Raw genomic sequence first — 144,179 nt, forward strand, 5'->3', positions numbered from 1 at the left:
GGCATACGTGACCACCATGGCCGGTGTGTCGCAGTGGAGATCTCGACATGAAGCATACCTGGATACGCCTCCTTATCTGGCCATGGCATTAGCATCTACCCAGACGTCTATGTTCTGAGGGCCGCTTGATGCTTCCCGCATTGCTCTGTTTGTAAGCAGGGTTGGTGCTTCTGTAGGAGTAAGATGGCCGATTACCCTGGGTCCCAAGCTTGTTAGGGGACTAAGATCAGATATTGCGAAGGTCACAACTTTATGGTATCCATACAGTGTTTATATATATTTTTTTTCTATTTTTTCAGATTCAAGCATTATTATTTAATATGTATATAGCGCTGACATCTTCTGCAGCGCTTTATAGAGTATATAGCCATGTCAGTGACTGGCCCTCGGAGGAGCTCACAATCTAACCCCTACCATACTCTAATGCCCTATTATAATTTTATTATTATTATGTATTTATATAGCACTGACATCTACTGCAGCACTTTACAGAGTACATAGTCATGTCCCTGATTGTCCTTTGAGGAGTTCACAATCTATTCCTATCATAGTCTAATGTCCTACCATATTATTATTATGTATTTATAAAGCACTGACATCTTCTGCAGCCCTTTACAGAGTATATAGTCATGTCGCTTGTAGTGTAATCCTACTATAGTAAAAGTCTTATGTCCTACCATATTTTTATTATGTATTTATATAGCACTGACATGTTCTGCAGCACTCTACAGAGTATATAGTCTATATAGTCATGTCACTGACTGTCCTCAGAGGAGCTCCCAATCTAATCTCTACCATAGTGATATGTCCATCATAGCCTAAGGGCAATTTCATGGTGGAAGCCAATTATATTTTTGTATGGTTTTTGGGCTGTGGAAGGAAACCGGAGTGCCCGGAGGAAACCCAACTAGACATGGGGAGAACACACATACATTTCTTCGGTTGATTGAACCTTTTGAGAGATATGACCAGTGTATCACAAGCTTGTGTTCAACTTTCCCTCAATTGTGAATAAAATTATCGAAAAATCTGAAAAAAATGAAATGCATAGATAATAACAACCTATCACAAACTGTTCCATTCTCAGGAAAAGTTATCAGGTTTTTTTTTACCACAGCCAATCAGGAAATATTGGAAAAAAAAAAAAAACAGAACAGGAAATTCAATCAAATTTTTTGAATAAAGAAACCAGTAATTAAAATGTTCAAAATAGGTGATCATTTATATCGGAAAAACAAACAAAGGAAAACAGGAAAATCCAATGTTTTTGTTGAAACGTGTGAGGAGGACACTTTTACTCTCAGTATACTAGTACGCTGTAAGGGACCTATCGGTCAGGTAGTGTAGTTAGTAGGTAGCACTCTCACCTTGCCGGGGACTGGACCAGGACACTATCTGCATGGAGATTGTATGTTCCCCCTGTGTTTGCCTGGGTTTCCCGTGGACAATATAGTTTCCTCCGACATCCCAAAAAAACATACAGATACGTTAATTGGATGCCCCCCAAATTGGCCTAAAGGTTCAATACATGTTGAACTTCTTCCAGGACACAGTCCCCCTGGTGACAGTTCAGGGCCCAATGTTGTACAGACCAGTGACTGATTTTGTTGTGATGTGCTGCGTGGTAGCATAGTGCATAGCACCCTCGTCTTGCAATGCTAAGTCGCCGGTTGGAATCGCAGCCAGGGCACTATCTGCACAGAGTTTGTATGTTCTCCCAGTGTCTGTTGAGTTTCTTCTAGGCACTCTAGTTTCCTCCCACATCCCAAAAACATACACCTAAGTTATTTGGCTTCCCTCCTAAGTTGGTCCTAGATTATGACTATGATTATGAGCCCCTCTGAGCACAGTCAGTGACATGACCATGTACTCTGTAAAGTGCTGCAAAAGATGTCAGTGCTCTATTAATACATGCTAATAATGCGGTAGGGACATTACACTATGATTATGGTTAGGATGAGATTGTGAGCCCCTGTGAAAACAGTTAGTGACATGACTATCTACTCTATAGAACCCTGCAAAAAAGATGTTAGCGCTATATAAAAACATCATAATAATATGGTAGGACAGGAGACTATGACTACAGAAGGGTGGAAGGGATTACATTGTGAGCTCCTCTGAAGACAATAAGTGACATGACTATGTACTCTGTGAAGTGCTGCACAAGATGTTAGTGCTATATAAATACATATAATAATATTGTAGGACATTAGACTATGCCTATGGTAGAATTAGATTGTGAGGTCCACTGAGGCTGAGGACAGCCAGTGACATGACTATAAATAGGAGACACCGAGAGCCCAATATAGTGTAGTATGTATTGGAAACCGTGGATAAATGTAAGTGTGAGATGAATATACTCACAAACATGGGTTACCTCTTAGGCAACCACTGTAGATGCAGGTGAGGAGATTAGACCTGTCCTCACTCAGGATTAAGATGTCGCTCTCTGTAGATCAGGAAAGTAGGGGTAGGTCACCCCTCCACCAGGGGTGGACACAGTATTATCGTAAGAGAAACAGAGGCGCCAGCAGGATAAAAGGTAATAAAAATTTTAAAATTTGCTGGGAGGCAGTGGTGGACTTACCTCCGGAAGGCAGACTCAAAATACTGTCTGAATTAAACAAATAAATTTATTATTGGTACCCCAAAAGATGCAACGCGTTTCGCAGGCACAGCCCGCTTCATCAGGCAATAAGATAGGGGACAAACAGTAGCTCTGCAAAAAATCAGATCGCCGGGGTCCTCAACCTCCCAGGCTTCACACACCTGGTCCGCCGGTGCTCAGACACTCAATGGTTCACCACTCCACCCGTATGTTCACAGTAACAAAGAATCGAGGTCGGCACTCCACTGGCGATAATAAACTTGCGTTTATTGGAAAAGTTGCAAACACGACATGTTTCGGGGTCACCCCCTTCCTCAAGTGTACATACAACCCTGACACACAGTCTTCTAATATACTCCAACCACTTAAGTTAGAGTGACCAGACGTCCCGGATTGCCCGGGACACGTCCCGGATTCGGGGTCCGCTGTCCCAGGCTTAATGAGGTCCCGGGAAACGTCCCGCTTTGAGCAGCGGGACGTCCCGGCCTCGGGACTCTGGCCACTCTCTCCTCAATGAACTGGCAGCGGCGTCTATAGACGCCGTGCCAGTTCATTGCCTGCAGCCCCGCTCCAGCCTCCTCTTCCGGTGTCTGTTTCCGACACCAGCAGGCGAGCAGGGCTACGGCAAGATGGCTGCCGGAGCCCTGTACTGGAGACCTATTTGTGTCACTAGTACAGGGCTTCGGGCGCCATCTTGCCGTAGCCCTGTCAGCGCGGGAGACCAGAGCAGGAGGAACAAGACGGTCCCGGGACGGAGCAGCGCGCCAGAGGCCGGACACTTCTGCCAGGTGAGTAAATGCTTTCTTTTCCAGGTGAAATGTTTGCCCGCATTGTTTCTTTTCTGGTGAAATGTTTGCCCGCATTGTTTCTTTTCCAGGTGAAATGTTTGCCCGCATTGTTTCTTTTACAGGTGAAATGTTTGCCCGCATTGTTTCTTTTCCAGGTGAAATGTTTGCCCGCATTGTTTCTTTTCTGGTGAAATGTTTGCCCGCATTGTTTCTTTTCCAGGTGAAATGTTTGCCCGCATTGTTTCTTTTCCAGGTGAAATGTTTGCCCGCATTGTTTCTTTTCCGGTGAAATGTTTGCCCGCATTGTTTCTTTTCTGGTGAAATGTTTGCCCGCATTGTTTCTTTTCTGGTGAAATGTTTGCCCGCATTGTTTCTTTTCTGGTGAAATGTTTGCCCGCATTGTTTCTTTTCTGGTGAAATGTTTGCCCGCATTGTTTCTTTTCTAGTGAAATGTTATTGTTTGCCCGCATTGTTTCTTTTCTGGCAAAATGTTTGCCTGCAGTGCGTTTCTTTTCTGGCGAAATGTTTGCCCGCAGTGCGTTTCTTTTCTGGCGAAATGTTTGCCCGCATTGCGTTTCTTTTCTGGTGAAATGTTTGGCCGCAGTGCGTTTCTTTTCTGGTGAAATGTTTGCCCGCAGTGCGTTTCTTTTCTGGCGAAATGTTTACCCGCATTGCGTTTCTTTTCTGGCAAAATGTTTGCCCGCAGTGCGTTTCTTTTCTGGCGAAATGTTTGCCCGCATTGCGTTTCTTTTCTGGTGAAATGTTTGGCCGCAGTGCGTTTCTTTTCTGGTGAAATGTTTGGCCGCAGTGCGTTTCTTTTCTGGTGAAATGTTTGGCCGCAGTGCGTTTCTTTTCTGGTGAAATGTTTGCCCGCATTGCGTTTATTTTGTACCGACATGTTGCCCGCATTGCGTTTATTTTTAACTGACATGTTTGCCCGCATTGCGTTTATTGTCTGGTGAAATGTTTGCCCGCATTGCGTTTATTTTGTACTGACATGTTTGCCCGCATTGCATTTATTTTATACTGACATGTTGCCTATTGCTATTATTTACTGGTGTCCGGGGTAACTGTTACTGCATTTATTATTTAATGGTCATAGATGGCTATGTTTGCTGCTTTGTGGTTACGGTATACTATTAGCATCACACAGTTTCTGCACACCCATGATACAAAGTCTCATTTGTCCACATCATGGCGTAAACACTGCTTTCTTATGCCTCGCTGTTACATCATTACGTTAGCTCCGCCCATACAATGTCATGGCCACGCCCATTTTTTTCGGCGCGGCGCGCCGCAACCCCCCTCCCCCAGTCTTCGCCACTGCACGCTCCTCACTCCTTCCCACTTTTCGCCGCGGCGCGCTGAGCGCGCCGCCCCCCCACGCCCCCCTCCCCGTCCCAGGTTGGACCCACAAAAATATGGTCACTCTACTTAAGTGCACCACACCCTTCAAACCAGGACACACCCCTCTGGTCACCTGACCAAGGTGATGTCGTACAGATTAACCCCTTAGGATCAATCCATACATCAATACTTGCTGGGCACTACACATATAATGTCTACCCAGAAAAACACTAAGGTAAACATGAGTGAAAGCATACATAAGCCTAAGCAATGGCACAGCAATTCCAACCATATCAGCAATATCAATTGAATGCATTGTTATAACATTATACAGAGACTCACAGACCCAGGGATACAACATGTTCCCTTTCTCCACCGCCCACCACACGATGACACTCATCATGACCTAGGGGAGAAACACATCATATGGCAATCATCAGCAGAGAATACATTATATTCAAACTCTGACACATCACAGGAAGCATTTTAAACTAAACATGTCGTTTAAACCCTTGGGGCTCACTGAATCAAGCCTCCTCATCCATCTTGCCTCCTTCTGTAGCAACAATCTATCCCTATCTCCTCCTCTAGTGAGTGGGGGTACATGGTCAAGCACCATCCATTTGAGCTGCGACACACCGTGACCACGGGTATGGAAATGCCTCCCCACCGGTGTATGGCTGCTCGGTTTGGACGGGTCAAACCCTCGGATAGAGCCCCTGTGTTCCTGTATTCTGGTCTTCACATCTCTTGTGGTCTTCCCCACATACAGCAATCCACAGGGGCACTTCAATGCATACACTACAAACTCACTGCAGCAAGTATACATAGATTGAATTTTAATTTGTTTCCCAGAATGTGGGTGCGTAACATGCTCACCTTTAATAATTGCGCTGCAGCAGTTGCAGTTCATGCATGGAAACATACCCCGTTTCCTAGTGAGTTTGCTCATCTCCACGCATCTTTCAGATAGATCAACCTTGCTGACCATGTTTCTTATTGTCTTCCCTCTCTTATATGAAAACAACGGGGGTTCTTTAAACAATTCTCCATATGTGGGATCCTGTTGCAATACTGGCCAATATTTACTGACAATTTGCCTAACAGCCCCTGATTGATTGCAGTAGGTTTGAACAAACGGGATCTTTTTAGAGATTTGATCAATTTTAGGTTTCCCCTTCAACAATGACTCTCTATCGGTCCCGCCCACCTCTTTTCTCACTTTCTCAAGTGTCAAGTGCAGCGCAATTATTAAAGGTGAGCATGTTACGCACCCACATTCTGGGAAACAAATTAAAATTCAATCTATGTATACTTGCTGCAGTGAGTTTGTAGTGTATGCATTGAAGTGCCCCTGTGGATTGCTGTATGTGGGGAAGACCACAAGAGATGTGAAGACCAGAATACAGGAACACAGGGGCTCTATCCGAGGGTTTGACCCGTCCAAACCGAGCAGCCATACACCGGTGGGGAGGCATTTCCATACCCGTGGTCACGGTGTGTCGCAGCTCAAATGGATGGTGCTTGACCATGTACCCCCACTCACTAGAGGAGGAGATAGGGATAGATTGTTGCTACAGAAGGAGGCAAGATGGATGAGGAGGCTTGATTCAGTGAGCCCCAAGGGTTTAAACGACATGTTTAGTTTAAAATGCTTCCTGTGATGTGTCAGAGTTTGAATATAATGTATTCTCTGCTGATGATTGCCATATGATGTGTTTCTCCCCTAGGTCATGATGAGTGTCATCGTGTGGTGGGCGGTGGAGAAAGGGAACATGTCGTATCCCTGGGTCTGTGAGTCTCTGTATAATGTTATAACAATGCATTCAATTGATATTGCTGATATGGTTGGAATTGCTGTGCCATTGCTTAGGCTTATGTATGCTTTCACTCATGTTTACCTTAGTGTTTTTCTGGGTAGACATTATATGTGTTGTGCCCAGCAAGTATTGATGTATGGATTGATCCTAAGGGGTTAATCTGTACGACATCACCTTGGTCAGGTGACCAGAGGGGTGTGTCCTGGTTTGAAGGGTGTGGTGCACTTAAGTGGTTGGAGTATATTAGAAGACTGTGTGTCAGGGTTGTATGTACACTTGAGGAAGGGGGTGACCCCGAAACATGTCGTGTTTGCAACTTTTCCAATAAACGCAAGTTTATTATCGCCAGTGGAGTGCTGACCTCGATTCTTTGTTACTGTGGACAAACAGTAGCTTGTCAGTAGCACGAATGGCACAGCGAAATATGTTGCATCTTTTGGGGTACCAATAATAAATGTATTTGTTTAATTCAGACAGTATTTTGAGTCTGCCTTCCGGAGGTAAGTCCACCACTGCCTCCCAGCAAATTTTAAAATTTGTATTACCTTTTATCCTGCTGGCGCCTCTGTTTCTCTTACGATAGTGACATGACTATGTACTCTAAAAAAATTTACTGGAAGATGGTCAGGAGGCACGAAGGAGTAGGTGAGGTGAGTAGGACAAGCGAAGAAGCAGATGATGATCAACAACGTATTGAGGGGGATTGGGGCTGCCTGACAGATAGGGGTTGATTCACTATAACAAATAGCATGTCGTATCAGGGTTAACATGCCTTATCAGAGTTAACATGCCTTATCAGAGTAGCATAGCGAGCGCTACAAACATATGCCTGCTAATTGGCAATGATGAGAGCTCCACTTGTCCTGCCCTGAGCCCCTGCGGGTCCAATCACTTTTAGGCCTCTTGCACACTACATGCTATTCCGATTTTTTTTATTTGATCCGATTTTGGATTCCAATTAAAAAACGTAGTACATGCTGCTAAGATTTTTAATTGCAATCCAAGATCGGACGTATAAAAAATCGGAATCGCATGTAGTGTGCAAGAGGCCTAAAGGTCATTATCCCCACACTTTGATTGGCTATGCTACTCTGATAAGGCACACTAACTTCATACTTCCCAACTTTTTGAGATGAGAAAGAGGGACACTTAAGCCACACCCTGCCACACCCCTGATCACGCCCTCACCACGCCTCTAGTCACTCATACCATAAAGATTTCATAAGAAAAATATGTTGCTTTATAATTCAAACCACACTGGTCCTTTCTATCCTGGTTCATTTTCCTTCATAGTAACATTTTACATAATTAGTAATATATCAATGTAAAGGATGGGAATAAAGTATAGAGTCAATCAAACACATTTTTTTTAGCAGAGATATATATATATATTAACATAGAAAGAGGGACAAAGTCCTGAAAGAGGGACACATGAGGAGGAAAGAGGGACTGTCCCTTTGAAAGAAGAGGGACAGTTGGGAGCTATGCTAACTTTGATAAGGCACCTTAACTCTGATAAGGCATGTTAACTTTAATAAGGCACGCTAATTGTTATAGTGAATCAACCCGCCTGCTAAATTCAGGAGAGACAAGCCTCAGCTGAGAACTATCAGTACTGTACACCTAGCTCGTCTCCGGCTCCAATAAAACGTTCTATGAATTTGCTGTACGGCCAGCAGGTGGCGCAAGAACACCGCTCCCAGAACATATGCATGAATGTGCTGCAGTTCAGGCGTTACGGTCAGCAGATGGCGCTGTGTATTTGTCTGATGACCGGTGATGATTTCCTCTTCGGCTGCAGTGTGACGTTTCGAGGTGCAAGCTGGGAACATGGCGGCGGCCAAGGTGCAGCACGTTGTGGCTGATTCTGGTGCTTTCCTGAGGAATGCGGCCCTGCAGGTGAGGGGGCAAGGCTGGAGGGGTTGGGATGGGTGAGATAACAGCAGAGGGATGGGATGAGTGTTTTGGGGGGTGTTGAAGTGGCATTGGGGTGACAGTGGAGGGTAGGGATGAAAGTGCTAGAGATAGCAAAAATGCAGGAAGGGTATGGGGTGATGGAACTGTTGAGTGAAATGGTTAAAAGGTCAAGATAGGGAAGGTAAGGTTTAAGAAATTTAAAGGGGTACATGATGAGGCTGGGGAAGTGGGACAAAAGGAGTATGGGATGGGGGAGAGCAGTGGGAATAAGAGGACAGGAAAGTTATGGGGTTGAAGGAAAATGGTATAAGGGGTATGATGTGGTGGTACAGAGTTTGACAGGTGCTAGTCTACTTTAGGGGACCCTGCTGGAAACCTCATAGGGATATTCCACTAACCTGATTGGGTGACAGCACCCTGTCGAATTGCTAGGTTACAGATAGGTTGTAGTAAACTATGTCCACACTATTTGGCCAATCGCAACACTTTGTGGTGTAGAGGGTGCTGTGACAGTTCCCTATGAGGTTTCTTGCTGGGAGTACATTTGAAATCGGCGCCGGTAGACTTGGGCGCAGGATACAGCAGTATATGGCTGATCCTGCTTCTGCACAAGTCCGGGCCGATTTAATTACTATTCCCCCTCCAGGCCGCCATGGATAGTGGGGGAATGAAATCGTCTTCCAGCGATTGCTGGAGGCCGAATTATTATGTTTTTAAGCAACCTCGGCTCCGTCTTCTGATGGCACCGACGTTACTCACTGAGCGCTGCAATAGGAGTGATTCCTATTGTAGTCTATGGAGGCGCCGGCTGCGCCCAAATTTAGCACCGCTGAAAAGCACTGCTCCGCTTGCTGGGTCCCCTAAAGTAGTTTGGTTGCTGCCTGCTGTCTCTGGGCAGTTACTTGACAGTCAGCCTATGAGTAGAGCCAGGCAGTCAATAGGGAGAGCCACATAGCCTGCTTCTCACTGTGATTGGATGTGATAGGGATGCCCGTGGGTCTTTCAGTGTATCAAAGCAGAACCAGTTTTGTGGGCATCCCTGCATCCCTTTAGATGTGCATATTTGTATTGTAGCACATAGAAGAGCTCCCCCTGGTGGCTGCAGCTACGGTGACCATACGTCCCGCTTAACCTGGGACAGGTCCCGCCTTCAGGGGGCGCTGTCCCAGGCTGCATGAGATCCCGGGAAACGTCCCGCTTTTAGCAGCAGGACATCCCAGCCTTGAGACTCTGGCCACCGTATCTGTATAAACTGGCTGCGGCGTGCCACTTCATTGCCCGCAGCCCCGCTCCAGCCTGCATGGTCTCCGGCAGGCAGAGCAGGGCTACGAGAAGATGGCTGCCGAAGCCCTGTACTGGAGACAATTTGTGTCTCCAGTACAGGGCTTCGGGCGCAATCTTGCCGTAGCCCTGCTCTGCCTGTCAGCGCGGGAGACTGCAGGAAAAGGAAGATGGTCCCGGGAGCAGCGTGCCAGAGGCCAGCCAGGAGCGAGAGGAGGCTTTAGTCAGGTGAGTAAATGCTTTTTTTTCCAGGTGAAATGCTGCCCAAATTACGTTTATTTTGTGCTGACATGTTTCTCACATTGCGTTTATTTTGTGCTGACATGTTTCTCACATTGCATTTATTTTGTGCTGAAATGTTGCTCACATTGCGTTTTTGTGCTGACCTGTTTCTCACATTGCGTTTATTTTTTGCTGGCATGTTGCTCACATTGCATTTAGTTTGTGCTGAAATGTTGCCCACATTGCGTTTACTTTGTGCTGACGTTGCACACAGTGCGTTTATTTTGTGCTGAAATGTTGCCCACATTGCGTTTATTCTGTGCTGACATGTTGCTCACATTGCGTTTATTTTGTGCTGGCATGTTGCTCACATTGCGTTTACTTTGTGCTGACGTTGCTCACATTGCGTTTACTTTGTGCTGGCATGTTGCCCACATTGCGTTTACTTTGTGCTGGCATGTTGCCCACATTGCGTTTACTTTGTGCTGGCATGTTGCCCACATTGCGTTTACTTTGTGCTGACATGTTTCCCACATTGCGTTTACTTTGTGCTGACATGTTTCCCACATTGCGTTTACTTTGTGCTGACATGTTGCCCACAATGCGTTTACTTTGTGCTGAAATGTTGCCCACATTGGGCTCTATTCTCAATGAGTTACCGCATGAGTTAAAGTGAACCTAAAGCCTGATAAAAAAAAATGAGATGAACTCATCTGGGGCTTCCCTCAGCCCCCTGCAGCCGATCGGTGCCCTCGCAGCTCCGCTCCGATGCCTCTGGACCCGCCGGCGACGACTTCCGGTTTCGCCGTCACCGGCCGACAGGCATGGGAACGCGAGTGATTGTTCGCGGTTCCAGCCTGTATATCGCCCCCTATGCTGCTATTGCGACCTCCTGGCCGCAATAGCAGCATAGGGGGCGATATACAGGCTGGGAACGCGAACAATCACTCGCGTTCCCATGCCTGTCGGCCGGTGACGGCGAAACCGGAAGTCATCGCCGGCGGGTCCAGAGGCATCGGAGCGGAGCTGCGAGGGCACTGATCGGCTGCAGGGGGCTGAGGGAAGCCCCAGGTGAGTTAATCTCATTTTTTTTATCAGGCTTTAGAGTCACTTTAAATTAGGTAGTGATAAACACCGACCAAAATATCTCCATTTTGAAATTCACAATTTTTTTTTTTTACCTCATGCGGTAAAAGTGAGGTAAAAGTGTGGTAATTACCTCAAAATTTATCTCCAATTTGAGATTCTCAATTGAAAAGTTGGTGTTAATTAAGGATGTTTTTATCACCTACAAATGGTAGGTGATAATTATCACTTCTCTGCTTTTGGCTTTCAGGATGGAGCCTTTTGAGCTTTGTTTGCTCAAGTTTGTCAATTTTACATAGAAGGCAGAAAAGACGAGTGTGTCTAATCTCAAGGCGCACTTTCAGACCTCGTACAGTCTTTTATATGATTTAATAGATGCCGAGGAGGAAATTCATCTCTGCTCTAAAAGATAAGCAACAGCATAATTACCTTTAAAGAAAAACATTTCTTTTTTTACAGCTGATACAAATTCAGCAAAAAATCTCCAGTGTATGTACTTCCTGCTTTCATGGAAGCAGACATAGGGTTAACATTCTGTGTTTACACATTAGCTGCTCTGCTGAGGCAGCCAGCTGGCACAGCTGAGAGCTCAAATTACAGTTGTGATTAGTCACAGATGAGGGGGAATTAGACAGGCTAAACTCTCTATATACATATAGGCTGCATTTATGTTTTCCTTCTGTCCTGTGCAAGAGTTGAGGTCCCACTTTAAATGTGACTGGCTTTCCTGGGTCGTCTCTGTGTAATGGGTGGCAATTATATGTGCTGCCCTACAGTGGTCAAAAAAAGCTTTATTTCCGTACACATTACTGACAGTTTTATCACCTGTTTTACCGCACTTTTATCAAACATTTATCACACTTGGTACATTTTTAGTGAATACTCACTATTTTCACTATTTTTAGTGAATTCTCACTGGAGGTAATTTTTCACCCAAAAAAGAGTTACCACACATGGTTTTGTGAATAGAGCCCATTGCGTTTACTTTGTGCTGACATGTTGCTCACGTTGCGTTTTTGTGCTGACCTGTTGCCAGGGCTGGCTTGCTCATGAGGCGGGGTGAAACATTTGCCTCAGGCGGCATTTCTAGGGGGGCGGCACCCGCCTGTCTATGGGTGCGGGGGGCCGCCCGCCGAGCTGGAGGGGTAGCGGGCAGAAAGGGGGTATTGGGCCTCCCTCGCCTGGGTCCCCCGATCTGCGCTCCCCTCTAGCTTTAAAAAGTGAAGTACCAGCTCTATGAGTAAGAGGCAACGGGCGGGGATCACTCACCTTTTTCGCGTTCCAGCGTGCGCTCCACTCATGTCACTTCCTGCAACGCCGCCCACTGTATTGTAAGTGTTTGTTCGGTAAATTACTGAACTTCTGCCTTATGGGGGAAAACGTTTGTGAATTTGGAAAAAAAAAAGTGTAAAATACCGCAGGAGGTATTTTACCATCCAAAATCACTTTACCGAACTGCTTATTGTAAATAGAGCCCATTACTGTTGTGATTGGAAAACTGTTCCCTATGGACTTGCTAGATCACTCAACTGTATTAGCACCCAGAGTTTTTGAGGGTTGGATTTGGAGTGGAGGGGTAGACTATCGGTAGGGAGGCTTTGCAGGTTGTTATGTTGGTGGAGATGAGCCTGGGCAAGAACATTTTTCAGATTGCAGCTGTATGGGATATAACAGAAGAGGGTGATGGTAGGACTGGAAACACAGCTGAAGATGACCTGTCATGCCTTTGCAGGAGATTGGTGCTCAAATCTACACAATACGTGAGGTGGTGACAGAGATACGGGACAAGAACACCAGAAGACGACTGGCTGTGCTGCCGTACCAGCTGTGCTTCACTGAACCTCGACCTGAGGCTGTCCAGCTAGGTGAGGATACACCACGTGTCCCAGCATTCACTGCCGTGACATCACTGTCCCATCCCTCACTGCCATGCCTCCACGTGTCCCATCGGTCACTGCCATGCCACCACGTGTCCCAGCGTTCACTGCCATGCCACCACGTGTCCCAGCGTTCACTGCCATGCCTCCACGTGTCCCAGCGTTCACTGCCATGCCTCCACGTGTCCCAGCGTTCACTGCCATGCCTCCACGTGTCCCAGCGTTCACTGCCATGCCTCCACGTGTCCCAGCGTTCACTGCCATGCCTCCACGTGTCCCAGCGTTCACTGCCATGCCTCCACGTGTCCCAGCATTCACTGCCGTGACATCACTGTCCCATCCCTCACTGCCATGCCTCCATGTGTCCCAGCGTTCACTGCCATGCCTCCACGTGTCCCATCGTTCACTGCCATGCCTCCACGTGTCCCAGCGTTTACTGCCATGCCTCCACGTGTCCCAGCGTTTACTGCCATGCCTCCACGTGTCCCAGCGTTTACTGCCATGCCTCCACGTGTCCCAGCGTTTACTGCCATGCCTCCACGTGTCCCAGCGTTCACTGCCATGCCTCCACGTGTCCCAGCGTTCACTGCCATGCCTCCACGTGTCCCAGCGTTCACTGCCATGCCTCCACGTGTCCCAGCGTTCACTGCCGTGCCTCCACGTGTCCCAGCGTTCACTGCCGTGCCTCCACGTGTCCCAGCGTTCACTGCCGTGCCTCCACGTGTCCCAGCGTTCACTGCCGTGCCTCCACGTGTCCCAGCGTTCACTGCCGTGCCTCCACGTGTCCCAGCGTTCACTGCCGTGCCTCCACGTGTCCCAGCGTTCACTGCCGTGCCTCCACGTGTCCCAGCGTTCACTGCCGTGCCTCCACGTGTCCCAGCGTTCACTGCCGTGCCTCCACGTGTCCCAGCGTTCACTGCCGTGCCTCCACGTGTCCCAGCGTTCACTGCCGTGCCTCCACGTGTCCCAGCGTTCACTGCCGTGCCTCCACGTGTCCCAGCGTTCACTGCCGTGCCTCCACGTGTCCCAGCGTTCACTGCCGTGCCTCCACGTGTCCCAGCGTTCACTGCCGTGCCTCCACGTGTCCCAGCGTTCACTGCCGTGCCTCCACGTGCCCCAGCGTTCACTGCCGTGCCTCCACGTGCCCCAGCGTTCACTGCCGTGCCTCCACGTGTCTCAGCGTTCACTGCCGTGCCTCCACGTGTCCCAGCGTTCACTGCCGTGCCTCCACGTGTCTCAGCGTTCACTGCCGTGCCTCCACGTGTCCCAGCGTTCACTGCCATGTTACCACTAACCATCCTTATCCATTCATAAATGGCTGGATATGATATCACTGCAAATTCTGTTTATCCTTTATTAGCTGCCAGCAAATAATTTCTTAGTTTGGGATTGGCACATATGTCACAAGTCCTGATACCCAAACCGCTGCTGGGAGTCCAGTGACACTTGGTAACATTGTTCTGTCTGCTTCTGTTTACAGTGACAGAATTCTCCAAGAAGACTGGAGATTATGGCAGCCTGTCGGCCACTGATATCAAGGTGCTGGCGCTCACCTACCAGCTGGAGGCGGAGCATGTTGGGAAGGATCATATCCGAACGGAGCCAATAAACAAGGTGAGTGGGGCACAGATCCTACCTGAATCTATGAACCTAAGTCCCTGTACATTACAGGACAACTCTAACAAGAGGTATATGGAGGCCACCATATGTTTTTCCTTTTTCACAATACCAGTTGCCTGGCTATCCTGCTGATCCTCTTCCTCGAATGCTTTTAGCCACAGACCCTGAACAAGCATGCAGCAGATCAGGTGTTTCTGACATTATTGTCAGATCTGACTCGATTAGCCACATGCTTATATCTGGTGTTATTCAGACACTACTGCAGCCAAATAGATCAGCAGGGCTGCCAGGTAACTGGTATTGGTTAAAAGGAAATATATATGGCAGCCTCCATATTCTTCTCACTTCAGTTGTCCATTAATAAGAACACCCGGTAATCTGAGTGCCTGGTGATGCGAATAGTTAGAATATCGGTAATATTCTATAATCCATATTCTACTAGGGGCTTTGCAATATCAGTTTCCTCTGGGTTTTCGTTGCTGTTTCCCATCAATCTTCTATCCCTAAATAAAGCCCTTCTACTTCCTAGCCTTAGAAGTTTAGACTAGTCTACTGATGTTTCTCGACCTGGTCTAAAACATTTGGTAATTAGGTCGGTAAAGCAGGGGAAAGGGAAACGATCCAAAGATGCAATTCACAAAGACAAACGAGGAGTAGCTATGCCCACTTTTTCTGACAGAGATTAGACCAGCTGATTTCTGTCGGTAAAGTAATTCTGTGAGGTATTTTAGACGTGAGGATGGAACCTGTTTGAATTAACCACCTCGGCGTTCTGATTCCCAAGGATTTCTGTGCAAAAAGCGGTACATTTAATTTTCAGCACCTTTTTTCCTGTAACTTACCAAAATGAGCCAAGCAAGAGTTTAGTATACATTCTGAGTATAATAAAAGTGTCAAACACTAATTCTTGTCAAAAATAAAATAAAATTTATTAATACCTAACTGAAATACCTTGCATTTTTCCTCAATGCAGAAATATAAAGAAAATGCAGAAATAAATAAATCAATGCAGAAATAAATAAATGAAGGCAGAAACAAAATTATACAGGGTACAAGTATACCTTAGAACACTTCTTTAGTGTGGTAGATCTTGAAGCATGGTAATGCGCAAAGTGGCACGTCACAATCTGGGCAGTAAGTGCGGGTCTCCTTCCGCATCTTTTTGCCATCCTTGTCCTTCTTATTGCAGCAAACAACGCACCTTCTTGTAGGGTTTGCTTTCTGTGGGGTCGGTGGCAAGTACTCCACAAAGTGTCTCCCTGAAAGCCGTGCCGGATTCACGACATATGATGCCCTGCGCCCCGGTCTAGATGTTGACTCTGGTGGGGGGTACTTCATGCAGATTGCTTCCGTCAGCTGCCAGACAAAGTCATGGTGGGGTACAGGCCTTACACAGCTTTTCTTGTAGAGCACATAGCCATTCCACAAACACTGCTCAAGTAAGTGGCGGAAATTTTTTTTATAATATTTCCGCTGCTGCTTGCGGACAGCCGGATAGAAAGTCATGGCTCCATCAGCCCTGTCCACACCCCCCATAGTGTTGTTGTAATCCAGTATGGCTTTGGGTTTATCCACCTCCTGTTTACTCCTGTTGGTGGTGCGGACAGTCTCGGCATTATGAATAGTGCTGAGGACACATACATCACGTTTGTCCTTCCACCTTAGAGCCATCATTTTGCCTTTCTGCCAGGCAACGACCTCCCCCTTTTTCAGCTTCCTGGCAGAAAAGGCCGGCGGCAGATTCCGACGGTTAGCCCTCAAGGTACCATAGGCATCGGTATTATGCTGGACCAGGTAATCAAAAAGTTCAGGGGAGCTGTAGAAATTGTCTGTCGTCAGGCAGTACCCCTGATCCAGCAATGGCTCAATTAGGGTTAGGACAGAGGAGGTGGCACACCCAAACTGGCTGAACTGAGGGGCAAATTTGGTGCCTTTGCCCGTGTAAATTACAGAGTTCCAGATGTACCCGGAGTTGGCCTCACAGAGCATATACGACTTCACCCCAAAGCGTGCCCTTTTTGAGGCAATAAATTGCACCCAGCTCAGTCTCCCCTTATATGAGGCTTTCGTCAACCGTGATGTCGTGATCTGGAACATACACAGCCTTGAAGTTCGCAACAATCATCTGGTATATGTCCCAAATTTTTTTCAGCTTGGGTGCGGGATGGGTGGCCTCATCAAACTCCTCGTTGTTTCCGAAGTGCAAATACTTCATGATGAGGGTATACCGTGGCTCGGACATAACAGATCCAAAGAAGGGCGTACTGAGGATCTTATTAGTGGTCCAGTACCACTTCTGCAGCGGCTTACCAACAACTCCCTGGAGGATGACGAGCCCCAGGAACACCCAGATGTCGTTGCTGGTCACAGGTTCCCACTTCCTGCTCCGCGAGAACCTGGGTAGAGAAGATTCCTGCTGATGTTGCGCTGCATAGCGATTCGTCTCCTCAACGATCTTGCGGATGACGTCATCAGTCAGGAAGAGCTCCAGAAAGGACAGCGGACTCTCGTCGCACGCGATCTTCTGCCCGGGTGCCCCTGTGAAGGGGAACCTGGGTGGCGGAGCTTGAGTGGGGCTCCCCAGCTCACACCAGGTGCGTGCGACCGTCACTGGCTCCTCGGCTTCCTCATCACTGGTCTCCGTCTCCGAAGACAGGTTACCGGGAACCTCGCTGTCTGTCGATTCCTCTAGGAGCTCGTCTTCGCTGTCGCTTGCCTCGAGGACATCCAGCAACTCCTCGTCACGCACACGCCTCCGGGAGGACGAGGCCATGACCCAAAGCAGGGTACGGGGTCACGGGCAGCGACAAAAAAAAAAACAAAAAAAAAACCAGCAAAAGCAAACGCACAGGGATCACAGCGTCTTGAAAAAGACGGAAAGCAATACGCAATCTGACAGTAATATGAACGAAGCTAAGGCTGGAAAAAAGCAGTAATCGCACAGAAATCGCACAGAAATCACAGATGATAGCTGTAAACAGACTAACACTGGACGCTGAGGACTCTGAAAGAGGGAGAGCCAGTAACTGTTCAGGGCTTTTATTGAGAGCTGACAGGTGTTTGTGTTTGTGCAAACAACTTTTTGAATTACTGTAGCATGATTGGATTACATAGTTTGTTTCCCTATGTAATCCAATGATGCTGTCGCCGCGACGGACACTAGGGGGCGCAGGAGCCGGCGTCAGAGGAAGTGGCTGGGCTACGCCATCTTCCCTGACTGCCGGATCTCCGTAGGCTTGCGGAGAGAAGAGGGGAGCGGGGACCGGAGGATCGGGGGAGCCTGGGACCGGCGATCAGAGCCCAGCAGGAGGGAGAGGGAGCGCCGCAGCAGCACAGAGAAGGCGGCGGAAATCATGCGCTGCACAGCGGTGAGTGGGGACAGCGCTGGACGAGCTGAGCTCGTCCTAAACACTAACAGCAACTTTTTCTTGGACGAGCTCAGCTCGTCCAGAACGCTAGGGTGGTTAATTATGAAGGAGTTTAATTGTATGCAGAGGAGAGCTAAATAGAGGAGAAGGATGTCAGTCGTAGGTACTCATTTGTGAATTGCATCTTTTGATAATTTCCCCTGCTTTACCCATTTAATTACCAAATGGTTTAGACCAGGGGTGCCCAATAGGTCGATCACGATCTACCGGTAGATCGCGACCGCCTATTTGGTACCGCGTCATGTAAAATTTTGCAGCCGACAGCTGTCAGAATCTGCTGCCAGCCGCTGGCCAATCGAAAGAGGCGGAGAGGAGAGGGACAGTACAGTGGGAGAGGAGGATGCCGTTGTGACGTCATAGCTGGGGGTGACGCTGGGCACAATGCGTCAATGCACGCTGCCCTCCGCCCCCTTCGCTTGCCGGACTCCAAAGTCTTCATTAGAGTGCCCATCTGCACTCGCAGCGCGGCTGAAGGAGGGGAGACCAGGAAGAGCCCCAGACACCGCCGCTGGAACTGGAGGGAGGTGAGTGGCACCTACGCCTAACTACACTATACCTGGCTAACTATACTGAAGGCACCCACACCTAACTACACTATACCTGGCTAACTATACTGAAGCCACCTGCACCTAACTACACTATACCTGGCTAACTATCCTGAAGGCACCTACACCTAACTACACTATACCTGGCTAACTATCCTGAAGCCACCTACACCTAACTACACTATACCTGGCTAACTATACTGAAGCCACCTACACCTAACTACACTATACCTGGCTAACTATCCTGAAGGCACCTACACCTAACTACACTATACCTGGCTAACTATACTGAAGCCACCTACACCTAACTACACTATACCTGGCTAACTATACTGAAGCCACCCACACCTAACTACACTATACCTGGCTAACTATACTGAAGCCACCTACACCTAACTACACTATACCTGGCTAACTATCCTGAAGGCACCTACACCTAACTACACTATACCTGGCTAACTATCCTGAAGCCACCTACACCTAACTACACTATACCTGGTTATACTGAAGCCACCTACACCTAACTACACTATACCTGGCTAACTATACTGAAGCCACCCACACCTAACTACACTATACCTGGCTAACTATCCTGAAGGCACCTACACCTAACTACACTATACCTGGCTAACTATCCTGAAGCCACCCACACCTAACTACACTATACCTGGCTAACTATCCTGAAGGCACCTACACCTAACTACACTATACCTGACTAACTATACTGAAGCCACCCACACCTATCTACACTATACCTGGCTAACTATACTGAAGCCACCCACACCTAACTACACTATACCTGGCTAACTATACTGAAGCCACCTACACCTAACTACACTATACCTGGCTAACTATACTGAAGCCACCTACACCTAACTACACTATACCTGGCTAACTATCCTGAAGGCACCTACACCTAACTACACTATACCTGGCTAACTATACTGAAGCCACCTACACCTAACTACACTATACCTGGCTAACTATACTGAAGCCACCCACACCTAACTACACTATACCTGGCTAACTATACTGAAGCCACCCACACCTAACTACACTATACCTGGCTAACTATACTGAAGGCACCCACACCCAACTACACTATACCTGGCTAACTATCCTGAAGGCACCTACACCTAACTACACTATACCTGGCTAACTATACTGAAGCCACCTACACCTAACTACACTATACCTGGCTAACTATCCTGAAGGCACCTACACCTAACTACACTATACCTGGCTAACTATCCTGAAGGCACCTACACCTAACTACACTATACCTGGCTAACTATACTGAAGCCACCCACACCTAACTACACTATACCTGGCTAACTATACTGAAGCCACCCACACCTAACTACACTATACCTGGCTAACTATACTGAAGGTCCCTACACCTAACTACACTATACCTGGCTAACTATACTGAAGCCACCTACACCTAACTACACTATACCTGGCTAACTATACTGAAGCCACCTACACCTAACTACACTATACCTGGCTAACTATCCTGAAGCCACCCACACCTAACTACACTATACCTGGCTAACTATACTGAAGCCACCTACACCTAACTACACTATACCTGGCTAACTATACTGAAGCCACCTACACCTAACTACACTATACCTGGCTAACTATCCTGAAGGCACCTACACCTAACTACACTATACCTGGCTAACTATCCTGAAGCCACCCACACCTAACTACACTATACCTGGCTAACTATACTGAAGCCACCCACACCTAACTACACTATACCTGGCTAACTATACTGAAGCCACCCACACCTAACTACACTATACCTGGCTAACTATACTGAAGGCACCCACACCCAACTACACTATACCTGGCTAACTATCCTGAAGGCACCTACACCTAACTACACTATACCTGGCTAACTATACTGAAGCCACCTACACCTAACTACACTATACCTGGCTAACTATCCTGAAGGCACCTACACCTAACTACACTATACCTGGCTAACTATCCTGAAGCCACCCACACCTAACTACACTATACCTGGCTAACTATACTGAAGCCACCCACACCTAACTACACTATACCTGGCTAACTATACTGAAGCCACCTACACCTAACTACACTATACCTGGCTAACTATACTGAAGCCACCTACACCTAACTACACTATACCTGGCTAACTATCCTGAAGGCACCTACACCTAACTACACTATACCTGGCTAACTATACTGAAGCCACCTACACCTAACTACACTATACCTGGCTAACTATACTGAAGCCACCCACACCTAACTACACTATACCTGGCTAACTATACTGAAGCCACCCACACCTAACTACACTATACCTGGCTAACTATACTGAAGGCACCCACACCCAACTACACTATACCTGGCTAACTATCCTGAAGGCACCTACACCTAACTACACTATACCTGGCTAACTATACTGAAGCCACCTACACCTAACTACACTATACCTGGCTAACTATCCTGAAGGCACCTACACCTAACTACACTATACCTGGCTAACTATCCTGAAGGCACCTACACCTAACTACACTATACCTGGCTAACTATACTGAAGCCACCCACACCTAACTACACTATACCTGGCTAACTATACTGAAGGTCCCTACACCTAACTACACTATACCTGGCTAACTATACTGAAGCCACCTACACCTAACTACACTATACCTGGCTAACTATACTGAAGCCACCTACACCTAACTACACTATACCTGGCTAACTATCCTGAAGCCACCCACACCTAACTACACTATACCTGGCTAACTATACTGAAGCCACCTACACCTAACTACACTATACCTGGCTAACTATACTGAAGCCACCTACACCTAACTACACTATACCTGGCTAACTATCCTGAAGGCACCTACACCTAACTACACTATACCTGGCTAACTATCCTGAAGCCACCCACACCTAACTACACTATACCTGGCTAACTATACTGAAGCCACCCACACCTAACTACACTATACCTGGCTAACTATACTGAAGCCACCCACACCTAACTACACTATACCTGGCTAACTATACTGAAGGCACCCACACCCAACTACACTATACCTGGCTAACTATCCTGAAGGCACCTACACCTAACTACACTATACCTGGCTAACTATACTGAAGCCACCTACACCTAACTACACTATACCTGGCTAACTATCCTGAAGGCACCTACACCTAACTACACTATATCTGGCTAACTATCCTGAAGGCACCTACACCTTACTACACTATACCTGGCTAACTATACTGAAGCCACCCACACCTAACTACACTATACCTGGCTAACTATACTGAAGCCACCCACACCTAACTACACTATACCTGGCTAACTATACTGAAGCCACCTACACCTAACTACACTATACCTGGCTAACTATCCTGAAGGCACCTACACCTAACTACACTATACCTGGCTAACTATCCTGAAGCCACCTACACCTAACTACACTATACCTGGCTAACTATACTGAAGCCACCTACACCTAACTACACTATACCTGGCTAACTATACTGAAGGCACCCACACCTAACTACACTATACCTGGCTAACTATACTGAAGCCACCTACACCTAACTACACTATACCTGGCTAACTATACTGAAGGTCCCTACACCTAACTACACTATACCTGGCTAACTATCCTGAAGGCCCCTACACCTAACTACACTATACCTGGCTAACTATACTGAAGCCACCCACACCTAACTACACTATACCTGGCTAACTATCCTGAAGCCACCCACACCTAACTACACTATACCTGGCTAACTATCCTGAAGCCACCCACACCTAACTACACTATACCTGGCTAACAATACTGAAGGCCCCTACACCTAGCTATCTGTACTGAAAGCACCTATACCTAACTATACTATACCTGGCTACCTATACTGAAGGCCCCTATACCTATCTACCTATACTGAAGACACGTATACCTGCTACCTAAATGTTGGTAGATCTCCTGGACTCGGCAAATTTTAAAGTAGCTCGCGAGCCGAAAAATTGTGGGCACCCCTGGTTTAGACCAAGTCTAATAAACCGGTCTAAAACATTCGGTAATTATTAGTTAATGGATGCAACTGATTTACATCAAACCATCAGTAGACTCAAAACCATCTGTAGACTAGTTTAACCCTCTTGGCGGTCTAATTAATTTCGCCAGGAGGGAGCGCAGCAGTTTTTTTTTTCTTCTTTTTTTTTTTTAAATCATGTAGCGAGCCCAGGGCTCACTACATGATAGCCGCTGCTCAGTGGCATCCCCCCGCCCGCTTCGATCGCCGTCGGCGATCTCCGATCAGGAAATCCCGTTCATTGGGAGTCCCGATCCACCCCTCAGCGCTGCCTGGCACTGATTGGCCAGGCAGCGGACAGGGTCTGAGGGGGGGGCCGCGACGGATAGCGGCGATCGAGCGCGGGGCGGCGGCGATCGTTGTGCTGACGCAGCTAGCAAAGTAAGAAAATCGGCCCATCAGGGCCTGAGAAAACCTCCTGCGCGGCTTACCCCGAACTACATTCGGAGTTACCGCCAGGAAGGTTAAACTGCTTAGTGAATTGAGGCCAGTGACTTCCTTGTGCCAACATCAATGTCTTCCTGACCTCTCGCCCTCCAATGCAACCTACTCACCCTCGTAACACTAAAGCCCCATCTACACGATACGATTCTTTGTGCGATTCGATTACGATTCTATTTATTCTAATTCTATTTTATTTCTGAAATCTTGTATTTTTAGTTTGGGTCCACTTTAACCCTCCCTCCCCACTACCGTATCCTCTTACAATAACCCTACTAAACTACTCCTAACCTTAAAGCACACCTATGGAGGCTGACATATTTATTTCCTTTTCAAGATTGCAATTTTCCTGGCTATCCTGCTTATTTTGTGCCTCCAATATTTTTAACCTTAGACCCTGAACAAGCATGCAGATAAGATTTTCTGACTGAACTTTGACTGGATTAGCAGCATGATTGTTTCAGTTGTATGGTTCAGGCACTTCTGATGCCATAGAGATCAGCAGGACTGCCAGGTAACTGGTATTGTTTTAAAGGAAAAAAATATATGGCAGCGTCCATATCGAGGCAGGCAGAGAGGGCGCTGGACATTTGGACGCTGTCATAGGCTGTAATGGGAATTACTGCTAAAACGGCACTCAGTGAGTAATTTGGGAGCCGGCAAAATGCTGTGCCCAAATTAAGGAAACAAAACGGTGCAGTTTGGCTGCCAGCAGTCGCTTGCAGCTGAATTTAATCTTTACCCTGAGTCCATGGCAGCCTGGAAGGGGAATAGTAATTAACGGTGCCGGGACTTTTGCAAGAGCAGGGTGAGACATTTTTCGGCTTCACTCTGCGTCCAAATTTCCAGACCCCTTTTTTGCATGTAAGCCCTCCTTTATTCCTCTCAGTTCAGGTGTACTTTAAATGGAACCAGAACTTAGAGGGACATGGAGGCTGCCATACTTATTTTTTTTAAACCATACCAGTTGCCTGGCCGCCCTGTTGATTTGTTTGGCTGCAGTAGTGTCTGATTCGCACAACTGAAACAAGCATGTGGTTAATCAAGTCAGACTTCAGTCAGAAAATCTGATCTGCATGCTTGTTCAGGCTCTATAAGAGTATTAGAGCAGAGTTTCCCATTGCGTCGATCACAATCTACTGGTAGATCACAAAGGACTGCTGGGTAGATCGCAATTGGATGCTCAAAGTAGTTAAGTGGCCGCAAGTGTTGTTCCAGCCAGTCACCGCAAGAGAGCAAATGTCGGGCAGCCAATGGAAGCGGCAAAAGTGTCTGTGGTCCCTCCCCTCCAGCAATTACCATGGGCTCAGTAGAAGGAGGAGCTGCAGTCATGTTGCAGGAGCGCCAACCCCAAAAAATGCAAATCCCTCCTCCTCGGTTTCTACCTCCTGGACCAGGGTTCTTGGCTGTGCCCCTGGTCTCCTGCATTGCACCATCACTATGTCTGGGGGCAGTTGCTACCATCTACCAGCACATCTATCCAGGACTAGCAAGCAAGCCATGCTGCGAGGTAACCTACTCAGCTTCAGCCCACTGCTTGTTCTGCACTGGCTGGATTGGACACCTTTAGCAAGGAGTTGTCAGTGGGCAAATTGTGACAGCATGCAGTGTAGGTGGCTGTCACACTTTGACAGGAGACTGTGTGCACTACAGCAATTATGTTTGTAGACGGGGGGAGTCTGCCTAGTGCTTTTCTTTCCTTTTTTTTTTTGCGGGGGGGGGGGGGGGGGTCATGGTAGGTCTCTGAAGAATTGGAGATTTTTAAGTAGCTTGCGAGTCTCAAAAGTGTGGACATTGTTTATAAGGAAATAATGTCATCCTCCCTATCCTTCTCACGTTTGGTTCACGTTAAAGTATGCCACATTGGGCTCTATTCACAAACTTCTTATAAATCACTTATTTATCACCTAGTTGATAAAAATAACCTTTTAGCACATTTCTAAGCAAAATAATCACACAAAGTAAGTTGTTCCTGATTAACTTCATTGCAATATTACTTTTCTTACATTAATTACCGTATTTTCCGGAATATAAGACACACTTTTTTTCCCCAAAAAAATGGGGAGAAAAAGTCCCTGCGTCTTCTATTCCAAAGACTGAATCCCTGACTTTCGATCGTCCACCGATACGAACCGCCGACCCGCTGCGATTTCTGGGATTCCCTCTCTTGTCCCCCGCTGGTCTCCTTTGCTCCCTGTTTAAAATTAAATAGCGGCAGCGTAGCTTACTTTCTTAGCGATTTCAGCGCCGGGTGGTCTCCTCTGCTCCCTGTAAAAGATAGAATAGCGGCAGAACGGTTTACCTCAGCCAGCAATTCCAGCGCTGATGATCTGCAGGCATCTCCCGTGTCACATGGCTTCCTCTAGTGAAGGCTTTTGTTGATGAAGCAATCAACAGAGGACTTCACTAGATGAAGCCGTGTGACACGGGAGATGTCTGTAGATCATCAGCGCTGGAATCGCTGGCTGAGGTGAACCGTTCTGCCGCTATTTTACAGGGAGCAGAGGAGACCACCCAGTGCTGAAATCGCTAGGAAAGTAAGCTACTCTGCCGCTATTTACTTTTAAAACGGGAGCAGAAGAGAGATGGGGGGTGGAGGGGGGGGGCGGAAGGGGACCAGGAGGAGACGCAAGGTGAAGCCGTAGGGGCACGGGGACCAGGAGGAGACACGGGGACCAGGAGGAGACACAGGGACCAGGACAAAACAGAGGGGGCAAAGGAGGACACAGGGAGACACACTGGGGACAGAAGGGGGCACACAGGGAGCGCAAAGGACAGAAGGAAACACAGGAGGACACTGGGGGAGAACATCTACAAAGACCCTCCTGGAATATGGACACACCAGGTTTAGTATATTTTTCTTCTCTTGGTTTTGCCCTCTAAACCTAGGTACGTCTTATACTGTATTCTACAAAATACAGTATTATATTTTAGCTTTTTGGGACCTTAAAAAAGTAACCTACAGTAGCAAGAAAAAGGATGTGACCCCTTTGGAATTAGATGGATTTCTGCACAAATTGATCATAAAATATCATCTGATCTTCATCTAAGTCACAACAATAGACAATCACTGTCTGCTTAAACTAATACCACACAAATTATTTAATGTTTCCATGTTTTTATTGAACACACTGTGTAAACATTCACAGTGCAGGTGGAAGAAGTATGTGAACCCTTGGATTTAATAACTGGTTGAACCTCCTTTGGCAGCAATAACTTCAACCAAACGTTTCGTGTAGTTGCAGATCAGATGTGCACAACGGTCAGGAGTAATTTTTGACCTTTCCTCTTTACAGAACTTTCAGTTCAGCAATATTCTTGGGATTTCTGGTGTAAATTGCTTTCTTGAGGGCATGTCACAGCATCTTAATTGTGCTGAGGTCAGGACTCTGACTGGGCCACTCCAGAAAGTGTATTTTCTTCTATTAAAGCCATTTTGTTGTTGGCTTCAATAACCTGTTTTGTGACAGGAAAACACTTCAATGTTTGAACTCCATATTTAGCTGTTTGGTAAGATTCCCCATACCTGCTTCTGTAGTTGTTGATCTGCTTTACCCAGATGCATGTTTGTTTCTTAGGTCTCAGTCACCTCCACAGCTCGACACCCAGAAGCCCCCGTCAATGTTGCTGGCTTCCACTTCCCCTCCAAGGTACTGTGCACAACCAGAGATTGTTTCCTGTTTGTGGTCTCCTCTTGTCATGTATAAACCATCTCATGTTCCTTTTCTTTAGCCAGGAGGTAACAAGGAGGGCTCATCAGAGACCATAGTACCAGAGAAGACAGATGAGAGCGGAGAGTTCAATTCTTTCCACTTCTGGAGAAACCCCCTGCCCAGCATAGAGGAGGACTTGCTGGAGTTGATGGTAGGTGTAACAAATGGTCCAATAAATATCACTGTGTACATCTGTCAACACTCTGTAGTCAGGAGGAGCTCCACACCAGAAAGAAGATGAGTGTGCCTCGACCTTCACCTCTGCGTCCACTGAGGTGCTCAAAGCATTCAAGTAGTAAAGTAGTCGGCACCACTCCAAGCATCAGGAAAAGCTCTTTTATTGCATCACCATTGTGGCTTAACAATGACAAACGTTGTTTCGGGCATAGCCCTTTTTCAAATTGCAACAGCCATATACAAACACACATGTGCAGTGCCTTAAATACCCCACCTCCACTAAAATCACCAATCGGTGACTAACTGGGCGGAGACCAGTGGTGGACCTGATGGGGAACTGCAAAGGCTAATATGCAAATCACAATTAACCATTTACCTGCTGACAAAAAGAGTCAATGTAGAGAGTAACTTACATGTGCAGTGCCTTAAATACCCCACCTCCACTAAAATCACCAATCGGTGACTAACTGGGCGGAGACCAGTGGTGGACCTGATGGGGAACTGCAAAGGCTAATATGCAAATCACAATTAACCATTTACCTGCTGACAAAAAGAGTAAATGTAGAGAGTAAGTTACATGTGCAGTGCCTTAAATACCCCACCTCCACTAAAATCACCAATCGGTGACTAACTGGGCGGAGACCAGTGGTGGACCTGATGGGGAACTGCAAAGGCTAATATGCAAATCACAATTAACCATTTACCTGCTGACAAAAAGAGTAAATGTAGAGAGTAAGTTACTCTCTACATTGACTCTTTTTGTCAGCAGGTAAATGGTTAATTGTGATTTGCATATTAGCCTTTGCAGTTCCCCATCAGGTCCACCACTGGTCTCCGCCCAGTTAGTCACCGATTGGTGATTTTAGTGGAGGTGGGGTATTTAAGGCACTGCACATGTAAGTTACTCTCTACATTGACTCTTTTTGTCAGCAGGTAAATGGTTAATTGTGATTTGCATATTAGCCTTTGCAGTTCCCCATCAGGTCCACCACTGGTCTCCGCCCAGTTAGTCACCGATTGGTGATTTTAGTGGAGGTGGGGTATTTAAGGCACTGCACATGTGTGTTTGTATATGGCTGTTGCAATTTGAAAAAGGGCTATGCCCGAAACAACGTTTGTCATTGTTAAGCCACAATGGTGATGCAATAAAAGAGCTTTTCCTGATGCTTGGAGTGGTGCCGACCTCTTTACTACTTGAATACATCTGTCAACACGTCATTGCTTAACCTATTCTGCACCGATGCAGTTGGAATCTACATCCTGCCGGTGGCTGTGCGGTTCTTACATGACTTACAGCTATTAGCCTCAGCCATGCACTCTCGCTGTTCACCCTGCTGTATATTGACTGCACCCGCTCGCTCTGCTATCTCCGTGATAGCAGAGCTCCCGCATTTGGGTCAGGAGCCAATTAAATTGGCTCCTGACCCCGTGATTACTGTGAGCCAATCACAGGGATGAATAGGGAAGGGGAGGCTCTGGTTCTTAAGGGGCTACAGCCGTCCAGTCCTGAAAAGAATTAAAGGACAACTGAAGTGAGAAGAATATGGTGACTGCCATATTTATTTCCTGTTGAGCAACACCAGTTGCCCGGCTGTACTGCCGATCTATTTGGCTGCCGTAGTGTCTGAATCACACCTGAAACAAGCATGCAGCTAATCTTGTCAGATCTGCTGCATGCTTGTTCAGGGTCTATGGCTAAAGGTATTAGAGGCACAGGATCAGCAGGACAGCCAGGCAACTGTAGTGAGAGCTATATGGAGGCTGCCATATTTACTTCCTTTTACGCAATACCAGTTGCCTGGCTAACCTGCTGATCCTCTGCCTGTAAGACTTTTAGCCATAGCCCCTGAACAAGCATGCAGCAGATCAGGTGTTTCTGACATTATTGTCAGATCTGACAAGATTAGCTGCATGATTGTTTCTGGTGTAATGCCTAATACACACAGTACAATTTTCCGTGCGATAGATGGATCCGATTGATAAAATCCATTATGTCCGATATTGCTCCTGATCGTTTCTGGGCTTGATTTCTCATAGCAGTGAATGGAAAAGGATAAGAAAAACGAATGAAGATAAGAGAATTGAGTGCAGAATCGTGCGGAAAAAAACGATCAGGTCGCAAAATCAAACGCAAAATCTTACCATGTACCCAGCATAATTCAGACACTTCTGCAGCCAAACAGACCAGTAGGGCTGTCAGGCACCTGGTATTGTTTAACAGGAGATAAATATGGCAGCCTCCATATTCCTCTGGCTTTAGTTGTCCTTTAACCTCCCTGGCGGTAAGCCCGAGCTGAGCTCGGGCTATGCCGCGCAGGGGGAGATCTCAGCCCCTGGTGGGGCGATTTTTTTTTATACTGTAAATTGCTGTGCCCGCAGCCAGCACTTTGCTAGCCGCGCGCACAGCTTGATCACCGCCGTTTTGCGGCGATCGGCCGCACGCAGCGGCGAAAGAGGGCCCCCCCGCCAGAGCCCTGCGCTGCCCGGACCAATGAGTTCCGGGCAGCGCTATGGGCTGGACCAGAGGTGTCTGACGTCAGGACGTCCATGACGTCATCCCGATCGTCGCCATAGCGACAGGAGAAGCCAAACAGGGGAATGCGTTATATACGCGTTCCCCTGTTTGCTATAGATGCCGGCGACGATCGCATTAGAGGGACACATGCGCCCTCTAGTGGTGTTTCATGTAGCTACCACTCTGGTAGCTTTACATGAAACAAAAACATTTTTTTTTTAAAAAAAAGGATTTTTGCCAATTTGGCAAAAAAAAATTAACCGCCAGGGAGGTTAAAGGATACCCGAACTGACATGTGACATGATGAGATAGACATGTGTATGTGCAGTGCCTAGCACACAAATAACTATGCTGTGTTCCTTTTTTTTCACAGGAAGTGACTACAGTGTGACCCTCACTGATCAGAAATTCCCCTTTATTACCTCTTTCTTGCTCTCAGAAGCCTGCTAGGAAAATGTTTTATAGCTGGAATGTCTTATCAATGAGCGTCACACTGTAATCACTTCCTGTCTGAGTCAGGACTAAGTCAGCCACTTGCATACCTGATATTTAACTCTTTCAGGCAGATAGAAAAAAAAAAAAGGAACACAGCATAGTTATTTGTGTGCTAGGCACTGTACATACACATGTCTATCTCATCATGTCACATGTCAGTTCGGGTATCCTTTAATCTTTATTAGTCCGCAGAACTCAAACCCACTGAAACCCTTGCCACAGCTGTCTTCTCCAAGATCACCGGCCACAAACCTAGACTTTTCCTTTATGCTGGAGAGGCAGAAGGACCTCTTAGCTGCAGTGACTAAAAACATCTCTACTGAAGCTCCTCCAGATAGTGTTCCTATGCCTCTGCTCTAAAGAACTCGCATTGTCCAGATACATATTCCTAACCAGGTAGTGGGGTCTAGTGATGGTCAAGTAGATGCAAATAACTTCGAGTTTATGCAAATTTTTATGCAGCTTGAAAATGAACCAATCGAATTTTACCTCAGCAGGATTTGATTGGTTCATGTTCAAGCTGCATACATTTGCATTGAATTTGCATCAACTTGAAGTTATTTGCATCTACTTGACCATATTTGACCCACTCCAGCAGACAAACCGTCTAGCCGTTTCTGTGATAGAAAATGGAGACCTTGTAAAAAAAAAAAAAAAAAAAAAAAGCAGATTTCTAGGGAATACCCGTTTTCCAACCATTAAACTACACCTAAATAATAGGTTTACACGATACCAGTTGCTTGGCAGTCCTGATCTCTTTGGCAGCAGTAGTGTCTGAATCACTCACCTGAAACAAGCATGTGACAAATTCAGTCTCGCTTCAGTCAGAGCACCTGATCTGCATGCTTGCTTAACCTCCTGAGCGATAATCCCGAGCTGAGCACGGGGTATATCGCGCAGGAGGATTTCTCAGGCCCTGGTGGGCCGATTTGCATAATTTTTTTTTTTTTGTTACACGCAGCTAGCACTTTGCTAGCTGCGTGTAACTTCCGATCGCCGCCGATCCGCCGCCGCTCGCCGTGCCGTGCAGTTCCCCCCCCCGACCCCTTGCGCAGCCTGGCCAATCAGTGCCAGGCAGCGCTGAGGGGTGGATCTGGACTCCCTCCGACGTCCATGACGTCGGTGGCGTCATCCCGCCCCGTCGCCATGGCGACCGGGGAAGCCCAGCAGGAAATCCCGTTCTGAACGGGATTTCCTGCTTACTCTGATCGCCGAAGGCGATCGGAGTGGGTGGGGGAATGCCGCTGCGCTGCGGCTATCATGTAGCGAGCCCTGGGCTCGCTACATGATTTAAAAAATTAAAAAATTAAAAAAATAGTGCTGCGCCACCTCCTGGGCGATATAATTGTATCGCCCAGAGGGTTAAAGAGACCATAAGACAAGTTGAAAAGTTTTTTTTATATACCAGGCCCATCAGGCTGATCAGTCCCTCGCTGTTGTCTTCCACTGCCTGAATCCTTCGCTAGGCAGTCCGTTTAATTTTGCAAGTCGAGGCGTGCCGCACTTGCTCCCGTCGACGCAGGAGCTTTGCATTGTGTGTTCCCAGCATAAGAAAAACAGAGGCTCAGCAGGACAGCCAGGCAATCTGCTTTAGTTCAGGTGTGCTTTAATTGTCTCTAGAACCACTCGGGTTGATTATCATTTATCTCGCCTTATCTGTTTTCTACCTTATCTGTTCAAAACCGTACAAGCATCCAAAAAGCAAAAAAGCTTGCTGGGAAAAAAAGTTAAAGGACAACTGAAGTGAGAGATATATGGAGGCTGCCATATTCATTTCCTTTTAAAGCAGTATTGTCGCCATAAAAGTCAAATTTCAACAGTAACTGGTCTGAGTGTATTAACCACTTCAGGACCACAGTCTTTTCGCCCCTTAACCATTTACCGACATCCTAACGTATTAAAACGTCATGCTTACCGCTATTAACAGCAACATGACGTTTTAATACGTCGCGCATTCCCGCCGCTGCTACCGCCGTGTGTCCGCCGCTACCGCCGCCATTACCGTCGGGATCCCGTGCTGGGCGATTGGGGAAGAGGACTGAACAGTCCTCTACCCAATCGCAGTGCCTGGAGTGAATGGACGTGACCGCGAACAGCGGCTACGTCCATTCACATAAACAGGAAATGTAACAGTTTAATAAAGTGTGTAAAAAAAAAAAAAAAAAAGTGAACACGTCCTATGAGTGTTCACCAGCGCCATCTTGTGGCCAAAAAGTATATTACACTTACAAAATACATACATTTTTAAGTATATACACATCATTAATAAAATTACACTTCCAACCCTCCCCCCCAAAAAAAACACTTGTAAAAAAAAAAAAATCAGCTTAAAAAAATAAAATAAATAGTTGCCTTAGGGACTCAGCTTTTTTTATTCTATATTTTATGGGGGAAAATTAATTTTAATTTATTACATAGGGGCTTGTAATTATGGCCAGAACAAACAGAAAAATAACCATTTATATTTCAAAATAATATACTGTCGCCATACATTGTGGTAGGGACATAATCTAAACGGTTTAATTATCGGGACCACTGGGCAAATAAAACGTGTTTGTTTTATCCACAGGAGAATGTTTAATTTTAAAACTATAAAGGCTGAACACTGAGAAATAATGATTTTTTTTCTTTTTTTTTCTGTTTTTCTCATTAAAATGCATTTAGAATAAAAAAATTCTTAGCAAAATGTACTATCCACAGAAAGCCTAATTGGTGGCGAAAAAAACGAGGTATAGATCATTTTCTTGTGATAAGTAGTAATAAAGTTATTAGGGAATAAAAGGGAGGAGCGCTGACAACTGAAAATTGCTCTGGTCCGTTAGGATAAAAACCCTTGGGGGTGAACTGGTTAAAGAGACACTGAAGCGAAAAAAAAATTATGATATTATGATTTGTATGTGTAGTACAGATGAGATATAAAACATTAAGATCAGATACATCAGTCCAATTGTTTCCAGTACAGGAAGAGTTAAGAAACTCCAGTTGTTATCTCTATGCAAAAAAGCCATTAAGCTCTACGACTTTCAAAGTCGTGGAGAGGGCTGTCTTCTGACTTTTATTATCTCAAGTGTTAGTGAACAATTTTCTTTTTCTCTGCCAGAGGAGAGGTCATTAGTTCACAGACTGCTCTGAAAGAATCATTTTGAATACTGAATGTTGTGTAATCTGCACATATTATAGAATGATGCAATGTTATAAAAAAACACTATATACCTGAAAATAAAAATATGAGAATATTTTCTTTGCTGCTAATCTTCTAATAATTATTCATAGTACACAACCAGTTCATTATATCGTATATTTTTTTCCGCTTCAGTGTCTCTTTAAGGACCAGAGCCTTTTTCTCCATTCAGACCACTGCAGCTTTCACGGTTTATTGCTCGGTCATACAACCTACCACCTAAATGAATTTTACCTCCTTTTCTTGTCACTAATACAGCTTTCTTTTGATGCTATTTGATTGCTGCTGCGAGTTTTACTTTTTATTATATTCATCAAAAAAGACATGAATTTTGTCAAAAAAATGACTTTTTTAACTTTCTGTGCTGACATTTTTCAAATAAAGTAAAATTTCCTATACATTTGAGCGCGAAAGTTATTCTGCTACATGTCTTTGATAAAAAAAAAAACATTCAGTGTATATTTATTGGATTGGGTAAAAGTTATAGCGTTTACAAACTATGGTGCCAAAAGTGAATTTTCCCATTTTCAAGCATCTCTGACTTTTCTGCGCACCTGTCATGTTTCATGAGGGGCTAAAATTCCAGGATAGTACAAATACCCCCCAAATGACCCCATTTTGGAAAGAAGACATCCCAAAGTATTCAGTGAGAGGCATGGTGAGTTCATAGAAGATTTTATTTTTTGTCACAAGTTAGCGGAAAATGACAGTTTGTGACAAAAAAAAAAAAAAAAAAAAGTTTCCATTTCTTCTAACTTGCGACAAAAAAAAATGAAATCTGCCACAGACTCACTATGCTCCTCTCTGAATACCTTGAAGTGTCTACTTTCCAGAATGGGGTCATTTGTGGGGTGTGTTTACTGTCCTGGCATTTGGGGGGTGCCTAATTGTAAGCACCCCTGTAAAGCCTAAAGATGCTCATTGGACTTTGGGCCCCTTAGCGCAGTTAGGCCGCAAAAAAGTGCCACACATGTGGTATTGCCGTACTCAGGAAAAGTAGTATAATGTGTTTTGGGGTGTATTTTTACACATACACATGCTGGGTGGGAGAAATATCTCCGTAAATGACAATTTTTTTATTTTTTTTACACACAATTGTCTATTTATAGAGATATTTCTCCCACTCAGCATGGGTATGTGGAAAAATACACCCCAAAACACATTATACTACTTCTCCTGAGTACGGCGATACCACATGTGTGGCACTTTTTTGCACCCTAACTGCGCTAAGGGGCCCAAAGTCCAATGAGTACCTTTAGGATTTCACAGGTCATTTTGAGAAATTTCGTTTCAAGACTACTCCTCACGGTTTAGGGCCCCTAAAATGCCAGGACAGTATAGGAACCCCACAAATTACCCCATTTTAGAAAGAAGACACCCCAAGGTATTCCGTTAGATGTATGGTGAGTTCATAGAAGATTTTTTTTTTTTGTCACAAGTTAGCGGAAATTGATTTTAATTGTTTTTTTTCACAAAGTGTCATTTTCCGCTAACTTGTGACAAAAAATAAAATCTTCTATGAACTCGCCATTCTCCTAACGGAATACCTTGGGGTGTCTTCTTTCTAAAATGGAGTCATTTGTGGGGTTCCTATACTGCCCTGGTATTTTAGGGGCCCTAAACCGTGAGGAGTAGTCTTGAAACCAAATGTGGCAAAATGACCTGTGAAATCCTAAAGGTACTCATTGGACTTTGGGCCCCTTAGCGCACTTAGGGTGCAAAAAAGTGCCACACATGTGGTACCGCCGTACTCAGGAGAAGTAGTATAATGTGTTTTGGGGTGTATTTTTACACATACCCATGCTGGGTGGGAGAAATATCTCTGTAAATGACAATTATTTGATTTTTTTTACACACAATTGTCCATTTACAGAGAGATTTCTCCCACCCAGCATGGGTATGTATAAAAATACACCCCAAAACACATTATACTACTTCTTCTGAGTACGGCGATACCACATGTGTGACACTTTTTTGCAACCTAGGTGCGCTAAGGGGCCTAACGTCCTATTCACAGGTCATTTTGAGGCATTTGGATTCTAGACTACTCCTCACGGTTTAGGGCCCCTAAAATGCCAGGGCAGTATAGGAACCCCACAAGTGACCCCATTTTAGAAAGAAGACACCCCAAGGTATTCTGTTAGGAGTATGGTGAGTTCATAGAAGATTTTTTTTTTTGTCACAAGTTAGCGGAAAATGACACTTTGTGAAAAAAAAAAACAATACATATCAATTTCCGCTAACTTGTGACAAAAAATAAAATCTTCTATGAACTCATCATACACCTAAAAGAATACCTTGGGGTGTCTTCTTTCTAAAATGGGGTCACTTGTGGGGTTCCTATACTGCCCTGGCATTTTAGGGGCCCTAAACCGTGAGGAGTAGTCTTGAACCCAAATGTCTCAAAATGACCTGTGAAATCCTAAAGGTACTCATTGGACTTTGGGCCCCTTAGCACAGTTAGGCTGCAAAAAAGTGTCACACATGTGGTATCGCCGTACTCAGAAGAAGTAGTATAATGTGTTTTGTGGTGTATTTTTACATATAACCATGCTGGGTGGGAGAAATATCTCTGTAAATGACACATTTTTTTATTTGTTTTACACACAATTGTCCATTTACAGAGAGATTTCTCCCACCCAGCATGGGTATGTGTAAAAATACACCACAAAACACATTATACTACTTCTCCTGAGTATGGCGATACCACATGTGTGACACTTTTTTGCAGCCTAGGTGCGCTAAGGGGCCCAACGTCCTATTCACAGGTCATTTTGAGGCATTTGTTTTCTAGACTACTCCTCACGGTTTAGGGCCCCTAAAATGCCAGGGCAGTATAGGAACCCCACAAGTGACCCCATTTTAGAAAGAAGACACCCCAAGGTATTCCGTTAGGGGTATGGTGAGTTCATAGAAGATTTTATTTTTTCTCACAAGTTAGTGAAAAATGACACTTTGTGAAAAAAACAATAACAATCCAATTTCCGCTAACTTTTGACAAAAAATAAAATATTCTATGAACCCATCATACACCTAACAGAATACCTTGGGGTGTCTTCTTTCTAAAATGGGGTCACTTGTGGGGTTCCTATACTGCCCTGGCATTTTACGGGCCCAAAACTGTGAGTAGTCTGGAAACCAAATTTCTCAAAATGACTGTTCAGGGGTATAAGCATCTGCAAATTTTGATGACAGGTGGTCTATGAGGGGGCAAATTTTGTGGAATCGGTCATAAGCAGGGTGGCCTCTTAGATGACAGGATGTATTGGGCCTGATCTGATGGATAGGAGTGCTAGGGGGGTGACAGGAGGTGATTGATGGGTGTCTCAGGGGGCGGTTAGAGGGGAAAATAGATGCAATCAATGCACTGGGGAGGTGATCGGAAGGGGGTCTGAGGGGGATCTGAGGGTTTGGCCGAGTGATCAGGAGCCCACACGGGGCAAATTAGGGCCTGATCTGATGGGTAGGTGTGCTAGGGGGTGACAGGAGGTGATTGATGGGTGTCTCAAGGTGTGATTAGAGGGGGGAAATAGATGCAAGCAATGCACTGGCGAGGTGATCAGGGCTGGGGTCTGAGGGCGTTCTGAGGTGTGGGCGGGTGATTGGGTGCCCGCAAGGGGCAGATTAGGGTCTAATCTGATGGGTAACAGTGACAGGTGGTGATAGGGGGTGATTGATGGGTAATTAGTGGGTGTTTAGAGGAGAGAATAGATGTAAACAATGGATTTGGGAGGTGATCTGATGTCGGATCTGCGGGCGATCTATTGGTGTGGGTGGGTGATCAGATTGCCCGCAAGGGGCAGGTTAGGGGCTGATTGATGGGTGGCAGTGACAGGGGGTGATTGATGGGTGGCAGTGACAGGGGGTGATTGATGGGTGATTGACAGGTGATCAGTGGGTTATTACCCGGAATAACAGATGTAAATATTGCACGGGCGAATTGATAAGGGGGGGGTCTGAGGGCAATCTGAGCGTGTGGGCAGGTGATTGGGTGCCCGCAAGGGGCAGATTAGGGTCTAATCTGATGGGTAACAGTGACAGGTGGTGATAGGGGGTGATTGATGGGTAATTAGTGGGTGTTTAGAGGAGAGAATAGATGTAAACAATGGATTTGGGAGGTGATCTGATGTCGGATCTGCGGGCGATCTATTGGTGTGGGGGGGTGATCAGATTGCCCGCAAGGGGCAGGTTAGGGGCTGATTGATGGGTGGCAGTGACAGGGGGTGATTGATGGGTGGCAGTGACAGGGGGTGATTGATGGGTGATTGACAGGTGATCAGTGGGTTATTACCCGGAATAACAGATGTAAATATTGCACGGGCGAATTGATAAGGGGGGGGTCTGAGGGCAATCTGAGCGTGTGGGCAGGTGATTGGGTGCCCGCAAGGGGCAGATTAGGGTCTAATCTGATGGGTAACAGTGACAGGTGGTGATAGGGGGTGATTGATGGGTAATTAGTAGGTGTTTAGAGGAGAGAATAGATGTAAACAATGGATTTGGGAGGTGATCTGATGTCGGATCTGCGGGCGATCTATTGGTGTGGGGGGGTGATCAGATTGCCCGCAAGGGGCAGATCAGGGGCTGATTGATGGGTGGCAGTGACAGGGGGTGATTGACGGGTGATTGACAGGTGATTGACAGGTGATTGACAGGTGATCAGGGGGGATAGATGCATACAGTACACGGGGGGGGGGGGGGGTCTGGGGGGGGGTCTGGGGAGAATCTGAGGGGTGGGGGGGTGATCAGGAGGGAGTAGGGGGCAGATTAGGGACTTAAAAAAAAAATAGCGTTGACAGATAGTGACAGGGAGTGATTGATGGGTGATTAGGAGGGTGACTGGGTGCAAACAGTGGTCTGGGGGGTGGGCAGGGGGGGGTCTGAGGGGTGCTGTGGGCGATCAGGGGGCAGGGGGGGGGGGAAATCAGTGTGTTTGGTGCAGACTAGGGTGGCTGCAGCCTGCCCTGGTGGTCCCTCGGACACTGGGACCACCAGGGCAGGAGGCAGCCAGTATAATAGGCTTTGTATACATTACAAAGCCTATTATACACTGTTGCAGCGGCGATCCGGATGCCAGTAACCCGCCGGCGCTTCCGAACGGCCGGCGGGTTACGGCGAACGGGGGGCGGAGCCAGTCCCCGGCGGCTGATCGCGTCACGAATGACGCGATCGCCGCATAGCCACTCCCGCAGCCGCCCCCGCCGATGGGCGTATTGCGGTCGTTTGGGCCCGGACTTTGCCGCCGCCCATCGGCTGGGGGCGGTCGTTAAGTGGTTAAGTGATAAAGATGCTAATCCTGCATTCAAAACTTGCAAAACTTTTTCTGCTGTTATGGTTTGTAGTTATCACATACTTTAGGAACACTGGCCCTAGTGCCAAAAAGTTGGATGCTGGGAGTTCTTTTTATCTATAATACCGTATTTTTTGGAATATAAGGCGCACTTTTTCTCCCCCAAAAATAGGAAGAAAAAGTGCCTGCGTCTTATATTCCAAAGGCAGGGAATCCCCGACTTCAGAACCGCCTGCCGATGCCAACCACCGATCCGCCGCATTGTCGGGGACTCCCTGCCTTGTCCCCCTGTGTGGTCTGCCGGTCCGCTCCCCCGGTAACAATAACTGCATAGCAACTCACCTTTCTATGGATTCCAGCGCTGTGTGGTCTGCTGTGTGGTCCTCTCCTTCCAGCATGTCAGCTACACCTGTAAATGAAAAGTTAGCGCAGAGACGCTCACCTACTCAGCGGCAGCCATGGCGGTGGCAGCACAATCTGCAGACATCTCTCCCGGGAGGCTTCCCCTAGTGACGGCTCCTGCTAATGACTCATTGAGTCATGGGGAATTACTCTGAATCATTAACAGGAGCCGTCACTAGGGGGAGCCGTGCAGCTTCCCCTAGAGACGGCTCCTGTGAATGATTCAATGAGTCATTCCCCATGACTCATTAGCAGGAGCCGTCACTAGGGGAAGCCTCCCGGGACCGAGATGTCTGCAGATCGTGCTGCAGCCGCTGAGTAGGTGAGTGTCTCTCTGCGCTAACTTTTCATTTACAGGTGTAGCTGACATGCTTGAGGCAGAGGACCACACAGCAGACTACACAGCGCTGGAATCCATAGAAAGGTGAGTTGCTCTGCAGTTATTGTTACCGGGGGAGAGCTCGACATGGGGGGGGGGGGGGGGGTGAAGGGGACACAGGGACTGGAGGACCACACGGGGGGGTGAAGGGGACACAGAAACACACACAAGGGGGGCAGGAGGGGACACAGACACACACAGGGGGACAGGAGTGGACACAAGGGGCCTGGAGGACCACAGAGGGGGGCTGGAGGAGACACACAGGACATGAAGGGACACATGGGGCAAGAGGATCACAAAAGGTGGCAGGAAGGGATGCCACACACAGGGGGACAGAAAGGGACACATTGGACACAAGAGGACAATGGGGAGAACATGTACTGTACAATATGCTCCTGGAATATGGACGCACCAGGTTTAGTATATACTGTATACATTTTTTTCCCAGATTTTTGCCCTCTAAACCTAGGTGCGTCTTATATTCCAGAGCGTCTTATATTCCGAAAAATACGGTATATTCCTCCTTTTCCATTTATTTCCCTGCCTAGCTCCATATCAGAAACACCCTCTGATCACTTGTGTTTACAAGCAAGGCTGAGGTGACTCAGAGATTGGATGTGTAAATAAAAAAAAGACAGTGGAGTTGTTAGTATACATCTCAGTGGGAGTGTCAGCTAATGAATACACAATGAGCAAGAGAAGGGAGGGGGGGGGGGGACATGATGTCAGCATTACCTTGGCAAGATGGCCACTGCCTATAATGGATTTTCCTATATAAAATTCACAGGAATCATTACGTGGATAGCACAATACATCTGTTATGTAAGTAGAAGTAGTATTTATCTACTTATATATGTGTTTTTTATTTCTAGGTTAGCATGGTTGTCACTTGTTCTTTAAGCAATACAAGTTTCCTGGAAGCCCTACTGATGAATTTCACTGCAGTAGTCTCTGAATAACACCAGAAACAAGCATGCAGCTAATTTTATCAGATCTGACAATAATGTCATAAACACCTGATCTGCTGCATGCTTGTTCAGGGGCTATGGCTAAATTATTAGAGGCAGAGGATCAGCAGGATAGCTGGGCAGTGTGCATTGCTTAAATATGGCAGCCTCCATATACCTCTCACTTCAGTTGTCCTTTTAAAAGTAACGTCAACATTAATTAGGAACAAAAAGAGGAGACACCGGGAGTCCAATATAGTCTAGTATGTACTGGTAAATGGATGTGAAAAAAAGCAAGTATGTAATAATACTCACAAACCAGGGTTTACCCTCCAGGAATCCACTGAATAGGCAGGTGGGGAGATTAGACCTGTCCTCACTCAGGATTAAGAAGTCACTCTCTCTAGATCGGAAGAAAGGGGCAACACCCCTCTACCAGGGGTGGACTCAGGGAATGTACAGTATAGGCAAAACAGAGGCCACAAAAGGATAAAACTCGCTAAAAAGTGTAACTGGACTTACCTCCTCCAAGCAGACACAAGATACTATTGATATTATTCGACAAAAATATTTATTTACGTACTCCAAAAAGTGCAATGCGTTTTGCAGGCATATGTTATCCTTCTTCCTCAGGCTACGAATGGAGCATATAACTCATGCAAGTCTGGTATCAAGCTTAGCGTGAGAGTTGCCCACCCAACCCTCATCTACCCTACTATTCCTCATCCTGCCTTTCCAGACCCCAACCAGGAATTGAGAGGGACTCGCCACCTGTGTTCTGTTGCAGCTGGAAATTTTCTGTTTTTATAATGGAAAAATGTGATTGTAAATGTCTAATCTTTTTATATTTGCATTTCTGTGATGATACCTTGTTGTGTGGGGAAGGGTGAGATGGTCACAGATCCCAGTGTTGTTCCACCTATCTCACGGTCTGTTATGCAGTCCTGTCAGTTCAGCCGGATCTGAGGGGTCTCCGTTATATGGAGTTGTTAGGCACAACTGAACATTGAGCTTCCTGTCCCTGTTAGCTGCTGCTGATCTCTATTGCTCTCTATGTGCAGAATGCCCAGGAAGTGTCGGTAACTCCCGGCCCAGAGCCAGGAACAGCGGCTCCTCTGCCCGGTGACAGCCTGGACGGCACAGTGCAGTTATCTGACAGTGCAGAAGAGGAGGAGGAAGAAGAGCAGGATGGTGATGATGGAGGAGGCTGGATTACACCCAGCAACATTAAACAAATCAAGCAGGACATGGGATTCCGAGAGGCTCCCACTGATGTGGTTGTGGGCTGTCTCACTACAGATTTTGCCATGCAGGTACCGTAGCTTTTGCTATTGTGTAAAGGTAGCCATACAGCTAGTGATTTATGGGCAGATTGACCACGAGACAGACCTCTCTCTGAGCGAATCTGATCAGAGAGAGATCTATCAGCTGCCCAAACACCGCAGGCCGATCCCTAATAAATGTTAGCATAAAATATATCCGGAAGTAGCCTAGAGACTCAGCCGCCAACCTGGTTGACCCCCAAATGTAAAATGTCTCTCGCCTCTGCCCATAACCCTGCCCCCTGGTGCCCGTGCTGTGTAAGTTCTTTACTGTCCTGCTGGCCTGACTCTTCCTCATCCACCACGTGGCGCATGTACTATGTGGGGTGTTTGTGACATCACACACTCCTGGTGCCACACGGGGTGACAGCAGAGGAGGCGGACGTCGTGGCAGCGGGTCAGGTGAGAATTAACACTGTACATGCGCACCGAGCGGAGGGGGAGGCATTTTACACTTGGTGGTGGGACAGCAGCTTGGCTTCATTGCGTATGTTGGTCGTGGCTATGGCAAATGCCGTTTCAGCCGTGTACCCAATTGACCACGTTGGAGCGAGATTTTCCAGTGTGCTTGAACGATACATTTGAACGATTTCAGCCCAAAGTTAATCAAAGTACAAATGTGGGTGATCGGCCTGCAGCATCGCTAGATGTGTGGTCACCAGTGATGGGAGTACCGTATATCCAGTCTGTAATCCTGGCTCTTCATGCTGTTTTATCTCCAGAATGTACTGATACAGATGGGTCTGAACGTCTTGTCTGTGGATGGGATGCTTATCCGCCACACCAGGAACTACGTCCTCCGATGTCACGGCTGCTTTAAGTAAGTCTCCTTCTTATTATCGGGGCGGTGAGGTTCAGGCATGTGTGATCTGCTTCACTCTAAGAATGATGATGTCCTCAATTTAAAAAATCGTTTCCAAGTCACACAATTTTTCACATGCAAATTTGCGTGCTAAGAAAACTGAGAGCATGCAGCATTTTGTTCTCCTGATGACAAATAATGATTTCTTGTGGCAACGCATAGAAATGCATAGGAAGGGGGCTGCGTGGAAAATCGCATTTGCTTTACACAGAAAGTTAGGACAGGAAGGGAAGTAGTCCTATGGTAATTTGTTGCTGACCAGTATCTGATGCAGAAACCGCACGCCAATGGTCGCATTAGGGCGCACACCGAATTGTGTGTTTTTGTAACGCAGAAAACAATTGCCAGAATAATACATGCGACTTCCAGCATGCGGATGACACTGCTTGTGTGGAAACAGCCTTTATGTGGCACAGTCAGTTTATTTACTTCATTCCCTATAAGACCTCAGCTAATGCTTTAAAGTGGATCTGAACTCTTGCACAAGACACAATGAAAACATAGAGAAATGCACCCTGCATGTATTTAGAGAGTTTAGCCTGTCTAATTCCCCCTCATCTGTGACTAAGCACAAGTTGTAATTTGATCCCTTAGCTGTGTCAGCTGACTGCCACGGCAGTTAAGCTAATTTGACAGCGCAAGTTGTAAACAATATGTCTGCTTCCATGAAAGCAGGAAGTAGACACACTGCAGATTTATTGCAGCATTTGTATTAGCTGTAACAAAGAAATGTTTTTCTTTAAATGTTATTATGCTGCGGCATATCTTTTAGAGCTGAAATTATGTTCTGAGTTCAGGTCCACTTTAAAGGGAAGGTTCACGGTCTGCTATAAAAAAATAAAAATCCAAATCCACTTACCTGGGGCTTCCTCCAGCCCGTGGCAGGCAGGACGGGCCCTCGGCGCCGCTCCGGAGGCTCCCGGTCGTCTCCGGTGGCGCACCCGACCTGGCCAGGCCGGCTGCCAGGTCGGGCTCTTCTGCGCTCCAAAGCGGCCGCGTGAGGCGCACTTTGGAGCGCAGAAGAGCCCGACCTGGCAGACCTGGATTTTTATTTTTTTTATAGCAGACCGCGGATATTCTCTTTAAAAGCAGTAATGTTTACATGTAAAAATGTATTGTTTACCTTTTGATGTGAGAATGATAAACAAACACTAAAAATGATAAACAAACACTGAAACCTTTCAGCAAACATCGCCACCTTGAGGTAAGCTGGAATAACTACGTTTTTACAGAGTCTGTATTAGATTTGCCCAATTCCAAGCTGCATACAGTTTAACATATTTTGGTTCCTGGACGTAGTTTCTACGTCCAGGAACCATGCACGCTACCGCGCGCCCCCGCGGCCGATCGTGCACGCGCACTCCCGGCCGCGGATTCGGTAGCCAAGGAATCAATGTATCGGGCTATGGAGCCCGATCACTGATTCCTCTCCCCCGCTGAAAAAGCGACAGCTTCTCTCGGAAGCTGAGCTTTTTCTGGCCGTCTCCTTCCCGATGCCTCACTCTAAGCGCGTGCTACGCTTAGAGTGACGTCATGTTAACAAACTCATGGCCGCCATCTTGTGGTCAAAAAGTAATACTACACCTGAAAAAAAAAAAAAAAAAAGAATTAACACACATTTACATTATAAATCTATTGTTTACCTCCCACCCTCCCAAAAGTACCCAAATAAAATGTTTAGTATAAAAAAAAAAAAAAATTACAATAAAAAAAAACATGTAAATATTTACCTAATGGTCTAAACTTTTTAAATATCAATGTAAAGATGAAATATTTCTATTTTTTTTTATTTTAAACTTGTAAATAGTGATAGATGCAAAATGGAAAAAATGCACCTTTATTTCCAAATAAAATATTGTCGCCATACATTGTGATAGGGACATAATTTTAACGGTGTAATAACCGGGACATATGGGCAAATACAATACGCGAGTTTTAATTATGCAGGCATGTATTATTTTAAAACTATAATGGCTGAAAACTGAGAAATAATGACTTTTTCCATTTTTTTCTTATTCTTCCTGTTAAAATGCATTTACAGTAAAGTGGCTCTTAGCAAAATGTACCCCCCAAAGAAAGATCCCCCCCCCCCCCATAGATCAGTGCATTGTGATAAGTAGTGATAAAGTTATAGGCTAATGAATGGGAGGTTAACATTTCTCACGTGAAAACGATGGAACCTGAATGGGTTAAAGAGACTCTGAAGCGAGTCTAAATTTTTTTTTAACCTATATTAATGTTAAGCCCCATAACCACAGCTAAGCCGCCGCTATCCCGCGGCAAAACAAGGGGTTAATACCCCCCAAATCCCCTCTCCTACCTCCGGGGAGCTCTTCCTGCTTGAGGCGGAGCTACAACCATAAGCTCTGCCTCAAGCGCGTCAATCCCCCGCTGATCGCCTCCTCTCCCCGCCCCTCTCATCTGCCTTCACAGAGAGGGGCGGGGGAGAGGCAGAGATCCGCGCGGCGTTTGACACGCATAGGGGCAGAGCTACAGCTCATAGCTCTGCCTCCAGGAAGAGCAAAATCCATGACTAAGAAAGTCGTGGGTTTTGCTGGGGGAAGTTGGGGGGTATTAACCCCTCGTTTTGCCACGGGATAGTGGCAGTTTAGCTGTGCTTATGGGGCTTAACATTAATACAGTTTAGAAAAGAGAATTGAGACTCCTTAAAGGTGCTCATACATCAAGTGATTTTGGTTAGTTAGATTAGAACGGCTCTGGTTTCCTTTAAAGAGACTCTGTAACATCAAAAAGATCCCCTGGGGGGTACTCACCTTGGGTGGGGAAAGCCTTGGGATCCTAATGAGGCTTCCCACGCCGTCCTCTGTCCCACGAGGGTCTCGCTGCAGCCCTCCGAACAGCTGGCGACAGACCCGACTGTCAATTCAATATTTACCTTTGCTGGCTCCAGCGGGGGCGCTGTGGCTGCTTTCGGCTCCGAAGTAGACGGAATACCCGATCTCAGTCGGGTCCGCTCTACTGCGCAGGCGCCGGAAACTTGCGCCTGCGCAGTAGAGCAGAGCCGACTGAGATTGGGTATTTCCGTCTACTTCAGAGCCGCCAGCCGCCAGAGTGCATGCGCAGGAGCCGGGAAGGTAAATATTGACGTCACCGCTGTACGGAGGGCTGTAGCAAGACCCCTGAGGGACATGGGAAGCCTCATTAGGATCCGGAGGCTTCCCCCACCCGAGGTGAGTACCCACAGGGGACGCTTTGACGTTACAGATTCTCTTTAAGGCAAAATGTAGTCTAATAATCCTCAATTGTAAAGCAAGAATTACCATGGCTGCTTCTTTTTAAAGGGGCACTATGGCGAAAAATTATGTTTTATAGCCACTGTACTATGCCTAGCTGTTTGTAGAGCATAGTGGCTTACATGTAGTGAGGCACAGGGGCTTTTTTTTTTAAACACTGACATCACCTTGTATACATTATCAGTCACGTCGGCAGAAGTACCTTTCCGACGCCACTTAGCCTGTTCCATGTAGTTGTAGGGAGCTGTTGCTGTAACTGACGTTACAGTTTTCCCCTCTCTGCAGCGCTGGAAGGTTTGTTCTAAATTTCAACTGCACGATCGTGCAGTTATAGTGATCCCACATGAGCCGTAAAGAGTAGTAGCTGATGTGCTGTGAGGGGAGTGGAACGCACCCTCCCTCTTACGTGAGACGCAACTACATGTGAGGAGGACTGTGGAGGAACGCATCATCATTACTGATGACGCTGCCCGGCAAGGACCCCTGTAGCTGAAGCTGGCATGTGCTGCGCAGACAGAGCGGCAGCTTGCAGAGCAGACACAAGCGCTGTAGCTGTGTCCTGCTAATTGTACAGTAGTTGTGATTGTTGTTTTTTTTGTGGTGAATTTTCTTTTTTTACCCAATCGTTTTTTCAGTATTTTTTTCTAAAGCAAATTGCAGGTAGTTATTCAGCCAGAGTAATAAAAAAAAATGAATAACTACCTGCAATTTGCTTTAGAAAAAAAATACTGAAAAAACGATTGGGTAAAAAAAGAAAATTCACCACAAAAAAACAACAATCACAACTACTGTACAATTAGCAGGACACAGCTACAGCGCTTGTGTCTGCTCTGCAAGCTGCCGCTCTATCTGCGCAGCACATGCCAGCTTCAGCTACAGGGGTCCTTGCCGGGCAGCTTCATCAGTAATGATGATGCGTTCCTCCACAGTCCTCACATGTAGTTGCGTCTCACGTAAGAGGGAGGGTGCGTTCCACTCCCCTCACAGCACATAAGCTGCTACTCTTTACGGCTCATGTGGGATCACTATAACTGCACGATCGTGCAGTTGAAATTTAGAACAAACCTTCCAGCGCTGCAGAGAGGGGAAAACTGTAACGTCAGTTACAGCAACAGGGAAAGTTGCCTCCCTACAACTACATGGAACAGGCTAAGTGGCGTCGGAAAGGTACTTCTGCCGACGTGACTGATAATGTATACAAGGTGATGTCAGTGTTTTAAAAAAAAGCCCCTGTGCCTCACTACATGTAAGCTACTATGCTCTACAAACAGCTAGGCATAGTACAGTGGCTATAAAACATAATTTTTCGCCATAGTGCCCCTTTAACATCATAAAGGTTTAAGTGTACTAACAGTCACCTGCTTACAAACAACTCGAGTCACAGACATCTCATTCATACAAAATTGCTTGTCCTAATTTATGATCTATACCAATGGTCGTCAAACTAAGGCCCGTGGGCCGAATGTGGCCCCCTGAGGCTTTTTTACCGGCCCCTCACACAGAAAATGTATTACTTATAGATGCTGTCAGCTACTTCTTTAAATATTGGTTGTCCGCATAAAGAATAGCAGTGCTGGCACCACCCATCCACATGGAAGCCAGAAAGCAGTAATTTCGCTGGTTTCCAATCAAATTCCACATCAGATGACACTGCTGTCCACTGCAGGTTTTCACCAGAGTATGCTTCACGGTCTGGCCCGCAAAGCCTTCTAAATCATCTTATGTATACTCCGGCCCCCCAGCAGTCTGAAGTATGGTAGCCCGGCCCCCGACCCAGTGGCGCACGGAAGGGGTTGTTCTGGGTGTCTAGAACACCCCCCTGCACCGAGACCGGAAGTGGGGCTGCCGCATGGCCCGGCCGGCTGGGGAGAGAAGACAGAATAAAATGATGGAGGCGCCAGCCGCGCCAATAAGGGATGCGGGAGCCGGCTTTATTCCTCGCTCCCTCCCTCTGAATGCCCCCACCTGCGGTGAATGTGTGCCCGGCTCCCCCATGAGTGTGTGCGCAGCGGAGCGGTAGGTCCTCTTACCGCAGATCAGGCGCACCAGCAACTGGAGTCTCATGCTTCCTGTTTACCATGACGTCACAGGAAGCAGAGAAACTTGCTGGTGCGCCTGATCTGCGGTAAGAGGACCTACCGCTCCGCTGCGCACACACTCATGGGGGAGCCGGGCACACATTCACCGCAGGTGAGGGGAATTCAGAGGGAGGGAGGGAGGGAGCGAGGAATAAAGCCGGCTCCCGCATCCCTTATTGGCGCGGCTGGCGCCTCCATCATTTTATTCTGTCTTTTCTCCCCCGGGCAATCTTCTCCCCACACAGGGGCACCTTCCTTCACCTATCTTATACTGGGGGACATATACCTATCTAATCTATCCTGGGGGGCATATACCTATCTAACCTATACTGGGGGGCATATACCTATCTAATCTATACTGGGGGGCATATACCTATCTAATCTATCCTGGGGGGCATAGCCCTATCTAACCTATACTGGGGGGCATAGCCCTATCTAAGCTATACTGGGGGGCATAGCCCTATCTAACCTATACTGGGGGGCATATCCCTATCAAACCTATACTGGGGGACATATACCTATCTAATCTATACTGGGGGGCATATACCTATCTAATCTATACTGGGGGGCATATACCTATCTAACCTATACTGGGGGGCATATACCTATCTAACCAATACTGGGGGGCATATACCTATCTAACCTATACTGGGGGGCATATACCTATCTAATCTATCCTGGGGGGCATATACCTATCTAATCTATCCTGGGGGGCATATACCTATCTAACCTATACTGGGGGGCATATACCTATCTAACCTATACTGGGGGGCATAGCCCTATCTAACCTATACTGGGGGGCATATCCCTATCAAACCTATACTGGGGGACATATACCTATCTAATCTATACTGGGGGGCATATACCTATCTAATCTATACTGGGGGGCATATACCTATCTAATCTATACTGGGGGGCATATACCTATCTAACCAATACTGGGGGGCATATACCTATCTAACCAATACTGGGGGGCATATACCTATCTAATCTATCCTGGGGGGCATATACCTATCTAATCTATCCTGGGGGGCATATACCTATCTAACCTATACTGGGGGGCATATACCTATCTAACCTATACTGGGGGGCATATACCTATCTAACCTATACTGGGGGGCATATACCTATCTAACCTATCCTGGGGGGCATATACCTATCTAACCTATACTGGGGGGCATATACCTATCTAACCTATACTGGGGGGCATATACCTATCTAACCTATACTGGGGGGCATATACCTATCTAATCTATCCTGGGGGGCATATACCTATCTAACCTATACTGGGGGGCATATACCTATCTAACCAATACTGGGGGGCATATACCTATCTAACCAATACTGGGGGCATATACCTATCTAACCTATCCTGGGGGGCATATACCTATCTAACCTATCCTGGGGGGCATATACCTATCTAACCTATACTGGGGGGCATATACCTATCTAACCTATACTGGGGGGTATATACCTATCTAACCCATACTGGGGGGCATATACCTATCTAACCCATACTGGGGGGCATATACCTATCTAACCTATACTGGGGGGCATATACCTATCTAACCTATACTGGGGGGCATATACCTATCTAACCTATACTGGGGGGCATAGCCCTATCTAACCTATACTGGGGGGCATAGCCCTATCTAACCTATACTGGGGGGCATAGCCCTATCTAACCTATACTGGGGGGCATAGCCCTATCTAACCTATACTGGGGGGCATAGCCCTATCTAACCTATACTGGGGGGCATAGCCCTATCTAACCTATACTGGGGGGCATAGCCCTATCAAACCTATACTGGGGGGCATAGCCCTATCTAATCTATACTGGGGGGCATATACCTATCTAACCTATACTGGGGGCAACTATATGGGCTACCTATACTGGGGGGGGGGGGACCTATAGCTGGCTACCTATACTGCTACCTATACTGCGGGCACCTATACCTGTCTCCATGTTGGGGGCGCATTTTACGCCCTCACCCTGGGTGCAATTTAGCCTAGAAACTGCTAGTATTTGGCTCCACCCACACCATATTTTGGCCACGCCCACACGCCACCCTTGGAAATCCTGGATTTGCCCCTGCGACCCAAAACGTTTGGGGACCCCTGATCTATACGGTACTGTTGTTGGTGTTACATGTTAGACTATCATATATAGTGTTATAAATAGTTTTAAAACACATTTTAAAAAATCCACACGTTCCATTATGTATAACATGACTCGGCTTATAGACAACCTCATGTAACAGAACCTGTTTGTAAGTAGGGGACCGCCTATCTAAATCCTTTTATTCCAAACATTTTATTAAAAAATTATATTTAACATGCGTAACAAGCAAAAATGGCAAAGGGTAGACTGGAACCATCCAGTTGTGATCAACAGTAATATGCTAATGTAATACAAAAATACACGCATCCAAGATAACAGCATCCAAGTTCATTGCGGTCTGCTTGGACGCTGTAATATCTCGGAATTTAACTCCTGAGCTTGAGACATTGGACCTCCTTTTTTTTTTTTTTTTTTTTTTTACGCCGACAGTGTGTCCTCCTCCTGTGTGTCTGCTGCGGATCTGCTGGGCACTTGCAGGTGGCAGTGCCCAATAGTGACCACCCCTAGCATTTGAGGTGACAAACACTGCCATTGGGTTGCATTATATTACACTAGGATCATACTCATTGCTTGGCAGATCAGTGGCTGAACTGTGCAGTAATCATGCCATACAGCCGTCTGTGGGAAAGTGGGGCCTAAGAGTGTGGAGGCTCAGTCCTACAAACCTCACCACACTTTGCTTGTAGTTTATCTTCCTTAATATTTAGGCCAATTGCTTAATCGATAGCAGCTGTTTTTTTCTGTGGCTACAAATAACATTATTCTATAGTTCAAAGGCATCACAGCTTTCCTACCATTCAATGTGTTAAGTATTTTACTGAGATGCCTGTGATTATGAAACTCAACTCCACACATAAAAAATAAGCTTTCAGCAGACCTTATGTATATAATGCAAAGTAGACAAGTGCTACTTCCAATAGCATGACAGTTACTGCCATGACACATGACTTGGATCTACTACTAGTCATTGTTTCCAACATGCTGCAGCTGCTGATGTCACCCAGTGCTAACCACTGCGACACGTGGCACAAACTTGTCGCTGCTGTTTTCCTCTGTCGAAGGTGCTATATCTACTTGAATAACATTAGTAGCATTTTAGTAACTATTAGCAGCTTAGGGCCTGTTTCCACTACATGCATATTGGATGAAGAATGGATGCAGAAAAACTGACTCCAATGAATGTCTATGGGGCTGTTTCCACTAAAAACGATTATTCCGATGCAGATTTTCCCATAGGCATTCATTGGAGTTTTTCTGCATCCGTTCTGCATCCAAACTGCGTGTAGTGGAAACAGGTCCTAAGTCTCGTAATGTGGCCCTTAGTTGGCTTTCCCTTGCATTTCCTGCCTAACTGATGTGATTTTCTAAAAATTAAGTTTTTTTTTTTCTACTCATGTTGACATTCGAGTACTGGTCCTTTTTGTTATCACAGCTGTTTTTGTAAAGGGTCGGTGTAACAGTGCTTGTATATGTGCGTTCTGCTTTATGCTCCGCCCCGGAGACCGCAGCGCGATCATGGAAGGGTGTTCTTTCCTTGGAATTTAATTTGCTGCCTTTACATTTTATCGCTGAGGAAGTTTTGTGCTTTTCCGTTTCCTATTGGACGCTTCCTTTTTGAAGAAGTTGTTGCCACAAGGCAAATGCCTCTTCGGACACTATTGCTGGTGGTGGACAATGCTGGTCAGTTCTCTTCTTCAGTGATCTCCCGTGCATTTTCCTGTTTATGTAGCTACCTACCTACCTCAGAAGTTTGCTGTTACACAGAGCACTGAATTGGACTCTTCTTCATGGACCTTCACATCTGGGGTCTTCTTCAGGACAGTCACTACAGGCCACCGATCTCTTTGCTGTTTGCGTGCACGCAAAATACAAAACGGCGATATTCCAATCAGTCTTATGTCTGCTTGGTCGTTTACTTTGCGTTTTCATCTTTCTCACGGGAATGTGGCGTGGTGCTCATTTTGACCGCTTTGGTTATGGAGCAGTCAGCCACCATGTTCCCAGGAGGTGTTTTGTGTCCAAAAGTGCCTCATCGCTACACCCGCAGCTCGTGGAGATCGGTTTCTCCACCACAGGACCTCTGACCTTTGTGGAGAGTTCCCATAATCCCTCCATGCTAGTCTTGTGGTCTGCATCTGGACAGCTTCCACTCCACCAATGGTGAAGATGCAGTGATCGTGATCGGAGACGTGAGGACTTGATGATGGCGGTGTGGCTTCCGGAGCAGAGAATGCTGGGAATCAGAACACTGACTCAAACAGGTATGTGCAAAGACTTTCTGTAAATTCAGATGAATAACAGGGAACCCACAGCCATTTGAAATTTGTTTGAATGTTATGTTACAAAGTATTTTTGTGGCATGTTCTACCCTATGATCACAGCTATGTCTTCTTGTTAAATTGTCTTGACTGTTCTTATTGCTGGCCATATCCATTGACCATATAAAATATCCCGGTGTCTGTAAGGGATCCATCCACCCAGCTGAGCAAATGCCTACCGTACTCTCCACCACGGATGGTGGCATTGTGGTTAGCACTGTCGCCTTGCAGCGCTGGATCGCAGCCAGGTCAACATCTGCATGGATATTGTTTGTTCTCCCCGTGTCTGTGTGGGTTTCCTCCAGGCACCCTGGGGTTCCTGCAACATCCCAAAAACATACAGATAAGTTAATTGGCTGGGTACAATCCTGTCTCAGGATGGCAGCAGGTGATAGGTGTTCACAAATAGTACAAGAAAGTGGGGGTAGGTGGAATAAATGGAGTAGGTGGAACAATAAATTCATTGGATATTGTGGTTAAAGGGATTCTTCAGTCTGGTTAATAAAAATAAGCCAGTTTTACCTACCTGGGACTTCTAAGGGCCCCCTGCAGACGTCCTTTGCCCTCGCCAGGGCTGTGGAGTCGAGGAGTCGGGGCAATTTTGGGCACCCGGAGTTGGAGTCTGAGTCGTTGATTTCATAATCTGAGGAGTCGGAGTCGGCTGATTTTTGTACAAAATCCACATCCCTGTTAAGTATTAGACTAAGGAGTCGGAAGCCATTTTGGGTACCCGGAGTCGGAGTTGGAGTCAGTCGTGATTTCATAAACTGAGGAGTCGGAAGATTTTTGTACCGACTCCACAGCCCTGGCCCTCGCCGGTACTCTACAATCCTCCGATACCCTGCCACGGCTTAGTTTCGTTCTCACCAACTGTGCCTGTCGCTGGCTACAGCACCTGCGCGGCCCTGGCCACACGCATCCTCGTTTGTGCTCCTGTCACTGGGAGATACCTGCGCAGGTGCAGTACAAGCTAATCTCTAATGAGCCTGCACAGGACCATCCTGGTGACGAGAGCGAGGACATGCGCAGTGGTGAAAACGAAACTGAGCCGTGGCGGGGCACTAGAGGAGCGTAGAGTACCGGCGTGGGCACAGGACATCTGAGGGGGCCGGTAGAAGCCCCAGTTAAGTAAAACTGGCCTTTTTTCAGACTTAATCTCTTGAAAGAGGAATTCCAGTGAAAATGTCATAATAAAGTGCGTAATTTTTACAATAATTATGTATACATTATTTAGTCAGTGTTTGCCCATTGTAAAATCTTTCTTCTCCCTGATTTACATTCTGACATTTATCACATGGTGACATTTTTACTGCTGGCAGGTGATGTCAGTGGAAGGAGATGCTGCTTGCTTTTTTGGGCAGTTGGAATCAGCTGTTATTTCCCACAATGCAACAAGGCTCCCACGGTGTGATGTCAGAACCATGGTCCTGACATCACACTGTGGGAGGGGTTTCACCACAATATCAGCCACACAGTCACCTAATGATCTGTTTGTGAAAAGGAAAAGATTTCTCATGGGAAAGGGGGTATCAGCTACTGATTGGGCTGAAGTTCAATCCTTGGTCACGTTTTCTTTTTAAAGAGAATCTGTATTGTTAAAATCGCACAAAAGTAAACATACCAGTGCGTTAGGGGACATCTCCTATTCCCCTCTGTCACAATTTCGCCGCTCCCCGCCGCATTAAAAGTGGTTAAAAACAGCTTTAAAAAGTTTGTTTATAAACAGACAAAATGGCCACCAAAACAGGAAGTAGGTTGATGTACAGTATGTCCACACATAGAAAATACATCCATACACAAGCAGGCTGTATGCAGCCTTCCTTTTGAATCTCAAGAGATCATTTGTGTGTTTCTTTCCCCCCTGAGGGGGGAGTGCATAGCAGAACCACAACACTGAAGAACTTGGCAGCCTTCCAGACACAGGCCGACAAGTCTGACAAGGGAAAGATACATTGATTTATTACAGAGACTGTGATAGTACAAAGTGCTGCAGTAAGCCAGAACACATTAGAATAGCTTTTGGAACTTGTAGGATGATAAAAAACATGATGCAATTTTTGTTACGGAGTCTCTTTAAGGCAGAGAGATAATAAAGCCCTGTACACTCGCTAGATGAAGACTAGCTAAAAACGTTTGCCTCTGCTGAGAATCCAGCGTGTCTGCAGCAGCCCCCAATGCTGCTTTGGCCAAGAGCATTGTTCTCCCCACTTTACCCTATTCCCTCTTCTTCCTCTCCAAATAGGAACAGAATACTGTACAGCCTCAGCGCTGTAACATCGCCCAAAGGAATCGGTAAAGAGTGCCTCTTTAAAGTGAACCAGAGATCAAAATACACTGAGATAAACAATTGGATCTGTCCTTCTACTCCTAAAAATGACTCTTAGGTTTTATTTTATGTATAAATATTTACAAAGCAGATTTCATGTTTCATAGTCTCTGCTCAATTGCAGTGTCTTAAGAGTCCCAGAGTGAAAATACATGAACTATTGACCTTTTTATATTTTTCTCTCACAGTAAAAAGCCCAGCTATCTGCTTAGGAAAGTGTTTTATAGCTGTAATTTGTTATCAGTGAGGCGACCGAGTCCTGACTGGAGAAAAATACATGGTTTCATAGCTAATTATAATCTCTTTCAGGCAGGGAAAAAGAAAAGCAGCACAGCACAAGTGTCTTCATGCTCGCCACTGTACAGTATATGCACATGTATATATCACCATGTCTCATGTCATTTCTGGTACACTTTAAGGCAAGTTGCCTGGCTGGGATCAGTGAAAATAACGTATGGAAATTGATTATTGTTAAAGGACTTAAAAAAGGTTAAAGGAAAAAAAAAAGTGATGTACCTCATTGCCAATGCATTCCTCATAGCAGACTATCAGCGCCTTCCTTGTCACTGCCTGGCGCTCTGTTATCTAAATCCACTCTATGGCAGGCCCCGCCCACACGACTGAATGATGTGCCAGTCAGCCGCGCCCCCTCAGCAGAGAGGAGCAGCGCTAAGCGAAGGGAGAGGCGGCTGACTGGTGCATCATTCAGTCATGTGGGCCCACCCACATGACGTAGAGCAGAGCACTCTGAGCGAGGACGGCCGCGGATAGGACTGTAAACCTGCGCAGCCGCACTAGTAGCTGGCGAGCTGCGCAGGCTCTGGAATTTTAAAGCGGCGATTATCATCGCTGTCAGATAAGGCGACCCTGGGGAGGGTCGGAGCCTGCCATAGAGAATAGATTTAGATAACTGAGTTCCAGGCAAGGAAGGCGCCGAAGGTCTGCTATGAGGAATGCATTGGCAATGAGGTACATAACTTTTTTTTTTTACATCGTAAGTCCTTTAACAATATAAATTTATAGATTATTTAATCAGTGTTTGCCCATTGTAAAAATCTTTCCTTGATTTACATTCTGAAATTTATCACTGGTGGTGACCCCTTAAGTTCTGCCAGGTGATCTCTATGGAATGTTCGTTACTGAGAGGTCTATGCACAGAGGGAGATATTGCTTGCTTGGCAGTTGTAAAAAGCCGTTATTTCCCACAATGCAACAAGGTTCACAGACAGCAAACTGTCAGGTCCATGGTCATGACATCACACTGTGGGAGGGGTTTCACCACAATATCAGCTACACAGACAGACTCCCCCAATCTATTTGTGAAAAGGTAAAGATTTCTCATGGGAAAAGGGGAATCAGCTACTGGTTGGGATAAAGTTCAATCCTTGGTTAACGGTCCTCTTTAAGGCTGCATATCCACTTCCTTTTTGATTTGCCAGTGATTGGCCAATTTCACCACTTCCATGTAGTATGAGGGCCAACAGATTCTGAATACAATGGACAGATTACGTAGGTAATCCCACATACTACATGGAGGTGATGAAATTGGCCAAACAAAGTTGGATGTGTGTACGCACCATAACACATTATTGAACAGGTTTAAAAGCTTCGCTTCAGAGCTTATGTTAAGGCCATTCTCTTCCCGGGGTGACTTAGTTTTATCCCCCGGGTTCTGAACACACAGGTGCCCTGCTGGGTATTTAAAAAAAAAAAAGCATGGGGTGCCATGTGCGCTCCCGCGGCTGATCGCGCACGTGCACACGCGCTCCCAGCCGCGGATCGTTAGCCCAGGAATCAATGAATCGGGCCATGGTGACTGATCACTGATTCCTCTTCCCTGCAGAAAAAGCGACAGCTTCGCTCGGAAGCCTTGCTTTTTCTGCCTCCTACGTCCCCCTACCTCCCTCTAAGCGTACATGTTACGCTTGGAGTGACGTCATGTAAACAAACCTAAGGGTGCTATCTTATGGCCAAAAAGTAAAACTACATCTACATTAAAAAAAACAAAAACATATTTACATTAAAAAATTACTATTTACATCCCACCCTCCCAAAAATACCCAAATAAAATGTTTAATAATAAAAAAAAAAACAATTACAATAAAAAAACCATGAATATTTACCTAAGGGTGTAAACTTATTAAATATCTATGTAAAGATGAAATATTTCTATTTTATTTTTATTATAAACTTGTAAATAGTGGTGGATGCAAAACGGAAAAAATGCACTTTTATTTCCAAATAAAATATTGTCGCCATACATTGTGATAGGGACATAATTTAAGAGGTGTAATAACCAGGACAAATGGGCAAATACAATACGTGGGTTTTAATTATGGAGGCATGTATTATTTTAACAGGAAAAGTTGTGACTGGGCACACCATCTTATGTAGGGTGCTTGGTATTGTGGTATAGGCAAACCACCAAAGTATAAGTCCAGAATTCAAATATACCAGCACTCCAGTTTTCTCAAAGAATCACGCTCTTTTATTGAGCTAACATATCCACAGAAATGACCGACAATTGTTTCGGGGCCTCGCAGGGTCCCCCTTTCTCAAGGCGTGTGTGGTTACAATGGTAATAATGGTTTGGGGTGGGGGCATAGGGGATTAGTGATGTATATATTAATGTATTATTTTAAAACTATAATGGCCGAAAACTGAGAAATAATGAATTTTCGTTTTTTTTCTTATTCTTACTGTTAAAAGGCTGAAGTGGTTAAACTATATTACAGGAAGTCTTTACATTTAAAAAGGACTAAAGAGGCACCCAAGGTGAATAAAATACATTAAAAGCAACTAAAATATAAATAAATGAGGTGGCTTACCTCGATGACACACCCATATAGGAATGTATATTTATTAATTAAAAAAAATAAGAAAAGCACAGGCAACACATTTCGTGGGAACTCGCCCACTTCCTCAGGCCAAATAAAGTGCCACTACATGCCGGTAGCCGGATTCAAGGCGCCTCTGATTTATATGTATTTATATTTTAGTTGCTTTTAATATATTTTATTCACCTTGGGCGCCTCTTTACCCCCTTTTTACTGTGTCTCACCCCATCCGTGGGGTGCTCCTACACCTGACCACCGGTGGCCTCTGCCACTACCTAGTTTGCCAGTGTGTAAGAGTTTTTTCAAGAGAGCGACCTTCGCCAGGTCTTCTGGTACCCCGAGTGGAGGTGGGTTTGTGCATCTCCACCTGCCTGCAGTGGTCGGTTGCCCTTCTGCAACCCGCCTTTGTGATTATTTTAACACCAGTTAATTTATTCATCAATCTCTGTGACGTACTGCACCATCTGGGCTCCTGTTGTCTCTGTGTTTCTTTCCATAGGGTGCATATACTCACCCTCAACCTTCTTGACATTTAAAAAATTATATGTGTGCTAGGATCGTAGCGTCTGCCAGTGCATGTGTGGCAACGTCTCGGCCCATGCATACTCGGGCTGGCGAGAGAGTAGATACCCAGGACAATTATTAGGAAGGATTAAGAGAATAACGGCTGGTTTACACTGAAGGCTGATAAAAACACGCATTTTAGATGATGAGTTGTGCAATTCTCTGTATGTGCTTTTGTGCATGGTTGTGTGTATTGCATGCAGCAGTGCGTTGTGAAAATGCTTTCAGGTTTAACACATAGATGTAAACTGACCCATAGGGAAAGCCGGAGGATTCCTTCACCTGCCAAAATAATAAAGTGACCCCGTTTACTGTGATGAATGCTGTGCTATCGCATGCGTTGCCAGGGCAGTTTCTAGGCTAAATTGCACCCAGGATGAGGGTGTAAAAATGTATAGGTTAAATAGGTAGGTGCACTGAGTATAGGTTAGCTAGGTAGGTACCTCCAATATAGATAGCCAGTATAGTTGCCCCCAGTATAGGTTAGATAGGTAGGTGCCCCGAGTAAAGGTTAGATAGGTAGGTGGGTATAGCGTAGTTATAACTCTCTTTCCGTCACCGATCCCCCGCAGTCTCTATCTCCTTCCTGTCTCAGGCGTCTATCACATTGGTAGCAGCACCTCCTGTGATGAGATGCGGTCACGTCATCACAGGGGGGCGCTGTTACCAACGCGATGGACGCCTGGGAGAGGAAGGAGATGGCGGCTGCTGGGGATCTGAGAAGGAAGGTGAGTTGCAACTACTATGCCCACTTCCCCCGCCACTGTGCACACTCTTCTGCCTCTCAATTTGGTGTCCCGGTTGATTGCACTATTTACCAAAACACAGGGCCATCTACGTTGGCTAATGTGAACGAGGCCTAAGTGCTCGTTCGCACTAGGAGCTCTTCTGTCCGTTTTGACGGAACACACCTAGGATGCATTTAGAAAGGACTTTCATGTTACCTTTCACATTAGACAAAGCATTTGGGAGCTTTTAATCGTCCAGCGTTGGCGTTTTCCCATCAGGTAAATTAGAACTAGTGCCACTGATCAGCGTCAAACTGCAACTTCTCGATGTTCACGCCATAGGTCATAACGCGTCCACGAAATCAGGCTCATGCACGCATTAGCTAATGTGAAAGGCCCTAAGTGTAAACCTGTCGTAATGTTTGAAAAGCATACATACACGACTCTGGAGTACTCGCAACCCGTACTTTACAGGATGTTAGCCACCGTTAAGCTTTGTACACACGTTAGATGTTAACGACCACCTATGGCAAGAATGAAGCTATAAGTAGAGCAGTTCCTGACGCCTCAGCCAGCACTCAGCCCATTCACCCCGCCCACTGCGTGATGTCACTCCCATGCTGCTCCTCTCCCCTCGCATAGCAACAGAACACATAGTTGGCCTGCAGGCTAGCAAAGGTCTTGGCACTGCAATGTCGCAGGTCCTCATCCTCGCAGGGTGACGTGTGTGTGTGTGTGTGTGTGTGTGTGTGTGTACAAGGCTTAAGCTCAACACACACCATACAATCTTGGTTGTACAGATTTACCAAATCTATGTAGTATAAGGGCCAACAGATTGAAAATACCTTTAATGATTGATTGGATAAGCTCTTATACTACATGAAAGTGGTAAGATTGAACAACCAAGATTGTATGGTGTGTGTTGAGCCTTAAAGAGACACTGAAGCGAAAAAAAATTATGATCTAATGAATTGGTTGTGTAGTACGGATAATTACTAGAACAAAGAAAATATTCTCATATTTTTATTTTCAGTTATATAGTGCAGAGTTCTCCAACCCTGTCCTCGAGGCCCACCAACAGTACACGTTTTGCAGGAAACCACACACAATCATAGGTGGGGTAATAAGTCTCTCAGCAGAGCTGAATAACTACCTCTGTGGATTTCCACAATACATGCACTGTTGGTGGGCCTTGAGGACAGGGTTGGGGAACACTGATATAGTGGGGTTTTTTTTAACATTGCTTTATTCTCTAATATTTGCAATTTACACACTACTAGCATTCTAAATGTTTTTACAGAGCAGGCCAGTGTCCTGTGGAGAAAAAAAGAGAATACAATGCCTGACAGTTCAGATAACAAGCTTCAGGAGACAGAGCTCTCTGCGACTAAGAAAGTCGTGGAGCTTAATGGCTCTTATGCGTTAACTGGAGTTTCTTAATTTTTTCTGTACTGGAAACAATAATAGACGTATGTCTTTGCTCCTAATGTTTTATTTCTTAGCTGTACTACACCTACAAATCATATCATCATTTTTTTTTTTTTCCCTTCAGTGTCTCTTTAAAGCCAATGGGTACCGCTTAAAAAATAAAAAAGTCAGATACTCACCTAAGGAGAGGGAAGGCTCGGTCCTAATGAGCCTACCCTCTCCCGGTGCCCTCGGTGCTGCTCTGGCTCCCCCCATTCGCGTCCGCCGCCGCAGGGACTTCGGAGGTCTTCGGGAGCACTCGGGCTTCCGAAGACGGGCCGCTCCATACGACGCACGCGCGAGTGCGTCAGAGGGCGCTCACGCATGCGTAGTATGGAGCGGCCCATCTTCGGGAGCCCGAGTGCTTCCAAAAAGCTCCCTTCGTGAGCCCGAGGCTTCCAAAAGCTCCCTTCGGTGGCGGAAGTGGCAGTATTTGACCGAACTGGTCGAATACTGCCACGGGGGATCCTGCGCGGGACCGGGCACCGGGAGAGGAGAGGGAAGGCTCATTAGGACCGAGCCTTCCCTCTCCTTAGGTGAGTATCTGACTTTTTTATTTTTTAAGTGGTAAACATTCACTTTAAGGTGTACTTGGCCAATGCAGTCATTAATAATGGGGTACAAGCTCTAATGTTTAGAAACCCTGCTTAAGTATGTTATTTCTGCATTGTATTAGTAAATGCCTTGTAAACTGACTATTGTGTATACGTGCAGCAAAAAAGCAGACAACCTCCCTCTGAAGGCATAGAATACTCCTGGACAGACCGTAGGCTAGGTGCACACGTACGATTACTGACGCCCTCAAGGATGTGGACTTCATTCCTAGGGTGATAGTTGTGCTCTATACAATCCGACACTCGGGATTTCTTTGCAATGCATTAGGGAGGCTGTCACATGCATCACAGTAGATTCTGGGCAGAGATGGCCTCTGTCTTCAGGATTGAGCTGGAGCCTGCAGGCAATGAGCATTGTACAAACATGTTGATCAGGTAAACAAGAGTGACACTGCTTCTGTGGACAGCAGTGGGGGTAGGATGGCATACGATAGAGTATAAGTAGAGGCACAGTGTCCTCGATTGTCGCTGTCTCCTAAATATCTGTTAAGTCAGATCTTTATGCGACCCCGAGGGGCCGGAGTACACACACTAGATTAAGGTGGCCACACACCATACCATTTTTTAAATATGCGTTCAATTCAAGAATAGCAATTCATTTATCTGACTGATTGTAACAATTCAAAAATCTGACCAATGTACCACACACCTATGTTCAATTTTTCCCCAATCATGAATAAAATAATTGAAAGCTCAGAAAAAATTGATTTGAACTGTACATCAAGTATTTGACAATCCATCACACACCATACAATTCTTGATAAAATTGGCCTGAAATTTCCAACATGTCCGATATCCAAAAATCGATTAAAAAGGGAAAGAACAGCTCTCGATTTTTCGAGACAACCGATCAAAATTATCAAATTGATGAAAAATTGGATCTTTTAATTGTATGGTGTGTGTGGCTACCTTTAGCCAACACAATCCAAGCAGCAGTCTCGACCAAGTTCTATCTAGCATTATTAGAATGTCACCATTGCTGAAAATATCACAATACCCTGACCTGAATACATAAAACAATCATCCCTCTCTGAAGATGCTAGGCAGTCGTTCGGCTAAGGAAATGAACATCAATAAATAAAGTTGATATTGAAATGTATGTACAGAGATTGATGAATTACAAGAGACATATTCCAACACAACGACCTAAGAAATAAACCACTGCTAATATTCCATGCAGTTGTATTGCTTAAAGAGACTTTGAAGCGAGAATAAATCTCGCTTCAGAGCTCATAGTTAGCAGGGGCATGTGTGCCCCTGCTAAACCGCCGCTATCCCGTGGCTAAACGGGGGTCCCTTCATAAATTTTGCTCTTCCTGGAGACAGGGCTAACGGCTGCAGCCCTGCCTCTCAGCGTGTCTATCAGACGTGCATCGCCGCCTCTCCCCCGCCCCTCTCAGTGAAGGAAGACTGAGAGGGGCGGGGGAGAGGCGGAGATATGCGTCTGGCAAGGCTGCGGCGGTTAGCCCTGCTCCAATGCGGAAGCGCTCCCCCGCTGCAAGGAGGGGGTTTGGGGGATCAGGGACCCCCATTAAGCCGCGGGATAGCGGCGTTTTAGCAGGGGCACACATGCCCCTGCTATCTATGAGGTCTGAAGCGAGATATATTCTCGCTTCAGACTCTCTTTAAAGGGAAACAGAGGCGAAAGGGATATGGAGGCTGCCATATTTATTTCTTTTTAAATAATACCAGTTGCCTGGCTGCCCTGCTGATCCTCTGCCTCTAGTACTTTTAGCCACAGCCCCTGAACTCAAGTTTTGCTGGAATAGCCATATGCTTGTTTCAGGGTTTTGACTTAAGGTGGGTACACACATCAGATAAAAGTCTTTGGAAAATGAAAGATCACAGACCAATTTTACCCCCTTCCATGTAGTATGAAAGCCATACCTACAGTCTAGTCTATGAAGCTGAACTCCCCATCAGATAGAACTCTTTGCAAGATGCTGCACACAAAGATGCTGCACACATGCAACAGATCAGTTCCTGCAAATTGCATTCATAGTCTATGAGATCTGCAGATCCTCATACACACCTTGTTTAACGGACATTCATCTGCAGATCAGACAATTATCTGCCGATCTGAAGATCCATCCTGGTGGATCTGATCTGCAGATGATTGTCTGTTAAACAAGGTGTGTATGATGATCTGCAGATATCATAGACTACGAATGCGTTTTGCAGTAACGGATCTTTTGCAGGAACTGATCTTTTGCAGATACTGATCTGTTGCATGTGTACAGCATCTTTGTGTGCAGCATCTTGCAAAGAGGAGGAGTTCAGCTCCATAGAATAGACTGTGTAGAGTATGGCTCTCATACTACATGAAAGGGGGTAAAATTGGTCTGTGATCTTTCATTTTCCAAAGACTTTTATCTGACGTGTGTACCCACCTATAGCCGCTACTTACAGTGTGCCAGATGATCAACAGGGCTGCCAGGCATCTGGCATGGTTTATAAGGAAATATGGCAGCCTCCATATCACTCTCACCTCAGGAGCGAGAGACTCCTTCTCTGGACAAGGCTAAAAACCCACCTCTTTTCCTGAGCCTGTCAGACTGCAGAATGCAGGGTCACAGCGCTTTGTCACCAGGGAGAAAAGCAATATAAAAATATTATTATTAATAATTTGCCTAATTCCAATGTGAATGCCCAAGACCATCTCCAGTACAAACCACATTCCAGACTCTTATACTGGGAATACACAGGTCGTTTTTGAGCCATTTAGATGGCTCGATAGATAATTTCCGACATGTCCAATCTCTCGCCCGATTATTTCGCCACTCGATTCCACATTGAACACATTGGAAAAAGATAAGAAAAAGCAAGCAGAAGATAGAATCGCCTGCGGAATCGAGCGGGGAATTGATTAAGTGGGAGAATCGAGCAGCAAAATCGAGCTGCGTTTGCCTAGCCTAATGCCTAGTACACACCATACAATTTTTTTGTTAGATTTTTCTGTTAAAGCGGATCCGAGATGAAAAACTAACTATAACAAGTAACTTGTCTATATATCTTATCAAAAGTTTTAAGATAGTGTTTACACAACAAATCTAGCTGCAAACAGCTTCAACAGAATAGGATTATTTCTTCTTGTGATAGGACAGCAGCCATGTTGTTTGTAAACAACCATCCTCCCCTCTGCTTCTGAAATCTCTGGCTAGTAACACCTCCCCGTCCTCCTGCCCAGACTGAGCTCCCATAAGCCCTTGCTACTGTCTGAAAATGCCAAGGCACTCTAAAAAAGCCGTGGGTGAGGCTTGTTTAGTTTATAGGGAATTGGAGTGTTAAAACAAAAACAAAAAAGTATTTGGCTAGAGGAATGCCCTATAAACAATATGAAAGGAACACAATTATGCAATGAGTAAAAGTTTATCTCGGATCACACGCTCAACAGCGGTCTTTTATGCAGCACAATTATCAAACAATTTTTGTTGTGAAACAAGTTGAACAACCCAAAAAAGTTGCTTGCTATTGTTCAAAGAATTGATAAAGCTGGCCATACACTAGGCCGATTCCCCGCCGATCGACAGCAGATTCGATCACTGGGATAGAATCTGCTGTCACATCGTTAACGCTACACGCTAAATTTCGATCTATTTCGTCTCGAAATAGATCGATCCCGTCGATCGCTCCGTGCGTGAAATTACCGTCGATCGCCCGCGGGTAGGGAGCGCGTTGCTAGCGGCGTTCGAGTGCCCGACAACCGACGCAATACAGCAGCAATACGTTACCTGCTCCGCCGGCGCGACTCCCCAGGTCTCCGCTGTCTTCTCTGGTCTGGTCTCCAGGTCCGGCATGCTTTACTTCTTCCTGGCCCGGCAGGAAGTTTAAACAGTAGAGGGCGCTCTACTGTTTAAACTTCCCCCACACAGGAAGAAGTGAAGCAGGCCGGACCTGGAGACCAGACCAGAGCGGAGAAGACAGCGGAGACCTGGGGAGTCGTAATGTATGGGGGGGGGGGGGGGGGGGGGGGGGGGGGAGCGGCGGCAGCACCACCACCACAGATTGTGAACGGTTTCATGCTGAAATTGATTCACAATCTGCAGTAAAGGCAGCCATACGATCCCTCTCTGATCAGATTCGATCAGAGAGGGTTCTATCTGTTGGTCGAATCTGATGGCAAATCGACCAGTGTATGGCTACCTTGAGGGCCCTTTTCCACTATGAAATGCGATCGCTTTTGCGATCGCGATTCTAATCACGATCGCAATCGCGTTTCAATTTCCACCATGCGATTGCGTTTGCGATTGAGCTACTATACTCATAGTCCAGCTCAATCGCATACAAAACGCGGCAGGACGACGATTGCGCTTTTACCAAAATCGCATCGCAATCGGATCGCACTAATGGAAATTGCTGCTGCAGTTTCCATTAGTTTAATGTACCTTGCGATTTGCGATCAGAAGCAAATCGCAAATCGCAGGCTAGTGGAAAAAAGCCCTAAGCCTTCAATCCAATGGTTGTATTGATGGCTTATCAGTTCTATCAGTTCTTTGAACAAAGCAACCAACTTTTTTTGAGGGGGGGGGGGGGGGGGATCAACTTGTTTCACAACTTGTTTCACAACAAAAGTTTGTGCTGCATAAAAGACCTCTGTTGAGTGTGTGGGTGCAAGGGGCTTTAGATTTTCTGTTAGATTATTTTCTGTAGAGACTGGCCATTATCTCTGGTGCATTGTCTTCTGGTTGTCTCCTGCGGAGTAGAACAATGCCTAATTGCTAGGCAGATAGATGGTTAGATAGATAATTGCCAACATGTGGAAAATCTAACAGAACATTGTATGGTGTGTACCTAGTTTTACACAATACTTCCCAGCCAGCAGTACACCTCTCACCTTCTACACAGACTATTGTCTGCTTTCGCTCCACCTCTGCACACAGCACCGCCCCTCTGTGATTGGCTGAAAGAACTCTTTTCAGCAGATTATGCTAGACTTTTCCCTAAAGCAGGTCAGCAGGAAGTGGAGGCTATTCAAGTCCATGTGCTCAGAGGTAAATAGATATCAACTGAAACAAGCTGTGTATTTCTTATAGTGTGTATTTCTTGGTGTGTATGTAGTTTTCTCTGCAAAATTTTGTGTGTGCGTTTGTGTTTTGTAGAGTGAATGGCCCCTATTCAATTAACTTTTTCTCCTGAGCTTTCCCTCAGGAGATCATTTTTCATCTGATCTGCAAAGTAACAGTTCAGCGCTGAAGCATTGTACACACTTTCAATTATGATTGGCCAAGCACTGACCAATGTTATCACCTCCATGTAGTATGTTTGCTTACCTACACAATCTGCTCATAGCATTCCATTTCTGGAATATCTAGTTATTGTTGAAAGTTTGTACCAGGCTTTAGAGCGCGCGAGAGACTCTTAAAACACACTAAAGTGATAGGGATGTGGAGGCTAATATATTTTTCTCTAGCCGTCATACGGGACACTGAAGATGTGGCTCCGCCCATCCAATTAGTGGAAACCACCTGAAAGAGTAAAAAGAGTATTAATAGCCCCCACCCTCCCCTGGCTCCTCAGTTTAAACACAGAAGAGGAGTAGCTCCCATGATTTTTATTTAGCCTCACTAGGTGGTGAGGCCGAGAAGAGAAGAGTGGCTGGGGTGAACGCTAGTGGCGTCTCTTTACTCACCCGGTTTTCTGCCGAACGCGGTGTTCGGCTGTCGATCCCTCTGCCCTCCATATGCATTTGTGCGGGCAAGGATCGTGGCACTCTCCCACAGCTGCCGAGTTTCTTTCACCGGATTGGCATCATCTTGGCAGCGCTGCGCATGCAGGAAATCCCTGGGCCACAAGCGATGGGAAGCTGGCGCTGGTGGGGGAGTCCAATATAGGAGAACTAGGCAGCATAAAAGATGAAACTGCTCCTGACGCTCCCCCCATGCTGGAAAGATGGGATCAGAGGCAAGAGGCTTCCCAGTCTCTTCCAGCAACAGAGGTGAGTGCACTGACCATGCTGGAAAGATGGGATCACAGGCAAGAGGCTTCCCAGTCTGTTCCAGCAGAAGAGGTGTGTGCACTGATAGTGCCTTTTTGCAGGGATATACACTCACATGATTCAGTTTAGAGTGTGATTTCACCTGTGTTTTATCCTTTCCCTCTCTCTATATCATAGCAAGCTAAAAGTAAAAGCGGGGGAGGTATAGGGGTACTTATCCATTAGCCGGCGCATCCGGCAGGTGGCGACAAAACTCCACCAGAGTTACATCTTTCCCTACTATCCATAGCGGCCTGGAGGGGGAATAGTAATTAGCGCCACCTGCCGGATGCGCCCGGCTAACGGATAAGTACCGGTATAGGATAGTGTTTGGAGAAGCCAAAAACTAAAAAGGTTGCTATTGCAACATTAAAGGAAACCTAAACTTAGAGGGATATGGATGTTTCCTTTTAAACAATACCATTTGCCTGGCAGTCCTGCTGATCTCTGACTGCAATAGTGGCTGAATCACACACCTGAAACAAGCATGCAGCTAATCCAGTCTGACTTCAGTCAGAGCACCTGATCTGCATGCCTGTTCAAGGGCTGTGGCTAAAAGTATTAGAGACACAGAATCAGCAGGAGAGTCAGGCAACTGGTATTATTTTAAAAGGGAAAATCCATATCCTTATCAGTTTAGGTTCCCTTAAAGCTTCCCCAGTATTATAACGAGATGATTTGTCAAGCCTGCACTAAATCTATGAGAGCTGTAGTGATTGACAATTTATACAAAGAGGTAATGGAGTCTTTCAGGGTAAAGGTGGGTACACACGTCAGATAAAAATCTTTGGAAAATGAAAGATCACAGACCAATTTTACCCCCTTCCATGTAGTATGAGAGCCATACCTTCACAGTCTATTCTATGGAGCTGAAATCCCCATCAGACAGAAATCTTTGCAAGATGCTGCACACACAGATGCTGTACAGACACAAAAGATCAGTATCTGCAAAAGATCCATTCCTGCAAAATGCATTCATAGTCTATATCTGCAGATCATCGTACACACCTTGTTTAATGGACAATCATCTGCAGATCAGATCCACCAGGTTGGATCTTCAGATCGGCAGATAATTGTCTGATCTGCAGATGGAATGCCCATTAAACAAGGTGTGTATGAGGATCTGCAGATCTCATAGACTATGAATGCATTTTGCAGGAACGGATCTTTTGCAGGAACAGATCTTTTGCAGATACTGATCTGTTGCATGTGTACAGCATCTTGCAAAGATTTCTGTCTGATGGGGATTTCCGCTTCATAGAATAGACTGTGTAGGTATGGCTCTCATACTACATGGAAGGAGGTAAAATTGGTCTGTGATCTTTCATTTTCCAAAGACTTTTATCTGACGTGTGTACCCACCTTTAGGAAATCCCTGAGCAGTTTTAAGGAGTCATTTGTTTCCTATGCTAGATGCAGAAACTGACATTTTTTTTGCAGTAATGTGCACTCATGATTGATTAAAGAGTGATTTTCCTTTTATCTATTTTTTCTTTTCTCCTATCCTCTGTGTCCATGCAATCTAGCTGTGAATGCTAAGCAGCAGGTGGGGTGAAGGTGAATTGTTGCCATTGCAGCAATTGGCTTCCCCAAGATTAGAACATGATGATTTGTCAAACCTGCACTGGAGCGATGGTGATTGACAATTAAGGGATAATGGAAACGATCAAGAAATGAATCTCTGGGTAGTTTTCAGGGAGTCCCTTGTTTCGAATTTGAGAGCCTGTTTCGATTAGGACTTTGAGCCTGTTTCGAATTGGTCTGATGTACAGACTGGCACTTTACCTATGCTGGCTGTGGAGATTGAAAATCTTGTAGAGAGGATGTAAGTGGATGCAGAGCAGAGGGTTTCGAGATGCTGAAATCTTAGGCTCAACACACACCATACAATCTAGGTTGTACAATCTTACCACTTTCATGTAGTATAAGAGCTTATCCAATCAATCATTCAAGGTATTTTCAATCTGTTGGCCCTTATAATACATAGATTTGGTAAATCTGTACAACCAAGATTGTATGGTGTGTATTGAGCTTAAGAAATGTATGCGGTACATATTTATTATTTTTTTTAATCCAGGATTATAATGGATATTGCCAATCCTGCTCTGAGGGCCAGTGCTCAGTTGTGTGGCAGGATTATTCTACATGAGAATTCACTGCCCATACAATGCTATGGACCTGTGCATAGTACTGTGTCGGTTTGGCAGAGTAGTGCTCCAGGGTTGTGGCCCTCCCTATGTATGTCTTTTCAGACTACTTGTTTATCTCTCCAGTGTCCCTGTATGACGTCTAGAAGTACAGTTACCGGTAAGTCTAACTGTAACCATTTTCTTTAAAAACAAAAAAAAACAAAAACCTGTGACTACAAAAAACCCTTCTCTGGATCCTAACGAGGCTTTCCCCGTCCTCCATCCCGGCAATCCATCGCAGCGACCTCCGAACAGTGACGAAGTAAATGTATACCTACCATGATCTGGCGCAGCAGTTGCTTTCTTCTGGCTAAGGCAGAAATAGCCGAACCCGATCGGATCCGCTCTACTGTGCAGGCACAAAGGACTCGCATCTGCGCAGTAGAGCGGATACGCTTGTGTTGGGCTATTTCCGCCTTAACCGAAAGAGCCGCTAGTGCGCCTGTGCAAGATCGCTGTAGGTTTGCGCTGCTTGTAAATTGTCAAGAAGGTTTCGGGGGAGCCAGTGCTACAGAGGACAGGGAAGCCTCATAATATTTTTTATTTTTTGTTACAGGGTATCTTTAAACAATACACATTCCCTGGCTGTCCTGCTGACCATCTGCCTCTTAGGCCACATACAGACATCAGACCATAGTCTTTGGAAAATGAAAGATCACAGACCAATCTTACCACCCTTCATGTAGTATGAGAGCCATACTCTACACAGTCTTTTCTATGGAGCTGAACTCCACATCAGGAAAAAATCTTTGCAAGATGCTGCACACACAGATGCTGTACAGACACAAAAGATCAGTATCTGCAAAAGATCTGTTCCTGCCAAAAATGCATTCCTGCAAATTGCAATGATAGTCTATGAGATCTGCAGATCATCATACACACATGATTTAACTGACATTCATCTGCAGATCAGATCCACCAGGATGGATTTTCAGATCTGCAGATGAATGTCAGTTAAATCATGTGTGTATGATGATCTGCAGATCTCATAGACTATCATTGCAATTTGCAGAAATGGATTTTTGGCAGGAACAGATCTTTTGCAGATACTGATCTTTTGTGTCTGTACAGCATCTGTGTGTGCAGCATCTTGCAAAGATTTTTTCCTGATGTGGAGTTCAGCTCCATAGAAAAGACTGTGTAGAGTATGGCTCTCATACTACATGAAGGGTGGTAAGATTGGTCTGTGATCTTTCATTTTCCAAAGACTATGGTCTGATGTCTGTATGTGGCCTTATGCTTTTAGCCACAGACCCTGAACAAGCATTAGCAGCATGCTTGTTTCAGTTGAGTGATCCAGACACAGAATGATCAGCAGGATGCAGAGCGGCAGTCTATGACCCACATTCAATTCATTTTTTTTCTCCTAAAGGTGGCCATACACTGGTCAACCAACAGATAGATCCCTCTCTGATCGAATCTGATTAGAGAAGGATAGTCTGGCTGCCTTTACTGCAAACATATTGTGAATCGATTTCAGCATGAAACCGATCACAGTCTGTGTTCCGGCTGGCTTCACTTCCTGTCCGGGGAAGTTTAAACAGTAGAGGGCGCTCTACTGTTTAAACTTCCTGCCGGGACAGGAAGTGAAGCCAGCCGGAACCCGGAGCCCAGCGGAAAAGAAGACAGCGGAGACCAGGGGACTTGCGCCGGTGGAACAGGTAATGTATAGCCGCTAGCATTGGTCGTCGGGCATTCGAACGCTGCTATCAACGCACTCCTGACCGCCGGCGATCGAGCAAAATCTTCCGCACGGACGGATCGACGGGAACCATTGATTTCGGACGGAAATCGATCATTCTGTCAGCGTTTGCGCAACGATTTCACAGCAGATTCGGTCACGGTGATTGAATCTGCTGTATATCGGCGGGAAAATAGTTAGGCGTATGGGCTTCTTAAGTTGGCTTTTGCAAGCTTTCATGAAAGCCTGGCGGTAGATCCTGTTGTTGAGTCTCATCTCAAAAGCAACATGTTGCTTTCAGAGGCCGTAAACACCGGGAAACAAGTGCAGAGACATGAACCGCTAGCCTTGAAAGCTTCCCAAAAGCCTTCAAAAGCTAGCGGTTAAACACTGGCATTTAAACGCCAGCGTTTTAACGCGGCGCTGAGCAAAGGGGCAGAACCGGCCCTTAGGAGGAAAAGTGAATTGAATAAGGGCCCATATGCAGTTAATTTTTACTCCCAGGAGATCATTTTTCAACTTGTAACTAACTTTTCAGCACTTTGCATTTGAAAAAGTACCAAAAAAATAGTTGAAAAACTGTTAATTGCAAATGGGCCCACATGTGTATGGCCACTCTTGATGCCGACTTGAGAGAATGTTGTTCACTGTCAAAGAGGAACTTTTAAAGTGACACTGAAGCAAAAAAAATTATGATAGAATGAATTGGTTGTGTAGTAGGGATAATTAATAGAACATTAGTAGCAAAGAAAATACACTCATATTTTTATTTTCAGTTATGTAGTGTTTTGTTTTTATAACATTGCATAATTCTCTAATATTTGCAGTTTACACACTACCCCCAGCATTCTAAATGATTTCACAGAGCAGGCTAATGACCTTTTGAACGTTCCTCTGCAGAAACGAAACAAAATACAGTGACAGACAGTTGAGATAATACGCTTCAGAAGACAGAGCTCTTTGCGCCTTTGTTGTCAGAGTTCAGTGAAGCTTTTTTGCATAGATAACCACTGGAGTTTCTTAACCTCCCTGGCGGTAGGATGCCGGAGAGGATCTCATGGCCGCCGGATGATTTTTTTTTTTTAAATGTTTATTATATGGTAAGCTAGCACTTCGCTAGCTAACCATGCCCTCCATGTCCCTCCGCTCTCCCCCGATCCCCCCCTGATCGCTGCTGTTATATGTACCCCCCCCCCCCCCCCAGGGATCCCGTGATGGCGCAGCCTCCCAATCAGCTCCAGGCTTCACTATGGGAAGGATCTGGACTGCGCATGACGTCAATTCCGATCATCGCCATAGCGACGAGTGAAGCGGATTGCTGAAGCTGCGGCTCTCGCGGGATCGCGGAGGGGTAAATATTGCTGGCAGCGATCATGTGAGAGGTAGGGCGGGGCATGGCAGGCATAGTTAGCTTGCGAAGTGTTAGCTAAAGCATTTAAATCGCATTTTATTTTTAAAAATTCTCCCGCGGACGCAGCCTCTGAAACTGCGTACCGCCAGGGAGGTTAAGGGCCCCTAATCGCGGTAAAATCACTTTGTGCTTTTAAGTGTTAATGGGCCCTTTACTCTTCCTGTACTGGAAACAATATTAGACTCATATCTCTGCTGCTGATGTTTTATTTCTTAGATGTACTACACATACAAATCATTATCATAAGTTTATTTTCACTTCAGATTTCCTTTAACCAAGCATTGAACTTTATCGCAATCAGTAGCTAATACCCGCTTTCCCATGAGAAATGTTTACCTTTTCTGAAATAGATCATCAGGGACGTCTGTATGGCTGATATTGTGGTGAAGCCCCTTTCACTGTGTGATGTCTAGACCTAGTCCTGATAGCTTTCTGTGAACCTTGTTGCATTGTGGGAAAAAATGGCTGTTCCCAACTGCCAAGAAACCAGTATCCCTCTGTGCATAGAACTCTCAGTAAACAAACATTCTGCAGAGATCACATGGCAGGAATAAAGGTTGCCATTAAAGTCAGTTGGAATCCACACACACACACACACACACGCCAGATACTTACCTAAGGACAGGAAAGGCTCTGGATCCTACAGAGCCTTCCAGCTCTTCCCTCTGACCCTGTTCCAGCGCTGGCTCCCCGGTAGCAGTATTTGACCAATTTGGTCAAATACTGCTCTAATCCCCCCCACCGCGGGGGACTTCGGAAGTCCTCGGGAACCGAGTGCTCCCGAAGACAGGCCGCTCCATACTGCCCATGCATGAGCGCCCTCACTTGTGCACTAGCACGTGCGCAGTATGGAGCCACCTGTCTTCAGGAGAACTCCGCTCCCAAAGACTTCCGAGGTCCCCCTTGGTTGGGGATTCAAAACGGGGAGCTGCCGCTGCAACGAGGGCACTGGGAGAGGAACAGGAATGCTCTATAGGACCCAGAGCCTTCCCTCTCCTTAGGTAGGTATCTGGCTTTTTTTGTGATTCCCATTGACTTTAACAATACAATTCTCTGGATGATCAGTCGTTCAATTTCATTGTAATATTGATCGGTAACTATCAGATTGATGGAATTAATCAGTTTTTCGGATCAATTCCATTAATATGGTCACATTAGACAGCAGCTTCCCCTCTGTTGGGCTTAAACGATCGTTTCCGATAGATATTATGAGGGAATCAGTTGATCAGTCGTCCGGAGAACTGTAGAGTCAATGGCCACCTTAAAGGACAACTGCGGTGACGTGACATGTGATACATGTGTATGTACAGTGCCTAGCACACAAATAAAATGAAATATGCTGTTTCTTTTGTTTTTTTTTCTTTCTCTGCCTGAAAGAGTTAATCAGGTATGTAAGTGACAGTTTCTGTCCGGGACGGGACTGGGTCGGTCTAGGTCAGACCTATAGCATAACCCTCACTGATAAGTGATTACAGCCATAACACACTGTCCTTTTAGTAAATGGCTTCTGAGAGCAGGAAGAAGGGAAAAAAAAAGGGGGGTTAATAGTTCATAGATTTAGATTCATAGATAGTAAACAAGTTAGCTAGATTAAAATATAAAATACTGTGAGATAATTAACCACTTGCGGACCGCAGTGTTAAACCCGCCTAAAGACCAGGCCATTTTTTGTTAATTGGCCACTGCAGCCTTTAAAGGGAACCTAAACTGAGAAGGATATGGATTTTTCCTTTTAAAATAATACCAGTTGCCTGACTCTCCTGCTGATCCTGTGTCTCTAATACTTTTAGCCACAGCCCCTCAACAAGCATGCAGATCAGGTGCTCAGACTGAAGTCAGGCCCAGTGCAAACCGAGCGGTTTTTGGAGCGATCCGCCGGCCGCATCCGCCTATAAAAACGCTTGTCTAATGTATTGCAATGGGATGGTGCACACCGGCGGTTTGCGGTTTTTGCCAAGCCGCAAACGCGCCTCCTGCTGCGCGTTTGCGGTTTTCGGAAGCGTTTCGTCCTCAATGTAAAGTATAGGAAAAACGCAAACCGCTCTGAAAAACGCTAGTTCAGAGCGGTTTGCCAGGCATTTTTGTTACAGTAGCTGTTCAGTAACAGCTTTTACTGTAACAATATGTGCAATCTGCTGCCCAAAAAACGCACCCAAAACCGCTAGGTATGTTTAGAAAACATCTCTAAACATACCTAGAATCTCTCTGAAATCAGCTCCCAAAACCGCTAGCGTATTGCGGATCTGCTAGCGGTTTTGGTGTGCACTGGGCCTCAGACTGGATTAGCTGCATGCTTGTTTCAGGCGTGAGATCCAGATACTACTGCAGCAAATTGATCAGCACGAGAGTCAGGCAACTGGTATTGTTTAAAAGGAAACATCCATATCCCTCCCAGTTTAGGTTCCCTTTAAGGCCTCACTGCAGGTCTGCACTCCTCCCCCCCCCCTTTCTACCCACCAACAAAGCTCTCTGTTGGTGGGGACTGATCCCTGCCAGGATGTTTTATTTTATTTTTACATAAATATTTATTCTATTTTTGTAATACATTTCCTTATTTTATAAATGTCTTTTTCAAAAACCCTTCCTCCCCCAGCCAGCTAATCCCCGTGATCAGCTGTCATAGGCTGAAACCTATGACAGCCAATCACTTCTGTACCCACCAGGGGGACAGCCGTGTCACACGGCTGTCCCCTGTCCAGCGCTGCCACAGATCGCAGCGCTGTACCCTGTTAAAAGACTTCAGTTTCGCCGTCTAACAGACTCCTAGCGGCTGATGGGGCGGAGCTCCGCCATTGAATGCGTGCGCGATCCCCTGCAAACTCCACCCCTAAGACTGCACGCCAATCGGCGTTAGGCGGTTCTGGGGCTGCCGCTGCGCCCACGCCAATTGGCATTGAGCGGTCTTTCAACTAGTTAAACACGTACATTTTTGGGAGAAAGAGGATAAAATTGTTTATCTCATAACATTTATTTTCATCTCGGATGCCCTTTAAAAATGATGCCTCCTGTGATAAATTTCAGAATGTAAATAAATCACAGGCAGAAGGGTGGAAAGAAGTGATTTTTATTATGGAGTGCTTGTAGTGTTTTTATTTTATTTTTTTGATGGTTTAAATGTATTGTATTGGCTTGTATATACCATGCAGATAAATTAGTCTCAAGGTTCAAAGCACACTGTATTGCCAAACTTATTGGGGCACCCTTCCAAACCATTGATTTCAGGTGTCCCAATCCCTTCCATGCCCACAGGTGTATAAAATCCAGGACATAGGCCTGCAGACTGCTTCTCCAAACCTCTGTGAAGGAACGGGTCATTCTCGGGCGTTCAGTGAAGTCCAGCGTGGGACCGGCCAGGACATGATGCCGCCAGTGGCGTAAGTTTATTTGTGAAGTTTCCTTGCTACTAAATGTTCCACAGTCTGCTGCTAATAGTTTTATAATGCAATTGGGAATAACAGCAAGTCAGCCAAGAAGTGGTAGTCTATGTAAAAGCACAGGGCATTCTAAGGCGCCAACTTTCTGCAGAGTCCAATAACTGCAGCCCTCAGATGAGCTCAAGAACACCCGGAAGTTTTTGAGTGCTATCTGTGTCCTCGGGGTCCTCCGTTGTTTCCTTTCTCACCAGTTAAAGCCTGCATTCCAGCTGGGCCACACACTGTCACATGGCTGTCCCAGCCTTACTCCTATATTGCGGTTAAGATGCTGGGCGTGTTCTGCACATGCGTAGTTACATGTCTTTACAAACTGCGCTGATTGCTCCTGGCTGCCGTTGCACGGCTGAAATGGCACATGCGCCACAGTGCTTAATGGATCACTCCCACGCCGCCATACTCTGTTGCCTGCAGCTCTGGTCCTGGGACCCGTAACTTCCACCAGTCGCGGCCAGTCAGCGCACTCCCTCTTGCGCAATCTAAGGGGGCCGCTGGAGAGGTACGTAGAGGGTGCACTTCTCTTGCACAGACTGGCTGTGACTGGAGGAAATTACGGGACCGGAGCTGCAGGCAGCAGAGGATGGCGTCGTGGGAGCGATCCATGTGCGTGGGGCTGGAGGAAGCCTCAGGTATGTATAAAACTTTTTTTTTTTTTTTTTTTTTTTACCCTTCTCTAGTACACTTTAAACTGGAATTGGTAACACTGAGAAATTAGTTTTTTCTATTTTTGTTTCCTATTTTTCACATTAAACATAAATACAAAATTGAGGTAAAAAAAAATGCCATAAAATGAAAGTGAAGTTTGTCTTGAAAAAAAAAATATACATTTCATTTAGGTGTAGGGATAAAGTTATTGCCGATTAAATAGGGACATAGCTATAATGTAAAAACTGCTCTCGTCCGTAAGGGGGAAACCAGGTCTGGATGCAAAGTGGTTAAAATGAGAAAATAGAAGATCACATATAGATGGAAGGATTAGGGTGCACCCCCCCCCCCCCCCCCCTTAGGTAAATATTGCGGGACACAGTCACCAACAGCTTACTCTATTACAAACCTCCCTTATGGAGAGGTTTATTTTTCATATTTCTTTACATATTTAAAAATAAATAGTTGCCGATTTGGTACCGATTTGCCTTTTTAAATACCATTCTGATATCATCCTCTGCCGGTCTATGAGATTTAAGAGCATACCAACCAGACACCTTTTATGGAGCTTTTAATGTGATTTTTCTGCTAGTACTCTCATTACTGCAAGATTAGATCTCCTTTAGTAAAAAAAGAAAGGTCCCTCTCTTTATTCTGCTAGAATTTCCCTATTTGATGTACAGTAACGTCCATGTTTTGCTCTTGTTTTTAGGTGCAGTTAGTTCTTGTACCATTAGATGTCACTGTGCAGCAGATTCTGCTCCAGGCATCTCTATGAGGGAGCATCGTGCCCTTAGTTAGCGTGGCTACAGCGGCATTTCCGCCCTTCCTGTGATGCGTGAAATATCTTTCCGGGTCACGTGCCATGCGATGAGGAAGCTTGGCGTCTATGCACGCAGAGGGGCTGATATGAGGCGCTGGCACACTGGGTATAGGTGAGACCACGGTTATAACGTAGTAATATATGACGCGTATGCTGATTATGAATGAAGCCTTGTGTAGGGGGTCTCCTCTCAGGGGCACTGGGAGGGGGGAGTGGCCTATATAGCAGTAGTCTATTGGGGTAATTGTGTATATCATATAGGGATCAGTGAAGGTGATAGATGAATGGTATGCAATGCAATATGCACGTTGTACATGTAGTGCATCTGTTTTTGCCTGGAGAGAGTGTGCCTGGAAAGCAGTCTGTCACTATGTAGGTTTCCCATAATGAATGCTGATGCTGACTCAGTGAGGATGCTGTAGATAAATAGCTTTAGGAGTTTTATGGCTGCTACTGTTAAGGTGGCCATACACTTGTCGATTTGCCATCAGATCGACCAACAGATAGATCCCTATCTGATCAGAGAGAGATCGTATGGCTACCTTTACTGCAAACAGATTGTGAATCGATTTCACTATGAAACCGATTCACCATCTGTGAAGCTGCTGTCCCCGCATACATTACCTGATCTGTCCGGTGCGAGTCCCCGGTCTCCGCTGTCTTCTTCTCCGCGCTCGGCTCCAGCTTCACTTTACTTCCTGCCAGAGGAAGTTTGAACAGTAGAGGGCGCTCTACTGTTAAAACTTCCTGTTAGGACAGGAAGAAGTGAAGCCTGCTGGAACCCAGCATAGAAGGAGCAGCGGGGACACGCGCCGGCGGAGCAGGTAATGTATTGCCGCTAGCGTCGGTCGTTGGGCATTCGAGCGCCGCTATCGACGCACGGACGGATCGACAGGAACGATCAATTTCGGACGGAAATCGATCGTTCAGTCAGCGTTTGCGCAACAATTTCACAGCAGATTCGATCACAGTGATCAAATCTGCTGTATATCGGCGGGAAAATCGTTAAGTGTATGGGCCCCTTTATGCTAAGTACACACCATACAATTTTCTCTTAGATTTTCTACACGGCTGGTTTTTGAGCCATGAAGATGGCTCGTTAGATAATTTCTGACATGTCCAATCTCCCGCCCGATCGTTTCGCCGCTCGATTCCAGATAGCAGCGAATGGAAAAAGATAAGAAAAACGAGCGGAAGATAATACTGGGCATACACGGCTCATTTTTGCCACTTGGTTCTCCCGCTCGATCGTTTAGCCGCTCGATTCTGCAGTCAATTCTTATTTTCTGCTCATTTTTCTTAACTTTTTCCATTCACTGCTGTCCGGAATTGAGCGCCGAAACGATCAGGTGGGAGATCGGACATGTCGGAAATTATCTATCTAGCCATCTTAACCTCCATGCCGTTCTAAAAAATCCGGCAAGGAGGCAGCGCCGCACTTTTTTTTTTCCATTTTTTATTTTTTTTTAAATCATGTAGCGAGCCCAGGGCTCGCTACATGATAGCCACTGAGCCACTCCGATCGCAGAGTATGCAGGAAATCCCGTTGAGAACGGGATTTCCTGCAGGGGGACCGGGCGGGATGACGTCACCGACGTCATGGACGTCGTGACGTCAGAGGGAATCCCGATCCGCCCCTTAGCGCTGCCTGGCACTGATTGGCCAGGCTGCGCAGGGGTCTGGGGCGGGGGGGGCCGCGCGGCGGGTAGCGGCGAATCGGCGGCGATCGCGTACTACACGCAGCTAGCAAAGTGCTAGCTGCGTGTAGGAAAAAAAAATTATGCAAATCGGCCCAGCGGGGCCTGAGAAATCCTCCTGCTCAGGTTACCCCGAACTGTGTTCGGGATAACCGGCAAGGAGGTTAATGGGTCAAAAACGAGCCGTGTATAATCTAACCATCTATCTGCCGAGCAATTAGGCATTGTTCTACTCAGCAGGTGGTAACCAGAAGACAATGCACCAGAGATGACCAGTTTCTACAGATAATAATCTAACAAAATTGTATGGCGTGTACTAGGCATTACTGGTGACAATTCCTGTATGTTCTTGTGTAGAATGGTTCATATATTCAGATTTTGTTTATAATGCTGGGAATACACAAATTTTCTGTTATGCTGGGCATACACGGATGGATACTTGTTATCAAGCGAGCCGCTGATGGCTCAATTGATAATTTCCGACAGGTCCGATTGCCCGCCAGATCGATAGACCACATAGTCGCACGTACCAGGGCTGCAGAGTTTTTTGGGTACCTGGAGTGGGTGGTTTCAAAAACTGAGTCGGATGATTTTTGTACCGACTACACTAGGCTGACCAGATGTCCTCTTTTCCCCGGACAGGTCCTCCCAGGTTTTTGAAATGTCTTGGGTGATCTCTTCTGAACACAGAGCGAGTCAGAAGAGCCGATTGAAGAGACAGAGAGCCGAACAGCCAAGACTCAGTCCAGTGTTTCCCCAGAGCCTATCAGCTGGGTGGTAGTGTTGTCCGGATCATGAACGATTCGGATCTTTGATCCGGATCTTTTTTGTGAGTCAAATCATCCGGATCATTCGTTCATTGTAATGATCCGGATTATTTGACTCACAAAAAAGATGCGGATCAAAGATCTGAATCGTTCATGATCCGGACAACACTACTGCCCAGCTGATAGGCTCTGGGGAAAATACTTGACTGAGTCTTGGCTGTTCGGCTCTCTCTCTTCAATCGGCTCTTCTTACTCCCTCGGTGTTCGGCTCTCTTCGCCTCAGACATTTTAAAGGGAAGGTTCAGGGAGGGAGGTAAAAAAATAAATATCAATATCCACTTACCTGGGGCTTCCTCCAGCCCGTGGCAGGCAGGAGGTGCCCTCGCCGCCGCTCCGCAGGCTCCCGGTGGCCGACCCGACCTGGCCAGGTCGGGCTCTGCTGCGCTCCAAGGCCTGGCACTTCTGCGTCCCACGCGGGCGCGCTGACGTCATCGGACATCTGTAGTTGTTCTGCACCTGCGCAGTACAGCCCGGCGGACGTCCGATGACGTCAGCGCGCCGGCGTGGGACGCAGAAGTGCCAGGCCATGGAGCGCAGCAGAGCCGGCCAGGTCGGGTCGGCCACCGGAGACCACCGGGAGCCTGCGGAGCGGCGGCGAGGGCACCTCCTGCCTGCCACGGGCTGGAGGAAGCCCCAGGTAAGTGGACATTGATTTTTATTTTTTGACCTCCCTCCCTGAACCTTCCCTTTAAAAACCTGTGAGGACTTGTCCAGGAAAAAAAGACATCTGGTCAGCCTAGACTACACAGCCCTGGCATGTACGTTGAAATTTGTTCTGTTATTAATGGGCAGCACAGCGGCATAGTGGTTAGCACTCTTGCCTTGCAGCGCTGGGTCCCTGATTCCAATCCCAGCCAGGGCACTAGCTGCATGGAGTTTGTATGTTCTCCTTATGTCTGCGTGGGGTTCTCCCTCCCCCCCCCCCCCCCCCCCCCCCCCATCCCAAAAACAAAAGCCTAGTACACACACCATACAATTTTCTGTTAGATTATTTTCTGTAGAGACTGGCCATTATCTCTGGTGCATTGTCTTCTGGTTGTCTCCTGTGGAGTAGAACAATGCATAATTGCTAGGCAGATAGATGGTTAGATAATTGCCAACATGTTGGAAATTATCTATCTGGCAGGTAAATCTTACAGAAAATTGTATTTTGTACAGATAAGTTATTTGGCTTCCCCCTAAATTGGCCCTAGACTATGATGCATGCACTACACGATACATACTTAAGGTGGCCATACACTCGTTAGATTAGCAGCAGATAATCAGGTAGATTTCTCATCTATCTGATGTGTTTAGGAACATTTTTACTAAGAACAGATTTCCAATAGATTTCAGTATGAAATCTATTGAAAATCGATCTGATGGCATTTTTTTGCCATTAGATTTCCATTAGTTCCGATGCAAAATGATAAGCAATCTCCACAGATCGACCTAGATTTTCCAGCATGTCAGATTGATCGAAATCGGCGGCAAATCGATCATATGACTATGGTAGGGGCTAGATTGTGAGCCCCTCTGAGGGACAGTAAACTGGTAAGACAATATACTCTGTGCAGCACTGTGGAAGATGTTGCCGCTATATAACTACTAATGATATAACTGGGCTCAATCGTTCTTTCACATGAGGATATGTAAATGCCAAAAATGAATGTCATTTTCTATGACTACTGTAGCATGAAATTATGTATTCCAGCAGTGCAGAAGGAATTGGCGTTACATAGAAATTTGCCTTTTTATTATTTATAATAGTCCTGACATCTTCCGCAGTGCTCTACAGAGTATATTGTCATGTCACTTAAAGGAATACTGCAGGGGTCGGGGGAAAATGAGTTGAACTTACCTGGGGCTTCTAATGGTCCCCCGCAGACGTCCTGTGGCCGCTCAGCTACTCACCGATGCTCCGGCCCCGCCTCCAGTTCATTTCTAGAATTTCAGACGTTTAAGTCTGAAAACCACTGCATCTGCGTTGCCGTGTCATCGCTCCTGCTTATATCACCAGGCGCGTACTGTACAGGCACAGACCATACTGGGCCTGCACACAGTACGCTCCTGGCGACAATAGCAGGAGCGAGGACACGGCAACGCAGGCGCAGTGGGTTTCCGACTTTAGAGTCTGAAATTCCAGCAGTGAACCGGAGGAAGGGCCGGTGCATCGGTGAGTGGCTGCGCAGGCACAGGATGTCTGCGGGGGACCATTAGAAGCCCCGGGTAAGTTCAACTCCTTTTACCCCGACACCCCCCCCCCCCCCCCCCCCCCGCATTCCTTTAACTGTCCCTCAGAGGAGCTCACACTCTGCCATAGTCACATGTCTATGTATGTATGTAGCATAGACTAGGGCCAATTTTAGGGGAGAAGCCACATAATGTATCTGCATGTTTTTGGGATGTTGGAGGAAACCAAAGTGCTTAGAGGAAACGCACACAAACATGGGGAGAACATACAAACTCATTGCAGATGCCACCACCGTTCAGCCTTGGTTTTAAGTGCTGGTGACCACTAGTGTTTTGAAAAGTGCTACTGCAATGTAAAGTGTATGGCAGTGTTCTCACTGTAGTGATCATTAGCAATTAGCGCTTTGCTGAAATCGCAAATGTGGTGCAATTTTGAAGGGACTATGTTTCAATGTTAAAGGACAACTGAAGTGAGAGGTACATGGAGGCTGACATATTTATTTGCTTTTACGCAATACCAGTTACCTGGGTGTCCTGCTGATCCTCTGCCTCTAATACTTTTAGCCATAGCCCATGAACAAGCATGCAGCAGATCAGGTGTTTCTGCTAGTTTCTGGTGTTATTCAGACACTACTCTAGCCAAATATATCAGCAGGGCTGCCAGGCAACTGGTATTGTTTAAAAGAAAATAAATATGGCAGCCTCCATATTCTTCTCACATCAACTGCCCTTTATGAATCGCAAACCGCAATAACTCCAAAATTTCTTTCCCATACAGTGGGAAAATCGCAGTAAAATCGCTTTGGAAAACTAGCGGTTTTTGCGACTCCCAGTGTGAATGGGACTTTAAAGGATACCTGCGGTGACATGAGATAGACGTGTATGTACAGTGCTTAGCAAACAAATAACTATGCTCTTTTCCTTTCTTTCTCTGCCTGAAAGAGTTGGACTGAAGCGAGTTTTAAAGAGCCTCTGAAGCGAGAATAAATCTCGCTTCAGAGCTCATAGTTAGCAGGGGCATGTATGCCCCTGCTAAAACGCCGCTATCCCGCGGCAAAACGGGGGTCCCTTCACCCCCCGAACCCACCCCCGCAAACCTTGGTCGCAAACTTGGTCGTGAAATTTTCGTTTCCTGGAGGCAGGGCTAACTGCTGCAGCCCTGCCTCTAGTCGCGTCTATCAGCGGCGCATCGCCGCCTCTCCCCCGCCCCTCTCAGTAAAGGAAGACTGAGAGGGGCGGGGGAGAGGCGGAGATACCCGGCTGACAGACGCGCGTGGGGCAGGGCTGCGGCGGTTAGCCCTGCCCCAATCCGGAAGAGATCCCCCGCTCCTCGGAGGGGATTTGGGGGTGAAGGGACCCCCGTTAAGCCGCGGGATAGCGGCGTTTTAGCACACATGCCCCTGCTAACTATGAGGTCTGAAGCGAGATTTTTTTCTCACTTCAGACTCTTTAAACCATTATTAAAGCTTTTATTACTGTAAAGCACTATAGATAGTGCTAAACCACCGCATCCCCGCCGCAAAACGGGGGTTTATACCCCCAATTCCTCTCTTAAACGTCTGGGGAGCGCTTCCTAATGAGGCAGAGCTTATGGCTGTAGCTCTGCCTCTTAGCACGTCAATCCCCGCTGATCGCCGCCTCTCCCCGCCCCTCTCAATCTGCCTTCACAAAGAGAAGCGGGGAGAGGCGGAGATCCGCATGCAGATTGACGCGCATGGAGGCAGAGCTACAGCTCAAACCTCTGCTTCCATGAGCAGGAAAATCCACAACCAAGAAAGTGGTGGATTTTGCAGAGGGGATTTGGGGGGTATAAACCACTCGTTTTGCCACGGGGATGCGGCGGTTTACCACTATCTATAGTGCTTTACAGTAATAAAAGCTTTAAAGTGGAACTGGAGAGAGAGGTGTATGGAGGCTGCCATGTTTATTTCCTTTTAAGCAATACCAGTTGCCTGGCAGCCCTGCTGATCCTCTGCCTCTAATACTTTTAGCCATAGACCCTGAACAAGCATTCAGCAGATCAGGTATTTCAGACTTCAAAGTCAGATCTGACAAGACTAGCTGCATGCTTGTTTCTGGTGTTATTCAGATACTACCGCAGAGAAATAGACCAGCAGGGCTGCCAGGCAACTGGTATTGATTAAAAGGAAATAAATATGGCAGCCTCCGTATACCTCTTACTTCAGTTCCCCTTTAATAATGATTTAAAACTCGCTTCAGAGCCTCTTTAAACACATGGTATCTAAGTGGCAGTTCCTGTTTGAGTCAGGATTGAGTCAGACTACAATGTGACCCTCACTGAGGAGAAATTACAACTATAAAACACTTTCCTAGCAGAAAATGGCTTCTGAGAGCAGGAAAAAGATAAAAAGGGTCAATAGTTCATATATTTTAGCTCTGGCATACTTCAGTGAACGTGTCATTGATCGCAAACAATAAAACAGTAGATTTAAATATAAAATAAAACTGGAATATCTTAAAGTCATTTTTAGGAGGAGGATGGATACAATTGTTTGTTTCATTAGTTTTTCACCTCTGGTGTCCTTTAAACAGTAGGTATTTGTAATTCTTCAGCTCTGTGGTAGCAAAAAAGGAATTCCCACGATGCAATGCTGCTGAATATGCAAATGTCCCTGTAAGATCAGCCACGCCTCCAGATCCATTACTGTGCAGTCTGTCAATATCCTATTAATCATAAGCCCCATCTACAACATACAATTTTTTTTGTTCGATTCGAGTCAATCCGACATGTCCGATCGGGATTCGATTCAACTTGCCATTGTTTTGCAATCCCGATCGGACATGTCGGATTGAATCAAATCAATGAATCGAATCGGACAAAGAATTGTATGGCGTACAAGGGGCTTTAGACGTGATTTTGTATGAGCCATGCAGACACGCCTCCAGATCCATTGCTGTACAGTGTGAGTATAGCCTATTCTTCATAATGCCTAGTACACACCATACAATTTTCTGTTAAGGTGGCCATACACTGATCGATTTGCCATCAGATTCGACCAAGAAGATAGATCCCTCTCTGATCGAATCTGATCAGAGAGGGATCGTATGGCTGCCTTTACTGCAAACAGATTGTGAATCCATTTCAGCATGAAACCGATCACAATCTGTGGTGGTGGTGACCCCCCCCCCTGCATACATGCTCCGGCTGGCGCGTGTTACCACTGTCTTCTCTGCTGGTTTCCGGACCGGCTGACTTCACTGCTTTCTGTCTGGGGAAGTTTAAACAGTAGAGGGTGCGCTACTGTTAAAACTTCCTGCGGAGAAAGGAAGTTCAGTGAAGCTGCAGCCCAGTGGAGAGGAGACAGCGGTGACCGGGAGGACTCGCGCCGGCCGGAACAGTTAATGTATTGCCACTGTATTGCGTCGGTCGTCGGGTATTCAAACGCCGCTATCGACGCACTCCCGACCCGCTGGCGATCCAGCAAAATCTTCCGCTTGGGCGGCTTGACGGGAATCAACGGGAACGATTGATTTCGGATGGAAATCAATCGTTAGCTTTTGTGCAACGATTTCACAGCAGATTCGATCACAGTGATCGAATCTGCTGTATATCGGCGAGAAAATCGTTAGGTGTATGGGCCCCTTTAGATTTTTCTTTCTTTTCTGTAAAGTACTGGTAGAGAATGGCCATTATCTCTGGTGCATTGTCTTATTGTTATCTCCTGCCGAGTAGAACAATGCCTAAATGTGCGTACACACGTGCTACTATAAAGCTGGATCTACACGAGGCGATCCGGCGGCTCGATTAGCCGCCGGATCGCCTCTTCCGCATCCCCGCTCGCCCACGCGTGCGTCGGATTCGATTTGCCCTCGTCGCCGCGCCTTTTATCTTCCGCTCGATTCCCTGCCATTGTCCCCTCGTGGGGAACGAGCAGGGAATCGGCGGCGGCAAAATCGGACCTGATGTAGCTTATCAATCGAGCCGCATCAGCGGCTCGATTGATGAGGAACATCACCTCCACCTCTCCTCATGTAGACGAGGCTTTAAGGTGCGTACACACGCACTACGGCTGCCAATGGCGGGTCCGGCACACCATCCCGCTGGGTGGACTTTTGGCTCAGTGGATCGCTCAGAAACAGCCTTATCAGTACGCCGACAGTGCGTACACACGTGCTACTGTCGCCTGAAAGTCCGCCCAGCGGGAGGGTCTGATGGACCCGTCGTTGGCGGCTGTAGTGCGTGTGTACGCACCTTAAGGAACGCCTAGCGGATCGTTCAGAAACAGTGTTATCAGTCTGCTGACAGACTGTACGCACGCTCTATCTCTGGAGCACCCGCCGTTCCTTATAGTAGTGCACGTGTACGCACATTCATTGCTAGGCAGATAGATGGTTAGATATATCATTTCCAACTTGTTGGGAATTATCTATCTGGCAGGTAAGTCTAACAGAAAATTGTATTTTGTGTACCTAGCATGATTTGTATGAGCCATGCAGGCATACCTCCAAATCCATTGCTGTGCAGTGTGTCTACAGCCTATTAATATTAGGATATACATGCAATAATGTGTATGCAAAAGCAAATTCATACATGAGGGGTAAGTGTGAACGCTGCCTCTGAACTTTTGAGCTCTTTTTTTTTAATTCTTTGCAAAATCCTAGTGGTTCTTGTTCACCATTACTTGACCTAGGCTATCTCTGAAAAGTGGGGATGGCCAATGGGATGCAAATAAATCTGAGTTGATGTAATATTATATACAATTTCTATGCACAATTATGCAGCTTCAAAATTGACCAATCGGGTTTCACCTTGGCAGGATTCTGTTTTCAAACTGCATAAATTCATGGCTAAGGAGTCGGAGCAATTTTTGGGTACCTGGAGTTGATGGTTACATAAACTGAGGAGTCGGATGATTTGTGTACCCACAACCATAGCCCTGCAAGTGCTGTGGAGTCGGAGCAGTTTGGGGTACTGGGAGTCGGTGGTTTCATAAACCGAGGAGTCGGATGATTTGTGCACTGACTCCACAGCTCTGCTTACATCTTCCCACATTTGCATAATCCTGCATCAATTCAGGATGATTTGCATCTCATTGACCATCCCTAGTAAAGAACAAAGCCATGTAATGCTGGGTACACACGATTCGTTTTTCTGCTCAATTTTCCACCCAATCCTTTTTTCCCACTTGATTCTGCACTCGATTCTCTTATCTTCCGCTTGTTTTTCTTTTTCCGTTCACTTCTGTGAGAAATCGAGTCAAAAAAATGATCCGAAGGAATATCGGACATGTTGGAAATTATCGGGGGTAAAAACGTATGGTGTATTCCCAGCATAAGTTTTGTAAGAATGAGCCTCACAACTAGGCATGGTTAGTGAAGTGTTCTCCCCAGGATCAATCAAGTGGGTGGGCCGCCCGGGTAAAATCAATTACCGCCCGGCTGGCTGCGTTCCCAGCTGCCATCACCACGTGGCCAGCTATCGCACCTGGTTACCTAGCAAAAAAACAGCGCTGCTTCCGAATCTGCACAGAGCAGCGCTGCAGAGTAGCAAAGTAGTCGTTACCCATAAGGTAGCGTGTCCGTCCCTTTCCTGCACATACAGGCTCTAGAGTGTACGGCGGAAACTAGCTTTCACTCACCGCTCCTTGCCGTTCGGGGTTCCCCTGCTTGCCTGTCACCGGCTCATACCTATGATGCCCTCTAGTGGCGAGGCGCCACTGCATAGCGACATAAATGTGAGCCGGTGACAGGCAAAGCATAGGAACCCGAACGGCGAGGAGCGGTGAGTGAAAGCTTCTTTAATAATAGAGCCTATATGTGCCGGAGGGGGACGGACACGGTATTGGTAAACGACTACTTTGCTACTCTGCTCTGCCGGGGGATGTTTGAAAACTCGTGGGGACGAGGAGATGGGGCAGGACATCCAACACATCAGCTCACTGAGCTGAGATTCTGTCAGCATGGAGAGCCGGTGACAGGCAAAGCAGGGGAATCCGAACGGCGAGAAGCGGTAAATGAAGGCTTCTTTGCTAATAGAGCCTGTATGTGCAGGAGGGGGACGGACACACTGCTGGTAAATGACTGCTCTGTGGGGGGATGTTTAGAAACTCGGGGGACGCGTTGAGGGGGCGGGACATTAACACATCAGCTCACTGAGCTGAGATTGTTTCAGCACGATTCTGCTCGGCAGTCGGCATTTGGCAGAGGGGGTCAGGGTTGCACTCGAAATATGGCTGGGTCACTCGGGGGGGTTGGGTCCAGGCTGCTATGGATCTCGTGGCTGGAGCAGCAGATGAGTCAGTGGTGCTGTGAGAAGCAACATGCACAGCTTGATGATACTGACATGCTGTCATAGCAATGTATTCAAAATAATATGTCATAAATGCTGTGTGCATACCTGAACCACAGATATACCAATACAGTGTTCTCCCCAGGATCAAACAGGTGGGCGGCCCTGGTAAAATCAATTACCGCCCGGCTGGCTGCGTTCCCAGCTGCCATCACCGTGTGGCCGGCTATTGCGCATGCTGCTCCCGAATCTGCACAGCTCCGTGCACGAACTCTTGCGCTTCCTGGCGAGCTCGTGCAGTCATTGACCCAGCTGTAGTAAGAGGCAGTACCAGCGCCCGAGGCTAAGCCGACAGTCTGCAGAGGCGCGCATAGAGGCTGTCATCGTGCACGGGCACTACTGTCAAGCCTGTAAGTATCCGCATCTGCCGCCACCCCCTAAGTGTGCAATGTGCCCCCACCCCTACACTTTACCTGTCCGTGTGCACCGCTAGCTCCATTCTGTGTCCATCATCCATACACATGCCCCACGTGGTTGCCAGCGTACACATGGGCGCATGTGTAGGACATAATTAGTGTTTAATTTTCCAAACCCGCCAAATTTCCCCGTGCCGCCCCACCCGGCAACTTTTTCATGCCACCCGGGTGGAAAAAAATCCTGGGGAGAACACTAGTGATATGCAAATCATGCCCAGATGGCGCCAGACTATGCAAATTTATACAGCCAAGGTGGAATTCGATTGGTCTGTTTTCAGCCTGCTTACATTTCCATACAAAATTTGCATAATTCTGTATAAACTCAGAATTATTTGCACCTCAATGACCATACCTGCTCACAACAAGATGCTGAAACAACCTCTAATATAATATGTGGATACATGTATATTTATGTGGAGAGGCACAAGCAAATACAGGTGTGAGTGTGTTGTGTATATGTTACGGCCAGAACAAAAGTTCGGCCAATGTGCAAAGAAGCTAGTGTATAACTTGCATTCTAGGACTTTAGGTGCATACACACATCAGACTATAGTCTTTGGAAAATGAAAGATCACAGACCACTCTTACCACCCTTTATGTAGTATGAGAGCCATACCTACACTGTCTTTTCTATGGAGCTGAACTCCCCATCAGAAACAAATCTTTGCAAGATGCTGCACACACAGATGCTGTACAGACACAAAAGATCAGTATCTGCAAAAGATCTGTTCCTGCAAAAGATCAGTTCCTACAAATTGCAATGATAGTCTATGAGATCTGCAGATCATCATACACACATTTAACTGACAGATCATCATACACACATGATTTAACTGACATTCATCTGCAGATCAGATCCACCAGGATGGATTTTCAGATCTGCGGATGATTGCTTGATCTGCACATGAATGTCAGTTAAATCGTGTGTATGATGATCTGCAGATCTCATACACTATCATTGCAATTTGCAGGAATGGATTTTTGGCAGGAACAGATCTTTTGCAGATACTGATCTTTTGTGTCTGTACAGCATCTGTGTGTGCAGCATCTTGCAAAGATTTTGTTTCTGATGGGGAGTTCAGCTCCATAGAAAAGACTGTGAAGGTATGGCTCTCATACTACATGAAGGGTGGTAAGATTGGTCTGTGATCTTTCATTTTCCAAAGACTATAGTCTGATGTGTGTATGCACCTTTAGGCTGCCCAGAACCCGAAATGGCAGGACCCATCTGGCCAAGTGCCAAAGCCTTCTCCAGAGCAGCTGCCAGTCAGTCAACAGTGTGCAGAGAAAAGATAGAAAGAGAACAGAGGTGCACCACCACGACTACAGGAAAACTTGGCTGCCTGCGCTCTGCCATTTTAGAGAACTGACCGGCCAAAGTCCTGAAATGTAAGTTTCCAACATGCTTCTTTGCATATTGACCGCATCCGAAGTTTAGATCTTCAGGATCTAGCCGATATATTGTGTGTTATGTATATTAGTCATACATTTTTCACGGTCCCGAATTCATGTCTTGTTTTCAATCCAGAAACATGCCGGCTAAAGTGCACAAAGGAAGCATGACAACAATGCAGCTGCATCAGTTTATTGAGCTCTACAGGTCCCTTCCCTGCCTATGGAAAGTCAAGCTTTCAGACTACAAAAATAAATTGAAGCGTCAGGCAGCGTACGACACCCTGGTGGACTTCTGTAGATCCTTTTACCCTGCAGCCAATGTTTGCTACGTTAAAAGCAAGATAGCTAACCTTCGCACCGTGTTTGCCAAAGAGGTCGCCAAAATAGACGCATCCAAGAGATCGGGTGCCGGAGCCGGTGAAGTGTACGTGCCTCGTCTGTGGTACTATGACCTCTTGAAGTTTGTGCAGGACCAGGATGACCTAGAACCAGGTGTGGAAGCGGTGACCGTATCCCAAAGTGTGCTATACGAGGACGATGAGGTGGATGAGAAACCGGTCATAGATGAGTTCACCTTGCCAACTGTTCTAGTAAATACATCATTACTGTTACCCTTTTTTACTCTTCTTTGTTTTGTTTTTTTACAATGTCTACTTGGTCATTCTTCACCTCCCTTCCCTTTCATCCCCTGTACTTATGCCACACAACCATCCTACCTCAACTCATTATTCATTATCTACAGCCCATCTGTTCGCCAGTGAGAAGGCATCTATTTGAGCAATCCATACTAGGGGAAGCATTTGGTTCTAAAGTCTTTGTTGAAAGGGGGAAGGTAGCAGCATTGAGCGAACAGATGTTCTACTAACAGGTTTTCATTTTGTCTCTTACAGATGTATTCATCAGTACCAGCTCCAGATCCCCAGCCAAGCACGTCCGCTGCCGCCGAATCCACATGCACTCCAGCACAGTCCAACACATCACGGTCATCTAGTCCCAACCAGTCCAAGAGAAAAAGGAAGAGAAGCGAGATGGACGACTTGGAAACATTAATGATAAAAACAGCAGAGCTCCTCAACAGAAAGGATGACGACATTGACACATTTACTGCCTACGTGGGAACCAAAATGCGTCTCATGAGCCCAGATCAGAGAATTGCCTTTGAAATTCTGGCAACAGACATTATGTATCGAGGTCTGCAGAACCGGCTAAACCCCCAATTTCCACAGTCCATTTTTACAGACCACGGGCCACCTCCGCAGATGCAGCCTGTGGTCTACGGACATTCAGTCAAGTGCAGGGACAATGGCTATTCTCCTACACACCTGTAGGACATATATTTGTGCTCGTCGTCTCTTCTTGTAGTTAATGTGTAGATTTTAATTTGTGTTTTGTTTTACCATTGTTTTATTCTATTAAACTATTTTTGGTTACAAACCTTTGAATCTTTTGATGGGGTTCTTTAAGACCCTGGGGGGAGGGATTTATTTTAATGTAATGACATTCCACAGTTACTCAAAGAAAAAAAACTTTTCCTCTACCTCGTGTTCTCAACCAGAGGCCTGGGAGTTTGTGTTCTGCACATCTAAGCTGTTCCTAACACTGCCATCTTCTGGAAAGAGATCTGTTGTTCCCTGAGTCTTCGGAGTCAAAGTCACACGTCCTACCAATATTGGTACCACTCAGGCCTCCATTTTCTACATTTTCTCTAGTTCTTCTTTTAGGCTTTAGTACTTCTCCAGTGTTGCCATTGCTATATCCATCACTACTGCTGTATTCTTGTCCATGTCTTTAACCGTGATGTCTGCTTGACTGGTTAGTACCTATTAGTCCTTCTGGATGTTGAGGTCCCACAGGATCCTAGCCCTGTTATTCTCAACCTTCTCCGGCATCTCCCATCTTGGACTTTGGAGGTTTGAACAATGTCCCTGCACATAATGACATTGATTGTGACGCCAGGGGGGTGCTATTCCTGCTTTCACCTTGGTTGGTCTCTGTGCATAGACCGCATTTTGGGTCCTGCCTAGTGTGGAGTGTATCCACATCTATGGATCTGGTGCTTGGTGGCTGTTCTTGTGTTGCTATGATCAGTGCCTCAGTCCTGTCTTCTAGTCCATAATCGGGCATTAACCTATGCAATCCACAATCATACCAAAGAATCTTGTAAATAGAAAAATAGGGATCCAGCGTTTCCTGGTGGATTAGTCCTGAGGTGTCTGATGTCCAATGTGCTTCTGCTACTTTAAAAGTTCCTCAAGCCTGAAGATGAGTAGCCACAGCCATCTGGTCCTCACAACACATGGAAACTCTTCAAGCGGAGGGGACAAAGATGGAACAAGTTTATCTGACATTCATCTGATTCCACAGGAAGCACGGCACATGCTGTAATACCTCTACATAGTCACCATGTTTGCCACAGCACCAAGGCCTGTGAAGAAAAGGCTAAAGAAGTTAAAGATCCTCCTTATAGGCCTTTCCATTGATCGGGAATCTCATGTTAGCAACTAACTGCTCCCTTGCTGTTACATTAAGTGGGGGTCCTTTTTCATCAGGTAATGCAGTTTTCTCTGAAAATTTTCTTCGTCATTCTCAAATAGTTTTTAAAATCCTTAAGACTTTTGTCCCTATGGATCCCTGTGTGAATGTCTCTCTTTGTTGGAGACATGCTTTTGTCTACCTCACCCCTTCCTCCTTCTGCATCATCATTTCAGGTGCCATAAGCTTTCTTTTATATCGATCAAAGGCATGGCTGCCCCATCCAAATTCTCTGCACAATTGTATTTTTGTTGTAAAATGTACCCTTGCTCTCTGCCTCAAGCACCATCCAATGTATTTGGGAGTAATTCCTGTGGTGCACAGAGCAAGCAGTTGTACATATGACAAATCCAGCTTCCAGCAGATGTTTTGAAAGCCTTGGTTTATGTCTAGTCACAGTCATCACGGACACACTTCTCTCTCTGGATTTGAAACGCAGACATCAAACCAACAAACGTTGATTCCAGTGATACCTTGAATGACTAAGTGTACATGGTTTATTGCAAGCTTACCAAATGTTAAAGAGGAACTTCAGTCAAAATAATAAAAAGTGCTTTTTATAATAATTATGCATAAATGATTGTCAGTGTTGCCCATTGTGAAATCTTTCCTCTCCCTGATTTGCATACTGACATTTATCACATGGGGCCATTTTTACTGCTGGCAGGTGATGTCAGTGAAAGTAGCCGCTTCTTGCTTTTTTGGCAGTTGGAAACATGTCATACAGTTGTAGCCCCTTTGAAATGTAAAAAGCAGCATTTGTCACTACAGGTAACCACACAAAATAATCAACTTTTCTCTCAGCCAGAGAGCAGCAACAAACAAGTGTTAAAAAGTCAGCCAGTCTAATGTTAGGTACACACGTTGTTGTTTTTTTTTTTTTACGTTCGATAGATGCGTTCGATTGATCATTTCCGTCATGTCCGATATTACTTTAGATCGTTTTACACCTCGATTTCTCATTGAAGTGAATGGAAATTGATTGAAAAGATTAGAGAATTGAGCAGAAAAAACGTATCGAAAATCAATCGAACGTGAAATCAACCGAAAAAGTGCATCGTGCGTACCTAGCATTAAAGTGAACCTTAAGCCAGAAAAAAAATGAGTTTTACTCACCTGGGGCTTCTACCAGCCCCCTGCAGCAATCCTGTGCCCTCGCAGCCACTCACTAATCCTCTGGTCCCCCGCTGCCAGCTAGTTTCGTTTTTGCCGACAGGCCCGTCAGGACTGGCCACGCGTAGCTTTATCCGCATTCCTGACTGTAATTAGCGCTATTGCGGGCCGCAACGCATACAAAAATATGCGTTGCTGCATATGTATGCGTTCGTAATGCGGCAACGTGTATTTTTGTATGCGTTGCAGCGCGCAATAGCGCTAATTAGTCGAATGCGGAAAAAGCTACGGATGGCCAGTCCTGACGGGCTTGTCGGTAAAAACGAAACTAGCTGGTAGCGGGGGACCAGAGAATTAGTGAGTGGCTGCGAGGGCACAGGACTGCTGCAGGGGGCTGGTAGAAGCCTCAGGTGAGTAAAACTTTTTTTTTTTTTTTTTTTTTTTTTTCCTGACTTGAGTGTCTCTTTAAAAAATGGGGGAAAAAAATCTGCATGGACAGCCAAATGATGTTACGATTCATACTTACTCATGAATCTTTTTTCTGTTCAAGTCCTTATTTAGAGTCTTACACTTGAGAAGGACTTACTCGGCACCCAGTAAATGGAGATAGAAGGCTAGGCCCGCATGTAACAAGGCGAACATGTACAGTTCACTTTCTCACCCCAGACCACTTGTATGGTGCGGATTTGGGACAGCCAAGGGGCATGCAGCCGGCCAAATGGCAGAAAAGCACATGTATACAACTTGGTACAAAAGAGTTAGTCCGGGCACTGTCCCTTTTAAAGGCTTTATTCAGACTACCGCCATGTCCATAATACAAGACACTTCCATACATACAATCTGCAAGATATATCTGATCTGCAATGTCGGGTGGTGGGAAGGACGGTGACCAGGGGATGTAGGAGGGCACTACAGCCGTTTCGCGCAGTCTGAGTAAAGCCTTTAAAGGGACAGTGCCCGGACTATTTCTTTTGTACCAAGCTTATTTAGAGTCTGAAACCTTTTCATGAACTTGTATCCAAATGTCCTATTGGAATGTCCCTCCTTTTGTGCTTTACTCCAATACCTGAAGAAGAAACGTAACGTTTGGAAAGCTTCCAATAAACCATGTATAGTTAGTCATTAAAGAAAATCTGTAACAAAGAAAAGCTCGCCTGGGGGGTACTCACCTCCGGGGGGGAGGGAAGCCTCTGGATCCTATCAAGGCTTCCCATGGCGGCGGTGGCGAAAAAGCTCCGGGAACAGTGGGGAAATATTTACCCTCCCGGCTCCACTGCAGGCGCAGTATCGGCTCTCCACTCGGAGATAGGCGGAAATAGCCGATCGCTGTCGGGAACTCTGCTGTGCAGGCGCAAGTCTTCTGCGCAGTAGAGCGGACCCTACAGAGATCGGCTATTTCCGCCTATCTCCATGCTGAAAGCAGCAACAGCGCCCCCGCTGGAGCCAGGGAAGGTAAATAAATCAAGCCTTGTCAGGCTTGTCGAGCCCTGATTGCGGGACACTTTGGGGGGAGCCAGCGCTGGACTGCCTGCAGCTACAGGGGAAGGGGAAGCCTCATTGGGACCCTGAGGCTTCCCCCTCCCAAGGTGAGTACCCCCCAGGGGAACTTTTTTTTTTATTGTTACAGAGTCTCTTTAAAGTTATCACCGGATCCAATGTTTGGTGTCTGCATTTCTGCTCCTCGACTAACACCGAACCACAATTCACATTTGCTGGATTTGGTTATAAAGGCGGAACCTATCAGAAGATAATTATCGAACAAGAGAAAGGGGTACATTGACAGCTTGTGTTTAATCAATGGTTCTAGTTTTCAGTGTTGGTCGTTACATAGATTGAAATTGACTGTAGTTGTAATATCAATAACCATTAATAGATTAGCTTTCTGCAGTCACTCCTTTTGTCAGATTATAAGAATTGGAATTAGATTTTAACACATGGATGTTTGAATATTTACAGGCAGTTCTCAGTGATAAATGGTTACAGAAAGTTTAGGAATTTGTTACATGTGTCTGTGTGTATAAAGAAGTTATTCTATCATTCAAAGTGAGAATGCCTCTCCTGTATAAACAATCATAACTGAGTGAGGGATCATACTTATGTGACCACTAAAGGCCTCTGTTTATCACAGGGAGGAGCATCCGGTGGCTATAGGGAGAGAACATGCAACAGTGGACAGGTGTCTGCCAGAGTGCATGAAAAAAAGTCACGGCACTCTACTCTTTACAAAATCCTAGCTAACACTGTTTATGCTTCTCTGAGCTGATTAAAAAAAAAAGCCTACAGAGTTGAAAATTCCCCAGGGAATTAGATGGCAGGACTAGAGAGTAAATAAGTGTAAGATAAACCATGCAGGAGAGAAGCGAGGCAGCAGTGAGTGAAATATAGAATCTGCTTGAGCCCGCTGCCCCTCTTCCCCAATGTAGAAATGTGCCCCCTGTGTGCATTTATACGTTACCTGTCCTGTTGCAGCCTCCGCGTGGTATTTCGTATGCGCTACTGACGCATAGCTTCTGACGTCAGCGCATAGCATCTGACATTAGACGTTATGCGCCAGTAGCGTGTACGGAGAGACGCCCGGAGTTTACGGGACACCGCGCTAATGCTGCAACAGGAACAGGTAACGTATAAATGCACACGGGGCACATTTATACATTGCAGCGGGGGGTTTCGTCGTCTTGACGCTCGCTCCGAAATCGCCGCTGTACACCCAACCAACTAACTTTGGCCTGACATCTCACAGCATGCGCGATTGACAAAGCGACAAATTTCTGTCCCGAAATTGGTCGCTTTGTCGGTCGTGCATGCACTTGGCGGCAACAATTTTCATTCAATTCGATTATAGTAATTGAATTGGATGGTCTCCAGGTCACCTGATGTATGAGCATCTTCAGAGTAGTGGCTCATGTCGGCGGCTCACTCTAGCTTACATTTTTCGTTAGTGAAAGAGCTAGGAAGAGAGGAAGGTATCAGAAAGTGCAAATAGGGCAAGTTAAGCCTTACCCACCGGTTAAATTTGTTAACTCTTAGATACACCCCCATTGCCCTTAATAGCCTGAGTTGGGAATAGGAAGCTCAGAAAAGCAGGATACATTACAGCTGCACACTTAGGTAAGCAGCTTAAAGCACATGTTGTTATATAGGTGGTATTCAGAAAGCCAATTACTAATAAGGGCGTTTTTCTCACGCCATCCTCTCTTCTTGGCTTATACTGCAGCCAGAAATGTTCGCTAGAGTGAGGCAGGAATAACCGTACTTATTTTCCACTTGCAGATCAGATAAGAAGGAAACACAAGGGAAAGCTCATTGTCATTCTGCTGCTGGAGTACAAACTCCGATACTGTACATTATGTACAGATATATTGCCTGATCAATGGTTTTTGACTGGAGAAAGGACTATATGTGCAATTCTATTTGGCACTAGCGATACAAGTATATGTTACGGCCAAAACCCGAAGTCTGGCCACTTCAGGATCTGGCCGGCCAATGTTAGAAGTAGCCGACTACTGCGGCCAATACAGGAAATGTTTCTGAATAACCGTGCATTATTAGACTTCGGCTGTCCAGAACGCAACCTGACCAGAGTTGGCTGGCCAAGTACCAAAAATCAGTGCAGCGGCTGCAATGTGGGTGTCTAGCATCCCCAGTCTCCTCTAACCTCTCCACGCTGCGTCCCGATGGCGAAATAGAAGGGACAGCCCCCCTCCCCAAGCGGCGGGCTTGTGTATGTGTCCTCTCCAGATTCATATAGCATCCCCATGTGTTGGCGAGATTTGCTGCCCTATGAAGTAGAAATAGGGCAATGAATACCGGCAAAGCATGTGGCTGCAATAAGAAGCATGGAAGAGCGCACACTTACACAGGCGTGCTGCTGGGAGGGGCTGCCCCATCTATTTCACCGATGCTGTGAGAGGACGCGGCAGTCGGAAGTTGAGACGCAGGTATGGAGCGATTAGAGGAGCCGGGGGATTTCAGACACCGCTGCTGCTGCACTTCATTGATTTTCGTGGCTTGGCCGTCCAGCTCTGGTCAGGTCATATTCTGGCCAGCCTGAAATGATTGGCTTTTTTGGGGTATTGGCCAGCCAGATCCTGAAGTGGCCAACTTTATCTTCTGGCTGTAACATTTATACATAGTCGTAGATCAGTTATTTTAGAATTGTCCTTTATCACTTACAAACTGCTTTGAGTCTTAACCCTTACAGTAAGAAAAGGAACACAGCCTAGTTCCATGTAGGCTTAGGACTGAACATACATGTTTATCTAATAGTGTTCATTCAGATTCTGAAACCACAAGTTGTTTAATGTAAATTATAGGCATTACTTTTGGCACTGCATTTTCAAATTGCTTGCCTGTAGCATTACACCTGTCTGGAAGCTTTACATGGGGTCTGGAAATCCCACTTCCTGTATCTACAACAATCTGAACTAGCTTAGTGGGTGTCGCAAGCTAGTTCCTCTCCTGTGCATAACACTGAATGCTTCACCATTGTCACTGTTGCCATCACCGTCGGTTACGGTTTTTACTGTAACGCTTGGAAATAGTCTGACCTTTAGTACACTTCCTACTTTAAGAGTCTAGGTCACTCCTGATTGACTTGTTCACCAGCTAAATCTACAGAGGGTAGGACACAAGCTGCAGCATTGTAGTCCATGAAAACCACCTTATCTGAGATCATGTACTGATGTATGTTACAAATCAAATGCATACATTCATGTTGACTTGCATATGGTGGCATCCTTGTTTTGTTGATTGGGTATAATATGGCTGTCTTTCTTTCAGGACAACGTCTGACATGTCCAAAAAGTTCTGTCCCAACTGTGGCAATATGACCCTGAAGAAGGTGGCGGTGTCTGTGAATGAGGATGGTGGTCTGCATGTGCACTTCTCCCGCAACCCCAAAGTCCTGAACACCCGAGGCATGAGGGTAAGCGGTCACAGTCACTCAGCTGCTTCTATAGAGTTAACCAAAGAATCAGGGCTGTGGAGTAATTTGGGTACCTGGAGTTGGGGTTTCATAACTGAGGTGTTGGAGTCTGATCATTTTTGTACCGACTCCACGGCCTTGCAAAGAATATCTCCACACTATGAAATGGGTGTGCTATGGCTTATATAACTATTTTATACTAACCCACCCGGTGGCAGTATATCTATGCCCTGCAGGACTTCATCTAAAGTCCCAGGGACGTAGATATTCATCTGCCATCGTGCGTGCTCCCACACATGTTCTCGTCGCTGCCAGTTAGTACGCTAACTGGCAGTTGGCTGATGGTGTAATGGTTAAGGGCTCTGCCTCTGACACAGGAGACCAGGGTTCGAATCTTGGCTCTGCCTGTTCAGTAAGCCAGCACTAATCAGTAGGAGACCTTTGGCAAGTCTCCCTTACACTGCTACTGCCAATAGAGCGCGCCCTAGTGGCTGCTGCTCTGCTCTGGCGTTTTGAGTCTGCAAGGAGAAAAGCGCAATATAAATGTTATTTGTCTTGTGCCTGCCTGTGATCAATGAGATGCCAGTGGTCATTGACAAAAATGAAAGTAAAGCATACACACAGTAATCCCTCTGTTCCAGTACACAGGAGGAATAAAAATGGGGAGACATCTAGTGGCCAAATAGTAAAATTACACTTACATACATTACAATAAATATCTAAAATACCCCATTAATTAACCCCTTACCTCCCCTCCCATAGTTAACAAAATAATAAAATGTTATAATAAAAAAAAGTTTAAAAAAAAAAACGTAAATAGTTAACTTAGGAACTCAATTTTTTATGCATGTTATGAGGGTATATTACTGTTATTTTTGCAAATATAAGCTTGTAATTATCGTATTTGCTGCGATATATGATGCTCAGGAATATGACACACCTAGATGTAGAGGGCAAAAACCAGAGACAAAAAAATACTGGTCCATGTTCCAGGAGCGTCTTTTACATGTTTTCCCCCAAATGGTATCCCCCGGTCTCCCCTGTGTCATCCTGTGGGCCTGCATGTGTCCTCCATTCCTTGCCTTTGCCGTTTAAAGAGACACTGAAGCGAAAAAAAAATGATGATATTATGATTTGTATATGTAGTACAGCTAAGAAATAAAACATTAAGATCAGAAACATCAGTGTAATTGTTTCCAGTACAGGAAGAGTTGAGAAACTCCAGTTGTTATCTCTATGCAAACAAGCCATTAAGCTCTCCGACTAAGTTAGTCGTGGAGAGGGCTGTTATCTGACTTTTATTATCTCAACTGTTCCTGGATTATTTACTTTTCCTCTGCTAGAGGAGAGGTCATTACTTCAGACTGCTCTGAAAGACTCATTTTGAATGCTGAGTGTTGTGTAATGTGCACATATTATAGAATGATGCAATGTTAGAAAAAACACTATATACCTGAAAATAAAAGTATGAGAATATTTTCTTTGCTGCTAATCTTCTAGTAATTATTCATAGTGCACAACCAATTCACTATATTATATTTTTTTTTTCCGCTTCAGTGTCTCTTTAAGACGCAGGTTCTTTTTCTCCCCTTTTTTTTATGGAGAAAGTGCGTACGGTAGTGACTGAAGCAATTTAAACAATACACTTTTGTTTCCAAATAAAATATTGTCGCCATACATTGTACTGGACTCGAGACACCATTTTAAACCAGGACAAATGGATGAATAAAATGTGTGGATTTTATCCACAGTAACGCGTTTTATTTTAAAATAAATAGAGAAATTTACTCTGTTTTCTTCCTTATTCTTCCCATTAAAATGTATTTAGAATAAAATAATTCTTAGCAAGATGTACCACCCAAAGAAAGCCAAACTAGTGGTGGTAAAGATATAACTAGTTTCCCATTTTGTTGTGAGAAGTAGTGATAAAGTTATTGGTGAATGAAAGGTAGGAGTGCTGAAATGTAAAAATTGCACTGGTCTATAAAGGGACCCCCCCCCTTAGTGGTTAACTAGATAATAGAAGAACAATAAATAATTTTGCCACTGAAAAAACAGCACCACTCAAGTATATTAGTATAAGGCCCAGTGCACACCGAGCAGTTTTTGGAGCGATCCGCCGGCCGCATCCGCCTGGAAAAATGCTTGGCTAATGTATTGCAATGGGATGGTGCACACCGGCGGTTTGAGGTTTTTGCCAAGCTGCTAAAAAACCTCAAACTGCCGGTGTGCACCACACATTGAGATACAATAGCCAAGCGATTTCACTGGCTGATGCGGCTGGTGGATCGCATACAAAATCCGCTTGGTGTGCACCCGGCCAAATATCTGCTATCTGCTCTCTGCTCCCAAAACCGCTAGCGTTTTGACGATCTGCTAGCGGTTTTGGTGTGCACTGGGCCTAAGAAAGAAACAGTAGTAGGCAGCACCCAACCATCCAAGTGTGAAAAGCTCTGGTCGTTGACCCACTGCCTCTAGGAACAGCAATGAAAATGCAAAGTTCCACATAATGCCGCTTTGTCCAATCTCTTGCAAAAATATGCTCTCACCAATGTGTAGGGGCTGATTTACCACAGATCAGCTAAATACGCTTTTCATCCAACTCCATATCTGCCCTCCTCATACTGGCATCTCCGCTTCAGTTGCACTTGTTCCTCAAAGAGAAGAGAAGGCCAATGTACATAGCATAAATCTGTTATGGTCCACAGTGCTTCCAAACTCTATGTAGTGCAAAGTGAGTACACCTCCATACAGTGGCAACAAACTCCACACCTTGTGACCGTGCCTACAACTGCCACCAGACCAACAGATACCCCTAACCGCTCACCAGATATTTTGCTGACCTCACAGGGACCAGCAATCAGCGCTTTTGGTGTCAGTTTTGGAGCTTTCCGTTGGATGCTATTGTGATACCTGCAGAGCTGATATATAACTCACATAGCGTAATAACGTTTTTATTCCATCATAAAAGATTAAAAGTTACACTCACATTTGATAAAATAGTATGCGCATATCATAAAATTCCCTTGGACGTCCTCACCGCCGCTCAGTAAGCGTCTTCCTGTCTGCCGCTTAAAGCCACGCCCTACCGGTTTCGTCAGAATGACTCATCAGGGGCTTGTTGGTAAGCGGCCCCTCTGTGGTAAATCAGCCCCTACACATTGGTGAGAGCATATTTTTGCAAGAGATTGGACAAAGCGGCATTATGTGGAACTGTGTGTGATCAACCTGTGGGTATATGACTGTGGGGAGTGAGCGCTGTACAGACATCACGTGGAACATTAGAAAGAGGGGAATTGCTATCCCCACTGTATAGCGATCCATCCAACAGTGTGGAGACAATATATATAAAATTTAAGGAGTGGACATTGTGACAATTTGAGGAGCGCCCATACCACCCCCTTGATACAAATGAAAATGCAAAGCGAAGGGACTGATGCTTCCTTTAAAGTACATCTGAACTGAGAGGCATATGGAGGCTGCCATATTTATTTCCTTTTGAACAATACCAATTGCCCGGCAGTCCTGCTGATCTCTGGCTGCAGTAGTTTCTAAATCTCACTCCTGTAACAAGCCTGAATTAGCTGTTTGTATGCAGCTAATTCAGTCAGAAGCATCTGACCTGCATGCTTGTTGAGTGTTTATAGCTAAGGGTATTAAGCTATGTATACACACCTGGTCATTTGATACATCCGACAGGCAACAGATTTGATCGTATCAGGCAACCGTCAAGTGCAAAAGATAGCCAAACAATAACGAGCAACTGAAATCACGCATTTTGCCCGATGCATCAGGCAGATCACATATCAAGATGGTTTTTGCAGTATTGGTGTACGGACAACCTTGTTGCAAAGTTTTATCCTTTATCTTTGCCACTGGAAACGTGATTTCCAGCACATTGGTTGTTTGTGTGCAACAACTTTTTTAAAGGTCACACGAGGTGACATGAGATAGACATGTATATGTACAGTGCCACGCACACATATAATTAGGCTATATTCCTTTTTTACTGCCTCTGCCTGAAAGAGTAAAATATCAGGTATGCAAGTGATAGTTTCTGTCCAGGTCGGGACCGGGTCGGACTATATGTAACACTCACTGATTAAGAATTAGTCATAAACTATGTATGTAACACATTCCTGGCAGAAAATGGCTTCTGAGAGCAGAAAAGAGATAAATAGATTTTAGCTCTGGCATACTTCAATGAATGTGTCATTGAGAAGAGGCCATGAAACAGTAAAAACTCCCATGCGGTGTCCAAAATACACAGGCAGGCCACAGAGTCTAGTGTCAGGACCACTATCACGAATATCTTGAAATACATGTATACACATACATATAAGAAGTACATTTTTTCCAGAGTAAAATGAGCCTTAAAATACTTTTCTCCTATGTTGCTGTCACCTCCAGTAGGTAGTAGAAATCTGACAGAACTGACAGGTTTTGGACTAGGCCATCTCCCCATGGGTGATTCTCAGGGTTTTCTTTATTCTCAAAAGTGAATGGCAGTTGCACTGTCCAACTGCCCAAAAAGTGAGCAGGGAGGCTGGTGAGCATCTTTCTATATAACTCCTTTTCAGGGAGTTTCTTTATAAAGAATAAAGGCCATGCTGAGAATCCCCCATGAAGAGATGAAGAGTCCAAAACCAGCACTGTCATATCTAGTTTTCTTTATAAATACATGAGCATAACATAGATCATATTTCAGCAGCTTCTGCAGAGGGGTGAGGTGATTTAACTGCTATTTCCCTTCTCAGCTTCGTGTCACACTGAACTGCCCTCAGCCAATCAGGAGTGTGGAAGGGGAGAATAACAAGCTTCCCTCTCCCCAGCAATGTACAAGAAAAGAGCCAGGCTGACTGAGACAAGATTCATTACCACAGACACATTTATGATTATATTCGAATGCTTGCAATGCAGTCTCAGGATGTAGACTACATAATAAACACAGAGCAGTGGGTAAATGGAATTTGATTTTATGGCTGTCAATCATTCTTTAAAGAGACCCTGTAACATTAAAAAGGGCCCCTGCTGGGTACTTACCTCAGGAGGGGGAAGCTTCTGGATCCTATCGAGTCTTCCCTGTCCTCCTCCGTCCCACAGTGGTCCTGCTGGGCCCCTCCGAAGCCACAGCCGACAATTTGCACCTTGCTGTGGTGCAAGCTTAGTAGTGCCTCCAAAATGTACCTTCCCCGGCTCCAGCGCAGGAGCGGCTCTTGGCTCGGGATCACTCTGCTGCTCAGGCGACTTGCACCTGCATAGTAGAGCGGACCCAACTGGTATTGGCTATTTCCGCCTGATCCCGAGCCAAGAGCCACTACTACTAAATATTTACATGGCCACCATTCGGAGGGGCCCAGCAAGACCACTGTGGGACGAAGGGGGAAACCTAGACAGGATCCCAGAGGCTTCCCCCCTCCCAAGGTAAGTACCTCCCAGGGGCACTTTGTTACAGGTTTTCTTTAAAGAGACTCTGTAACAAAAAAAAATCCCCTGGGTGGTGCTTACCTCGGGAGGGGGAAGCCTCAGGGTCCCAATGACTCTACCCCCCCACCCCCCATCCCTGTAGCTGCAGGCAGTCCAGCGCTGGCTCCCTGACGAGCCTGATAAGCGCTGATTTATTTACCTTGCCTTGATCCAGCGCAGTAGCAGCTCTTCCTTCAGGTAAGGCGGAAATAGCCGAACCCCATCGTATCCGCACTATTATGCAGGCTGAAGAGGACTCGCGCCTGCGCAGTAGAGCGGATTGATCGGGTTCGACTATTTCCGCCTTATCCCAAAGGGAGATCCGCTAGTACACCTGCGCTGGATCCCGGAAGGTAAATATTTATATCGCTGCACTTCGGGGGCTGCAGAACGGAGGGACAGAGAAGAACGGGGGAAGCCTTGTTAGGATCCAGTGGCTTCCCTTTCACGAGGGAAGTACCCCCAGGGGACGTTTTCCTCATTACAGGTTTTTTTTTTAAAGAGACTCCGTAACAAGAATTGCATCCTGTTTTTTATCATCCTACAAGTTCCAAAAGCTATCCTAATGTGCTCTGGCTTACTGCAGCACGTTCTACTATCACCATCTCTGTAATAAATCAACTTATCTCTCTCTTGTCAGACTTGTCAGCCTGTGTCTGGAAGGCTGCCAAGTTCTTCAGTGTTGTGGTTCTGTGATGCATCTCCCCCCTCCAGGACCCTCTCTGCACTATTTAGATTAGGGCAGCTTCTCTCTTCTCTCTTATCTTTTACAAGCTGGATAAATCCTCCTCTGAGCTGGCTGGGCTTTCACATACGGAGGAATTACATACAGGCAGAGCTGTCTGCACTCTGCAGGAAGAAACAGCCTGACACTTCAGTGGATGAGAGCTGCAGGGGGAAAGAAACACACAAATGATCTCTTGAGATTCAAAAGGAAGGGTGTATACAGCCTACTTGTGTATGGATGTATTTTCTATGTGTGGACATACTGTACATCAACCTACTTCCTGTTTTGGTGGCCATTTTGTTTGTTTATAAACAAACTTTTTAAAACTGTTTTTAACCACTTTGAATGCGGCGGGGAGCAGCGAAATTGTGACAGAGGGTAATAGGAGATGTCCCCTAACGCACTGGTATGTTTACTTTTGTGCGATTTTAACAATACAGATTCTCTTTAAGGTGCTGCGATCCCTTGTAATGCGTTTTGTGGTGGTATACCTCACCTGCTATGATTCCTCTTTTGGCTGAAGCTGTGTGACAAGTGATGGGGCTACATTATGTCCTCATGGCCCACCAACAGTACATGTTTTGTATAAATCCCAGGGGTAGATGATCAGCTCTGCTGAGATACTAATTACCTCACCTGTGCATGTTTGTGGTTTTCTGCAAAACCTGTACTGTTGATGGGCCTTGAGGACAGGGTTGGGGAACTGTGGGCTACAAGACTGGTGTTGTGGAGTCTTCTGATCTTTGTATGTGTTTTCTCTACAGTATTCCTTGCCGGCCCCACAAGGAGGGAAACACGCAAACAACCCGCTGTTAGTTGGTGATCAGAGCTTCCCCCAACAGCGTCTCTCCAGGAAGGCTAAAGCCAAAACTGATGTCTTCAACCCAGATTATATCGCCGGCACCTCGCCATTTGTAGAGAACGACATCTACAGCCGAGCCGCCAACCTGAACATCAGAGACTCTGCGCTGGGCGCCGGCCGCAGGCGGGTGAACCCCAATGCTTCCAGGAAGAAGGGGGTGAAGAAGAGATGAGCCGAGTCTGGATTTCCATATTTATTTACATTGTGCCTTCAGGCATAATTCCTGAAGGGGACATTGTAGTTGTAGTGAAATAGGGAAGATTGTTACCAGCGTTATTTTCTGACAAGAAAGTCCTGGCCCCGCCCACTGACCACCCACTGACTCCTCCCACTTACAAATCCTTCTCCCCTCCAGTGCGTCCGGAGTTCTCCTGTAATGTCTACTATTTCTCATGCTTGTGGGGGAACCTGACTGGGAGGGGAGGAAGCAGGTGGCAGATAATTTCCCACTGCAGCAGGTGGCTACAGAAATGTGGCTTTGTACACTCACCTTACAGCACTGGAGTCCCAGTTCCACAACCAACCCTGCACAGAAGTTGTTTGCCCCCTCCATGTTTTGCATGGCTTTCCTCTGCTTTCCTTCCACATCCCAAATACATATTGGATCCCACACAAATTGTGGCCCTAATTCTTAACACCCCCCTAAGGGACAAGAAATTATATGAACTGATTGATGTCCTCTGCAAAAACATATTGGTGTTCTGTAAATGTAAAGCAATAATTCAGATCTAATGATGTAAGAAGTACCAGCAGTGACTCCAGTCTTTGACCAATGCAGGCTGTGTGACACCAGTTAGTGAGAGTGAAGGATGCAGGCAGTGTGACACCAGTTAGTGACAGTGCAGGATGCAGGCAGTGTGACACTAGTTAGTGACAGTGCAGGATGCAGGCAGTGTGACACCAGTTAATGACAGTGAAGGATGCAGGCAGTGTGACACCAGTCAGTAATAGTGCAGGCAGTGTGATACCAGTCAGTGACTGTGCAGGATGCAGGCAGTGTGACACCAGTCAGTGACTGTGCAGGATGCAGACAGTGTGACACCCGTCAGTGCAGAATGCAGGCTCTGTGACACCGAGCAGTGACAGTGCAGGATGCAGGCAGCATGACACCAGTCAGTGGCTTGTCACACATAACTCAGCTGTGATAACCTGCAGCCACCAGACAGTCGGGTCATAGGCTGTGTTGGCTCTACCCGACCTGAAACAGATCAGTGTTGTTGCAGTTTTGACTTCCTTTCAGTACATCCCACAGTGAGATAACTGACCTCATTAGATGACAGATTACAGGGTAATCAGCCTCAAAACCTAATAGCATGGCCTATTACATGAAATAGTTGTAGTTAAATACTGCAGAAGGGGTGCAAACATTTCCTTTGTGATGCTCTTAACATCCCACAGCTGCTGAAAGTGCAGGTCAGACAACCCCTCTTCCCCCTCTATAAATGTGCTTTTGTTTATATGCATCCTCTTACCAGGGGGAGGAGCCTGAGCTGTCCTTGCTTCACTTCACTCACCCTGGAACATGAAGTAGGTGGAGCAAATGCCGCCCACAGGTCATTGAGGACACTCCCAGCCTGCTGGTGTCATGTAGGTTAAAAAACGGGGACACCAATCAAGCACATGACTAACATTTTGAAGTCTGTATTAAGGGTACCCGACTGTTGTATCAGGAAATGTGGTTTATTTAGCTTGTGTGGGTGATGTACAGCAGTGTTTCTCAACATTTTATTGGTATGTACCCCTTTTAAAACCCTGTACTCCCCAAGTACCCCCTAGCATAGTAAACATTATCACAGGTACCCCTTGACAAATATATATTTAATTATAGTACATGATGATTGGTTGTAAACCATTTCCAAGCATTTACTATTGCTTTTAATTAGCTAAAATACTAATTTGGTGTTTAAATAAGATTTAGCATTTTCTAAAAAACTCTAAATTTGTTATTCTTGGTTAAGTATATCAAGCCTGAGTACCCCCTGGAACCATCAGAAGTACCCCTTGGGGTACGCATACCACACGTTGAGAACCTAGGATGTACAGCATCCCTTGGAAGGCTGTCCAGACACTTGCTTTTAAAGACTGCTTAAAATATATATTTGTTCTTGAAACTGATGTGTCAAGAAGTGTGATTAATTGAACTTCTGGAAGGTACTTTTACACCCCACGCTGTTTAATGACAATAGGATGGGCTCTGCCTGTGTCTTCAGAGGAGGGTCAGCCTAATACAACCACTAGTAGGGCCAGGGCCGGATTTACACCACAGGAGCCGGTAGCACAGAGGTTCTGGCGCCCTGAACGAAGCCCCTCATTGCAGGCCACACCCCCAATTCCCATCCATTCTGTCTTTATAGCAAGTTCCATTGAACAGGGATGTGCAACTCGCTCACATGTAGGGCCACAGTCTGAAACCTGGTCTTAGTTATGGGCCACATGGTTGATTGGAATTTATCTAGGGGTGGTAAAAATGTTAGCTGCAATACCTGAATATGGCCCCTGCACTGGTGTGTACCTCTGGGTGGGGAGGCAGGGTGCTGACATCTGCAGTAAAAGAAAGGTGGCAATGGAGAGCAGCAACCTGTGCTGTATACTGTATTCCACACATCTGCTCACAGCAAACCAGAAATTACATGTGTATTGTGGCATTCCCAGGCCAGTGGAGGGGGTAGCAGCTCCAAACTGTTAACTGTCTTGCTTAAAGGGAACCAGAGAGGTTGGGGGGAAGCTTTAATACATACCTGGGGCTTCCTCCAGCCCCATAGGCACGGATCGCTCCCACGCCGCCGTCCTCTGCTGCCTGGATCCGCTGGTACCGGGTCCCGTCATTGCCGCTAGTCGGCCGGCGGACGCGGCCGATTCGCCGCATCACACGGAGCTCCTTCTATACAAGTACGCATGAGGCTGCCTGCTGTGCAGCCGCATGCGTACATGTATGGAGGGAGCCCCTGTGATGCGGACAATTGGCCGCGTCCGCCGGAAGTGACGGGCCCGGTAATGGCGGTTCCAGGAAGCGGAGGATGGCGGCGTGGGAGCGATCCAGGCTTATGGGGCTGGAAGAAGCCCCAGGTATGTATAAAGGCTTGTTCTTTTTTTTTCAGCCCGTTCCTCTCTGGTTCCCTTTAAAAAGAATGCTTGCTTGCAGTTTATGGCGGTATGGGTGAAGATGGCAAAGGCGCCATGCTTTTAAAGTGGATCCGAGATAAACTTTTACTCATTGCATAATTGTGTTCCTTACATATAGTTTATAGGGCATTGTTCAAGCCAAATACTTTTTTTTGTGTTTTAATACTCTAATTCCCTATAAACTAAACAAGCCTTGCCCACAGCTCATAGTACCTTGGCACTCCATGTAGCTCACTCTGGGCAGGGGGAGGAGGTTACTAGCCAGAGATTACAGAGGCAGAGGGGAGTGAGCTCAGGGGTGGAGATGCAGAGCAGCTTGCCTGTGTATAATGTGACAAACAAAACCTGTCTGTCCTCGTATCACAAGAATAAATAAACATGAAACCGTTGAAGCTGTTTGCAGCTAGATTTGCTGTGTAAACTATCTAAACTTTAGATAAGATATATAGACAAGTTACTTGTCATAGTTCGTTTTTCACTTTGGATCCACTTTAAATACGTACTGCGAATGTGTACAAACAGTAGACCTATACGACAAATCACAGTAAAGGTGCCCATACACTCGTCAGATTGGCAGCAGATAGATAAGAAATGCATCTGATGATCTATCTGATGCGTTTTTAGAACATTTTTTTACCAGGATAGAATTCCAATAGATTTCAGTTTGAAATCTATTGAAATTCGATCTGATGGCATTTTTTTGCCATCAGATTTCCATTAAGGCCAATGGAAACTGATAAGCAATCTCATCAGATCGACCTAAATTTTCCACCCTGCCAGTTCGATGGAAATCCATCGAAATCGGCCATCGATCGGTCGTTTGGCCAACCGATTTGCAATCGATCGGGATCGATCGGTCGGCCAGAAAATCGGCTGAGTGTATGGGCCCCTTAAGAGATGGGGGAGGGTGCCATGTATTTAAAGATTTAAAAAAATTTAAGGATGAGCACTGTCATTTAACCACTACAGTCTATCTGGACGGATATATCCGTCCAGATAGACTGCACAGCTGCTGTGGGGCCGCGCGCGTTCCCGCCACCTTTCGCTGCCCCTGAGATCAATGAATGGGAATACAGATCCCATTCATTGATCTATGTCCCCCTAAGAAAAACCGACGGCTTTTTCAGGAAAGCCGTGATTTTCCTATGTCCCAAGTCACCCCAAATCAAAAACTCACTGTGGCCATCTTGTGGCCAAATAGTAAAACTACATCTACATAATTTTTTTTTTAAATATACACAATAAATTTCATTTAAAATCCCCTGTTTACCTCCCCACTCCGAAAAACCCCAAATAAAATGTTTAATTAAAAAAAATTACAATAAAAAAAAAAAAACAGATACCTAAGGGTCTGAACTTTTTTAATATGCAAGTCAAGCGAGTGTATTTCTATACTTTTTTTAAATTATAAGCTTGTAAATAGTGATGGACGCAAATTTAAAAAAATGCACGTTTATTTCCAAATAAAATATTGGCGCCATACATTGTGATAGGGACATAATGTAAATGGTGTAATAACCAGGACAAATGGGCAAATAAAATATGTGGGTTTTAATTATGGTAGCATGTAGTATTTTAAAGCTATATTGGCTGAAAACTGAGAAATAAGGATTTTTTTCCATTTTTTTTCCTTAATATTCCCGTTAAAATGCATTCAGAAAAAAATAATTCTTATCAAAATGTACCATCCAAAGAAAGCCTAATTGGTGGTGGAAAAAACAAGCTATAGATCAATTAATTGTGATAAAGTTATTGGCGAATGAATGGTAGGTGAACGTTGCTCGGATGCATAAGGTAAAAACCACACTGTAGGCTGAAGTGGTTAAATATTTTATCACTCCAGAAAATTAATGGAAAAAGATAGAATTGTACACAAATTATGTGCGTGTACATACATCTGCAGCAGCCTGCTGTCTCCATGGAAATGTCACAGACTGGGTGTTGGGGGAGGGAGCGGTCAGTGTGGGTGCTGGGTGGTTGGTAGAAGTCGGTGCTGTGGGAGGAAGACGTCAATGTGGGTGCTGGGGGAGGGAGAGGTCAGTGCAGGTGCTGGAGGGAGCAGTTAATGCAGGTGTTGGGAGCAAGAGGTCTGGGGAGGGAGTGGTCAGTGTGGGTGTTGGGAGGGAGTGGTCAGTGCGGGTGTTGGGAGGGGGAGGAATTGGTCAGTGCAGGTGTTGGGAGGGAGAGGTCTGGGGAAGGAAGAGGTCAGTGTTTGGGGAGGGAGCGGTCAGTGCGGGTGTTCTGGGAGAGAGGTCTGTGCAGCTTTCGATGGGTGGTGGGGTGGAGCTTTTACATGGCCGTGAGGGAAAGTAACTTTCAAGCCCCCCTCCTGTGTTCCCCTAGCCTCCATAACTATGTACAATGCAGAGCATGGGTGTAGCGTCAACAATTGCGTGTTCTCTCACCTGCTCTGTCTGAGCTCCACCGATGTATTCTGCCACTGTTTACTTGCTCACTAGAGGGAGTGAGTTGTGACAGGTGGATACATGGTGCCCAGCCAGAGCAGGTGAGATAACAGCACAGAAAAGAACCTTATCAGTGCCAAGGGAATTAAACAAGTGATCGCTGCTGAGAATAGACAATGTCCAAAGTCCACAAAATACTACTTATAGAAATCAGCACAGATCTCAAATGGTCAGTATGACATATAATACAGTCTATAGTACTTCACCACAGTGGTATTCAGGCCTAATACAATCTTGTGGCTACCATCACCCAGATGAACGAGAGGCGCTTACCAGCTGTCAACAAACCACATTATAAGGTTGTATATTGTGCATGCAATGGTGGAAGGCCTGGACCACTGTTTCCAGGAACTACAATCGTCCTCCACTCTCTCAGTCCAAGTAGGTGTGGTATTCAAAGTGTCACCATAAGAGATAAACGGCAGCTCTAAGTGTAACACGCGTACATTTTGTTCGGGGGTCCCAGTTTCTGGATGCAACAGAAGAGGAGAGGGATCAGCACTGCAGAGATAAGTTTATTATCCAAAACGTGAGGCACAATTCAATACAATACGTATGCAACAGCTATACTTGTGAAGACATACCAGTGCTGCGAGACGTGGTTGGTGCGGTGGGTGCTGGGCACTGAACGCCTAACGCCTTTACTGGTATGTCTTCACAAGTATAGCTGTTGCATACGTATTGTATTGAATTGTGCCTCACTTTTTGGATAATAAACGTATCTCTGCAGTGCCGATCCCTCTCCTCTTCTGTTGCATGTATGTACTCCCTTCAGGACCAAAGCATGCGGCATACATCCAAGCGAGCGAGCTGTGTTCATTCTGCCCACCCCATGTGTCACCGGCTATCTTTTACTGCAGTGCCAACTATTTCTCCACTTGTGTATAACGCTTCCCAGTTTCTGGGCCCCGTATGCAAGTTTAAAATTTTTGTTTTATCTCCTTGAACCTTTGTGTTTTATTTTTATGGCTTTTAAATAAACGGTTTAGACTTAGAGCTGCCGTTTGTTTATTTCTTATGGTGACACTTTGAATACCACACCTGCTTGGACTGAGGGAGTGGAGGACGATTGTAGTTCCTGGAAATCGTGGTCCGGTTCTTCCACCATTGCATGTGCAATATACAACCTTATAATGTGGTTTGTTGACAGTTGGTAAGCCCGTTCCATTCCTCTGGATGATGGTAGCCACAAGATTGTATGAGACCTAAATACCACTGTGGTGAAGTACTATAAACTATATTATACTACATAATCACCTCTATGTACATGGCAGCTGTAGGCTCAAGTCTACAGTGCCTAGTGCAAAATCCGGCCCAGGGGAGAGCAAGCATATCCCCACTCAAGTTGTGAATCGTCTGGTCCCTGCAGTGGTCAGACCCCAAGAAGTAGAGAATAGTAAATTAAAAAGACTTACTTCAACCCCTGAGGACTCCTATGGGGGATAAAATATGGAGGTCCTAAAACGATAATACCCTTAAATAGTAAAATAGTGTGCTATTATTTAATCTCCTTCAGTGATGACACAGGCTGTGCGGCCACATAAGGGAAATTCACCGATACACACTCAGCTTTGTATTTCTTGGCTAACACCACATCGTCAGGCCTATTACACAGTGCCATTTATAATGCGTTATATTTAGAATAGCCAGGATAGCTGATTGATTGTATAGCTCTAGTCCAACAAAAGCAGTACTGGAAATTTAAGTGCATCAGGCCAGAGCTGTGGAGAGTCGGAGCAATTTTTGCAGGGCTGTGGAGCCGGTACAAAAATCATCTGACTCGAACTTCTCAGTTTATGAAACCTCCGAATTCAGATACCCAAAATTGCCTCAACTCCGACTCCTACGGTTGGCCACTAATGATCCAATTTAACACCTCATCCTCCAGGACTGCTGTATACTAGAGGAAGCATGCTTCACCCCCAAAGGAAACCCATCACAAAATAAATGAATGGAACCCCAAATAACCTTCCCCCTAAATCAGCCTCCTTAATTTAGTTGTGTTTCCCACCTAAGATACTACACGTCATGAGGCAGAGTGTACCTGTTGGTTTTCTGTGTCCATCAAAGTTTGGTGCCTTCTCCCCCTGGTTCTGCTTGTGGGACTGAGTGCTTAGCTCTCCCTGCTTGCAGTGGTAGAAGTGGATTTTTGCATCCGTGGGGTGGCGGCAGCTCCAACGGAGGTCCCGGCTGGCTGTACTCGCAGTTCGTCTTCTCCATTGGCGTCCTTGTGGAGCTAGTGCACATGCGCAAGTTCCGTTCAGAGATTGGAGCAGAGGGGAGGCGTATTTCCGGTTCCGCATAAAGCGGAAGTCATCCGGCGTCTCATCGCCATTACGTTCCTGCTGCCGGAACGCTCGGTGAGAGGCATGGAGCAGTCAGCCGCCTCATCCGCTGAGCCCAGCAAGCCTGTGGCGGGCCCCTCAGACTCTGCAGAACAGGTGAGAAGGAAGGACAGACGGAGGCTAGTTGAAGCATTGCCGGAGTCTGTCCACAACAATCTTCTATTACAAGTGAATTGCTGGGCAATGTAATACTTTTAGCCTATGTTATGCTGCATATAAGTTAGCTACTATTAGGCTTATGGGGACATGTTTATTGTGTTTTACAGGCTCCGCCTGCTTCATTGCCTGAAAAATCTGATCAGCCCTTAAAAGCTGTTGACAAGTCCAGGCTCTGCAAACAGTGTGATGTTAAGTTAGCTAAATCCTGGACTAGATCCCATTGTGAAAAATGTTTAAAGCCACCTTCTACCCAGAAAATCCCATTCCCTGACCCTTCGGTAGTCATGACAAATTTTATGGAATCCATGCGTAAAGAATTTTCCTCCACTTTCCAGTCATTTAGATCAGTCATGTCCTCCCCAGCTCAGTGGTCTGTTCCACAAATGCCTCCACCCTTAGTGCTGACTCCAGTACTACAACCTGTAATACAGCCACCTCCTCCACCATCCCCTACTCCGGCATTAACACCTTCTGCCGTCCCTCGGGACCTTCAGTCAGCGGCTCAGGTGCAAGATTTTGCAGTTTCTTCGTCTGCAGACGATTCTTTGGCGGAGGTGGAGGAAAGGAGTGAGCCTGGTTCAGATTTAGAGGATGCTCCTCAGAAGCCAACTAAATACTTATTCAATGCTAAGGAAACTTCCGAATTACTTAACCACTTAATCCCTCGGTCGTTTTCACTTTATGCATCCGAGCAATGTTCACCTCCCATTCATTAGCCTATAACTTTATCACTACTTATCACAATGAACTGATCTATATCTTTTTTTTTTTCACCACCAATTAGGCTTTCTTTGGGTGGTACATTTTGCTAAGCGCTACCTTACTGTAAATACATTTTAACAGTAAGAATAAGAAAAAAACTGAAAAAATTCATTATTTCTCAGTTTTCGGTCATTATAGTTTTAAAATAATACATGCCTCCATAATTAAAACCCACGTATTGTATTTGCCCATTTGTCCCGGTTATTTCACCGTTTAAATTATGTCCCTATCACAATGTATGGCCACAATATTTTATTTGGAAATAAAAGAGCATTTTTTCCGTTTTGCATCCATTACTATTTACAAGCTTATAAAAAAAGAGAAAAAAAGAAATATTTCATCTTTACGTAGATAGTTAAAAGGCTTAGACCCTTAGGTAAATGTTTGTTTGTTTGTTTGTTTTTTATTGTAATTTTTTTTTTATTATTAAACATTTTATGTGGGTATTTTGGGGAGGGTGGGATGTAAATAGTATTTGTTTGGGGTAAATATATGTGTATTTTTATTTTTTTTTTACATCTAGATGTAGTTACTTTTTGGCCACAAGATGGCTTACATGACGTTTACATGACGTCACTCTAAGCGTACAGTGTACGCTTAGAGGGACATACGAGGCAGAAAAAGCGAAGCTTCTAACAGAAGCTGTCGTTTTTTCTGCGGGGAAGAGGAATCAGCGATCAGGCACCGTGGCCCGATTCATTGATTCCTGGGCTAACGATCCGCGGACGGGAGCGCGCGTGCACCCGCGCGCACGATCAGCCGTGGGAGCGCACATGTCCTCCTTGATGTAGAACTATGTCAAGGAGGACAAAGTGGTTAAAGCAGTTTTCGAGGCTGAACAGCTAACAGAGCCAGTAGTTCCATCATCTGCTCGAGATATATATTCAGGGTTTGAGGGTTCAGAAGGGAGAACTTTTCCGGTTCATCCGGCTATTCGAAAGATTGTTATGTCCCAGTGGGAGGACCCAGAAAAAAGATTATACATTCCAAAATCCTTTAAGCGTAGATTTCCCTTCAAAGATGAGGATATAGCTTTGTGGTAAAAATGTCCTAGACTGGATGCTGCTTTGGCGCAATATTCTAAAGACTGGTTTATCTTTTGAAGATGCGGAGGTTCTAAAAACCCTATACGCAAAAAAGATGAAACCTTGCTTAAAAGGGCATGGGAGGCCATTTCCTTTTCAGCCTGCTATCTCGGCTATTTGCATATCTCGTAATTTAAATAAGTGGCTGGCGGGTCTTAATAAGCACCTTGTGGATGGTATGCCTCATGCTTCTATTTTAGAATCCTTTCCTATCATTGTTCGTTCAGTAGCTTTTCTAGCTGATGCAGCTATTGAATTCCTTAAAGCAGCAGCTAGAGCTACAGCTTTAATTAATGCAGCAAGCGAGCTGTATGGTTAAACACATGGGAAAGTGATGTGTGTTCCAAACAGAAATTATGTTCTATGAAATTTGACGGTGACCTCTTATTTGGTAAGGGTTTGGAGGATATGCTGGAGAGATCCTCTGGTAAGTGCACAAAATTCCCTGACAATAGAAAACCCTTTTGTAAAAACAGGGTAAAAAGCAATTTGCCCAAAAAGATACTAAATCTCAGCCCTCAAAAAGAAAGTGGACTTATAATTCTACAAAGTCAAAGACCCCCTTTCTGTTCAACAAACCAACCACTCCAAGTGCAAAAGAAAATAAATGACAGGGAACCCGTCAGGGGAAGACTTCTATTATTCAGACATGTGTGGACAAACCTCACCACAAATACTTTCATTTTGGATCTCCTAAAGACTCGATACAAAATAGAATTCTCCTCCTGTCCCCCCAAAAATGTTGTGCTCACAGGTCTTTCCAAAGACACGGAAAAAGCATCAGCTCTGCTAGAGTCAAACTCTATTAGATCAGAATGTAATTACCCATGTACCAGCAACCCAGTATCGAAAGGGATTTTACTCCAGCGTTTTCATGAACAAAAAACCATCTGGAAAGTACAGGATGAGATTAAATCTCAAACAATTGAACCCATTCATACAGGAGAAGAAAGTTCGGATGGAAAACATCTTCACGATAAAAAGCTTAATTCTAAAGAATGCCTATATGGCTACACTGGATATTCAGGACGCTTTACATGTACCGATTCACCCGGCTTATCAGCGTTTCCTGAGGTTTGCAGTGAAAGTGGGAGATTCAATTCTCCACTATCAGTACCGAGCTCTACCATTTGGAATCTCTTCCGCTCCCTGTATCTTCACAAAGATTATGGTAGAGATAACAGACTTTTTACATGTACAGAAGATTCAAATAATACCATCTTTGGACGATCTGTTCATTGTAGCAAATTCTATTCAGACCCTTTTCGATCACATAGATCTGACCATTCATTACCTCTCTCGGCTGGGATGGCTGGTCAACTACGACATATCTATGCTAATTCCCACACAAAACGTGAAATTTCTGGGATTTGGGGTGGATTCAGTGAAGATGTTTGTGTTACCCGAGGAGAAACAATTAAATTTGATTCTGAGGGTACAAAAAAAAAATCAAAACTCAGACGGAAGTGTCTCTGAGAGAGACCCTATGTCTTTTGCGTCTAATGACCTCAACTAAACCGGGCAAAGTCTGGGCACAATTTCACACCCGTTCCCTTCAGGAATGGTTTCTGAGTGTCTGGGACAAATCCAAGCAGACTCTGGACCATTCTTATTCGCTTCCACCTTATGTAATCTCTTCTCTCCTATGGTGGGAGAATTTAACGAACCTGAATCAGGATCGTCTATGGCATCCTCCGGCTTCAAGAAGAATTTACACGGATGCTAGCCTTTGGGGCTGGGGTGGCTATCTGGACCATCTACAAGTACAGGGGTAATGGCTTCCGGATATTCAAGCCAAATCATTCGGTTTCAGGGAACTCCTAGCAGTGAAATTGTCACTTCTCGAATTTCTCCCAGCTATAGTAAATTGCCATGTGACTTTTCTTTCGGACAATATGGTAACAGTATCTTACATTCAAAAGCAGGGAGGTACAAGAGCAAAAAATCTAATGGATCTTTCACTGGAGATCTTACAAATAGCGGAATCCAATCTGCAGACAATCTCGGCAGTACATATAAAAGGCTCTTTAAATATTTTAGTGGATCATCTAAGCAGAGTCCCATGCATGGAGGCAGAAGGGTCTCTCAACAACGAAGTTTTCAACCAATTGGTAACTGGTAACTTTGGGCTCTGCCGAGTGTGGATCTCTTTGCCTCTCCTCGGAATGCGAAGGTCAAAACTTTCTTTTCGCCTTCATCCCATCTGTCACATCTAGATGCACTAGCAGTTCCGTGGACGAAAGGCCTTCTATATGCATTTCCACCATTCAACCTGATAGCGAAGGCACTTTGAAAATTAGAGCAGGAGTCGGCTCTAGTAATATTTGTAGCTCCCTGCTTGCCAAGAAGGCCATGGTTTTGAAAATACTACAATTTTCTGCACAGGGTCATTTTTTCCTGCCTCCCAAGAGGGATCTTTTATCGCAAGCAGGAATTTTGCACCCGAACCCTCAGAGGCTTGCCCCAGCGGCTTGGCTCTTGAATGGGAATCTCTGAAGTTAAGAGGATTCTCGAAAAGGGTTATTTCTACATTGGTCAATTGCTGTAAGTTGACCACCAGAAAAATGTAATGTAAAATTTGGAGAGTGTTTGTTTCCTGGAAGAGGAAAAAAAGTATAAAGGAGACTACCTTACCTATTATTTTGGATTGTGTTGAATTGGGGCTAGCCACCAGCACTTTACGAGTCCAGGTTGCGGCTCTATCCTTTTTTATTAATATTAAACTCGCCAAGGAACAGGCGATTATTGATTTTCTAAAAGCAGTATCCAGGTCTAAACCAATTCCTTCAAAGTCGATTCCTCCATGAGATTTAAGTTTAGCTTTGAATTATCATACTGATTCTACTTTTGAACCCTTAGAAACAATTTCTTTAAAATAGATAACTTTGGACCCTAAGGACCCCTACATGACAATTTCCTGATAGAATAGTCTTCAAAACAGACTCTACTTATCTGCCTAAGGTGTCCTCTGTTTTCCATAGGTCTCAGGATATCATTATTCCTTCTTTTTGTGATCCTCCAGCCAATCAGAAGGAGGCAAAATGTAATGCATTAGATGTTAGAAGGATTCTTCTGTCCTACCTAGAAGTGTCAAAAACTTTTAGAAGATCGAATCACCTTTTTGTAGCTTTTTCTGGTGTTAGAAAGGGCTTACAGGTTTCAAAAAATACTATAGCTAGATGGATCAGGGAGATGATCAGCTCAGCTTATAGTAATACAGGTCAGTCCATTTCTCAAAATGTTAATGCACATTCCACCAGATCCCTGTCCACATCCTGGGCTGAAAGGTCAGGGGCTTCCTTAGAACAGATTTGTAAAGCAGCGTCCTGGTCTAGTCATCAGACTTTTGTGAAGCACTACAGAGTTGACCTGCTATCACGTCAAGACTTATCTTTTGGGAGAAAGGTTTTGCAGAACGTCATCCCTCGATAATGTAATTTTCTTAAACTTCTCGTTGGACTCTCTAGAATACAGGCATCCTGGAGGATGAGGTGTTGAACTCCTGTTAGAACTTACCGGTAGCGGTATTTCAACGATTCCTCCATGACGGCTACCTTAGTTCCCTCCCTAATTGTGGGAGAATTTAAAAAAAAAATGTAGTTGATGCTTCTTCCTTGCTAGTCCTTCTAGGGATTACTCTATCTAAACTGAGGAGGCTGGTTTAGGGAGAAGGTTATATAGAGTTCCATTAATTTATTTGTGATGGGTTTCCTTTGGGGGCGGAGCAGGCTTCCTCTCTAGTATACAGCCGTCCTGGAGGATTCGTTGAAATACCGCTACCGGTACGTTCTAACAGGAGTTTAACACCTCATCTTCCAGGATGGCTGTATTCTAGAGAGACCAACGAGAAGTTTAAGAAAATTACCTTAAGTTGTAACGGGTTTCGACTTAACCCGGCACCCACATTTCCTGGCACCTTTAAAGTGGACCTGAACTCAGAACTTCCTCTTTGCTCTAAAAGATACACAACAGCATAATTACCTTCACAGAAAAACATTACTTTGCTACAACTGATACAAATCCTGCAATAAATCTGCAATGTGTCTACTTTCTGCTTTTGTGGAAGCAGACATAGGGTTTCCACCTTGTGTTTACAAATTAGCTGCTCTGCTGAGATTCCTGCGCTGACATCTGAGAGATCAAATTACAACTTGTGATTATTCACAGATGAGTGTGAATTAGACAGGTTAAACTTTCTAAATACATACAGGGTGGATTAATCTCTGTTTTCCTGTGCATGAGTTCAGGTCCACTTTAATTACATGTTCATGTATACTTACCCATCAGCATCCATACATCTGGATGTCCATGTTGTATATCTAAGAAGTTGACACATCATAGTTAGTTAACTACCTGCGGACCGCCGCAGTATAAATCTACGGCGGGCAGGGGGCGCTGCGGTTCTGACTGACGTAAACTCTACGTCCCACTAGAGTGTGAACGGCGGCAGCCGGAGGGGGGCGGGAGGAACAGTAGGTATGTGCGTATTACACCCTTATACAGTGCTGCACTCATTTCATTTTAATCACAAACGTTCAGTTGTGGTATCCTTTAAGGGGGCAGAAGGTGCTGGTCCCGAAGTGGTTAAATATGTTCAAAAAGTAATACTGATTCTACTATTTTTTTTTTAATTCAAAAATATTTATTGAAGAATTTTTCAATATACAGGCTTTAAAATAGAGCAGTAAAATAAATCAGTCAAAACACAATCACAGGCTACATAGGCCTGGAGACATAGAGAATTACATGCACTTGAGCAGTTGCATCTGGCCTTGCCAACTCACAAGTAGCACCTTTAAAGTAATCCTCTAGCAAGTACAATTCCTTAGCCAGATGTGCTAAAGATTTTTATACATAAGCAATCTTCCAGAATTGACAAAATTAACTGTGTGATCAGTACAACTAAAACTAGAAAACAGAGAAATAAACAGAGATTGACCAAAAACAGAACTGAAAGTGCACAGAAAATGCACCTCTACCATGATTCTACTAGTTTTTAAACAAATAGACCATTGAGAACTGTTATAAATCACCTTTTCCTCCGGCACCAGCAAACTCATCAGCGAGAGTTGCACACACGACTCATCACAGCAAGCAGGAGATAGACTTTCTCAGTCGTCTTCAAAGTATAAGTTGTTTATTCAGGAAACAGGTATACAGATACAGTTCATCATATCCTAGCCAAGCAGATTCTCATGTTGCGTTACAGCTGCGTGATTACCTTCCTGCTGACGGTAATCAGGTCCTCCTTATGTAGATACTACGTTACATCTAGACTAACTATGTACAGCATACCTTATATCAGATTACATACAGAAAGGAAATAATTAGGTGGTCCAGTCAGCATATAGAGAGCATGAAAGTAGGAATCAGAGTGAGCTCCGTCAGCCCATCCGGCCCTTTAATACTGACTAGGAAAGAGTTAAATGTGACCTCATCTTAGCCATCCCCCAGACCCGGCTATTGGCTTCGACCCCTCGTGGTGTCCAAATACACACCTACTCGATTAATATTTAATGATGCCTTTCCCTTACTTACAGGAATGTTCTCTGTTTGTAAATATGGCCGATGTTGATTGTTCTCGTAGTCCATATGTCTGGGGCAGTGTAGGCCTGTGGCCTTCCTTCAGGAACATGTTCTCAGTATCTGCTTGTTATTCATCTGCTTCAAGCAGACACTGAGATGCTTCTGCCTACATCACAAGAAACTCTATTTTAAAGGTATATTCTGCGAACAAGCCTTTTACCTAAACTCTATCCAAATAACTGAGGCCTATTTAAATTATAACAAGAATCTGCAGTCATGGGTTGTTGCCTTTTCATGACATCTCTTCATCATCGTGACTTGGCGTTCCTTGATTAACGTGAAGTGTTAGTTTGAGGATCATGTTGGGTGTACTTTACTCTCTGTGTTGGGGAAACCCACATGTCACTTCAGCGACTTGCTTTTCTTCATTTCCTAGAAATATCCTAACATGAGATTGCAGTTTTAGTGAGGGAACATGGGCTTTGCTCTGTGAGCTGCTGGGGGTTACAGGTAAATGTGATTCTCACGGTGAGAATTCAGTGTCTGGGCAAGGTGTGCCGGTTTATGAGGTACCAGAACCAAGAGTAACACTGTACAGCAGCAGATTAAACAGACCCCGAAGGGTGGGGCGTTTATTGGTTAGACAACACACACAAAAGTTTGATAATATTACTACACCGTGCGCAAATGAGTGTCACAGATTCCCCCTGCCAAGGAGATTCACAAGGAAGGAAAAGCAAGTCCCAAAGTCTCCGTAGGTCTACAAATGCCAGACGTCCGAAGGGGTGTACAACAGGTTCCAGTAGTCCCAATACAGGTGCAGTTCGCAGCAGTTCCCATATCCAGTATATGTCTGGCAGGTCCACACAACCCTCTGAAAGAGGAATACAGCAGTACGCAGTCCAGTGCTTCGGGGACCCGGTTAAAAAAAATTTGAAGCACAAAAGATCCCCTTAGGGAGGTTTGTAAACTTTGTGGGCTTGGGGATGGTGGGGAACGACAGACGTTTACTGAAGGGGGGCTGCTCCACAGTCCCCCGCCTATATGGATGCCTCCAATTTCTATCCCACGAGCAGCTGCAAAGCATGCCTGGTACACGTAATGCATTCTAAGAGATGTGGTTCCCTGTGATTACATCTCCTGGCTGAGAGGTATAACTTAATCGATGAACTATATCTCCCAGCATGCATCATGGCAGCCTGGGAGACAGGATACTACCACACAAAATTGTAACCTGCGGCACGGGGGATAGGAAATGAAGGCATCCACATAGACAAGGGGGGCTACAGAGCACCCTTCCTAGGTCAGTAAATACCTGCTGCATCTCCCTTACCGGAAAGGTTAATTTGACAATGTTTCTGGAGCTAGGAGCCCACAGTTGCTCAGTTGCCTTTAGGCTGCTTGCACACCAAGACGTTACAGGCGCACGTTAGTGCGCCTGTAACGCTCCCCCAACGCACAGCAATGTAACACAAGTGGGCTGTTCACACAGCCCACGTTGCGTTACATGTAACGCTGCACGTTCTGTGCAAAGTGCAGCATGCTACGGCGTTGGAGCGGCTATAGCCGCGTTAGACTGTTTGCACATGCGCAGTGGGGGGCGGAGGAGGCGGGGAGAGCCAGCTACAGTAGCCGCGCACATGGCTACTTAATATTCACTGCACTGGCGGGCGCTGATTGGCCGGCGGGACCACGTGATGCGGAGTGTCTCGCTCCGCATCACGTTGTCCCGCTGGCCAATCAGCGCCACTCTGGGAGACATTATAGGACTCGAGCCGCCTAACGCGGCTCACTCTACCGTCGGCTCTTGCAGCACCATACGTTGTGTTAGGTGCACGTTATGCGACCTTAACGTGCCACCTAATGCAACGTCTTGGTGTGCAAGAAGCCTTAAAGCAAATCCTCTGGCTCCTGGTCTGTGCAGGGCAGAGTATACTAGGTTCACCACAGGACCTCCTCAGCAGCTCTCTATTCCACCAGGCCCGGTCCGCCACATGATGCACAGTAAGGCGACCTCCTCAGGCGGCGGAAATTTGGGGACAGCACCAGGCAGAAACAAGAAGTGAAGAGTGCCTGGACAAGCTATAACTACAGTAACAAGCTTATCTCAAAATGAAATGAACTGAAGCTTCCCATTTCAGATAAGATGAGGGCACTGGGACAAGAAGGTAACCTCACATCTGCTGCCGCCAGTGCAATTCAGGTGTAATGTAAATGCAGTCGCCAACACGTGGTGGTGTTACCGGTGGTGGCAGAGGACCAAGATATGTCCCGTCTGAGCACAGCTGCTGCCGTGCTCAGATGTAACTGGGGGGCCCCCTGTACAGTGCCGGTACTGAAAGCTAACAAGTGCCTGGCTGGTACAGGAGAGAAAAAAAATTGCATACTTGATAAAAAAAAAGTACATCTTGCAGCATAAATGTTCACATCGCATGCAAATTCTCATTGGTTTTCAAAAGATACTCTAAAAAAGAATGCATGTGAAAAAAATGCGAGCGAACAGTGTCCGGAAATTCACATGCAATAAAAAAAACTGTTTGCGGTTTCTGCACTGATAACTGTAAAACCTGCCTTATATCGGAAGGTCCGAAATGATTAAAAAGCAAAAATGTACTTACCTCTGGCTTCCTCCAGCCCCTGGGAGCCGTCCTGTGCCCTCGCCGCGGCTCCAGTGGCTCCCGGTCCCTTCCGATGCTGACCTCTCTAGGTCGGCATCTACTTGCGCTTCAGCGTGCGGCTCATGGAGTCGTGCTGACATTATCCGGACTGTACTGCGCAGGCGCAGAACTACTCCGCCTGCGCAGTACAGTCCGGATAACGTCAGCACAACTCTGAGTCACACGCTGAAGCGCAAGTAGATGCCGACCTAGAGAGGTCAGCACCTGCACCCGGAGGGGACCAGGAGCCACCGGAGCCGTGGCGAGGGCACAGGACGGCTGCCAGGGGCTGGAGGAAGCCAGAGGTAAGTAGATTTTTTGCTTTTTAATCACCTCGGACCTACCCTGAAAAGAGACTCTGAACAGAGCATAAAAAAGGAAATCTTAACTTACCTGGGGCTTCCCCCAGCCCTCTGTAGCCCGCAAGGTCCCTTGGCATCCTCTGGGTCCCCTCTGTGGTCCATCTGGTGGCCCTGTTAGGTGCACAACTTCGCCCAAAGTCGTGCATGACTGTGCATGCGTGGCACGTCTGCACACCTGCCTCACACCTGCCTCAATCAGGCGCCCATCACAGTGAGTGTTCTGGGCAAGCACGGTTCAGTCTTTTGAGAAGCGCATTTGCACAGAACGCATGATTGAGGCAGGCGTGCACAGTTGCGCATGACTTTGGGGGAAGTGCACCTAATGGGGCCGCCAGCGGGAACCCAGAGGATGCCAAGGGACCCTGCGGGCTTCGGGGGGCTGGCGGAACTTCAGATTTCCTTTTTTATGTTCTGCTCAGGATCTCCTTAAAACATTTGCATACAGGTAAAAGACAAGCAATCGCTTACATGACGCAGAGTTGAGAATGATCAGTCAACGGACATCTTGGTCTTCAATTGGGGCTGATTCCCCAGAAAATCACAGATGCAATGCACCTGCGCAGTAGCAGGGATCTGATCAGGCTCGGCACCAAAGCCCTAGGAGGTCCATGCTACTGCGCATGCACAAGCCTTTGACAAGCCCGGACCGGTGGAGGAGGACCCAGAGGCTTCCCTCTCCCGAGCTGAGTATCCATTTGGGCACTTTTTCCCCTACAGGTACTATTTGAGGGGGCCCATCTGACGTTTTCCGGGGGGGGGGGGGGGGGTAGTGATTTCTAGTTACAGTGTAATGTTATTACTACCTGGAGAACAGCTACAGTTAATAGCTATATGTAATGTTTATGCAGCAAACACCAGACCGCGGGCGTTGTTAGGCTGCAATGACACAGTCAGTGTGACTCAGCACAGGGCTGATACTGGAAGCAGCAGATTTGGGCGCATGAGACAAGTGGACAAAAAGGGCGCCCCATTCACTCCCATTATAAATATCGTTTAATGGGCGCCGAACAGGGAAAAAAGGGCACCGGAGATTATTAACGTTTTACAATCGGCGCCCGGAGATTTTCAATGTTTTATAACTGTGCTTGTGATGATTTACGTTTAGAAAATGAGCCCGTGACGAATAACGTTTATAAAAATACTAAACATATTTATCCTATTTAATTAAAGCATTATTTAACATTTTAACCCTTACTGTTTGTAAAACATCATTATTCACAAAATAAAGTGATCAGTACGTAACGTAAATTGCAATATATTTTTTACAATCACTATTTGTAAAACATTTCTAAAACATTATTATCCACCCAAAAAAATTATTTATTTATTTTTATTTACATTTTTTATCTATTAATGTTTGTAAAACATTATTATCCATAGGGGGTCTTAGGTTTAGGCACCACCAGGGGGGTCTTAGGTTTAGGCACCACCAGGGGGTCTAGGGGTTAGGGATAGGTACAGGGAGGGCTTTGGGGTGGTTAGTTTTAGGCACCACCAAGGGGGTCTTAGGTTTAGGCACCCCCAGGGGGGTCTTAGGTTTAGGCACCACCAAGGGGAGTCTTAGGTTTAGGCACCACCAGGGGGTCTAGGGGTTAGGGATAGGTACAGGGAGGGCTTTGGGGTGGTTAGTTTTAGGCACCACCAAGGGGGTCTTAGGTTTAGGCACCACCAGGGGGGTCTTAGGTTTAGGCACCACCAGGGGGTCTAGGGGTTAGGGATAGGTACAGGGAGGGTTCTGTGTGAGAGTAGGTTTAGGTATAGTTTTAGTACAATTTTAATAATACTAATCAACAGTTATTATGAATGTACTTAAAACAATATTTTCACATTTTATTATAATAAACGATAAATCAAGATTATTCATAACAATATATAATTATAATGTTTAAACAAATAATACTGTTTTTTTAAACAAACGTAATTATAAGTTTCACTTTAGAAACAGGGAAGATTAACGTTTTAAGAATTGCCGATTTCATACACATTATTTAATGATTTATAAATTCTTAAAACACTATTTGTAAACGAAATTCTACACAATATTTTTTACAAACGTTAATACTGCTTATCGTTTACACCACGCGCCCTTTTTTCCCGACGCCCTTTTTTGATGTACGCATATGTAATGTTTATGCAGCAAATACCAGACCGCGGGCGTTGTTAGGCTGCAATGATACAGTCAGTGTGACTCAGCACAGGGCTCATACTATCTGTACCTGAGCTGTGATTGTCACTCCTAGTCAGCAAATCTGCCAAGTCACTGAGACAGCGTCCCCCGTTACTGTGTATCTATATGTCTGCCCATATGTCTGTGTGTACTACTCCACTGTATACAGGTCCCTCTCAAAAAAATTAGCATATCGTGATAAAGTTCATTATTTTCTGTAATGTACTGATAAACATTAGACTTTCATATATTTTAGATTCATTACACACAACTGAAGTAGTTCAAGCCTTTTATTGTTTTAATATTGATGATTTTGGCATACAGCTCATGAAAACCCAAAATTCCTATCTCAAAAAATTAGCATATCATGAAAAGGTTCTCTAAACAAGCTATTAACCTAATCATCTGAATCAACTAATTAACTCTAAACACATGCAAAAGATTCCTGAGGCTTTTAAAAACTCCCAGCCTGGTTTATTACTCAAAACCGAAATCATGGGTAAGACTGCCGACCTGACTGCTGTCCAGAAGGCCATCATTGACACCCACAAGCAAGAGGGTAAGACACAGAAAGAAATTTCTGAATGAATAGGCTGTTCCCAGAGTGCTGTATCAAGGCACCTCAGTGGGAAGTCTGTGGGAAGGAAAAAGTGTGGCAGAAAACGCTGCACAACGAGAAGAGGTGACCGGACCCTGAGGAAGATTGTGGAGAAGAAGGACCGATTCCAGACCTTGGGGGACCTGCGGAAGCAGTGGACTGAGTCTGGTGTAGAAACATCCAGAGCCACCGTGTACAGGAGTGTACAGGAAATGGGCTACAGGTGCCGCATTCCCCTGGTCAAGCCACTTTTGAACCAGAAACAGCGGCAGAAGCGCCTGACCTGGGCTACAGAGAAGCAGCACTGGACTGTTGCTCAGTGGTCCAAAGTACTTTTTTCGGATGAAAGGAACTTTTGCATGTCATTTGGAAATCAAGGTGCCAGAGTCTGGAGGAAGACTGGGGAGAGGGAAATGCCAAAATGCCTGAAGTCCAGTGCCATGTCAGCTGCTGGTGTTGGTCCACTGTGATTTATCAAGGGCAGGCTCAATGCAGCTAGCTATCCGGAGATTTTGGAGCACTTCATGCTTCCATCTGCTGAAAAGCTTTATGGAGATCAAGATTTCATTTTTCAACACGACCTGGCACCTGCTCATAGTGCCAAAACCACTGGTAAATGGTTTACTGACCATGGTATTACTGTGCTCAATTGGCCTGCCAACTCTCCTGACCTGAACCCCATAGAGAATCTGTGGGATATTGTGAAGAGAAAGTTGAGAGACGCAAGACCCAACACTCTGGATGAGCTTAAGACCGCTATCGAAGCATCCTGGGCCTCCATAACACCTGAGCAGTGCCACAGGCTGATTGCCTCCATGCCACGCCGCATTGAAGCAGTCATTTCTGCAAAAGGATTTCCGACCAAGTATTGAGTGCATAACTGAACATAATTATTTGAAGGTTGACTTTTTTTTTTTAAAACACTTTCTTTTATTGGTCGGATGAAATATGCTAATTTTTTGAGATAGGAATTTGGGGTTTTCATGAGTTGTATGCCAAAATCATCAATATTAAAACAATAAAAGGCTTGAACTACTTCAGTTGTGTGTAATGAATCTAAAATATATGAAAGTCTAATGTTTATCAGTGTATTACAGAAAATAATAAACTTTATCACAATATGCTAATTTTTTGAGAAGGACCTGTATATATGTGTCTGTCCATATGCCTGTGTGTACTACTCCACTGTTTCTATAGGATAGACTTACATTGCCCTGCGGTAGGAATGCGGTAAAATGCCGCAGCGCAATGCCTCAGTGTGAAGGGCCCCTGAAGCTTGTACACATATGCAACTTTTCCGCCCAACTATCGTCCAAACTGGTCTGTTGGAGAATAGTTGGGCATGTTAATGCTTGACAAACAACTAGACGTGCGACTGATAACAGGCAGTTTTCCCAATCCAACCAACAGATTACACATGATTTTTGGACTGATATCGTGCAGTTGGCCACGCATGCAAGTCGTTTGAACAATTGCACTTGCTTTGAATGTGGCCATAGCGTGCAGTCCATCGTTCTGCTTGCACATGTAGTATGCAAATGAGTTGGTCGTTCAGTTGGTTGGTGCACAGAAAATACAAGTCGTGCACTCACTTGGTCATGCGGTCGGTCATGTTGTCGGGTTGGTCGTGGGCTTTTTTGGGATGTGTGGACGAGCCTTTATAGAGAGAGAAACCACAGAGCGATAAGGACAGGCAGGTAGAGCGGTGCTGGGCTCTGATAGTAACTCCTATAACTGACATGTATTTGGTTAGAGAAAGTAAATAATGGTATCTAATCCCAGTTAATGTGTAACTTGCAATAGTATTCAGTTCAGCAGGTTTGTACAAAAAGTACCATATTTTTCAGACTGTAAGATGCTCCTGACCATAAGACATAGCTAGGTTCAGAGGACAAAAACCGGGGCAAAAAAATATATAAACTGAACCTGATCCATGATGAAAGGGCATCTTTGTACATTCTGCCCCCTTTGTACCGCTTGTGTCCTCCTGTGTCCCTCATGTGTCCGCCTCTGTCCTCATCTATGCCACTTTGTGTCCCCCTTGTGTCCTCCTCTATGCCCCTTTGTGACTCCATGTCCCCCGTTTGTCCCCCTGTGTCCTCCTCTGCATGGGCACAGTACAGAGAGTCCCCGACATTGCGGCGGGTTGGAGGTTCCTATTGGCAGGCATTCACAAGTCAGGAACTCCCTGCATTTGGTCCAAAAAATAGAGTAACTTGTTAGTAAAAAAAAAAATACTTGTGTTACAGTCAGGAACCTGCTTAAACCATGGAGAACCAGAACCAGCAGGAGAGGAGACCAACAACCCATCTACTTAAACACTCTGCAAGTACAATGCTACCATTCTAAAATGGAAGGCATCTGCAAGTATTCACATGATCAGGAAATTACCCATAATGCTTCACTTCAGAACTCTTTTACACACACACACATATATATATATATATATATATATATATATATATATATATATATATATATATATATATATATATATATATTGCATTGCATTACCCTTTCTGCACGCAGGGTAAAACAAAAGCAAAGAAAGTGTAGAAAGTGTATGGGGTCTAGTATATACTAAACGTGTCGCGTTGCTCCCAAAACTTCGTTGCCAACTCGCTGCAAATTCAACAGCACGTTTGCGTTTGACTTCTGCAGTGGAATGCATTGAAGTCAATGCATGATGCGGAAATGTTAAATTTGTTGGTGGCGAACTGGCGCGCATGCACGGAACAATGCAAGTATGACGGGGAAGCTGGAAATCCCAGTGATGCAGTTCCTGTCCAGCATGGTGAACGGCGGGGATATGTACTGTATATGACCTTGTCAGCAGCAGGGTCATATGAATCAATGTTTTGGCGGTGCGATGCGAGGGGCGGAGCATCGCACCACAATGCTCTGGCCAGGCATAAAACCGGCCTCAGGGTACAGGATCCCCAGAGCAAGGAGTGGCTTAGGCGAAAAGGGGGCATGACCTTGGGAGTGGGCCCAGAGGTAATCAGACCTGGAATCTGTAGCTTCACAAGGTGTCGATAAAAGGTGGGGTGCCCTGGGCCAGGGTGCAATATAAGCAGGAGGAGGTAGGAAGAAACCTCTTTTCAGACACGAGCAAAGCAGTCTCTACGCTGGACCAATGGCTGGTAAGTGATTGCTGATTTTTTTTACTACAGTAGAATCCCTTTATATTAACCACTTCAGTACCACAGTTTTTTTTCCCCTTTAAAACCAGAGCAATTTTCACATCACGCTCCTCCCATTCATTCCCCAATAACTTTATCGCTACTTATCACACCAAAATGATCTATATATTATTTTTTTTGCAGGCCAAACTAGCCTTTCTTTGGGCAGTACGTTTTGCTAAGAATTATTTTATTTTATATGCATTTTACAGGGACGAAAAAAAATCACCATTTCTCAGCTTTCAGCCTTTGCAGTTTAAGGCCTGTTTCAACGCAGACTAATGCACAGCAATACTAAGTATGTGCGACATTCACAGTGCGCACGTTGCGTTTGTGTGCAACATGTAGCGTTATTAGAAAGTGCTGCATGCAGTGCATTATACACGTTATTAGCTGCGGAGGACTGTTTGCACATGCTCAGTTATGACTTGGAAGCATACTTTTCATTGCCTGTATTCTCTACTGTATGCAACGATAACGGGGCATTAAGTTGCATTGCGAATTTTTGGGGGCGTTGTGTTGTAATTTGCGTTGCGACCTTAACGTCACACTGAAATGCAACGTCCTACTGTGAAAGTCTAAAAATAAAATGTGTTATTGATGATGAAACAGACACATTTTATTTGCCCATTTGTCCCGGTTACCACAACATTTAAAATGTGTCCCTAGTACAATGTATTGCAGCAATAATATTTTATTTGTGTCTTTTTTTCTGTTTAGTGTCTTTTTTTATATTATAATAATAGTTACAAGCTTTTATTTACAAAAAAAAAACAAAACAAAAAGGTAATATACCCTCATGATATATATATTTAAATAAAGGTCCCTAAGGTAACTTTTTATGTAGTTTTTTTTTTTAATGATGTGTTTTTTTTATTTTTTTGTATGTGTTTTATTTAGGTAACTATGGGATAGTGGAGGAAGGAGTTAAAACAAATAATAACATGTATTTTATTTTTCTATGTGAAAGTGTATTTGTGTGTATTTTTACTTTTTGGCCACAAGATGATGCTACACTAACTTTTGTATTGTAACACAGAACAGTGTATACACCATGTTTACTGTTTTTTTTTCTGTTTTTTTTCTTTGTTGCTGCTGGAAGCTCTGATTCATCACAGGCACAGTGATCAAGATTGGGAACACTTGTTACCCATTCCCCGATCACGGAGGGACAGGATTGCAGCGAATGCGAAAGGGAAAACACGAGACGATCGTGAGCGGTGGCGGTAAGTAAACAGTACGCATATCTACGCCTCTGAGCCTGAAGTGAAGTATACAGGGACGTAGATATGCGTAGCAAGGGAGCTGAAGTGGTTAAACGTCAAGGGACCTGTCCAAGTAATTTACTATTTAAGAACTTTATTATATCAGAACCGGTCATACATTGTATATCCATATGGCCGCATGGCCAGGACTTGAGTACTGGATTTACTATATTCAGAGGTCTACTACTGTATATCAGAGTTTACTGTAACGAGAAGATTCTACTGTATTCAGCCTAGCATTTAGCTAGTTTTGACCATGTACCCTGCTACTCACTTCTCAGGACAGCAGGGGAGGTGAGATGGGTGTATTAGGGGTAAGGGCAGCCAAATGTCCTGTCTGTATAGAAGCCACACAGTAGGCAAAAGAATAAACTGCCTTAAGCTGGCCACTAACGGTCCAATTTCTAGCGAAAAATCGTTCGAGCGATCAGAAATTCTGATCGGACGAAAAATCGTTCACTACACCATCAACTAACCAATCATTGCTTCCTATCTATCACGACCACCTAGAAAATCCAAATTTTCGTTCGATGAAAAATCATTCGGGCGACATTTTTTTCACTCGTTCATAATCAATTGTGTCCACCAATGGAGATTATTTACAACCAATCCGATCAGAATTTCTGATCGCTCGAACGATTTTTCGCTAGAAATTGGACCATTAGTGGCCAGCAGAGCAAGACCCTCCAGCAGAAGGTTTCAACCACCAAAGTGATTAGCATTTATTTTAGGATAAAGAGAACGTTTTTTGTTTGTCTTTTAGCAGAACTAAGTTATTTATTGGCTAATGAATTACTTTAACTGTTCAGCTATGTTGCTTTAGATCAGCATTAAAGCATTTATTAGATCAAGATTAGGGAGCAGGTAGAATCTTCCAGTAGAAGTAGATGGTGGTACAGGGGCTTATAAGTACTGGTTTCCACGATCGTTAAACTAAAGATCTTTACCAATAGGATATGGAAAACAGCAATAGACGGCAAGAAGAGTACCAATGATGGGATTGGGTTAGATGAAGAAGTCTGCGGGAGGATGTTCTGCAGACTTTAGCGGAAAGATCGATTAAAGATCTGTACACACATGGGGGACGTTGAATGAATTTATCCAATGTGATACATCATGACATTCTTTCAAAATGCACAAGTGTTGTTGTACCTCTGCTGTCTGTAACCTTTGTTTATTGCTTTTTTTTTGTTTTTTTGTTAAAGCTAGTTAAAAGATAATTACACGGTGTCGATTGGAACAATCGTCCATCTATCATTTTGACAGATGGAATCTTGCAGTGGGTATGGACTTTAAAGGGAACCTTGAGGTGAGAGTGATATAGAGGCTGCCTTATTTCCTTTTAAACAATACCAGTTGCCAGACAGCCCTTCTGATTCTGTGTCTCTAATACTTCAAGCCATAGACCCCGAACAAGCATGCAGCAGATCAGGTACTCTGACTCAGGTTTTACTGGATTAGCCATATGCTTCTTCCAGGGTTCTCACTCAGACACTACGTTTTCCAGAAAAGCGTCAGGATGGCAACTGGTTTTGTTTACAAGGACATAAATATGGCAGCCTCCGTTTCTCTCTGAAAAAGCTGTATAGTGTAGTATGCACTGGTAAATGAAGGTGTGTGGAAAGAGTATGTGCAATATACTCACAAGTCAGGCTTACCGTATAGGCAGCTTGCACTATGCACATTGCGATAAGCTCACAACCGTGTTGAGATGTTGGATACTGCATTGACGTGCAAAGCAACCATGCAGTGAAGCATACAGTACGCTATGCTTCACTGCCACTGGTCTCTGGTAAATGGACAGTATGCTGTATGTTTCTCTGGTGGACCCGCCGCACCCTCACCTGATGTGCATGTACCATAGAAATATCATTGCATCGCGCTGGGATTGGATGTGATGATGAGACAGAACACAACGGATTCAGTATGAAAGGAGACCACATTTAACCACTTAAGCCCAACTGGATGAACATTCTGGTCCAATTGGGCTACGCGCACTCCCACGGGCCGTGCTCCCGCCGCCGGCCGTTAGCCCAGCGATCAATGAATGGGATTATAGATCCCATTCATTAATCAAAGTCCCCCCCCCCCTCCCCCCAGAAAAACCGACAGCCTCTAATCAGAGGCTGCAGTTTTCTCTAAGTGAAAAAAAGTTTCCCATCTTCATTATTGTTCCAGGAAGTGAGATCGATCGCTTCCAGGACTTTTTGACTGTGGCCATCTTGTGGCCAAATAGTAAAACTATACCCACATCCACTTTTTTTTTAAATAAATGCATTTTTAACATTTAAAATTAGCTGTTTACCTCCCACATCAAAAAAAAAAAAAAAATTACAATAATAAAAAAAAAACTATAAATAGTTACCTAAGGGTCTGAACTTTTTAAATATGCATGTCAAAGGAGTATATTAATATAATTTTTTTAATTATGGGCTTGTAAATAGTGATGGACGCAAATTGAAAAAATGCACCTTTATTTCCAAATAAAATATCGGCGCCATACATTGTGATAGGGACATAATTTAAATGGTGTAATAAGCAGGACAAATAGGCAAATAAAATACAAGGGTTTTTAATTACGGTAGCATGTATTAATTTCAAACTATAATGGCCAAAAGCTGAGAAATAATGATTTTTTTCCATTTCTTAATATTCCTGTTAAAATGGATTTAGAATAAATTAATTCTCAGCTAAATGTATCACCCAAAGAAAGCCTAATTGGTGGAGGAAAAAACAAGTTATAGATCAATTAATTGTGATGAGTAGTGATAAAGTTATTGGCAAATGAATGGACGGTGAAAGTTGCTCAGATGCAAAAAATAAACAACCCTTCGAGCTTAAGAGGAACTGTAGTAAAAATAACGTAATGAATAAAATGTCTTATTTTTTACAATATTGATTTATAGATTATTTAGTCAGTGTTTGCCCATTGTAAAATCTTTCCTCTCCCTGATTTACATTCTGAAATTTATCACTGGTGGTGACATCTTTAGTTCTGCCAGGTGATCTGTACGGAACGTTCATTAAATAGAGTTCTATGCACATAGGGAGATATTGCTTGCTTGGCAGTTGGAAAAAGACGTTATTTCCCACAATGCATCGAGGTTCACAGACAGCAAACTGTCAGGACCTTGTTCATGACATCACACTGTGGGAGGGGTTTCACCACAATATCAGCCATACAGACTCCTTTGATGATCTATTAGATAAAATGTAAACATTTCTTGTGGGAAAGGGCGTATCAGCTACTGATTGGAATAAAGCTCAGTCCTTGGTTAGGGCTTGTTCACACCCAAGGCGTTTTCGCTATTTTTTAAAGCGCTTGTGCAATTAATCCTTATGGGACTGTACATATTGGCGCGTTTCGTCAGCTTTCCGCTGACCAAAGCGCTGCCTGCACCATTTTTTGGGCGATTTTGCTACAATGGAAAGTATAGGAAAAACACAAAACGCTCAGAAAATCGTTTTTGCAGCGATTGCATTCCCACTTTTAAGAATAAATGCATTGTATGTATTATTTTCTGGGTCAAAGAGTTCACTTCCTTGCGTCAGGAAGTGAAAAAAGAAATCGCTCTGCAAAAGCGCGCAGGTAAGCGCCGGGAGGGGGAAAAATCACTCTTAAAATCGCAAAATGCGGCCGTCAGCGATTTCGATTTTAGATGTGAGAAAAGCCTTACAGTTCCACTTAAAGAGCTCCAGTCCAGGTTTGCAGGATCCCTTTTACTCCAATATCCCAATATGAAATGACTCTGAGACCAAAAATGGATTGAGATGAAATGGTGCCCTAGGCAAGATAATAGTTTTGATGATGGTCATCTGGCTTTTTTATTAGTAAGATTTGGTGAAGACTAGCATCCATCAGGCCCCTAGACTCTCTCCAGGCCCTAGGCAGCTGCCTAGAATTGCCTTGCGGATGATCCAGCTCTGATCAGAGATAATGAGAAGTCAGTGGCGGATATTATTATTGCCGGTCGGTGAGAGGCCAGAGTGCATGCAGTGAGGCGTGGTGATTAGATCTTTTCTCCTGCAGCTGTCACTGCCCCCTCCCTGCCCATATTTACATCTCTAGTATCTAATAACAAGAAGAGGAAAGTCTGTAAAAGCCAGAATTAACGATTGCTTGGGAGAACCGGTCTGGCCAGTCTATAACAGCTGACATCTGGGCTGGGGAGCGCGCGGTCCAGTGTGCTCCAGCAGCTGAGAATAACCCCAGTGATCCCTCATTCTGCCTGAGTCAGAGTGATTGTTTGCCTTCCAGGGAATGTGTGGGCTGGACCACTGAAATCTCTTATATAAAGGCACAAGTCAGTCCCAGATCAGAATCAGCAGAGCCTGAACACACAGGAGCCTGTCTGCAGTCATGACTGGTGAGTCCTCTACAGTGTTACTCTATAGCAGGGGCGTAGCAATAGGGGGTGCAGAGGTAGCGACCGCATCGGGGCCCTTGGGCCAGAGGGGCCCCTAAGTGTCCACCCTCTATCACAGTATTAGCTCTCTGTTGGTCCTGTGCTGGTAATAATCACTCCTATAGATGCTTTGAATAGTAGTAATCATTAACAAACTGTTCCCCATTCCCTTCTTGCAACTCTGACACTGTGGTTGTCCTTAGCAGGTTTTGGTGCGCCGTATCAATTGTTATGTATAGAGTGCTTGGGGGGGCCCTATGTAAAACTTGCACCGGGGCCCACAGCTCCTTAGCTACGCCACTGCTCTATAGGAAATAGAATATTAATAAGTTCATGAACAAACTTTTTTTTTTTAAAGAAACTTTATAAGGCTACTCCAGGTCAGCTGGATATGTTAGAAAGCTTTTTTTTTCACCTTAACTGTAATGCTGGGAACCCATGGTGCAATTTCCCAACGTGTGTACATGTGCAACCTGCTCCCGGATCAATAAAGGGGGTTTCCAATGATAACTTTGCAAAAGCAATCCCTTTATCGATCAGGAACAGTTTGGACTGGTTGGAAATAATCGTCCAATTCCCGTAGTTTGGACTGGAAGTTGCATTGTGTGTTCCCAGCATAGGGAGAGCTAATGAGATAAACAAATAAGGAGCTATAATTCATGCGTTAAGTCAAATGAGAAGATATACTCAGCATTCCTTCCTTGCGCTAAGCTAAAAGATTCCTTACAGTCTTAAACATACTAACAAAAAAGAAATTGTAGCAGAACAGCATTCAAACAGTTAAACACGGCACTTTATCCTGCAGTGGAAAGCCCCTTAAGCTTATGCATCTGAAGAGAAGATAACATTGACCCTGATTCACAAAGCTTTTATGTTAAATTATCTCACCTTACTTATTAACTCACAATTTATCTCTCCTTAACGGACTTAACTCATTGTTTAGCTCTCCTTAACTGACTTAATTCATTGTATAATTCTCCTTAACTGACTTTAATCATGGTTTAGCTCTCCTTATCTATTTATCTCATTAATTTTCTCTCCTTATTTGTTTATCTCCTGCATTAGCACACCTTACAGTTAAGGTGAAAAATAAGTAACCTTTGTGAATCAACCCTAATATCTTTTGTTTACATTCCTCAGTTGTTACATTGTGTGCAACCAGGGCCGGTTCTCTCATGAAGCAAGGTGAAACATTTGCATCAGGCGGAGAGATTTCAGGGTCATTTTTGTACTGTGTGTACCTTCCTGAGGAGGAATGGAGTGGCTGAGGGGGAGAAGTTTGTGTGTCACAGACTCACAGCTATCCAGTCTGCTATTGTGGAGCTGCAGCATATCATGGGTGTACATTAAATGAAGGAGATTGTTGGGTGTTGTGCGATCATTCCATATCGGGGTGGGGGCACATCCTCACATGTTTACCTGAGGCAGCAAAAAGACTAGAACCGGTCCTGCGTGTAACAACTGAAAACAAGCTCTCTCTGCTCCAAGCATGCACACAGTTCAGACGTGCTCACTAGAAGGTTTTAATATATAATAAAAAGCAGCTTCAATAAAATGCAATGGCAGCTTTCAAAGCAGATAAACTGTACTTTGGTAACTTGTAATTTGTAAACAGACAATATTACTTGAGCACAAAGAGCAAATATGGTAACTGTTTGGGTAATAAAAAGTAGGAATACACATTTTTATGGAATGTTATGTCAGTTTTATGAGTTTGTGTGCTTCAGACCACTTTAAAGGATACCAGAGCCGAAAGGCTCTGGTAAAATCTGAAGCTATAGGGGGTAATAATTAAACACATTCTGCACCTCCCATTCACCTCTGTCCCCCGACACTCATCTTTGGTCAATCCCATTCTCCTGGGCTACTTCAGTGACTCCAAACCCGGACATACTGCGCTGCATGTCCGTTCTGCTCCCCTCCCTAGCAGCCACTTCTGCGCATGCGCACAGCCACGCTCTCGTGGCCAGTACTGCACCTGCACAGAACACTCAACCACAGGCAGGGCCATGGGACGTGGCTGGGTCGACGGCGGCTACGGAGGGAACCTGGGAGACTGCCTGAGAGGGGAGCTGAGGCAAGGGACAAATGTATTTCCATGTAAATTAACTTTATTGGAATTCACCAAAAAATCACAAAGCAAAATTTAAAATACAAACGCGTACAAAAATCACAAAAACATGCACGGAAGTTTGTTCAAGAAGGATCAGTGTGAACACACCCTAACTGTAACCCGGGTTAGAGGAGCTGACAATCGAATGTTTCTTCTCCAGTCATAGGCCAATGTTCCTATAGGACATGCTCGGTGATGCTATCTTTCCAACCAGGGCCGGTTCAAGTAACAATTGGGCCCTAAGGCAAAATTAGCCTGGGGGCCCCCCAACAGGCACCCCCGACCAAAAAGCATCAGTAGGGGCCCTTTGTTGCAGCCAAATTTCCCTCCTGGGCCCCTGAGCTGGCTGCTGACCCTCCCCCAATCACCTCCCAACTTAACTGTGCTCCCTAGAACCTCTGCAGTGTCTATGTCCGTGTAGTGTCTCACCTGCCCGCCAGCACAGATGACGCTACTCTGCCAAAGACTTTGCAGAGTCCCTGGGGAGCAACAGTTAAGATGGGGGAGGGACACCTTGGGGGCCCCTACAGGCTCTGGGGCCCTGGGGCAATTGCCCATTTTTTCCTATGGTAGCTCCGGCCCTGTTTCCAACTTGCACATTTAATGCAGATTGTATGAAGCTTTGATCTGGGTCAAATGCACTTCCAGCTGATTTGAATTGGCCCAATTCTAAGGTGCATACAATTTGCATGCACAATAGAAACATAGCATCTTCCTGACCACCCCAAGTATCTACCATAATTTTGTGAGAAGACACTTAACCCAGCAAAACGAGGGGACACCAAGAGCCCAATATAGTGTAGTATGTTGTTATACCAAGGTAGGTTGTATAAAAACAAGTGTATAAATACTAACAAACATGAGTTACCACATAGGCAGCCACTGTATAGGCGGGTTGGGAGATTAGACCTGATCCCACTCAAGTTAAGAAGTCGCTCTCTGTAGATCGGAAGGGGTTGTGTCGCACCCTTCCACCAAGGGTGGACTTAGCAATAGACTGGAGGTTGGAACAGAGGACAGGGAGGTTAGTGTCAGGCACAGGAGAGGGAGGTTAGTGTTAGGCACAGGTAGACACAAGGGAGTTAGGAGAGTTAGTATGTTAGGCATGGAGGGGGTAGTGTTAGGCAGAGGGGTGGTTAGTGTTAACAGAGAAGAGGGGAAGTTAGTGTTAGGCACAGGAGAGGTAGGCTAGTGTTAGGCACCGGACAGGGAGGTTTGTGTTAGGCACAGGAGAGGGAAATTAGTGTTAGGCATGGGGGGGGGGGGGGTGTCGGGGATAGTGTTAGGCATAGGAGAGGGTGGATTTAAGCACAGGAGAGGGAGGTTAGTGTTTGGTACAAGAGAGAGAGAGAGAGAGAGGTTAGTATTAAAAGGGCACTACAGCGAAAAACTGTAAAATGTAAAATATGTGCAAACATATACAAATAAGAAGTACATTTTTTCCAGAGTAAAATGAGCCATAAATTACTTTTCTCCTATGTTGCTGTCACTTACTGTAGGCAGTAGAAATCTGACAGAAGTGACAGGTTTTGGACTAATCCATCTCTTCATAGGGGATTCTCAGCAAGGCTTTTATTCTTTATAAAGATATTCCCTAAAAAGGATTTAAACAATGATGCTGGCCAGCTTCCCTGCTCCCTACACAGTGTTTTGGCAGTTGGACAGAGCCACTGCCATTCACTAAGTGCTTTTGAAAATAAATATATCCCTGAGAATCCCCTATAAATTGACTAGTCCAAAACCTGTCGCTTCTGTCAGATTTCTACTACCTACTGTGAGTGACAGCAACATAGGAGAAAAGTAATTAATGGCTCATTTTACTCTGGAAAAAATATACTTCTTATTTGTATATGTTTGCACATATTTTACATTTTACAGTTTTTCACTGTAGTGCCCCTTTAAGTATCCCTTTAAGCACAGGAGAGGTTAGTGTTAGGTACAAGAGATGGAAGTATAGCGTTAGGCAGAGGAGAGGAGAGGTGTGAGAGCAGGAGACAGGAAAGGCAATGTAATGTATGATAGTTTGATGATGTATGACATTTCATTGTCACACAGGTCCTCCTCCTCTCATCTGTCATACTTGTTAGTTACATAAGTGTGTTATCTGCACCCCTGATTATCTATAGCACAGCGCAAGTAATATGATCCCATCTTCTAAATGCAAGTTTCAATTTTATTTAGATTCTAAACAAAATTGAAACTTGATGCTTTCATTTCAGCTCTACGTAGCAATTCTTCATGAAAAACAACGTGTACGCTTTAGTGTGCAGAGCATGTGCTGCGTTATTCCCACTTTATAAAGCGAGCATTACGCAACTCACATAGAACCTTATCCAATGAACTTAACCTTCCAAATTTTCTCCCAGGAGATACTTTTTCATGTTGTCTAAAAATAACTTTTCAGCATTTAGCAACTGAAAAATGACTAAAAAGTACGTAAAAAGTTATGTTATTATTTTGAGTTTCTTGCATGGTGGGAGGCTGCTTTCATACTGTATATTGGCATTAGCGATGTGGTTCATCGCGCCCGCCACACTGCATCACATCGCCAAAAACAGGCCTTTAGGGAACACCACGTTAGTAGTACACGGTGTTCCCTGTCCGGCAATTGGCCAAGCAGGAAGTGACGGGTGCTTGCTGTCACTTCCTGCTTCGGGTATCCGGAAATGTACGAAAGCGTATTTTAAAAAATATGCTGCCAACGATGTTAAAAAAATGAGCATTGCCATAGACTAACATTGATTTCTGGGCCGACGCAGATCCCCGCACAGTAACGTAGTTCTGCACTGCCGTTAAATTGGGCAATTCTGGTGCTGCGTTCCACAATGTAGGAAGCATGAACTTCCCCATAGGGTTTCATTAGGCTGCGGCAATTTGCCGCAACGCACCTCGCCAGTGTGAAAGGGCCCTGAAGGTATTTTATTAGAATGGTTTGAAAATATCTCCTTGCAGGAAACTCAGGAGAAAAAAACCATAGTGTGAACATGAGTATATTATTATAATTTTTATTTATAGGGCACCAACATATTCCGTAGTGTTGTACAACGTGCAAAGCATACAACAGTGGGGGTAGCATAGATACATGAGCAGTTCAAACACACTGTACTATCAGGACAACCAGTGACACAAGTAACAATACATACAACTGATGTGTAGTTTGAATAACATCACCAATACTAATAGATGTTCAACTGATAAATTTCACAAAAACAGGACACAAAAGGGGGAGGTCTATCTAGAAAATCATAGAATCATCAAACCATACGGATCTAACTAGAAAAGCATATCTAGAAAATCATAGCTGGTTATCGACAGAACTGCAAATTCCGTTTAAAAAATAATAATAGTAAATATTACTCTGTGGGTATTGTAGAAGTGTGTCAGTGTTGGTGGATTAGGACTTTGCTGTCCTGTATGTAGTAATAATCACTCTCTATAAGTGCAAGAGATGTGGGACGTCTCCAGGCAGCGCTGGGTCTTGTCTTGTCAGTGCAGGGATTGGGTGAGTATTACACGTATAGTACTGAGTGCCCCAGGCGACTGATGTATTCCCAAATCGTTCCAAATCTCACGTCAGGCTGAGCGTCTGTTATTGTCAGCATCAGTTATTTCTCATCAGTGGCATCCTGTAATTAGCATGGCACCAATACCGGGATAATTTACATTGTACTACAGCACGGGTGGGAGATGTGCTTTCCATAGCCATAGTTTTATAAAGTATAATTATAGCCACTGGCGAACGGAGGGGGCTATTCCGGGTGTCTGGAACACCCCCCTGCACTGAGCTGTGTACTAAGCCAGGGAAGCCCGCATAGTATAAACAACCTCATTCTCCCTCCCTTCTTACTTCTGGTGCCTCCCTCCAGATAATAGAATAAGAGAGGCAGCCGAGCTTCCCCCACAAGAAGATGCAGCCTGCAGTGAGAGAATGTTGATTCTGGAGTCCCCAACTCTCCACAGCACAGAAGTGTCAGACATGGTGCAATTAGAGGGCAGGCAAGCTGGTAAATATACTCAGCATGATGCAGAGCTTGCCTGGACTCAGGGTCCGTGGGCAAACATCTGTTTGGTCTCTCCCTATTGTTATAATGACTGCATGTGTGGATAAGGTGTTAAACAAGTTGAAAAGTTTTTGACAGTCCCTAGACTCCAGGAGGGCTTCTTTCTGACTTGTGTGAGAGACTGACATGGACAGGAATCCTATTACAGGCAAGTAGCCTGTCTGATGTGGGACTGCAATACAGATAAGTTCTCTGCTCCATCTCAGGCTATTCCCAATTTCTCCACTCCTCCTCTCTCTGGGCTAGTGCAATGCCAAAATGACAATAGCAATCGCTAGCAATTTGTGAGTGTGATTTTGTGAAGCGATTTTCAGAGCGATTTTTGAATGAATCGCTCAAAAACATGCTACATGCAGTATACGTGCGACTTTGAAAAAGTCACACCGCTGCTGTGGGAACACCCACATAGGGTAACATTAGCCAAGCGCTTTTCAAATCACTGTTGATTTGAAAATCGCTCAGAAGCACTCTTGGTGTGCACCAGCCTCCTTCATTCACCTTTGTTTCCCTCTTCCCCTAGAGCTGGCTGTGTCTTCTTGTCCAGGGGCGTAGCAATAGGGGGTGCAGAGGTAGCGACCGCATCGGGGCCCTTGGGCCAAAGGGGCCCCGAAAGGCCCTTCCTCAACTACAGTATTAGCTCTCTATTGGTCCTGTGTTCACAATAATCACTTCTATAGATACTTTGAATAGTGGTAATCATTAACAAGCTTTTCCCCATCCCCTTCTTGCACCTCTGACACTGTAGTTGTTATTGGCAGGTTTTGGTGCGCCGTATCAATTGTTATGTATAGAGTGCTTGGGGGGCCCCATTGTAAAACTTGCATCGGGGCCCACAGCTCCTTAGCTACGCCACTGTTCTTGTCATACAGGAAAGCTAAATAAAAGTGCAATCCTGGGGAGGCAAAATATTATTATTTAGTATTTATATAGCGCTGCCATCTTCCGCAGATGCATATATCCCTGCATCATATGGGTATCGCTTGCGCTATGTGACACTATGTGGCATATTCCACTGAATTGTCCAAACTAAATCTCCTGTTCCTCTCTTGGGGAGTTGTTCCAGCGCTGTACCCCATTCAAATTTGCTGCTACCAGAAGCCCTCAGAAACACTTGAGACCTTGAGTACTTCCAAAGATAGGCAGCTCCGTAATACGCCAGCGCACTTTTGTGCATGGGCAGTATGGAGCCACCTGTATTCAGAAACACTCAAGGACATAAGTGCTTCCGGACCTTTCAGGAATCCGCCCCTTAAAAATCCTGCGTTTGCCCCTGATAGCATAAAATCCCTGATTTTTCCTTCAATAACCTACTTTATGTCAGAGTGACGCTTCCTACGATGACAACGCTTAGGCCTGGGATTCACTAGAAAGTGAAAAAGCGCTTTCACAATCGCTAGCGATTTGTGATAATGCTTTACAAGTGATTTTGGAAGCGATTTTCCTGCTCCTATAGAATTCATTCAGATGGAAACGCTCCCAAAATGCTGCATGTCCTGCGATTTCCATAATCCCAATTGCTCTAGTGGAATCTGTCCCTAGCCATTTACATTGGTAGAGCTTTTAGGGAAATCGCTAGTGATTTAAAGCACTCCCTAAACGCTCAAAAAAACGCTCTAGTGGGTTCCAGGCCTCCCATAGTTTATCAGTTAGTTTGCCAAAGTTTTGACATACACCGTTGTGATGTTGCTTTTTGAAATACAGATATGACTCTATTTCCATACCAAATACAGGCGGTCCCCTACTTGCAAACAGGTTCCTTTCCAGGCAGAGCCGGATTATCCACAAGGCAACTAAGGCAGGTGCATGGTGCCTGGGGCCCCATTGAGCCTTCATCCATCTCTGGTTCTAGGACCTTCATGTGCTTTTTCCTCAGCCACTCCTTTGTTGGCTTGGCCGAGTGTTTTGGGTCATCGTCATGCTGGAATAACCGTCCACAATGACTCTGCTTCAATGCCCTGGCGGAGCGAAATCCCTGTCCCTTCGATGCTGTGATCAAACACCTCTTTCCCTCACTGTAGATATTCTTTGTCCTTTGTTTCTAGGCAAAACTGGTAAAACCGCGCTGGTAGTTCTGGCCCACCAGGAGAAGGCCTCATTTAATTATGCCATGAAGGAGGCGGCCATCTCGGCTCTGAAGAAGAAAGGCTGGAAGGTGCTGGAGTCTGACCTCTATGCCATGAAGTTTAACGCGGTCTTATCACGTGGTGACATCACAGGTAATCTATATGTTTATGCATAGTTACACAGGGCCGCCATCAAACATTTTAGGGCCCCTCACACATCATCAGGCCTGGGCCCACCAATGGCTGCTGTGCCGGCCTACCAGCCACCCCACCCCTTGCCCACCAGTAAGTGCTTTCATGGGAGAGAATTGACAATGGAAGGTAGTCTCTTGCTAGGCCTCAATCGATCTCCGTAGAGTTTCAGGCTTGATGTTCCAATGTGCTAGCCTGCCAGGCCTTTTTATTGTAATTTTTCCAATATGGCGTCGGGGTAGGGGATTTTACATGAAGTCATGTTCTTTTTATAGCATTACCTCACTCTTTATTTTTAGATAGGGATATCTAGATGCCCCTTGTGGTTATATGTGGTAGTAGCAGGCACAAGAGATGCACCCTGTGGTTATAGGTGGTAATGGC

The 144,179-nt window shown here is 45.4% G+C and overlaps 3 protein-coding genes across 8 annotated transcripts in view; all 3 read left to right on the forward strand.

Annotated features, from left to right (window-relative positions):
• The first annotated feature begins 8,354 nt into the window (after positions 1–8,354).
• On the forward strand, positions 8,355–107,375 carry NOB1 (NIN1 (RPN12) binding protein 1 homolog). Its single transcript, XM_068261157.1, has 9 exons — positions 8,355–8,462; positions 12,802–12,934; positions 14,427–14,560; positions 26,660–26,731; positions 26,814–26,945; positions 41,239–41,490; positions 42,222–42,319; positions 98,065–98,209; positions 105,167–107,375. Exons 1-9 carry the CDS (start codon positions 8,394–8,396, stop codon positions 105,434–105,436), a joined length of 1,305 nt encoding a protein of 434 aa, XP_068117258.1. The 5' UTR covers positions 8,355–8,393; the 3' UTR covers positions 105,437–107,375.
• Positions 59,247–91,074, forward strand: LOC137538814 (uncharacterized). Of its 5 annotated transcripts, none has more exons than XM_068261159.1 (4): positions 59,247–59,289; positions 75,174–75,298; positions 89,774–90,230; positions 90,531–91,074. In XM_068261159.1, exons 1-4 carry the CDS (start codon positions 59,281–59,283, stop codon positions 90,966–90,968), a joined length of 1,029 nt encoding a protein of 342 aa, XP_068117260.1. In that variant the 5' UTR covers positions 59,247–59,280; the 3' UTR covers positions 90,969–91,074. The 5 variants fall into 5 exon arrangements, with proteins under 5 accessions (XP_068117260.1, XP_068117259.1, XP_068117261.1 ...); XM_068261158.1 differs by lacking the exon at positions 59,247–59,289 and adding an exon at positions 65,634–65,660; XM_068261160.1 differs by lacking the exons at positions 59,247–59,289; positions 75,174–75,298 and adding an exon at positions 76,740–76,935.
• A 27,673-nt stretch (positions 107,376–135,048) lies between the features above and the next one.
• The window catches only part of LOC137537708 (NAD(P)H dehydrogenase [quinone] 1-like), a 36,061-nt gene continuing 26,930 nt past the window's right edge, over positions 135,049–144,179 (forward strand). For both annotated transcript variants that reach the window (XM_068259644.1, XM_068259645.1), the window contains exons 1-2: positions 135,049–135,327; positions 143,583–143,756. In XM_068259644.1, coding sequence (XP_068115745.1) covers positions 135,321–135,327; positions 143,583–143,756 — 181 coding nt within the window. In that variant the 5' untranslated portion in view covers positions 135,049–135,320. The remainder of the gene's footprint in view (positions 135,328–143,582; positions 143,757–144,179) is intronic.

The sequence above is a fragment of the Hyperolius riggenbachi genome, chromosome 11, assembly GCF_040937935.1.
Source record: "Hyperolius riggenbachi isolate aHypRig1 chromosome 11, aHypRig1.pri, whole genome shotgun sequence".
Classification (NCBI taxonomy): Eukaryota; Metazoa; Chordata; class Amphibia; order Anura; family Hyperoliidae; genus Hyperolius; species Hyperolius riggenbachi.

What these genes read in the sequence shown, in the direction of transcription:
- NOB1 (XM_068261157.1), top strand. Translation starts at nt 8,394, where the DNA reads ATGGCGGCGGCCAAGGTGCAGCACGTTGTGGCTGATTCTGGTGCTTTC. An exon ending in TGAGGAATGCGGCCCTGCAG is followed by an intron (nt 8,463 to 12,801) that starts GTGAGGGGGCAA and finishes ATGCCTTTGCAG; the next exon opens with GAGATTGGTGCTCAAATCTA. An exon ending in AGGACTTGCTGGAGTTGATG is followed by an intron (nt 26,946 to 41,238) that starts GTAGGTGTAACA and finishes CTCTATGTGCAG; the next exon opens with AATGCCCAGGAAGTGTCGGT.
- LOC137538814 (XM_068261158.1), top strand. An exon ending in GACATGATGCCGCCAGTGGC is followed by an intron (nt 75,299 to 89,773) that starts GTAAGTTTATTT and finishes TTTTCAATCCAG; the next exon opens with AAACATGCCGGCTAAAGTGC. An exon ending in TCACCTTGCCAACTGTTCTA is followed by an intron (nt 90,231 to 90,530) that starts GTAAATACATCA and finishes TGTCTCTTACAG; the next exon opens with ATGTATTCATCAGTACCAGC.